The sequence below is a fragment of the Arvicola amphibius genome, chromosome 2 (assembly GCF_903992535.2).
Source record: "Arvicola amphibius chromosome 2, mArvAmp1.2, whole genome shotgun sequence".
Classification (NCBI taxonomy): Eukaryota; Metazoa; Chordata; class Mammalia; order Rodentia; family Cricetidae; genus Arvicola; species Arvicola amphibius.
In genome coordinates, this window is record NC_052048.2 from 16,922,573 (window position 1) to 17,065,678 (window position 143,106).

At 37.6% G+C, this 143,106-nt stretch overlaps 6 protein-coding genes and 1 pseudogene across 6 annotated transcripts; 6 read left to right on the forward strand and 1 right to left on the reverse strand.

Moving 5' to 3' along the window:
• Positions 1–33,986: 33,986 nt before the first annotated feature.
• On the forward strand, positions 33,987–34,943 carry Tas2r42 (taste 2 receptor member 42). Its single transcript, XM_038318298.1, has one exon. The coding sequence runs from the start codon at positions 34,002–34,004 to the stop codon at positions 34,941–34,943; it is 942 nt and encodes a 313-aa protein (XP_038174226.1). The 5' UTR covers positions 33,987–34,001.
• Positions 34,944–46,061: 11,118 nt separating this feature from the next.
• On the reverse strand, positions 46,062–47,492 carry Smim10l1 (small integral membrane protein 10 like 1). Its single transcript, XM_038318764.1, has one exon. It carries the CDS (start codon positions 47,321–47,323, stop codon positions 47,120–47,122), a length of 204 nt encoding a protein of 67 aa, XP_038174692.1. The 5' UTR covers positions 47,324–47,492; the 3' UTR covers positions 46,062–47,119.
• A 6,870-nt stretch (positions 47,493–54,362) lies between these two features.
• LOC119806522 (taste receptor type 2 member 140-like) lies at positions 54,363–55,301 on the forward strand. Its single transcript, XM_038318299.1, has one exon. It carries the CDS (start codon positions 54,363–54,365, stop codon positions 55,299–55,301), a length of 939 nt encoding a protein of 312 aa, XP_038174227.1.
• A 14,955-nt stretch (positions 55,302–70,256) lies between these two features.
• Positions 70,257–71,183, forward strand: LOC119806523 (taste receptor type 2 member 140-like). Its single transcript, XM_038318300.1, has one exon. It carries the CDS (start codon positions 70,257–70,259, stop codon positions 71,181–71,183), a length of 927 nt encoding a protein of 308 aa, XP_038174228.1.
• A 12,827-nt stretch (positions 71,184–84,010) lies between these two features.
• LOC119806526 (taste receptor type 2 member 140-like) lies at positions 84,011–84,949 on the forward strand. Its single transcript, XM_038318303.1, has one exon. The coding sequence runs from the start codon at positions 84,011–84,013 to the stop codon at positions 84,947–84,949; it is 939 nt and encodes a 312-aa protein (XP_038174231.1).
• A 24,363-nt stretch (positions 84,950–109,312) lies between these two features.
• LOC119806527 (taste receptor type 2 member 140-like) lies at positions 109,313–110,251 on the forward strand. The gene has a single exon (XM_038318304.1). It carries the CDS (start codon positions 109,313–109,315, stop codon positions 110,249–110,251), a length of 939 nt encoding a protein of 312 aa, XP_038174232.1.
• Positions 110,252–130,684: 20,433 nt separating this feature from the next.
• LOC119806530 lies at positions 130,685–136,195 on the forward strand (annotated as a pseudogene).
• Positions 136,196–143,106: the final 6,911 nt, after the last annotated feature.

A 143,106-nucleotide genomic window follows, 5' to 3' on the forward strand; every position in this document is an offset into this window, starting at 1 on the left:
GCGAATGAAACACAGCAAGAACCAGCAGCAGAAGAGCCTCAAGAACAACCTCCTCCTGAAAACCCTCCTGAAAACCCACAAGAACCACCCCAAGAAGAAGATTCCCCGCAAGACTCTTCTCCCTCTCTGAATGATCATAAACCTCATTTTTGGGGTCCGTTTGGTCCTTATGGTCCTTTTGGTCCTTTCTTAGGCAAAAAATGGAATCCTCCTTCTTTTGACTTTGGAAGACTAGGGCGATTCTTTAACAGAAGACGGGCGGCAGCAAATTAATTATTCTGTAGTTAGTTGACTGTTTTAAGTCATTATAGGTAAGTTGCTTTTGAGCGTAATCATCTGAATAATCCACGTCAATGACAAGTATGAGTCAAATTATTAAGCACAAAGCCTTTTCCTTTAGTATTTCTCAAATCATAATGTGAAAATTAGTTAACTGGAGTGACATCATCTATGGCCTCATATGTAATCTTTGAATTCAGATATTATAGGATGGTATATGTGTGTTGGGATAGGAAGATCACAGTGATGTATTCAAATGTACTTCTGCATTTGAGGAACATAGTTTCACAGTTCCTATTTTCTCAATGATTACCTATTGAGTTGTGTTGGTCTGTAGATATACAGCAACAACTTCTCTTTGGTTCTTTGTTTTCTGTGTTGAACCTCAGGAATTTCTCATCTGTAGCCTGTACACTCTGTCCCACTCACACCAGGGATGCTCAGATCTATCGTCTCTAAGTAATAACATAGAGATACCTCTGAGCTTGTTCAGACTTTTAAAACATTTTTCTAAATTTGTTTATGCCCAAATTCCTCATAATTTTTTTCCTAGGATGGCACATGTCTGAATATTAAGATTATAAATTATCTGGAATTTCCATTATTGTCCTTGAAAGCCACTAGTTTTAATTCTTTTGCAACTCTCCAGGAAATATTACTTAGCGTATGTGTGGTTTTATACAAAGTAACAGTAAATTTTACATGAATGACATTCTATGTAGGACTGAAGGTTATTTATTTAAAAGCCACATATCTTGGAAAACTGCATTGCTTCAAAAAGCATGTTACATGGATCACCCTACAGCATGTTTCAATGGTGTTCTTGTATACGTCTTGCTGTGTACTCAGGATTTTTGGGGTGTTAACATTCTATTCCACTGCATTGCATGGTCTGCCTTGACCTCCTTATTTGACATTCTGTTAATAGATATTTAGGATGGTTTCAGTTTTTCACCCAGTCAGAGTGCATTTCCGCGAATCCCTTTGGAAATATGTCCTGGAACATTTCAAATCAGAACCCAAGGAAGAGCAAGCTAGGCAACATTGTTCACTTTTATATCGTAATAAGCAACTCAGTTCTACTGTCTGCTCTATGGCTGACAGGTGCAAACCTGAGAAAATGAGGAAGGGGGAGAAGGAGTTGAGGGAGAAGAGGTTGTCATCTTTCACCTCTCTTGCTTCAGTAGTTACAGTAGCATTTGAATCCCAGGGTGCCCCAATTTTCACTAACTTTTCTCCTTTCTTATGTGTTTCAGAGACTGCCTGAGAAAACTATGTTCTTCAGAAAAACAGGCCAGTGAACCGTTGTTGACTGTCTACCTGACCCCAATAAAATTTTCAGCATGCAATTTCTGAGTGTTGCCTGTACTTCTTAATGATGGGTCGGGAGGAAACAGCTAGAATTTGAGTGCTGCGGTACAGCATAAGAACATCCAGAAAAGCACACCAGGGACACTGGAAAAGCTACGCCTCTCTTTTGTCCACAACCTGATAGCAAATGAAAACATTGCATATCCCTCCATTCCCCGTCCCCTTTTTTTTTAGTATGGACTGTGCAGTACAAATTCCTTCCTTAATAAATGATGTGAAGGTCTCACTGGTACCCTTTCTAAAACAAAAGCAACTGGGAAAATGTAAATGTGAGGCAGTTGTGAAACCCCAGGCATTCTTTCCCTTCCCCAGTTCACCAGCCTGGTTTCTATGCTGTCAGCTCCAGCTTGCATTTTCTGTTCTATTTCCTTGTGTCTGAAATAAGTGTTCAACAATTTCTCAGTCTTACTAAAAAGTCAGTATTCAATTATACAACCATTTCATAAACGATAAATGTGTTCTTTTATACTTAGTTCTATTGATCTGAATCTGAATAAGTGATAAATAAGAGACATCTTTTAATTAGTAAGACTCCCTTCATCTCTTTTTTCCTTGCAATTAATGTACTTAAAAGAAAGCAGAAATCCTGAGGGATTTCCTACAGTTTAGCTTCTTCTTTTGTCTTCCTGTGTTATAAGTTGATGCTAGTTTTGTACTGATGATATATTTTTATCCAGACAGGGTTTCTCTTTTCATCCTTGGTTCTCCTAGAACATTCTCTGTAGAAAAGTCTGGCCTCAAACTCAGAGATCCACCTGCTGCTGCCTCCTGCATGCTGGGATAAGGTGTTTGCCAGCACTGGCCAGCTATGATGACAGGATTCTTACTAGTTGCATTTGAGATAGTGTCTCTGGAAGCCCAGGCTGGTCTTAAGCTCACTATGCACCTGAAGAAGACTTTGGACTCCTGATCCTCTGGCTTCTAGCTCTGCAGTGCTGGACTGACACATTTGCTCACTATGCTGTTCTGGGGAATGGGTGTAGTGCTCCATGTGTACTAGGCAAGCCCAGAGTTACATCCCCAGGCCATGATGTTCTTTTTTTTTTTTTTTTTTTTTTTTTTTTTTTTTTTTTTTTTATTTTTTTTTTTCTCATGGTTTATTTTTTTTTATATTTAAAAATTTCCATCTCCTTCCCTCCTCCTCCCCCCTCCCTCCCCTCCTTCTCCCCTTTCTCTCCCCTCCTTCTCCCCCTTCCCTCCCCTCCCCTCCACCCATACCTCCCCTCCCTCCCTCTCAAGGCCAAGGAGCCATCAGGGTTCCCCACTCTATGCTAAGACCAAGGTCCTCCCAACTCCCCCCAGGTCCAGGAAGGTGATCGACCAAGCTGAGAAGGCTCCCACAGAGCCCGTCCATGAAGAAGAATCAGAGCCCAGAGCCATTGTCCTTTGCTTCTCAGTCAGCCCCCGCTGTTGGCCACACTCAGAGAGACGGGTTTGGTCGCATGATCCATCAGTCCCATTCCAACTGGAGTTGGTGATCTCCCATTAGTTCTGTCCCACCGTCTCCATGAGTGAACGCACCCCTCTCGTTCCTGACTTTCTCCCTCATGTTCTCGCTCCTTCTGCTCCTCATCAGGACCTTGGGAGCTCAGTCCAGTGCTCCAATGTGGGGCTCAGTCACCTTCCCCATCTGTCGCCAGCTGGAGGTTCCCTCACGGTCCTGACTTTCTTTCTCATGTTCTCTCTCTTTCTGCTCCTCATCAGGACCTTGGGAGCTCAGTCCGGTGCTCCAAGGTGGGGCTCTGTCATTTTCTTCATCTATCGTCAGGTGGAGGTTCTATGGTGATATGCAAGAAATTCATCAGTATGGCTATAGGAACTGGCCTTTTCAGGCTCCCTCTCCTCAGCTGCCCAAGGAACTAACTGGGGGCGTCTCCCTGGAAACCTGGGAACCCCTCTAGGGTCAAGTCTCTTGACAACCCTCAGGTAGCTCCTTAAATTCAGATATATGCTTCACTGCTCTCATATCCACCCTTCCTATATCCCAAGCACCCCATTCCTCCGAGCTCCCCCCGCTCTCCCCTTCACACTTTTCTCTCCCCATCTTCCCTTGGCCCAGTCTTGCCCAACCCTCAAGTTCCCAATTTTGCCTGGCGATCGTGTCTACTTCCAATATCCAGGAGGATTACTATATCTTTTTTGGGAGTTCACCTTCTTATTATCTTCTCAAGGATCCCAAACTTATAGGCTCGATGTCCTATAATCATGGCTAGAAACCGAATATGAGTGAGTACATCCCATGTTCATCTTTATGGGTCTGGGTTACCTCACTCAGAATAGTGTTTTCTATTTCCATCCATTTGCCTGCAAAATTCAAGATGTCATTGTTTTTTACCGCTGAGTAGTATTCTAGCATGTATATATTCCACAGTTTCTTCATCCATTCTTCCACTGAAGGGCATCTAGGCTGTCTCCAGGATCTGGCTATTACAAATAATGCTGCTATGAACATAGATGAGCATATGCTTTTGTTGTATGATTGGGCATCTCTTGGGTAGATTCCCAATAGTGGAATTGCTGGGTCCTGGGGTAGGTTGATCCCGAATTTCCTGAGAAACCGCCACACTGCTTTCCAAAGTGGTTGCACAAGTTTGCATTCCCACCAGCAATGGATGAGTGTGCCCCTTACCCCACAACCTCTCCAGCAAAGGTTATTATTGGTGTTTTGGATTTTAGCCAATCTGACAGGTGTAAGATGATATCTCAAAGTTGTTTTGATTTGCATTTCCCTGATAGCTAGGGAGGTTGAGCATGACCTTAAGTGTCTTTTGGCCATTCGAACTTCTTCTGTTGAGAATTCTCTGTTCAGTTCATCGCCCCATTTTTTAATTGGATTGATTGGCCATTTCTACATGAGATGAACACATTACTGGTCAAGGTAAGAGCGCTGTCTTTCAGTGATGGTTAGGAGGACGATCTCTGCTGTTCTTCTCCCCTCAGATAATGCCACACATGGTCCTTGATGACAACATCCACATTTTTACTGTGTTCTGTATTCTAGGATACAATTCTGCCAAGAATCACAGTATTTTGATTTGAAAATGCAGTTGTTTTATAATTTTCTCCTTTGTGGGAGTTGATTCTGTATTCTTACTAATTTTGTGAATTCCTAATATCTGGAAAACATGATGGGCAACTTCTGGCCTCTTGAAAACACAGCTCTTTTGGGAAAGTTGGCCCCAAATGTAACTTTGTGCAGGCAGAAGATCTCTTCAGCATCCAGTAGCAGGTTAAACCCTGGTAGGAAGTCAATTTTGCCATGAACTGAAAAGAACCTATGCAATTAATTAGGGGGTGAGGATTTAACTTGGCAATTTGATTCTGGCTAGACACATAATATCCACATCTGAGTGCCAATGTGATATATTGCAATACCGCAGCATTAGGAATTGTCTGCCACCAGTTCCTAAGCTCCAGCATCCCATTAAGGCAAAATTTGGAGACTTCAGAACAAAAGGACATTTTACACAAGTACACAAATGAACAGAAAGACCAGTGCAATCAGCTCCCTTATCCAGTTTCAGACCTGATGAGGACTTAAGCATCCCTCTCTTTGTGCTTTTTGTTTGTTGGTTTGAATCAGAATCTTACTCTTATTGACCTGAAATGCCATATATGTTGACCAAGCTGTGATCTTACTGATAATTAGGATTGCAGGCAGGCAGCACTAAGCCTGGAATGCCTTTTCCTTCTCATTCTCTATCTCCCTCCCCCTTTTTTCTTTCCCCCTGTCTCTGTGATCCTTTGTAACTTCAGCTAAAAGAAATCTATGTATTTTTTTTACTTTATAAATAATACCAATCAAAATTCCCACTCCCTCCCCTCCTCCCACTTCCCTCCCTTGGCCCCTCCCCCCTCCCTCACCAGTCTTAAGAGAGGACAAGGCACCTTACCCTGTGGGAAGTCCAAGACCCTCCCTCCTACATCCAGGCATAGGATGGTATGCATCCGAAGAGAATAGGATCCCCAAAAACCAGTACATGCAGTAGAGACAAATCCCAGTGCCATTATCAGTGGCCCCACTGTCTGCCCCAATTGTTAGCCACATTCAGAGGGCCCATTTGATCCCATGCTTGTTCATTCCCAGTGTAGCTGGAGTTGGTGAGCTCCCATTATCTCAGGAACACTGTCTCAGTGGGTGAACCCCTTGTGGTCCTGACTTCCTTGCTCATATTCTCCCTCCTTCAGCTCTTCAACTGGACCTTGAGAGCTCAGTCTAGTGCTCTGATGTCTATTTCTGTCTCCATCTGTTGCTGGACGAAGTTTCTATGGTGATATTCAAGACAGTTATTAGTCTGACTAAAGGACAAGGCCAGTTCAGGCACTCTCTCCTCCACTGCCCAGTAGAAAACACTATCTTGAGTGATATAACCAAGACCCCAAAATATGAATATGGTATGTACTCACTCATTAGTGGATTCTAGCTATAAACAAAGGATATTGAGCCTATAGTTCATGATCCCAGAGAAGCTAAATAATAAGGTGAACCCAAAGAAAAACATATATTGATTCTTCTGGAAATTGGAAGCAAACAAGATTGTGAGGCAGAAGTTGGGAGCTTGGAGTGGGTAAGGGTAGAGGGAAGGGGAAAGGGGGAGAGAGAGGTGAAAAGGGGTAGGTTGGGAAGAGCTTGGGGGAGTGGGATGGTTGATCTGGAGGAAGGATGGATATTGGAGCACGGAAGGAGATATCTTAATTGAGGGATCCATTTTGGATTTGGCAAGAGGCTTGACTCTGGAGGGGTTCCCAGAACTCCACGGGGATGACCCCAGCCAGAAGTCTACTTCTTAACAGAACCATTCTCAGACCTGAATGGTTTTCATCCAACAAATCAGTGTTCCTGTTGTAAAATATGTCAAACTGTTTATTGTAGCTTTCCAGTTCTTAATTTGTCTACTTCCCACTTTGGTATTGGTTGTAGTTATTTCTTTTCCATATGAAGGTAAACATTTTGCATGGTCTTATGCATCTTTCCCTTTCGTTATAATTTTAACACCCAAATCATATTTGACAGGATTCTGTATCTAAATGTTCTTTAATATTTGTGCATTTAAAGTTCAAATGAGAAGAATCACTCCCTGGTTAAAAGAGTAAATTCTTTTAAATTTCAGTTCTACTGGAGACTAGTTTAAACAGTATTGGGTGGGGGAGAGCCACCCACCCCAAGTGGTCTCACCAACTCAGCTGCCATTCAGGTCCAGATCCCTTGCTTCAAGTCAACCACTGCATCTGCTCCATCTGCAGTCTGATGTATCTCATAGAGGAGGCGGTGCTGCAGAGCCAGAGCCAGAAGCATGTCATTGCCATGGAAGATAAAAACCTGAAGCATTGCAGTGAACAAATATGTCACTGACTGCCATGATGCTCTATGGGACAAAGGAGCCTCTCTCAGGAGTCTGAGAGACCCCTGGAGGCGCTACAGAGCTCATCTGGAACTCTAAAAAATAAAATAAACAAAACAACCCCGGGTTCCATGGAAAGACGTTTTGAAAAGTGGACTCACAAAATTGAAAAGATGGCTGAACACAGTTGAGCAAGGAGGGAAATGGTGAAGCTGTAGATGTGGCAGAAGAGCTTCCGGTAGCAATATGTGAGCACAGCCGCAGTGGACAAAGGACATGGCATTAGTGAATAGAGCTGGTTCTTCGTCTGCATGAGCTGCTGCTACTGCTCGACATGCAGGAAGGAGATCATGGTGCATGGACACTGCTCACAGGCTGAAAGAACAACAGTCATGCATGGTGTTCTTGGGGTGGCTGGCATCAAGAACAGGGATGAATGTAACTGTCTGGAGCTCACTTGGATCCTGTCCTCTGGCGCCTTGCCTAGCCACAGGACTGCCTGGCTTAGGACAACGGCAGGATATACAGGAAGAGTTTTTGTGATGTTCTTGTATTTCTGGTGCTTCAGAAATCAATGACTCATACTCATGGTATGAGTACATATAGAGCGATGCAGCAGAAGAACATACTGAGTGACATGCTGTAGTTTCAAATGCCCTTTAGAGCAATGAGTTTGTTCTGGAGGGATGGGGAAGATGAATGGAGGCACAGAACAGTGTGTGCGCAGTGCAGAGAGGCTGAACCATATCAATGCACAAGGCCTGGTCAATCACAGGAGACAATATTAATGTGTATGGCCTGTGCTGCCACCTGAAGCTATATTGATTGTAGTCCTAGCTGCTGTGGGGGAGAGGGTGCCCGTTTGGTGAGTGGTCCTGCTGCAGTCAGGGGCTGGGCTAATGTCCGTGGCCTGTGTTGCTACTGAACGCCATGTGGATGTTCACAGTCTGTGCTGCTGCTTGAAACCATGTTGTTTGTGGTCCACGTAACTCCAGAGGCAATGTTCATGTCTGTGGCCTGTGTTGCTGCCAAAGGTTATTATGGTGTCCCTGACCTGTTCCTCTGCAGAGGGCCATATTGAAGATGTCTGTGGTCTGTACTGTCACCAGAAACCATGCTTATTCTGTGGCAAGTGCTGAATCTAGAGTTTGTGTTGATGTCTTTGGGCCTTGATGCTGCTGGGACCTGAAGGCCATGTTGATCTACATGGTCCATGCTGTGACTGGGACCCATATCTGGTATTTCTGCTGCCAGGAACTGTGTTGATATCTGTTTCCTGTGTCACAACTGAGGATCATGTGGATTTTCATGGTCTGTGCCACTGCCTGGAAACCTGTTGATGCCCATGGGCTGTGCTGTCACCTGAGGCCATGTTGATGTCACAGGCTCTTGTTGACACCAGTTACTATCTGTAAGTCCATGATCTGTGTTTCCACTGACTGTAAATACAAGGAAGCTTCTGTAATGTTATCGATGATTTCAGACTCGTGCTGAGAAACATACATAGGAGGGCATCTGTGACAACCTCCAAACCCTAAATAACAACTTCAGCAGGAAGCCATCAAAGAAAACTCTTAAACATTGTGATCAGGATACTAAAGTGTAGCATAAAATTTCTACTTCCTCCCCTCCTCCCACTACCCTCCTGCTCCCCCACACCCCCCCCCCCAGTCCTAAGAGAGGACAGGGTACCCTGCACTGTGAAAAGTTCAAGGACCTCCCCCTCCTCCATCCAGTCTTAGGAAGGTATGCATCCAAATAGAATAGGATCCCAAAAAACCAGTATATGTAGTAGAGACAAATCTCAGTGCCATTATCATTGGCTTCTTAGTCTGCCCCAATTGTCAGCCACATTCAGAGGGTCCCGTTTGATCTCATACTTGTTCAGTCCCAGTCCAGCTGGATTTGGTGAGCTTCCATTAGCTCAGGAACACTGTCTCAGTAGGTGAACCAACCTATCATGGTCTTGACTTCCTTGCTCATATTCTCCCTCCTGTTCTTCAACTGTACCTTGGGAGCTCAGTCCAGTGCTCCAATTTGGGTCTCTGTCTCTATCTCCACCTGTTGCTGGACAAAGGTTCTATAGTGATATTCAAGAGAGTCATCAGTCTGACTAAGGGACAAGGCCTGTTGAAATGAGCGGCGGCCAAAATAATTACATGGAAAATATTCTTTTAAAACACTGCCTGGCCCATAGTTTCAGCCTCTTATTGGCTAATTCTCACATCTTCCTTTAACCCATATTTAGTAATCTGTGTAGCACCACGAGGTGTGGCTTACCAGGAGAGATATTAACCTGCATCCATCTCAGAGAGGAGAAGCATGGCTACTGCATATGGCGACTGCCTGAAGCATCTCCCCCACTGCCTTCTACCCACCATTCTGTTCTGTCTACTCCACCTACCTAATTTTCTGTTCTCTTAAAGGGCCAAGGCAGTTTCTTTATTAATTAACCAATGAAAGTAACATAGACAGATAACTCTCCTTCATCAAAGGCCAGTTCAGGTACCCTCTCCTCCACTGCCCAGAGTCCTAGCTGAGGTCATCCTGGTGGACTCCTGGGAACCCCTCCAGAGCCAAGCCTCTTGCCAACTCCAAAATGGTTCCCTAAATTAAGATATCTCCTTCCTTGCTCCCATTTCTATCCTTTCTCCATCTCAACCATCCCACTCCCCAACCCTCCTCTTCTCCCTTCTCTCTCCCCCTCTCCCCTTCCCCATATCCTACCCCACCCTCATACTCCAAAATTTTGCCTAGTGATCTTGTCTGCTTCCAATTTCCAGGAGGATCTATATATGTTTTTCTTTGGGTTTACCTAATTACTTAACTTCCCTTGGATCATGAACTATAGGCTCAATGCCCTTGTTTATGACTAGAATCCACTAGTGAGTACATGCCATATTCATATTTTGGGGTCTTTGTTACCTCACTCAGGATAGTGTTTTCTATTTCCATCCATTTGCATGCAAAATTCAAGATGTCATTGTTTTTTTACTGCTGAGTAGATGTGCCACACTTTCTTTAGCCATTCTTCCATTGAGGTGTGTCTAAGTTGTTTCCAGGTTCTGGCTATTACAAATAATGCTGCTATAAACATAGTTGAAGAAATGCTTTTGTAGTTTGATTGGGCATCTCTTGGGTATAATTTCAAGAGTGGTACTGCTGGATCCTGAGGTAGGTTGACTCTCATTTTTTTGAGAAACCACCACACTGATTTCCAAAGCGGTTGCACAAGTTTGCATTCCCACCAACAATGGATGAGTGTTCCCCTTACTCCACATCCTTTCCAGCATGGGCTATCATTTTTTTTTAGCCATTCTGACAGGTGTAAGATGGTATCTCAAAATTGTTTTGATTTGCATTTCCCTGATCGCTAAGGAAGTTAAACATGTCCTTAAGTATTGTTTGGCCATTTGAAATTCTTCTGTTGAGAATTCTCTGTTCAGATCAGTACCCCATGTTTTAAATAGGTTATTTAGAATTTTAATGTCTAGTTTCTTGAGTTCTTTATATATTTTGGAGATCAGGCCTTTGTCTGATGCGAGGTTGATGAAGATCTTCTCCCATTCAGTAGGTTGCCTTTTGGTCTTAATGACAGAGTCCTTTGCTTTACAGAAGCTTCTCAGTTAAAGGAGGTCCTATTTATTCATTGTTGTTCTTATTGTCTGTGCTACTGGGGTTATATGTAGGCCCTCTATGAAAGATAGTTATGTTCTGGCTACAGTTCATATCTGATCAGTTTCTTTTCTGAGTTACTCACATATTTTTTCCCCCAGCTTTCAAAGTCACTTTTAACTCTCATTACTATGGTGGAGTCTCTTCACAAATCCATTTGGTATAGCCTTTTAAATAAAACCTAGGTAAAACTCTTTTATTAAATTTCTATTTTCAGTCCTTTTCCAGAAGAAATATCTTTATCTCCAGGAGGGTTGGTATTATTCTTGATTTCAGTTACAGGTTTTATCAGTTCCCCTCACAATAGGCAGAGTGGTCCTCACAAATCAGATTAGACCGTGTATTAACCTTCTTTAAAATCCTCAGAGACCATTCAATGGGGCCTGAAATAAGTTTTTAACTATAAATAGCTTTGTGGTGAGTTTCCGAAGAGTATGAAACTTTTAATTATAAACACCTTCATGGAGAACCACCTGTCCCCCTGTTTATGAAGAGTATGGAGCCCTTCAAATGAGTCAAAATGAAGAATCCACTAGATATTTCAAATCATTTCTCCCCAGTGTGTTTGGAAAATTGAAGTGAGGTTTAGCAGCATGAGCAGAGAGAGGGCAGCTCAGCCTGTGCTGACAGTGAGTGAACTGTGCCAGGCTCAGCTGCTTTTGGTAGCATTACTCTGCAAATTAATTGAGTAATAATTTTGGAAATGTAATGAGGAATAAACAATATACCTGAGAAGTAAAGTAAAACTTTAGCATTTGGAGCACATTGGCAGGAGATAAAAGTCCAGGGTTTCCATGGCAAAATGACTTTGAGGTCAGCCAGGGACAAGTGAGACCTTCTCTTAAACAAGCCAACACACCAAACACCACCACCACCACAAAAGACCCAAAAAACAAGCAAGCTGTCAAGCAAAGAACAACAACAACAACAATAAGAAGACATAAATTAGTAAAATTGAAAATGAAAAGGGACATTGTATCAGATTCCAGTGAAATCCAGAGAATTCCTGAATGATAACCTAGCATGGACAGGTGAAATATGCATGGAATTCCACCCCATATTTTTAGAGCTATTGGCAATGCTTAACTTCTAGAAATAGATGGGTCAGTTTTCTCTAAAAGTATTGAACTTGGTAATTTACCATGCTCTGTTGGAAGGCTATACATTCAAGAATATTTGAGTAGCACAAATATGCATTAATGGGACACACACACACACACACACACACAGACACACACTTGTACCCATGCACACACATACAAATCATGTATTCATAAGAAAATACATTTTGGGGAAGATTGGTATTAGAAAGAATTGAGGAAGATAGTGTCAGAGATGCATACAGGAAAAGTACAGTGAAACGTATGTATGAATATATCACAACACAAGCCATTTCTTTATATGTTAAAAATGCTAAGTAAAAACATAAGAAAAATATAAAAATTATGTTATTTTCAGGAAAATGAATATAACTGGGCATCACCATCTTAAGCTAAATAACTTAGTCCTACACAGTGTACATACAGGTGAACTCAATATGGTTCAAGAAAGAGGACGTGGAATTATGAAAAAAATATGTTGACTACAGAGCTAAGAAATTAGAGAGGAAGAAAAAGGATGGATTAGAACAAAACACATTTTATATATATGCATAGTCTTCTCAAACAATAAAATAATTCCATAAATAAGTAATTGCATTAAATATAAAATCAATATAAAATCAAGGCAAAAATGCTTTTGGTATCTAACATCAAGTTGACACTGGCCCATTCATTCCTCCCATCTCCCTCCCTTAGACCTTTGCTCGTCAGCTCCTATGTAGTCTGATTTCCCTGTGTCCACTGAGTTCAGAGGTGATATTTTTCTTTCATGATACATTACCCTCCACTCATTGCTGTCACTGAGGAAGGTCAGACAAGTGTTCTGAGGTAGTAACATTTGGCAGAAGCTACCCCTCTGTTTTTGGACACATCACGTTAAGGTCAAGATTGGATTCCACCAGGACTTCTGCTTTCACAGCGTGAGACACCAGCCTGCTTCTTCTCTCTTCTGTTTCTTTCTACTTTTCTCACTTGAAGACATTCTAAACCAACCACTAAAGACCCCTCATGTCATTCTCACTTTCTATTTAATATCTGGAGATACCAGCCAGTTCCCTGGTTTCAATAAAAGAGGCTGCCAGGACTAAACAATTTGACTGTCTCCCTTAAATCCTGTAAGCCTAGGGAGAACTATGAAGTCATAACTGGAGTAGTTTTGTCAAGTTCTAGCATCTCCCCATGCAGGGCAGACACCCATTAGGACACTGGGGAAATTGTATTATTCATGGATTGTCTTCAAGGGCTGCATCATCATTGTCTAGCACAGTTTTTTTAGGCTTCCTCTTATGATCTCTGCACCCCTTGACCTCTATGGGCAGAGTCTCAGACTTGATGATCTACAGTAGTTAAGGGAGACTTCTTAGAGATTTTTACCATATGACCCTAGATGCCTTATATCTATCCAAAGTCCCTCACATATGACCACATTTAGTGTGGGCGGTCCTTCTGTCTATGTGTTGCTTTTTATTGGTTAATGAATAAAGAAACTGGCTTGGCCTATAGCAAGGTGAATTTAGGAGAGGAAATTAAACTGAATGCTGGGAAAAAGGAGGCAGAGTCAAAGAGAAGGTATGGAGCTGCCATGAAGAAAGACATGCTGAAACTTGCTGGTAGGCCATGGCCATGTGGTGAAACACAGATTAATGGATGTGGATTAAATTAAGATGTAAGCATTAGCCAATTAGAAGCTAGAGCTAATGGGCCAGGCAGTGTTGTAATTAACTCAGTTTCTTTGTGGTTATTTCTGTTCTGGGTGGCTGACACAAACAAGCAGACTCTTACAACAAATTGGTGCTCCAATGTGGTCAACTAAATCCAAACAAAAATGTTAGAGGGCTTGGAAAGTAATTTTAGGCACTAAAACCCAAAATTTATCTGCATTTAAATTTTTTTTGATGGTATCTGCTTGCTGGCAGCATGCTGCTGCTCTTTTTAGAGAGGTTTTTGATGGAGGATAGTTATCTGTCTATGTTTCTTTCATTGGTTAATTAATAAAGAAAACTGCCTTGGCCCTTTAAGAACAGAAAATTAGGTAGGTGGAGTAGACAGAACAGAATTGTGGGAACAAGGAAGTAGAGTTGGAGAGACGCTTCAGGCAGTCACGATAGGGAGACTCCATGCTGCTCCTCTCCGAGATGGACACAGGTTAAGATCTCTCCTGGTAAGCCACACCTCGTGGTGCTACCCAGATTACTAAATATGGGTTAAAGGAAGATGTGAGAATTAACCAATAAGAGGCTACAGATAATGGGCCAGGCAGTGTTTAAGAGAATACAGTTTCCGTGTAATTATTTTGGGTAAAGCTAGCCGGGTGGCGGGACACAGCCCGCCGCTTCACACTACAGATTGGCACTCCAACGTGGTGCTAAATCCATTTAAAAACCTTGCCCGCTTGGGATTGGAAAGAAAGTACTCTGAGACCATGCCAATGGCTCACTGCTCCCTGCCTGCACCTGGGCAGATGGCGGAATCAGGCTTAGGCGAGTGGGACAGCATTTGCGGATTCCTGCCGCCATAGAGAGAGAGATGTTTTCAGACTGCGCGGTGCTCTGCGCGTCAGATTTGGCTGTAACTTGGATGAAAAGAGTTTTTGTGCTGCACGCTCAGTCTCAGAGTTAAAGTGCTGAGTGCGGCTCCTACCTGGCGGCCCCAGAGCTAGTAGAAAATGGTACATCCTCCATTTTGAAATTGGAGAGAGGTGGAGCCAACATCCAGAGCAGCCCGCAGCTCTGCAGCTCAGAGCTGCAACCGATTCAGAGTCACAAGCGGCTCAGCTATGTTGGACTGGGCGTGGCAAGCCTGCAGTACCTGTTTTTGACCTAGGAATGTCACAGCTTAGATTCTTAAGTGTGTAGCGATTTAAAAGCACAAAACAAAAGTGCTCCTGGATAGTAAAAAATTACAGATTCACAATAGAAAAGATTCAGACATAGAAGGCCTTTAAATGGCTCACGTAGGCTTAAAAGAGAGAAAAAGAAAATATAGAGAATAAAGTTAATGCCTTAAAAAAAGGTTAAAGTCTTTAAAGAGACAGAGTACAGATAGTTATAGATTAAAAGAAGTAAAGTGATAGAGTAAAAATAAGCCACGTAAAAATGGAAAATTCACAGAGAGTCTGGATTATGTATTTTGTTGTGTTTTCTTTGATTTTTTTGACTGTAAAGGAGCTAAGTACAGAGAGACATTTCATTATATGGGCTGCCAGGCTAGACCAGAATGGACATCTTAACGGTATGACTTCAGGATTTGGATCTAAGAACATGATGCTTTGGAAAAGAGTTTCTTCTTTTGTTTTCACAGAGGACGAGACTCTGTGGATTGCTTCTATCCCAATATGGTATGATAGACCACGCCCTCCTGAAAGGTTGCTGTGAACATCTTCAAAAAATTACTTCACTCAACTGCCAACTGAGAGGAACCTAGCACACAGGTTACACCATAAAAGACCTAAATAACAGCGCCCCCATTCAGCAGGAAGCAGTTTGGAGAGAAAAAACTGCGCCCATTTTCCCAAATATTGTTTATAAATGTTCTTTTACATTTAAAGGGGGATATGATATAGATATGAATAATTTGCATTGGTATGGATTTTAAGGTCAATTTGTTATATGTATATGTATTTCTGATTTTGATTAAGCTATTGTGATTGTAGTTCATTTTAAAGAATGTAATGTATAATTAGGAAATATAGGTTGTTAATGGATAATCATCGATTAATAGTCAAGCTTGTAGTCATGTTAGTCATTTTCTAGATGTGCATAGATATATTTCAGATAGGCATTCTTCATATCTTTCAAAGACTGCAGAATATGGCATTTAATGTTTTAATAACTTAGGGTTTTTCATGACAATGAGACACGTCTGCTCCTGGCAGCACCAGTCTACTTCGAGAGGAAGATGGGCATCGAAGAGGCTACTTATGGAGTTTGTTAGCCATTTGGGCAAGAAACTGCTCTTGGCTGGACTGTTGCATAAACTGGACACAAGGAACCCACAGAAAGAGGACTGCTGAACTTGCCTAAAGGTGAGATGGTCTTTCGGGGTTCCTGATTCATGAAAAAGTCTGCGAGACGTTCTGCAGGACACAGTAGAAAGTGACTGAACTGTCTTTGGAATTTCCTGCTTCATGAAAAAGTCTGATGGACACTATGGGCCTGTAGGCTGAAGATGGATGCCCCAACCGTACAGAGGAACTTTGGGTGACTGTCCAGGCAGCGAGTTGTCTCTGTCATTTCTAGAGTTTTATAAGTTACTTATTTCTTGTTTACTTAGGTAGCATTGTATCCTTCTGGAGTCTTTGATGGAGTTGAAGAATAAATAGATAGTTATAGCTTTCCTTAGTTACGATAAAAGATAAAATAGATTTAAATATTGTAACTGTAATACTTGCTTGATAACTGTTTTGTTATATGTAATTTTGCTATGTTAAAGTTGAAGCCTTTCTTTTTTGTTTAAACAGAAAAAGGGGAAATGATGGAGGATAGTTATCTGTCTATGTTTCTTTCATTGGTTAATTAATAAAGAAAACTGCCTTGGCCCTTTAAGAACAGAAAATTAGGTAGGTGGAGTAGACAGAACAGAATTGTGGGAACAAGGAAGTAGAGCTGGAGAGACGCTTCAGGCAGTCACGATAGGGAGACTCCATGCTGCTCCTCTCCGAGATGGACACAGGTTAAGATCTCTCCTGGTAAGCCACACCTCGTGGTGCTACCCAGATTACTAAATATGGGTTAAAGGAAGATGTGAGAATTAACCAATAAGAGGCTACAGATAATGGGCCAGGCAGTGTTTAAGAGAATACAGTTTCCGTGTAATTATTTCGGGTGTAAAGTTAGCCGGCCGCCGGGTGGCGGGAACAGCCCGCCGCTTCACATTACAGATGAGAGACCACGCCCCAATGGGCTGGTATCTCAGTGGCTATTGGCTAAAGGAGCAGAAGGAGCTCCCGCAACAGGTTTTACTGATTCAGTTATTTTGAAAGGTGGCTTCCTAGGTGGTGCTGCCAATGGGAACTCTGAGTCTTTCTAGAGGTCAGGCTATGAAGCATTTATATTAGGTTTCTGCACAGACTGCTACAACTTGCTTAATGGCAACATAGACACACTGTGTGCCTGAAAATGGGGCTGTGAACATGGATTGTACTATACAGAACTTCACCCCACCATGTTGGACTGGGCAGAGCCAAACGACAAAGCAGCCTTAGTCACTGCTTAGCATTTTAAGAAGTGTTCCTGGAAAGAAAAGAATTACAGATGCACAATAAGATAGATTCAGACATAAGAGACCTCTAAATGGTACACAGTGTTTAAAAATGTAGGAAGACTTGGGGGAGAGAAGAAAAGAATAAAGAGACAGTAAATGTAATATAAAAGAGTACAGACAGTAATAAAGGAGTAAAGATAATAAAATAAATATTAAACTTGTAGAAAAAGTAATAGAGTAAGAAAAATAAGCCATGTAAAGATGAAATGTACACAGAGAATCTGGATTATGTATATTATTATGTTTTCTTTGAATTTTTTGACTGTGAATGAGCTAAGTAACCAACATATATACTTTTAAGGTATTTTGTCTTTAAAATATGGGTCTAAGGATTTTGCTTTGGAAAAGAGGTTCTTCTTTTGCTTCCCCAGAGGATGAGAACCTGTGTAATTATTCCAGACTAAAGTGGTTTGGTTTGATGGACCAAGATCCCCAGAAAGGTTATTGTAAACATCCCCGCAAAATACTTCACCCAATGAAAAGCAGGAATCAGTGTGGAGAAAAACTATTCCCATATTCTCAAATATTGTCTATAAATGTTTGTTTACATTTAAAGTGGGATATGCTATAGAGATTTACATGGGTTTGGATTTTGGTTTATTGATACAAATTTAAAGTCAGTTTTGTTATTCTGTGTATCTATCTATATCTATATCTATATCTATGCTCTTGATTAAGGTATTATGATTGTGCAACTCATTTAAAAAAGTAATGTATAATTAAGAAATATAGGTAAATACAGAGACATCTATAATAGTCAAGCTTGTAGCCATGTTAGTTAGATTTCCTAGATGTCCAGAGATTTATTTCAGATGGTTAGGGATTCTTTAAATCTTTCAAAGACTACAGAATATTGCAGTTAATGTGTTTTAAGAATTCATGACTTTTCATGACAGCGAGACACATCTGCTTTTGGCAGCACCAATTACTTCAAGTGGAATATGGATACCAAAGGGACTCTTTATGGCATTGGTTAGCTATTTGGGCAAGAAACTGCTCTTGCCTGGACTGCTTAATGGGATGCTATGTGAACTGGACATACAGGACCCATAGAGAAATGACTGCTGAACTTGCCTAAAAGTGAGACCATCCTTTGGCGTTCCTACTTCATGAAAGAATAGAGTCTGCTAGACATTCTTCAGGACACAGAATAAAGTAACGGAGAAACTGCCAATATAGGTGGAACTATCTTTGAAATTCCCTGCTTCATGGAAAAGTCTGCTGGATACTATGGACCTGTAGGCTGAAGATGAATGCCCCACAAAAATATACAGGAAAATGCAATCTAGACCAATTAATACCTGCATGAGTTAAAGGTAATATGAGTCCTTGCCAATAGAAAAAATTCTTCTATAGTTCCTAATGTTCACTGCTCATCTCTATAACAAACACAAGGGTTTCAGCTTAAAATTTCACATCTCAGTCTGTATAGTGTTACTTACATTTATAGGTTTTCAGAGCCAATCATTTGGTATTGGATATTCAATTGGTACCATTATACAGAGTGAGCAGGTTATATTAAAAAATATATATTTATGTATATATATATGAATGATTTGACAAATTGAAAAATTATTGACAATATATTTATGTGTGTACATATATGTATATATGCACATATATGTGTACATGTATATGTAAGTATATGTATAAGGACAATTAATAAAAATATGCCATGAAATTTAAGGAGAGCAAGGAGGGGTAATCAGAAGGGTTTAGAGCAGTGGTTTCCAACCTGTGGGTCATAACCCTTTTTTTTGAGGTTAAATGTCCCTTTCACAGGAGTTGAATATTAGGTATTTTGCATATCAGATATTTCCATTATGATTCACTATAGTAACAAAATTTCATTAATGAAGCAGCAAGGAAAATAATTTTATGATTGGATGTCACCACAACATGAGAAATTAACTGTACTAAAGGGTCACAGAATAATGAAAGTTGAGATCTACTAGTTTAGAGGAAGGAAATAATATAATTATATTATGATATCAAAAGTAAAAAATAAATAAAAATTTATTAAGTTTCACACCGTTGTCTCTTAGATACCACCTCATAGTTATTATTTAAGCTAATGAATTTCTAATAATATCAGAGGAAAAAGCAAGAGGATTGAGTTACCACTCTACAACAGTGTCTTAAAACTAGATGCTTTAACATTCTGCACTTGGTGGTTGCTAAGCATGGATGGAGTGTTCTTCACTTTCCTTTAACCTTGACCTTTATCCTTGACAAGAAGTTCATATAACTCATCTATGCATGATTTGTTTCTTTGTTAATCCAAGCATAGAGTTCCTGGAAGAAGTTCTACTCATTTCCTTTATTGATAGATGCTGGTAATGTGACAGGGCTTAACAGAGGACAATAAAGTCAATATTAAAAAGTATACACATACAGCATACTGAGTTTAACTAGAGGAACAAAAGTTGCATTATACCTACCTCGTCATCTGACTTGAAATCACATGGGATGATTAGGCTGTCTCTAGGTGGGTCCCTACCATGACACCAGCTCATGCATGGACATTTCTGGACAAACCTTACACTCTTAATCCTCTGAGAAAAGAGAATCTGAGAAACAGCTCTTGACAATCACATTAATCCTAATTCAAAACCACTACCCCCGTGCTTCTGTGAATGAGTGCCAATTTTAAATGTATGCCTAACATATTGATTCAGGCTCTTTTTTTTTACATTTTTTGAGAATTTTGTATGTTATACATTTGTATCATTTCTATCCCATACTTCCCTTCCAACTCATCCTATGCTCTCCTTTAATTTCACTTAAATGAGTATATCTATCTTTCTAATTTCTATTCAGTGATTATTTTTAAAATCTAATACAGATATTTGAATTAAAAATTAGTTAATTCCTATTTCATGCAACAAATTAATTCTAAATAGTAAAAAATAGAATAATTAAATATTCACTTCAACAAAGCTACAAAACAATAGGAAAAACAGATTATTTCAAATTCTGGCTTTAGTATCAACTAAATAATTACAACTTTCAGCTTTGTGTTTTCACTGTGATAAATACATTCTCTGTTTTAAAACAACATGTTTAATTTAAATTCATTCAGTGTTCATGATTTTATAACAAATCTTACAGACTCCAATTGTCTGTGTAAAGTTACCAAGTTATATATTAATACGCACCTCAAATATATTACACATCTATTCAATAATTTAAGCATTTATGATTTATATTTTCATTGCTACCTAAGATGTATCAGGAATGTGTGTATTACTGCAGATACAGTGGTAAAGATGACATACACACATTGCATAACTTATAACAAATATCTATGCTTGGAGCTATTAATACCTTTCATGAAATTATTAATGCCAACTTTATGATTTTCACAAATATGAGGGTCTAAGGTATCTGCAATTTCTAGCATTTATCAGTTGAATAAAGTGATACCATTTAATCAGCTGAATTTAATAATTATTCTATATCCAATGAGAATATATTCTTACCTAGGGATTATTAAGGTTTTAAGAAGTAAATGTCATCATATATATAACTTTATTAATCAAAATTGAAGTTTATGAAATAACTTGAACACATTTTCTAACAAGAAATAAGCAAAGGGCAATTTACATATAAAGATCTTTTTCGCTAATCTAACAAATTTGACCTTAAAAGATGAGGATGTTATGGGGCTGAAGAAATGACTCAGTGCATAAAAGGACTGAGTTAAGATCTGAAGAATCCACATAAATATAGGCATGCAAATCTGCTGCCTGTAATCCCAGCATTCTAGGGTCAGACAGAAGATTTCTGGGGCAAACTGGCTAGCTAGACTAATCAAAGTGATGAGCTTTGGGTTCAGCAAGAGATTTTCCCTTAATAAATAAAAATAGTTATTGAGGAAGATATCCAGTGTCAACTGTTGGCTTCCATGTAAATACACATACCAATGCAAACATGTATACATGCAAACACCTATACCACATATATTTAAAAAAGAGAAAAGGGGCTATAAAGATGATTCAGCAGTTAAAAGCATTGACTTTTCTTCCAGAAGACCCAGGTGCCATTCCTAGTACCCATATTGCTGTGGGACATTGGTCTTGTACCGTGTGAAGATTTGTCACTTGTATTTGTTTAACAAAATGTTGATTGGCAAGTATCCAGGCTGGAAGTAGAAGCAGGGCAACGAGAACAGGAGACTTCTGAGAACAAGAAAGCATCAGTCTGCAGTCATCACCCAGATGTAGAGGAAGCAAGATGAGAACGCCTCACTGATAAAAGGTACCAGACATGTGACTAACACAGACAAGAATTATGGGTTAATATAAGATGTAAGAATTAGTTAACAAGAAAGCCTGCGCTAATAGGCCAACCTGGTTTATAATTAATGTAGGCCTCTGTGTTTCTTTGGGAGTGAATGGTTATGTGACCAGGGGGGACAGAACCTCTGTCAACAAATAGTGCCCATGTAAGTTATAAGAGTTAATAAAAAGCCTGAGCTACTAGGCCACCAGTTTATAATTAATGTAGACCTCTGAGTGTTTCTTTGGGACTGAATGGCTGTGGGACCAGGTGGGACAGAAACCTCTGTCAAAAAATGGTGCCAACATGGACAACTATATCCATATAAACCTGAGAGAGCTTGGGAAGGAATTATAGACACAAAAGAACAGAGTTAAGCATGGCTTCTTGGTAGCAGCATTTTCTCAGGTGGGACCTGTTTGTTAGAGGCAAGTGCATCTCATTTAAGAGAGGCTTCCTGACTCAGCTTTAGCTATAAAATCCTTGTAGCTCTTTGAAGAGGCCTCACCACCAAACACTTAAATGATGTCTATGAATAGCCAACAGTATGCTTCTTTGTGGTAACAAGACCTTGAAACTCCATAGAATTCTGGCAATAAACTTGACTCCCATCAGTACCTCTGCCATGAAGCTAGGCTCTCGGAAAGCTAAGGAATGGGTGGATCTAGTCATCAAAGTCACTAATCCTAGTCCTATCACTTAACAAAATAGAGACTTGTGATCAGAAAAAGAAAGATAATACACTAAAGAGAGATTCAGACAGACAATAAAACCTCTAAAATGTTTACAGTGTGTTTAAAAGTATATGTAGACTTGGGGGAGAAAAGAAAAAGGACAAAGTACTTAAAAAAAGGGAGAAAGTAGTTGGATGTGGTGGCACACACCCTTAATCCCAGAACTTGGGAGGAAGAGGCAGGCAGATCTCTGTGAATTCAAGGACAGCCTGCTCTACAGAGTGAGTTCTAGGACAGCCAAAAATACCACAGAAACCCTGTCTCAAAAAACCACACATTAAAAAATAAAAATAAAAGAAGTTGAGTTTAAAATAAAGCCATGTAAATATGGAAAATACACAAAGAATTTGTATTCTGTATGTTATTGTGTTGCCTTTAAATTGTTTGCCAGCTGAGGAAAGAATAACAGCTGCTAAAAGACATTTGCTGATAAATGTTGCTGGATTAATCCAACATACATATTTTTAAAATGCCTTGACTTCAGAATTTAAGTCAAAAAATATGTTACTTTGGAGAAGATGTTTTACTTTTGTTTCCACAGGAAATGAGAGGATATGGATTCATTCTGGGTCAAGAAAAATCAGGGTTGATCAAGGAAGACCCTCTGGAAAAAATCTCTGATAGGAGTAGATGGCCCAGATGGTCCAATATTTTAGTGAACTTCTGTTGGAGTTTCCTCTGAGTTCTACATTCAGAACAACCTCAAGACTGTTGGCTGAGATGATCAAACTTCACAGACTATTCCAGTCAGGAATTGACCACAATCCTAAATTTTCTTTGGGTCCTCATCAGCTTATCAGCTCCTCCAATCAGCAGGAAGTAGCCTAGAAAACTATACCTACAAACCCCAAAATGGATTAGGGATGTTTGTCTTTGTTTAGAGTATTGTTTACAAGTTGTTATGGATAATTATCAGGGAAAAAGCTAAACAAAGGAGATTAGATTCAGAGTTCTTGTTCTGAAAGGGGGGGAGTGCTGTAGGACAATTGTCTTCTACTCTATAAAGTTTTGTCACTTGTACTGGTTTAATAAAATGATGATTGGCCAATAGCCATGCAGAAAGCATAAGTGGAGTGACCAGGGAGGAAGAAGAGGCAGGGAAATGAGAACAGGAGAATTTTGGGAAGAGGAAAGAGTCAGTCTGCAGTCATCACAGAGGAAGCCAGACACAGAGGAAGCAATATGAGAACGCCTCACTGATAAACATTATCAAGCCACATGGCTAACAAAGACAAGAATAATGGGCTAATTTAAGATGTAAGAATTAGTTAATAAGAAGCCTGAGCTAATAGGTCAATCAGTTTATAATTAATGTAGAACTCTGTGTGTTTCTTTGGGGCTGAATGGCTATGGGATCAGGCAGGACAGAAACCTCAGCTAACAATAAGAAGCCTGAGCTACTAGCCCAACCAGTTTATAATTAATGTAGGCCTCTGTGTGTTTCTTTGGGGCTGAACAGCTGTGAAACTGGGCAGGAGAGAAACCACATGGTCTATAACTCTAGTGTCAGGGGATCTGACACCCTTTTCTATCTTCCAAAGCACTGTACACGTGATGCACAGACACACACACAGGTAAAGCATCCATATACATAAAGTAAAAATAAATCAAATTTCAAAAAAATATGAATATGGTATTAGAATGCCACCACTTATTGAAGCAAAAAAGGAAGAGGAATAACAATGTTCATTAAAATGATAAAACAGAAATGGCTTAGAGGTTAAGAGGACTTGCTGTTATTTCAGAGAACCTGAGTACTGTTTTCAGTACCCAATACAAGTAACTTACAACTAGGCAGTTTTGACCTCCAGCAGATTCATTACCCTCTTCTGGCATCCCATACACATGGCATGCACTCAGAAATACATGCAGAAAGAAAAGTCCTTTTTTGATGTTATATATATTTATTTAAATATGTATATCACATGAACTAACAGTGAAAAGAAATCAGCAATAACTTATGCTATTAGAACAACATTGGTATAGTTGTCATTTTAGTCTACACATCAATGTCTAAAATACTGTTTCAATGCCTTTTAATAAAAAATGAAGAGTTAGCTACTTCAGCAATCAATGTAGACAAAAATCCTCATTCCTTACTAAGAAAATAAGCAAATAAACACTGAAGGAAGTTGGCATTTTTCTTTTCTGATAAAGAAAAATTTATATGGAAAAGCAGGATAATTCTATCTACCTAGGGTTATTCATTCTAAAAAAATAGTGAATATTTACAAACTTGAAGAAAATAACCACAATAATTTTAGTTTTCTATGAAATATGCAAGAAAGAAAAGTATGAAAAATAATGCTAGCACTAAGGCACATTCTTTTCCTTTTCTTCTTTTTCATTTCTCTAAGTTATGGGACAGAAGAGCATGAAACTTCGAAAATATGGGTATTGGAATTATTATAAAAAATGAAAATACAGAATCTGAAAGGGGATAATTATTAGTATAGAAAAAATTGTTAAATAATTAGTGTGGAAAAAATACTACAGGAGTAGATATTATACACCCATTTTTACAATAAACTAAGTTATGCTGCCTTCAATAAATGTTAAAATCTCAGATGAAAACCAAATATATTTCTCACTTGTGACACTTTGGATTGTTTTTGAGAAATCAAAATTTCCTCTTTAGCAGTCCTTACTATATATCTATAAGAGTAGCTGTAGATAGGCTGATTGTTTGGCAAACAATAGCCAAGCAGCTATTTTTAGAAATAAAGTTTTAGTACGTCACAATCATGCCCCTCTGTTTAAGTATTGTTCATGGTTATTGTGGACTGCAGCAGCATGGTCAAATAGCTACAACAATGTTTTGTCTGCAAAGCCTGATGTATTTCCTGTCTAGTCCTTCGTTTCCTTTAGCTAGTTGGGAAGGCATTGCGGGAGCACAGAAGGAACTTGGCAAGTTAGATTATGTCATGGTTCTTTAAATCTTTTGCCAGATTAAATTTTATCACAGTCTCTTGTAGAAAAAAATCAAAATTTCTATTTATCATGACTTATTTCCAGCGTAACACTCTCTGTGTCATAACTTTCTATTTTAAACTGAGCCTGGAAAGAGTGAACCATATTTTTAACCTGAAAATCATAGTGTTTATTCTACTATTTTTGTGGTATTACATGTTGATGAAATGATGACTAATCTGGTTTTAAACTTAACTGGATCAAGAACCAACTATAAGACAAAACTCTTAGCACAGCTCCGAAGGATTCTTACCTGAACCACACCTTACCTGAATTCTTACCTGAATTGAAATTGGACCTTCAAGGTGATGGCATCTTCTGTTGTTGTTCCAGATATAAGAAGGTTACACAGGGAAAACATTTGATATCTGTTTGCATATCACTGACAGATTCATTAACCTGCTGCTCCTATTGTCCCTGCTGCTGTCATCCTCTAATGACATGAGAACCTAGCTTCTCTGGCTTTGCACTGAAGATTGAGTAGTGGTTCACCAGGATTCCTTCAGGCCTTCAGAGATATACTGGGACTGCAGAGGCATGCAGCTTGAGTGGCTGAGCAGCTACTGTATCAGTCTCTCCAGTGTGAACATCTTTCACTGTTGGACTATACAGACAAGATTGTGTTTGGTAGTCAGTGAAGAAAAATCTAAAAATACATAAGGTTATAAGAGAGGGAGAGCTAGCCCTGCTCCCTCCCCAATCTGCTGCAGCAAAAATCTCATGAGAGTGGCCCCTACAGCACACAATATGCCTTGGCAACACAGTAGAGAGCTGGACCTGAAAGTGTAGTTGTGGGAGACATGAAAACAGGAGAACCGACAATGCCTCTTGCTTATTGCTTGCTGCAAAGGGTGAACTTGCCAAGGCAATGCAAGAGCTCACCCTAGTGGTGAGGACAAGGGAGAGCAGACAGGGTGACCAACCCTGCAACTACCCAGGCCCAGAACCAAGTTTATGAACTGGTCCACCCCAGTAACCACCCTATCCATGATCTGCTAGATCACATGAGGGGACTGGTCCTACAGACCCAAAGCTGTAGTATCTCCACAACACATGAAAACAGCAGCATGACCAAGAGGAGTACCAGTGAGGGCCCAGCATTGATAGTGTAGCAGAAACCAGAGGCCTTGAACCAGATCAATGACACTTCACAATTAACACATGCAAGTAAAGATATATGGACAGAGGTGTTTATTGCGTGACTCACTATGTCACACTACAGCTTCCATGATGAGATTTGTTTCCCTTTTTTTCTCTTAAATTTTATTGGTGGGGGGCTGTAAAGGTAGAGGGCAGATACACAGGGATGGGAAATAAATGGGACTGAGATGCATGATGTGAAAGATACAAACAGAAAATAAAAAGAAAGTTTAAAAAATAGAAAATTAAAATTTTATATTAGAAACTAGAAATCTGGAATATAAATTTTCTTAGGCTTTTTTCTAACAACTTCAATAAAAATGAATTTATGATAGTGTTGTATACTTACATTTTCCAAGAGACATATTTTGAAAACAACTTCTAGAAAAATAAAGTATGACTCATTGAAATTAAAACACACATTTAAAAAGATTTTTAAAACGTAAAATATCACTCCTTTTCTATTATTTTTGTTGACATATATCATCTTCACATAACACAGTACATATGGTAGCTTGATGATAATGTACTGTCATACACTGTGTAATGGTCAGAAACAATGAATAGAATTTACAGAGGCTTGGATGCAGTTTTCATCTTGGTACTAAGACTGACAGAGAGCTCTGCACGACTTCTGAATAAAGTCCATGCTAATTAAAGCACCACTGTCATCCTACCACAGTATACCAAGCTGAAAATTATTCTTGCTGTCTATATTTAATACTTGCTACCCAGCATTTCCCTATCCTTTCTTGTCTTTACCCTTCCTAACCTCTTGCCCTTTATTTCATTGTCTTCTTCTGTCATATCAATAATTTTCATCATTTGCAAATGATCAAAGACCATGTCGTGTTCATTCGTCTTTCTGTCCCTTATTTATTTCATTTGCCATAATGTCTTCCAGTTCCATCCACATTGTTACAAATATACGTAGCTCCAGGCTGGATTTTATAAAAATTAATTTCAGCCCTTTATGATCTTCAATTGCACATCAATAAATTTTCTTCCTCCTTGAACCATTTGTGGACATCTCAGTTGCTTCTACATCTTAGTTGTTATCAATAATGCTACAAAAAACAAGAAAGTGTGAATATCACCATGATATTCTGATTTCATTCTGTTCTTTACTAATCTAATAACAGGAAATAGTTAAACAAGCTATTTTATTTTTGTTTCTTTTAAATGTCAATAATTAGAGTATTAGTATGCAATCATTAGAATTGTATATGCTCCCTGTCTCACCAAATCATTGTCATTTATAGTGTAGCCATGTTATTGGAGTTTGCATATTCAGTTTCTGGGTACTTATATGGTGTGGGAGGTCCTTCTGTCTATGTGTTGGTTTTATTGGTTAATGAATAAAGAAATTGCCTTGGCCTGTTGATAGGGCAGAACTTAATTAGGTGGGGAAAACTGGACTGAATGCTGGGAGAAGGAAGGCAGAGAGAGAGAGAGAGAGAGAGAGAGAGAGAGAGAGAGAGAGAGAGAGAGAGAGAGAGAGACAGACAGACCATGGAACTGCCGTAGACAGATGACAGATGCTGTGAATTTTACCCAGTAAGCCACAGCCACGTGGCAATATACAGATTAAAAGAAATGAGATAAATTAATATGTAAGAGTTAGCCAATAAGAAGCTGAAACTAAGGGACCAAGCAGTGTTTTAATTAATATAATTTCTGTGTGGTTAATTTGGTTCTGGGCAGCTGGGATGAACAAGTGGCCTTCTCCTACACTTATAAATACTGTGATTTAGTTAACTAATTTTTAGATGTTTGGGCATCTTCTTTGAGAGGTATCAATTATAAGATGCTCATTGGCCACCACTACAACACTTGCAGGGTTTTGTGCTGTTTGCTCCTACTGTAATATATTAGGTTTATGTAATGAACTTAAAACAAAATAGCAATAACTAACTTAACAATATGAAAGTTTAATTTTCAGGGACAATTGTGTGTATTACTACTTACAAATTAAAATGTTTAGTCAATTCAATATGTACAAAAATTCTTACAATTTACAAATACTTCATTCATACTCAGACTAAGTTTATCTACCCAGTGAAGGTGCATCTTGCCTGGTACCCATCACTTCCATTTTCCAGTCAAACAATATCACTATAGAGTTAGGCAAGTGAGAGTCTATATTCTATCTTGCTGGAGAACTTACCTCTCCCCAGACATAGAGATTCATCTGTGAAAGATGTAGCAATCATAGAGGACTGGCCAACTTTGAACATGTTTTCATGTTCAGAATATCGCCATGATTATGCTATGGAGAAAAACACCATCCTAGTTTAACTTCACTGGTCACATCATCTGAAGCAAACAAAATTACTGAGGATCCCTTCCTGTAAGAATCTCTGCATGCCTTCTGAGAGGGCTGGAATAGACCCTCCCAGACAGAGCTGGGAACCACTTGTATAAACAAGGCAAAAGTGATTAGGATTTTTGTAAAATCACAATTTCCTTCCTACTACACATCATACAGATCTATCCTCCTATTACCACCATTCTGCACTAAAATGAACATTATGGAACTTTCAACAAAGTTTTGAATGATAAGAGGCAGCTACTCAATTAACTGATTTTTGTTTCCCAAAGAAAGGCTCAACAGATGCTAGGTGTAAAAGTAGGGAGCACAGAAATAGAACATGCCTAGACTAGGGACTCAAAGAAGACATCTTGGAAGCATACTACATTGTTATTGCCTTTAAAAACTAAAAACGGATACTGAAGAGATGGCTCATTAGTCAAGAGCACTTGCAGTTCTTGTAGAGGAATTAGATTTGGTTCCCGACTTCCACAGGGTAGCTCACCACTGTCTGTAACTCAAGTTTGAGGGGATCTGATATCTTCTTCTAGTCTCTACAGTGCCAGGTACACATGTAGTACACATGCATACTACAAATTTTCATACACATAAATTAAAAATATTCTTTTAAAAAATAGAAGTAAGACTCAAACAATGGCAATTCAGGGAAGTGTTATGCTTAATATAAAATGTCAAATAGAGATATTTTCTTGAAATAAATGAGAAAAGATGAAAGCCATGGACAGAAAATAGAAGAAAGACCTACTCAGAATAGTATATATATCAATATACATGTATATGTCATTTTCTCAAGATATATGGGTAATAATAAGGACCAGACTCTTATAAAGAAAAATCTCATGTTCTGAGGACTAATCTGATAGAACAACACTAACTGAGACTATAATTTAAGGGCATATCTCATGTCCAACTATTGACAGCCATTGACAGCCAACTCAATGGTCTATTTGTAGACTTTTAATTCCATGTTGCTTTGTTTGAGAAATTTTTTTTATTCTAGCCTTTTGCATAATTATTATAGTTTCCATTTTAAAATTATTTTTGTGTGGCCACTTCTCTCTTTCTTTATTCTTTTCTCTTAATCTGTTTTGTTTGAGCTTTTACTTGTTTATTTTCTAAAAAAAAATAGAAAGAAAAGGCTGGACTTGGGTGGTTGGGGAAGGTCTTTGAGGAACTGGATGTAAGGAAACACAATCAGAATATACTGTATGAAATTATATTCAATAAAAAGTGAGTGTAAAGAAGAACATGATGGTAATGTAATGGAAAATTAAAAAAAACTGTATCAAACTAGCTCAGTCAAACATCGACTTCAATGATCAACAATATATTCTAAAGAAATAATGGGCAAAATTTCTGTAAAATTCACAAGGCTTGAATAAAAAGTATGCAAGAGGAAGCTGCTTGTTGGTTCCTGACTACTTAGACCTGAAATAATCACATCGAAACTGTATTAATTAAATAACTGCTTGGCCTATTAGCTCTAGCTTCTTATTGGCTAACTCTCACATATTAATTTAACCCATTGCTAGTAATCTGTGTATTGCCACATGGGAGTGACTCACTGGCAAAGTTCCTGTATTTGTCTCCGGCAGGGTGACATGGCTTCTCTCTGACCCTGCCTTTCTTCCTCCCAGCATTCAGTTTAGTTTTCCCTGCCTACCTTAGTTCTACCCTGCTATAGGTCCAAAGCAGTTTCTTTATTCATTAATGGTAATCACAGCATACAGAGGGAAATCCTACATTACTTCCCCTTTCTGTTTAAATAAAAAAGGAAGTTTTAACTTTAACATAGCAAAATTACATATAACAAAACAGGTATCAGGTAAGATTTATAGTTACAATATTTATCTTTTATCGTTGTCTGAGGTTTCTGTCCTGCCCGGTTCCTGCAATCATTAAGTCCCAAAGAAATCACACAGAGGTCTATATTAGTTATAAACTGATAGGCCCATTAGCTTAGGCTTTTTATTAACTCTTATAACTTATATTAGCCCATTATTCTTGTATATGTTAGCAACGTGGCTCAGTACCTTATTTGGCGAGGCAGTCACATCTTGCTTCTTCTATGGCTGGGTCAGGACTGCCAACCTAGCATTCTCTTCCCCAAATTCTCCTGTTCTCATTGACCTGCCTCTACTTCTTGTCTGGTTGCCCACCTATAATTCCTGCTTGGCTACTGGCCAATCAGCACTTATTTAAAATATAATTGACAGAATACAGACTGTTGTCCCACACCATTTCCCCCTCTTTTTATTTTTAAAACAAGAACTCTGAATCTAATATCCTTTGTTTAGCTTGTAACCAACATTCTAAACAAAGTAAAATATCCATAGTCCATTTTTTGGAAATGTGGGCATAGTTTTCCAGGATACTTCCTGTTGGTTTGAGGGCCACTGATAATCTTATGGGGACCTAAAGAAAATTTATAATTATCATCAAGTCATGACTGGAGTATCTTGTGAGGCTTGATCATCTCAGGCAGCAGTCTTGAATCTTTTCTGGATGTAGAACTCATACATCTGGGCCTTCTGTTCCTCCCAGAGATTTCTGAGGTGGTCTTCCTTGATCAAACCTGATTTTTCTTAACAGTTCTTTGAGATGTAACTCATGGGCCATGAAAATAGTATATGTGCTAATGTTAAGACAATTAATTGTGATTTCCCACAAGAAGTCCCTAAGTACATTTGTGTAGTGCGGAGCAGCGGGATGCATTCCTGCCCAGCTCCCGGCCGCCTGGCTAGCTTATGCCCCGAAATAACAACACACAAACTGTATTCATTTAAACACTGCCTGCCCTATTAGTTCCAGCCTCTTATTGTCTAATTCTCACATCTTGATTAACCCATTTCTAATAATCTGTGTAGCACCACAAAGTGGTGTCTTACTGGGAAAGATTCAGCATGTCTGACCTGGTGGCTGGCTTCATGGCAACTGTCTCAGAGAGGAGGCAGGGCAATTGCCCGAGGCATCTGCCTTACTCCCAGCATCCTGTTCTGTCTACTCCACCCACCTATGTTCTAACCTATCAGGCCAAGCAGTTTCTTTCTTTCTTTCTTTCTTTCTTTCTTTCTTTCTTTCTTTCTTTCTTTCTTTCTTTTTTTTTTTTTGGTTTTTCGAGACAGGGTTTCTCTGTGGCTTTGGAGCCTGTCCTGGAACTAGCTCTTGTAGACCAGGCTGGTCTCGAACTCACAGAGATCCGCCTGCCTCTGCCTCCCGAGTGCTGGGATTAAAGGCGTGCGCCACCACCGCCCGGCGCAGTTTCTTTATTAATTAACCAATGAAACAGCAGATAGATAGAAACACTCCTACATCACATTTGAGTATGTCTTATTCTTTTTCTGAGTGCTTTTGCAATTTTAATAAACCACCAACTGTATTTCATACTAGTTCTGAAATTCTTTTCTCCATCAGTCACTGATCCTGGGACTGCCTAAGTGGAGAGCCCAGAAGGCAAAAGGAACTCCTGAAATATCAGGAAGTGACAGTGTGTGTGGGGCAGAGCATCTATCTTCTCACCCCTGACAATACCAATACCATGAGATATTGACTACTTTCATCATCATAGTGACTGCCCTTGGTAACTTTCAAACCCTAGCCTCTTGGTTTCATGCGATGACTTGCTAGTGTTTTCATCTCTTGGTGTTCCTTGGGCTCCTTGGAGATCACTTTTAGTGGTACCAAGTACTAGTGATCCCTTAGTTCCCTCGTAAAAATTCCTTTTTTGGAAGGCAGTCACAGATACCCAAGAGCCTATTCTGATTCCATACAGATGGTTACGGAGATGTGAATTCATATACCAGACCTTACCACCCTCTACCTTTTCTTCTTACTACTTTCATTTTTTTTATACTAAAGATGCTCACTCTTTCATGATTCCCTGTAATAAGAAAATGTCATGGATTCAGGTACATAAGAAATCTTTGCACCATGGTGGTGCAGGAGAATTGTCTATATTCTTTCAATTATGTTTTTAATAAATGCTGATTGGCCAGTAGCCAGGCAGGAAGTATAGGTAGGATAAACAGACAGGAAGTAGAGGTAGGTCAATGAGAACAGGAGAATTCTGGGAAAGGGGAAGTCCATTCCTCCCCCGTCCTGTCCAGACACTGAAGAAGGAAGATGTGACCAGCCCCACTGAAAAGGGTACCAAACTATGTGGCTAACATGTACTAGAATAATGGACTCATATAAGCTATAAGAGCTAATATGAAGCCTGAGCTAATGGGCCAATCAGTTTATAACCTATGTAGACTCTCTGTGTGATTTTCTTTGGGACTAAATGGCTGTAGGACTTTGTGGGAAAACAGAGTCAGGGCAGGACAGGAACCCCAACAAGCAGGCCCTCATGTTACACCATGGCTATTTCTGTCACTAATCCCCTACCACCATGTGTCACTAAGTTTCCTTGATTCCTTCTCTCAGAGGCTATCATCACTATAAGTCCTTCTGTCTCTAGGTGTGAATCTGGCTCAAGCTATCATTATCCTTTCAAAAGTAGAACTACCATTTAAAAAAAAATTTTCATTTAAACTTACTCTAATATACCTCCCCACCCTGTGTGTTATTCATCTTTACTTTTAAAGTTCTCACCCAAACAATTTTCTAGCTGTCATTTAAGGCTAAACCTACACTGACATACCTCAGGCCAACACAAACACATCACACAAAGTGGTAAAGAGCAAAACCTGGGAGCCTGTTTAACTGTGAACACCACTCAGAGATACCTGAGAAATATCTTGTTAGTTCTTCAAAAATTCTAAGTATCTCCAAAATCCAAATGTCATGTCTTTACTCCTCTAGAAGGATGCTTTCAGATTATAGTTACTTTTCTCTGTGTTTATATACTACATTTTAAGTTCTTTCTTTCTGTTTTTATTCTATGTTTCTTAATGTTTTGCTTTTTAAAATTGCTTTTGTAAAGCCAAAAACATATCAAAGAGCAAATATAATACATGTTTATGAAATCCATAACTAAATTATTTAAAACTCTTTTTAGTTCTTTGAATAATAACAAAGATATCTAGCTTCAAAGAGTGTAGTATTCCAGGTGAGAAGGAAAGCATTATACAAATCAATGGAATAAAAATCTGATTCAAATTTATATTTTAATATATTTGACTTGAACATTTCAAACATTATTCCGGGGGAAATTTAAGGCTACACCAGTGATTATGTGGGCATAGAAACTGTTTGGATCAGGATTTAATGATTCTTTTAAAAAACTTTTGAATAGAATTAAAACTGTATTCATAAACAGATATTTACAGATTAAGTTTGGGATTAAAGTTAAATAAGACAAAATATCCATGATTTAGAATTTTCTCAAGTATGTGTGAAACTCTATCCAAAGGAAGGAGATTCTGATCAGAGCTGAGATTACAACAAACGGAAAGAAGATAAATATGGGAAAACAGGATGTTCTGTAGAAGTTTGACTAAGAGCTGATCAGCAAGGCAAAGAGGTATAAGTTTGGATCCTTTTTCCTGTAAGACTGCTTACCTTGTTGGATCAAATGTTTATGACATTGATGACAGCAGGATTCATCACTGGAATGCTGGGGAATGTGTTCATTGGACTGGTAAACTGCTCTGACTGGGTAAAGAACCACAAAGTCACTTTCATCAACTTCATCCTGATCTGTTTGGCAGTTTCCAGAATGAGCTCCCTGCTTGTGGTATTTGTTGATGCAATTATATTGGAACTAGCTCCTCATGTCTATGATTCTTCCAGTCTAACAAAATGCTTTCATATATTATGGATCATGACTGACCAACTGTCTATATGGTTTGCCACCTGCCTCAGCATCTTCTATTTCCTCAAAATTGCCCATTTCTCCCATCCCCTTTTCCTCTGGTTGAAGTGGAGAATGAGAAGCATGATTGTTGTTTTTCTTGCATTTTCTTTGTTCTTGCTGATTTTTTATTTTCTACTGCTTGGAGCACTTCCTATTTTCAGGGAGATTTACATGATAGCTAAAAGCAATCAGACTTTATTTTCAGATACATGTGAAACCATTGCTGTCAAAAACCTAATTGTTTTTCATCTGACATACTTGGTACCATTTTTTGTGTCCCTAGTATCATTGCTGCTTTTATTTTTGTCCTTGGTGAAGCACTCCAGAAATTGCCACCTCATTTCCACCAGCTCTGAAGATTCTAGAACCAAGGTCCACAAGAAGGCAATGAAAATGCTGCTGTCTTTTCTCATTCTCTTTATAATTCACATTTTTTTCGTGCAGCTGACACATTGGTTATTTATGTATTGTCCAAAGAACATCTCAGTTAATTTTGTTATGTTAACATTAATTATCTTTCCTTTAAGTCACTCATATATTCTGATTCTGGGAAATAGCAAGCTTCGGCAGATAGCAGTGAGGGCCCTTCAACATCTTAAAAGCCAGCTGCAAAAGATGATCCTCTCCCTTCATAGATTCTCCAGAGTCTTTACTAAGTGACTAAGTTAGTAAGGAGCCTTGAAAGGTCACTGTTCTTTTGCTGTGTTCTAAATACTGCTGAAAATACACAAACAGTTCTTTCAGCACACTACCTTTTCTGACAGTTTCCACATAGTCAGGCTATAAAACACAAACCTATCCTTTTTGTTTACAGCTTTGGTAATCAAAACTAGTAGTCTCAAACATTTAAAAAATTTTAATTATTTAAAGAAATCAAATAGTTAATTTTACAGGCAAAAGAAATGTAATAGCAATTAACAAGGAAGGTTTGTTGATGTAGGATTCCCCTCTGTATGTTGTGATGACCATCAATGAATAAAGAAACTGCTTTGGACCTATAGCAGGGCAGAACTTAGGTAGGGAAAACTAAACTGAATGCTGGAAGGAAGAAGACAGAGTCAGGGAGAAACCATGTAGCCCTGCCAGAGACGGACGCTGGAACATTAGTTGGTAAGCCACAACCTTGTGGTGATACATAAATAGAAATGGGTTAAAATAATATGTTAAGAGTTAGCCAATAAGCAGCTAGAGATAATTGGCCAAGAAGTGATTTAATTAATACAATTTCTGTGTGGTTATTTCAGGAGTCTGGGCAGCCAGGAAATGAACAAGCAGCCTCCTTACAACAAATTTTCTCCAATGTGGTCAACTATATCCACATAAAACCTGAAAAAACTTGGAAAGGAACTCTAGAAACTAAAAAACAAAGTTTAGCGGCATCCTGCCCTCCCCCGCCCCCAATGGGCTTTGCTTGCTGGAAACATTCTGCGGCTCCTTTAAGAGATGTCTTCCTTATTCAGCAGGGTTTCAAACAGCAGCAGATTGTGGCTCTTTCTGGAGGCTGAACACCTAAATGGCAATGGCGGCATTTGTAGGCCTGGCTGCTTGTGTGCCCACTCGGGGTCAGGAGCAAAGTAGCTGAGACCGTGCCTACAGCTCAGTGCTCCCTTCCTGGGCAGACAGTGGAATCCGTTCTACTAGGCATGTATAGGGAGGTGAGCATGGCAGATTTCTGACACCAGATACTGAAATATTCCCAGACGGTGCATTGTGATGCATGGCAGATTTAGCTATTGCTCAGATAAAAAGGATTTATGTGCTGCATATTCCTTCTCACAGTTAAAACTGGTGAGCACAAATCCTATCTGGCAGTCCCATAGCTGGTGGCAATGGTACTTCCACCATTTTACAAAGCAGAAAGAGGTGGAGCCAGCACCCAGGGCCTTTGTGACCAAGCTGCTTAGCATTTTAAAAGCTCTCTAGGACAGAAAAGGATCACAGATACACAATAAATAGAAATTCAGATGAAAAAGACCTCTAAATGGGTCACAGTTTTGAATAAATCTATGTAGGCTTGGGATAGAAAAAGAAAAAAAGGAGTATAGAGAGTCATAAAAAGAAGTAAATGGTTTAGAAAACCCAAAGTCTTTAAAAAGATAGGCAGTCACAGAATACAGGAGTAAAGATAATAAAATAAATATTAAATATAGGGTAAAAAAACAATAAGCCACAAAGATGGAAAATACACAGAGTCTGGATTATGTATATTATTGTATTTTCTTTGATTTTTTTGCCTGTGAAGGAGCTAAGTAACCAACATATATACTTTAAGGGTATTTTGTCTTCAAAATATGGATCTAAGGATATGGTGCTTTGGTAAAGAGGTTCTTCTTTTGTTTCCACAGAGGATGAGAACCTGTGGAATCCTTCCAGACTAATGTGGTTTGATGGACTAAGACCCCAGAAAGGTTATTGTGAACACCTCCAAAAATTACTTCACCCAACAAAAAGCAGGAAGCAGTTTGGAGAGAATTATGCCCAAATTCCCTCCCTAAATGATTGTTTATAAATGTTTGTTTACATTTAAAAGGGGATATGCTATAGAGATTTTCATTGGTTAAGATCTTGGTTTATTGATACAAATTTAAAGTCAATTTTGTTATACTGTGTCTATATATATTTCTGCTCTTAATTAAGGTATTGTGCTTGTGCAGCTCATGTAAAAATGTAATGTATTATTAAGAAATACAGGTTAATAGATAATCATCTATAATAGTCAAGCTTCTAGTCATGTTAGTTAGGTTTTCTAGATACATAGAGATATATTTCAGTTAGACAGATATTCTTCAAATCTTTCAGAGACCTTCAGAATATGGCATTTAAAATTTTAATAACTTAAGACTTTTCATGGCAGTGAGATACATCTGCTTCTGGCAGCACCAATTACTTAAAGAGGAAGATGGGCATCGAAGAAGCTCCTTATGGAGTTTGTTAACCATTTGTGCAAGAAACTGCTCTTGCCTGGACTGCTTGATGAACTGGACATGCAGGACCCACAGAGAAATGACTGGTGAACTTGCCTAAAGGTGAGATGATCCTTTGGGTTCCTGTTTCATGAAAGATTCTGCCAGACATTGTGCAGGACACAGAAGAAAGCAACTGATGTACTTGCAGAACATATATTTAAATTTCCTGCTTCATCGAAAAGTCTTTGGACACTATGTGCCTGTGGGCTGAAGATTAGATGCCCCAACAACACAGAACTTTGGATGACTGTCTGAGCAATGAGATGTCTCTGTCATTTCTAGAGTTTTGGAAGTTGCTTACAATGCACTTCCTATTAACTTATGTAATATCATATCCTTCTGGAGTCTTTGATGGAGTTGAAGAATATATGTAGTTATAGTTTTTCTTAGTTATCATGAAAGGTAAAGTAGATATAAATATTGTAACTGATAATGAAAACGTATTTGTGCATACATTTCATTGCAATCTGATTACCAGAGTTCTGAGCACAAGACACAGTTATTAGATGAAGGAAGGAGATGAGGAAATGATAGTAAATGGCAAATTTAATGGGGAGTGTGGATGTGTAGATGTATTTATAATGCTGCAATTTAAGTATAGATATGATAGCTGTAAATTCCAAATAAAACAGTGGGGGAAATTGGCTATACCATTTTCATTGTGGTGGTGGGAATTATAACATTATACAGCTACTAGATATTACATACAATATACTAGGGGTTGCATTTGTTTAGTCTATATAGTCATAATGTAAAACAGGAAGCTACAATGATGATATATACTTGCTGGTTTGGCTCAGAGGAGTTATAAGTAAGTTATTGTTAGAAATATTCACATTTTCTACCCAACTATATCTGAGCTGTGTGGTTCTTCTAAATATAGATGGTAAGAATGATGTTAACAATGTCTTTCATGATAACAGAGCACATATTTATTAGTGATCTCTATTTGATAAAGCAAAACATGTAATTTCAGTCATTATATTTTAGTTATCTTGCCGTGGAAAATATAATGGGCAAATTCAGACTCAGATATTGACCTTGTTTTTATTTTAAAGAATTTATTTTATATTTATTTTATTTAGTGTTTAGTGTTACTGAAATTCGGCAATTAAGAGAAGCTAATGAAGTAAACTTGTGAGCAACTTTTGATTCTAATGAAATGGTTTTTTTTGGGGGGGGGGGGAATGAGGTAATGCATAGCTAGGAGTAACCCATACTTAAGAAACAAACTTTAGAAGCTGGGCTGTGGTGGCACATGCCTTTAATAACAACACTCAGGGAGGCAGAGACAGACAGATCTCTCTGAGTTCGAAGCCATCCTTGTCTACAGAGTGAGTTCCAGGACAGCCAGAGCTACACGGAGAAATCCTGTCTCAAAAAAAAAAAAAAAAAAAAAGAAACAAACTTTAGGAGAGAGAAGTATAAAGACTGGGGTTTTATTCTTGACAGTAGAAAAATGGCAAAGTATCAGTAAATGAATCCCAGGTCATAAGCTAGGTTATTGTTATGAATGGTTTGTAATCCACATTTGAATGGCAAGTGACTCAAGTCCTTTGCCTCCACCATCTCCACCTGCCACTTTCCTGCCAGCCTTAGCAGCATGAGATCCTCTGCCAACACATTGTCTCAAGTGGTCACATGCCACTTTTTAGGTGACTTCTCCTAGCAAAACCTCACCAGATCTTTTAATAGTTGTTCACATTATGCAAAGCCCTCCCAAATTTCTCATTTTAGATATTCACAAGAAAAATAATATGAAATTTTGTTAAATGCATTTGAGAAACAAACAGGTAATCATTTTTGACTCCCAGTACACCAAATCTCATTTAGAGCTTTTCTAATTGTTTTGTGTGTGTTTGCTATAACAAAATTAAGATGTCCAGTCATTCTCATTCTAACCCTATACTATACTTCCTGCCACTGAGGAGCCTGCCCTTCTATGTTAGGCTAGCGCTACCTTACGTTTGCTGTGAGGAAGAGCCAGTGAAGGGTATTTTCCTCTACTTTGATTTTGTTTCCCCTTTTCTGTGATAAAATATTCTGACAGAACAACTTAAAGGAGACAGACTTTATCTTAGATCACAGTTCAAGGCACGGCCCATTATGGTAGAAAAAAAATCAGTGTCAGGAGTTTGAACCTGGGGATCACATCAGACCTACAACTGGGAAACAAAGACAAATTCATTTTTGTTCAGCTTCTTTCTTCCATGCACACAGTCCAGGATCTCCAATCCAGGGAATGATCCCACCCACAATTAGGGTACCTATTCCAACATCAATTAATATCATCAAGATAAGCCCCACAGCCATACACAAAGGCCCATCTCCTAGGTGAGAGTAATCTGTCAAACTGGCAATTAACACTAACCATCACATCCTTTGAGAATTGTGAAGAACAACTGTAGTCCTCGGTTTTGAAAATGAAAGGAGTATGCTATTCAAAGTGAAACAGGAATCTACAGAGCAGAAGTGGAGTATCATCTGTAGTTGACAGTGATTAAGTTGGGAAAATACACATCACATGTGGGACATGAATGTGACACTTATAACTTTGTTCCTGGCATAGTTCTTTGTGTTAGGATTTAAGATCTCTTATAACTTAAAAGTGCCAAAAGGCTTTAGTTTGGTGTCTCTCAAAGGAAACGTTACTAAGGTCAGCATATTAGAACAATAACAAGAATTGGGCATATTTCTTTACTCATGAACATCTTATTGATGGAACATCAGAGTGTCATAGGGTTGGGAACATTTGCCACTGGGCTCTGTTGGCCACTGAGATCATTGGGAGTCTTAAAGATGTGTGCTGAAGTGGTGAGAGAGAGACGGAAAAAGGCAAACATGAAGTTCCTTGGATCATTTCATTGGAGTATCTCTCTCTCTCTCTCTCTCTCTCTCTCTCTCTCTCTCACACACACACACACACATGATTTAAAAGGCTGTGCAATTCAAATGGAATAACGAGATGTGTTAGTGAGGAGAGGTGATAAGATCATTCACAGATGAAGTTGTTTTGATTTTTTAAACTTCCCATCATGTTTTGTATTAATTAGGTCAGAGTGGATTTCCATAAGTACTTTCTCACTATTCCTTGGATTGGTGCCAGCATGATGAACTAAATCCATGTAAAACCTAAGAGGGCTTGAAAAGGAATTCTAGAAAAAATAATATAGAGTTTAACACAGCTTCTTGCTGTTTGCTGGCGGCTTGCCACAGCTCCTTTAAGAGAGGTTTTTCTAATTCTGCCATAGCAGAAAAAAAAAGCCATGTGGTTTTAAAACGTGGCTTTCTGGGCCATGCTGCCAGCATGAACTCTGGCTATGTAGCATTTGAATGGCATTTGTGGGCTTGGATGTTTGTGTGTCCACTTGGGGTCTGGAGGAAAGTAACTGAGACCATGCCCATGGCTCAGCGCTCTCCGCCAGGGTAGGCAGCAGGATCAGGTCTACTGGGTGTGCACAAGCAGGAGAGCATGTCAGATTCCTGCCACCATACACAGAGATATTTCCAGGCCAAGCAGTGTGCTGCATGACAGATTTAGCTATTACTCCAATAAAAAGGGTTCATTTGCTGCACACTCAATCTCAGAATTAATGTGTTGAGTGCAGCTCCTACCAGACCTGGCAGTAATGTTACGTTCACCATTTTAAAAGTGGAGAGAGGCAGAGCCAGCATCCAGAACAGCTGCAACCGAGCTGCTTACCATTTTAAAAGGTCTTCAAGACAGTAAATAATTACAGATAACCAGTAAGGACAGATTCAGACATAAAAGAACTCCAAATGGTTCACAGTGTTGCATAAATGTATGTAGGCTTGGGAGCGAGAAGAAAAAGAGTACAGAGAGTTGGAAAAGAAGTAAATCATTTTTTTAAAGAAAGTCTTTAAAGAGACAAAGTACAGACAGTCATAGATTAAAAGGAGTAAAGAAAAATAAGCTATGTAAAGATGAACTATACACAGAGTCTGAATTATGCATATTATGGTGTTTTCTTTGAATTTTTTGACTGTGAAGGAGCTAAGTACAGAGAGACATTTCATTGTTTGGGCTGTTAAGCTAAACCAACATGTATATTATAAAGATATCATGACTTCCAAATTTGGGTCTAAGGATATGCTTGTTGCCTTGGAAAAGAGGTTCTTCTCTTGTTTCCACAGAAGATAAAATCCTGTGGATTGCTTCCAGACCAATACGGTTTCATGGACTAAGACCTCCTGAAAGGTTGCCTTAAACACCCCTCAAAAATTACTTTGCCCAGTAAACAGCAGGAAGAAGTTTGGACAGACTGCGCCCATATTCACAAATATTATTTGTAAATGTTTCTTCACATTTAAAGAGGGATATGATATAGATATGAATAATTTGCATTGGTATGGATCTTGGTTTATTGATATAAATATAACATTTTGTTTTATGTATATTTCTGTTCTTGATTAAGGTATTGTTATGGTGTAGCTCATTTAAAAACGTAATATATAATTAAGAAATACAGGTATATAATCATTTATAATAGTCAAGCTTGTAGCCATGTTAGTTAGATTATCTAGATGTATAGAGAAATATTAGTTATTCTTCAAATCTTTCAGAGACCTTCAGAATATGGCATTTAAAATGTTTTAATAACTTAGGATTTTTCATGATAATGAGACACATCTGCTCCTGGCAGCACCAAGCTACTTCAAGAAGATAGGCATCAAAGAAGCTCCTTATGGAGTTGGTTAGCCATTTGGGCAAGAAACTGCTTTTGCGTGGGCTACTTGATGACCCGGACATGCAGGACCCACAGAGAAATGACTGCTGAACTTGCCTGAAGGTGAGATGATCTTTCAGGGTTCCTGCTTCATGAAAGATTCTGTGAGACATTCTTCAGGATACAAAAAAAAGTGACTGGCAAACTGCCAATATAGGCAGAACTGTCTTTGAAATTTCCTGCTTTGTGGAAAAGTCTGCTGGACACTATGGGCCTGTAGGCTGAAGATGGATGCCCCAATGGTACAAAAGAACTTAGGGTGACTGTCCAGGTAGTGGGATGTCTCTGCCATTTCTAGAGTTTTGGAAGTTGCTTGCAATGTACTGCCTGTTTACTTAAGTAATATTATATCCTTCTGGAGTCTTTGATCGAGTTGAAGAATTTATAGTTATAGTTTTCTTTAGTTATGATAAAAGATAAAGTATATATATTGTAACTGTAATTTTTGCTTGATACCTGTTTCATTATATGTAATTTTTCTATGTTAAAGTCAAAACCTTCTTTTTTATTTAAACAGAAAAGGGGAGGTGATGTGGAAGTCCCTCTGTGTGCTGTGATTACCATTAACGAAAAAAGAAACTGTCTTGGCCTGTTAATAGGGCAGAACTTAGGTAGGCAGGAAAAACGACTGAATGCTGGGAGAAGGAAGGCAGAGACGAGAAGCCATGGAGCTGCCATCACCAGAGACAGACATGCTGAGACTTTGCTGACAGACCATGACCTCATGGTGATACACAGATTAATGGAGATGGGTTAAATTAGTATGTAATATTAGCCAATAAGAAGCTAGAGCTAATTGGCCAAGCAGTGATTTAATTACTACAGTTTCTGTGTGATTATTTCAGGGCTAAGCTAGCCAGGCAGCCAGGACAAAAGTGGGCCTTCCTTCTACACCTTGGTGAGAAATACTATTTGCTTTTTTTAGCCTAATACATCATGGAATCAATGATCATCTGTTTTCTGATTTTCAAATTTTATCTTAATATGTATGTATGAGTATTTTTCTGCACATGTGTATGAGCAACATGTGTATTCCTGGTGCCTGTGGAGACTAGAAGAGGGCATCAGATACCCTGGAACAGATAGTTGTGAATCACTATGTGCTACTGAGATCAGAACCTGAGTCTTCTGTGAGAGGAGCAAATACTCTTAACAGCTAAGTCATCTCTCCACCCAAATTTTCTGATTTTAACTATAGCTATCATTAGATATTTAGACTAATTATTTTGATTGCAACTATAGTATAAAGATTAATTCAGCCAAATTACCTGTATATTTTATGATACACATTATATATACAGTAACAATTTCTCCATCATATATAGCTCAACCATTTGATATTTCAAAGAAAGTATAAAAGTTCAACATAGGGTTATAAATAATATCTATAGTTATATAGTTTTTAAAAATGCAAATATTCACTTGAATTTTTATTTGCTTATAGTATATGATAGGCATGATTATATAATTCTCAATGTGTTCTTCATAAAGAGCTTCCTCTTTAATGTAACTATGAACATAAATGTTTTTCAGTGAGTATCACTGGACTTGTTTTCTTATTTGTTTTTTTAAACTTAACTCTCATGTTTTGGTCATTTTTCAAATCATGTTTACCTGTGATTCTTTTTCTGGTGGTCTATTACCTTCAGAGTATTTCTAAAGCATCAGTAACTTCTAGGTCTCTTGGTTTCCATACCATAAAATCTAGAATTATCTAGCCCTTTCCAAATCTTGGGACTAGAAGGAATTCCTTTGTATGTGGGTCTGACAGGTGCTTGGCTTCTCATTATGTGGCTCAGGATAGCCCAATATTCACTGTATAATTTCAGCTGGGCTCAAACTCAAAATTCTTCTGACTTAACCCCTTGAGTACTAGAATTACAGACATGTAACACCATGGCTAATATTTTTTCCAAATCTCTCAAATTAATTATATCATGTAGTCAAGATAGAGCCTGACTATATTAGAATCATAAAATAATACAATCTATTTTTACAATGAATTAGCTTTTATGATACAAGGTATAAATTAATGAAAAGAATATCACTGTTGTTCTTCACCTCAACTGGACAGATGTCTTTAAAAAGCCATTATAGAAGAGAAGGACAGAAAGCAAAAGGGAGGACGAGGAAGAGTGCTATGAATTTCAAACTTTTAAATATGATATGGCTATTACACACATGAGCTGCGATAATCGCATTAGACCAGCACAAGATTAAGTCAATCCAAAGACTCCACCATGGAATAAGGAGGGGATCCTGTGGCCCAGTTCCCAGCTGAGAAGCTATAGGTAGACAGCTATTGTCACGTTTCTTTAGGTATATGGATGACCCAACACCCATGTATATATGGGTAACATGAATTAGACTCTAGATTTAAGGAAAAAAAGGATAAAAGGAGGATATTAAATAGGGAGATGTGCAGGAGGCAGCTAGTGGTTAAACCCTTAGTATAATTCTTCAGGCCTTGTTAAAGATGGTGACTTTCAACATCCTAGAACTTTCCAAGTAGGCTAGGGTGACTGGTCAGAGAGCCCCAGGGATCCTTAGCACTGTGGCTGCAAGCATACTACCAGGCCTGGCTTACTTATGAATGCTCTGGGGATCAAACTTAGGTCTTCAAGCTTTTACAGAATATACTGTACTAACTGAATGTTTCCAGATCTTTCTCTCCATGGTCACTGTTTCTGTCCTATTACAGTTGGATTTTTTTGATATTTTAAAACATCAGGAATATTTCTTTATCAATTAAACACTGATGATTTTTCCCTTCAAAGCACTCATTTAGACTAAAAGTTTAGCAAAGGAACCTTAGGCAAACAGCCTTGGGACTCATCTGGCAAGATTAAAAGCTTGTTGGCACATGTCATGGGGATCAAGAATTGTTAGCTACTCTGGGCTATACAGCAAATTCCCAAACAACCCTGTTAAAACAAAACAAAACGAAACAAAAAAAAAAAAAAAAAGAAAAAAAAGAAAAAAGAAGGAAGAAAAAACACAAACAAAATACTACAACAAAAGAAAAATGAAACCTTTGGGTTCTTAGGCTTTTCTAGAATTAAACTAATGAGGAGACACTGGATTTTCTTCTGAAATATTATTCTTAATCACTGGACCCTTTAGCTTTTGTTTCTGCAGTACAGATTTTTTTCAACACGTGGCCCAGATTGTTTTTGAACACATGATGCTCCAACTCAACCTGAGTACTGGGATAACAGCTGTGTACTACTATGTCTGGCTCTCACTAGATCCTTTTAGTTATCTTTGAGCATCATGAGATTTTCCTAGAAGAGCCTAGAAACTAGCAATTTGCTCACAAAGACAGCAGAGGGTTTTTAAAACAGCATGCACTATCTTAACATGTGCTCCTAGGGACGAAATAAGCATGATAATTTCACTTCCATGTCAAGCCTGTAGCAACATATATTCATCTTACATGAGTTTAGAATGAATACAATTACATTTATATGCAAGGAAATTCACAAGTAGAAATGAAAATTATTTCCAAGCCAAAGTAGATAGAATGTTTCTATATTAATATATATTAATATCAAGCAGGAACAGTGTTCTGTATGATTTAGAATTTCAATCCCATGATCTTTGTGCATTATTTAAACTGTAGCAGACATAATTACCTGGGGAACTATTTTAAATGAAATATTTTAAATTAGATTTTAATGAAAGAAAATCATATACATGATTAAATATGAATCACATAATAGTGTTAGATTAGTAACAAAAAAGAACAAACCGTTGCTTTTCCTCTACTTATTTCCATTTCTTTTCTTCAAAAATAACTATTTTAACTCTTAGATGTTTCTGCATTGATTTTTCTAATCATAATTTATGCTTCCTTTTATATATCTTTTTTTGTAGTGTTGGGGATCAAACTTAAAGCTCTGGGCATGCTAGGCAACACTCTACAACTGAACCAAATCTCCAGTCCTCTGTAATAGCTCTTGATGGACTTCCCATCAATACATACACACCCTTTCTCTCTTCAAGCTTCCCAATGTTACATTATCATTTCTTGTCAACCAAGTGCTTATATTACAGGTACAGTATAACTTTTGACTATTTTATTTCTCATGGGGTTTAGAATGAATTCAGTTTTAATTTCAAAATAAAATGTAAGTACTAACTCACCCCAGCCTTGGAAAAAAATCTCTAGCACACATTCACACACACCAGGTATTTGCTCTTTTTTGGACATTCAGCACACTCCATCCTTGGGCATTTCCTGTTTATTTCATCTGGTTACCCCCTCCATTTAGCAGTTAGAAACTTCCTGGCTGTCCATAATGCATAAAACGTCCTAATCATTCACAGCAGATCATATATATTACCCTCCCACTCCACAAGGACAGCACCATTCCATTTACATTCTTGTCCTTCCACGTGTCAACTGTATTTTCTCAAGGTTTGTAACTTCTGTATTTTACTCTGGAACCGAAATTAAGTATTCCCTTTAAAGAAGAAAGCCGTGTTTGGTCCATTTGCATTACTATCAGTTTGCATTACTAGCAGAGAACAGTTCCTTTCTTTGCCTCCTTTCTTTGGCTCTAATGTCTCTTTGACAGGGACATCTTCTCACACTCCCACCATCTGTTCAAAATCCCGCTGTCACATTTGGCAATGGGGACAAGCTTTCCTGTAGTCTGGCTCTGACCCAGTTTCAATGTATCCTCTTGTGGGAGAAAGAGACACATACTTTTCAGGTCACATTCATGGTATATCAGGCCTCTGATTTAATGACAGTCCAATATTCTCAGAATGTAAGTTGGATGTAAATCTGTGTTCTTGAAAACCTTTTTTTTTTTTCCTTTCTCAAAATGCAATCTGTGCCCTCTGTCATATCCCAAGATTCGCCAGGGATTTACTGAAGCGTATTCCTTAGATACGTCCTTGGGCCTTAGTTTCTCTGCTTCTGGAACGTCTTTGCTCTTAACAGACCAGGGGAGCTTTCCCACCTCCAAACCCCGGGCAGGGGAGGCAGGGTGCAGGTCGCGCGCTCTCTCGAGTCTGCTCGTTCTTCACGCGCGTCCCGGCGGCGCCGCGAGCGGGGCGGCCTGGGCGGAGGCCATCTTGCGGGTCCCCGGAGGCCGGCCAGGCAGGCGCGGCTCTAAATGTGTACCTGCAGGCGGATGTTGAGGATCACCGAGCCGGCGATGTAGAAGTACGGGAAGTTCATGCGCAGCTGCCAGGCCAGCTCGAAGAAGGCGAGCAGGGTCCGGGAGAGCCCCTTGCAGAAGACACCGTACGGGGTGGCGGCCGCGGGGCCCAGGGCCGTGAGCGCCAGGGCGGACGGGACGTCGGCGGGGGCCATGGTGCTGTCCCACCCGGCCGAGGGTCTCCGCAGCTCCGCGCGGTGCCGAGCAGGGTCGGGCCGCGGCCCGGACGACTTGGCCACCCGTTCCCCGCTACCCTGGCAGCGGCCTCCGGACCCTCCGCGCCCTCCGGCCGCTCTCTCCCTAGCGGCGCTGGGCTGCGTGAGCTCCGCCCCTTCCTGTCAGCTTCCCGAGGAAGGTCCGCTGCAGGCAGTTATGTAACTTGTAGGGGCAGCTGCGCAGAGATAGCTGTCGCTTTAAAGGAAAGAGCTCAGTGAGCTGATGCAATTCAGCCAACAGTACACATGTTTTTTTTTTTTTTTTTTGTAAGGATCAAAGGTAGATTAAAATGAATTCGTCTGCTCCGTGATCCTGTAGCATTCACTCTGATACTAAAGACAAGATGTTCCCCGTACACAAGCTGATACAGGCAGTCTGCATTTATAGCATGCTGTAACTGTGAAAAGTCACCATATTAGGTTATGAATTTATCTGTGTATTAGGACGATATAGATTGCTAGTTATAAGCAAAAATATATTCGTCCTTTCACTGTGTGTGTATATCTATATATGGTGTGTCTCCACTTAATGTAAACCCATAAAAAGTTCAGATTAGGTATAAAATCCAGCTTTTTGCATGGAAATGTACTAGTGAAAAACCTAAAGTAGGCTCTAATGATGAGAACACTATTATCTATTTTCATATCTTTGGTACCTTTATAGAAATATGTGTCTTCATTAGTCACAATGTTTTATGTGGTGCACTTTCATTGCGTTTTTGAGTAATCCCTTCGTTTAGCTACATGCATGTATGTTGGTTGCTGATCATGACTTTCACAATACAGTGTAGTTTTAAAATTCAGTGTTAAAATGCTCCATATCTAACCCTGAACTGCATGTATATGTTATATATTCAAAGCCTTCCTGTGCTCTAAATAGTGTCAGGTCGAAAGGACACTCTAATCCCCCAAACTTCAAAGGGAAGTTCAAATATCCAAAAACGAACTCAACCTGGACTGTAGGAGGCTTTTTGGTGGTTAGATAAAAGCCAGCATTCCTCCAGGAACTTGTGAAGTGGGTTCCTATCTGCCAAAGGGGGTCATTTCCCTTACCTCTTGCCAATAGGACATTTAGCTCTCTTGTTAACACAATCTTCTGGGCCCCATCAGCATATCAAGGTCCTTAGCCTGATCCCTCAATCCCTACTCACAGTACTTATACATTTCAAAACCCACATGCCCATCTCCTAGTCCTTCCTTCTCTCCATTGCTATTCTCACTATGCCTTATAACCAATATTCTTAGATGGTTAAGAAGAAGAAAGGAAGAAAGAAGAAAGGAAAGAAAGGAAAGGAAGAAAGAAAGAAAGAAACACAATAATCCTTCCAAATGTTTTCGACAAATTCAATATTACTCTAATACAAAACCGAGATAAAGCTACATCAAATAAAGAAAATTGCAGACCAATAAACATGATGAACAAAGATCACAAAGATGCTATAATCTTTATGACAAGGTTTGATATAGAAAAAAGATCATCTGCCACAACCAAGTTGGGTTTATCCTGGAGATGCAGAGATAGATCAACATACATAAGTCAATAGTGTAATAAATTATATCAGTGGACATAAAGACAACCATAAAATCCTCCCAATAGATGTAGTAAAGATCTTTGAAAAATCCAACATGACTTTATGATAAAAATCCTGGGGAGAACAGGCCTGGAGAGAAATGCAAAGAAAGGAAGCACATGTGGATATGGTGAGTCTATCATTAGACTAGTTATTCTAATTTTGATCCATTTATATAAGCAAATTTACTGTGTTTGTACAGTGTTGAAATCGCAGGAAAAATTTAAACCTTGATCCCGTGAATTGCAGATTATTTTAAAAAATTATTTTAAAACTGATTGGACCCAAACCAGTAGCTTCACCAAAGCTTTAAATATGAGGAATATTTTTGACAAACAATGATAAAAAACTGAATAGTATGAAGGGCATGAAAGGTGCTTTCACTTTTAATTATCTACAAGAGAAACACATTTGAGAAGATAGAACAATAATTCTCCTATGAGGCATGTGTGTGTGTGCCTCTGTATAAGTACACAAGTGCACAGTTTTAAACAAAGTTACACATAGTTACAAGCTCTTGAAGGAGTATTAGTTTCCTCGGTTCCCAAGAAAACACTCTGAATAAAATGCTTGTTGAATATATTTTATTAACAGAAAACCAAAGTTGTATAACAAAAATAATGGAGAAATTAAAAGTGTTTACAAATGTTGAAACAGACTATGTCCTTATTTGCATGCTAGCAAACAAGAATACAGTTTCAATCCAAAATCAACCATGAAGTCCATTATCTATAGGAGGGTCAAAGAGTATGTGAACAACAGTTAATTTGAGCAGTTATGGGAATGTACTATTTGCAGAAAGATAGGATTGAGTTCACTAATACACTGTAGTGCTGTTTGCTTGACATTGGTCATGGAATTGTAAAGAATAACTAACTATACCCACAATTCAAGGGCACATATAAAAAAAGTAGATATATTGAAGGGGAGGCAGGGAAGATGATTTATCTGGTAAGAAAATCTTTACAACCATTGGGATCTAAGTTGAAATCCACAGAACTCATAAGAAACAGTGGTGTAGGAGGGTCTTCTGTCTATGTGTTACTTTCATTGGTTAAATCAAGATGCTGCCTTGGCCTTTTTATAGGCCAGTCCTTAGGTGGGTGGAGTAGATAAAACAGAATTCTGGGAGGAAGAATGCAGTGTGGCAGATGCTATAGCTCTCCTCTCCAAGATGGATGCTGGTTAGACTCATGCTGGTAAGCCAGAGTCAAGCGCAATACAGAGTATTGGAGATGGGTTAAACAAATATGTAAGAGTTAGACAATAAGAGGCTAAAAATAATGGGACAGGCAGTGTTTAAATGAATATAATTTGTCTGTTGTTATTTTGAGGTATAAGCTAGCCAGGCGGCTGGGAGCTGGGCAGCAGGAAGCAGCCTGCCGCTTCTCCTTCTACAACAAAACAGGGCATGATGGTGTGTGTCTGTAACACCAGCGCTGTGGGGGATGGGAAGTGGAGACTGGAGAATCCCTGAGGCTTGCTGGCCACCAGCTCTGCTCCAGGCTCAGTGAGATATCCTAGCTCAAGGAAATGGGACAGAGTTATATAGGTGAAGACACCTGACATCCTCTACAGTCTTTGCTTTGTGGAGCATGTACACTATCACATATGAGTGTATATACTGCACATACATCTTTGTGTACATGTTTTGATTGTGACTTTTATGGTTGTGAACATAGAAGAGACTGCTCTGGTGAGTGAGTATGAAAGCAATTTGACTAGAAAGACCAACATGAAGGACACAACTGCTTCTCATATGTGACTGTCCTCAGTCTAGACACTTCACACTCACTTCACACTCACATAGGACTGTCCTCACTGTGGACACTTCACACTCACATAGGACTGTCCTCACTGTGGACACTTCACACTCACTTCACACTCACATAGGACTGTCCTCACTGTGGACACTTCACACTCACATGGGACTGTCCTCACTGTGGACACTTCACACTCACATGGGACTGTCCTCACTGTGGACACTTCACACTCACATGGGACTGTCCTCACTGTGGACACTTCACACTCACATGGGACTGTCCTCACTGTGGACACTTCACATTCACATTTGACTGTCCTCACTGTGGATACTTAAAACTCTGCACTATGTCCCTGCTCTGTGCTTTGGGATTAATCTACTTCTTGTGCAAGCAGCCTAGGAAGATGTGGCTCCACACAAAGGATGACAGTATCCAAGCATCACAGTCCACATGAACAGCCTGCAGTAGTGACCTCCTGTCTCTTTAAATTAAGGTGCTAAGAGCCGGGCAGTTGGCTCTTAATCCCAGCACTCGGGAGGCAGAGGCAGGTGGATCTCTGTGAGTTCAAGGACAACCTGGTCTACCAGAGCTAGTTCCAGGACAGGCTCCAAAGCTACAGAGAAACCGTGTCTTGAAAAACAAAAAACAAACAAAAAGTTGAGATGCTATGAAATATTATCATTATTGTGTAAAAGTAAAGGCAGACCATTTCAGTCACAGAATTAATCATGTTCATCATCAATCTCCTCAAATACAGAAAAAGCATCCTGGGAGGGGAAATCATGCCAGTTCTGTTTATTCTTAGCACCTAAAAATGAAAACAAAATAGTGTCAAAATATTTTATAGAATTAATAAATGGATGAAGGAGTGATTGAATTATGTGAGGGCTGTCAACATGATAGCAAATAAGCACGTTATGAAATCTCTGTGTAGCATAAATTTTTGTTTCTGTTTTCATTTGCTTCACTCTGAGGTTGAAAACTTATATAAACAGAAGCATTTCTCAGAACAAAGTCTAGCTATTATACAATTTTCAGTGAAATGTTAGTAGATTATTAAAACACCAGAGGTATTAACTGCAGCATGCAGAAACACCAAAGTAAATGGCATTTGTAAAAATATAGTAGTTTTTGAAAACCATATAAAAGATTTTAATGAAATCTCCTATACTTTTCAACTGTGGGTAATGTTACTATCATTACATTTCCTAATACTTATTTTGTTTGCAAAATGCCACTTAACATTATAAAATCTAATTAGTACAAAGAATTTTTTCCTTATTTTTTTATTTTTATGAGTGTTGATTAAACCCAGGCTCTCATACATGACTGAAACATAATCTTCCACTGAGCTACAATGAAGCCCTACCAGCATCCTTTCTCAACTGTTACTTTTGTATGTTTTTTCCTAACATTTCTAAAAGCTTTTTAAGTGTGCATATTGTATGATTATAGAAGTGAAGCAACAAAATCTATACTTCAATGAATATTTTCCCTGCCACCATCCAATTCCTGAATGGCTATTTTCAAAATTAGACCTAATGCTCATAATGTTCCATTATAGTACAAAATGCAAGGATATACTTGTTGACACAAAATATTCACCAAGAAAATAGAAAACAAGATATATGAGGTCTCAAACAGATTCATGATCAAAATATTCATGGACTATGCTACTCTTAACATTGAATTTATAAACACATGAATTACACCTTTGCTAAGTCACCTGCGCTGGGGATAGAGACTATGCTTGTTCTGTAGCTCTGTGTTTGTTGCTTTGTCTCTTGAATATGGGTTAATCGTTTTGCGAAGGAGTGCCTTACATGAAATCAGTAGGAGTTTGGGATCTTTTCCTACGACTGTGTCAGAGACTTTCACGGCAATCTTGTCGCTATTAATACAGTTGCAGTTTTGAATCTGAACAAAGCAACTTGGCCTACAGAGTCCAGCAGCTACAGCTATTCCAGTAGAACCTCAAATGTTTTCTGTCTAGAGTGGAAGGTGGAGAAGAGGGGCTCAGGGAAGCTCCTGGGCTGGAGTTACTGCCTCCCATGGATACAAGCTTTGTCACTTTCCCTAAAGGTCTAGAAGCTCTTGTACTAGCATTTTCTCCGCACTGCCCCACCCTCAATGTGTTTTGCATTTCTCTTTGTCTTCTGGCTTTTTTGTTATGGGGAAAGAACCATCCCATGAGGACCTTTCTGTGTTCAGGTATGTTAGTGCTTCTGTTCTAGAAATTTTGTCACTTTCTTTGTTCACTATTGCTCCAATTTTCACTTATAATCCATCTTTCACATACAGTAACCTTTGCTTTTCCTTCAATCTAAACATTTTTGTTAGTGTTATGTTTATATAGGGTCTTACCAACCAGCCCAGTTTCCTTCAGTGCTGAGTCACATGTACTAATGTGCACCAGTAGACCAAGTTCACTAAAATTTTTGACATGTTTTTCTGATGTCTTATTTTGATGCTTCTCTTTTATGTTATTGATTCTTTGACTATTCATTAAGTCTTGAAGAATATTATGACCCATAGTTCCATTCCCTACTTGACTGGGGTATGTATTGTTCTTTATATGCCTCTATGCCTACAGTGACTTTACAGGAGCAAATGTCAGTACCAACTGGAGAGAAATGAATAGTGCCTAGTGCTCATACTGGTGAAGGAATCAGATGCATTAATGAAGGTAGGAGATGTGGATAATGAAAAGGATTCTTGTACAAATGAATTCATGTAAACTTATTGTCTGCTTTGTAACAGAATAGGAATTATCCATATCTATATACATGTTTGAATAAGATAGTCCCAACTCTTTAGAATATTTACATTACTATTGCATCAATTAAAAATGAAAGCAATTTTATACCATCTCCTAACAACTATCATATTATTAATTGTAACTGAAATGCACAATGAATTTTAAGAAAATGATAAACCTGAACATTTAAGTCAGAAATGTAAGGCGTTATGATGTAAAACTGCATATTTATGAACTATCATATATTAGTTTATGCATTATGTTATACATGCATATATGACCTTATAAAAAGTAAAATTATTAATCTTCTCATTCCCAGGTATTTGAATAACAACTAAATAACTAACTAATGTAAGATTATTAGGTAATTTTTTGCTTGTAGAAAGAACTGTGGAAAATATGTATAGGTACTTAACTGGGTTCATTTTGAAATATTTAATGGAATTCTTATGTTACATAGAAGTTAAGATACTTTGCCTTTTATGTGTGTCAGAATTTTATATTTTTTCCTTGTCAGAAATTAAGTGGTTGGTTACAATTTAATATGCAAATTGTCAAAGCAATGCAAATTAACTTAATTGTTTTAATGGCAACACATGAGAATTCTGCTTTTTTTTTAGCATTAACTATGGAGGACTCCAATCCATTGTATGTAATGTACAAAGCATCTGGATGCAGCTCACCTGGGTTTTCTTGCCAAGTATAAGATTTTTGTGAAGAAAATGATAAGCCATTTTAGTACATCTTGATGTTTAATTGATATTGTACATAAGAGTTCACTAAATTAGTATGTTATGAATTGTCAAGAGTCAACTAGACATACATCAGAAGTCTGTATTTACAAATATTAACACCATAATGGAATTTGGAACATCATCTTGCAAACAATGAATGGTGTCCTACATTACATATTATTAACTACTCTAAATGTGGAATTTCTAATGGGAACTTTAGGCAATGCATTCACAGTGCTAGTGAACATTATAGACTGGGTAAAGAGGAGAAAGATATCTCTCATAGATCAGATCTTGATTACTCTAGCAATTTCTAGGATTGCTTTTCTCTTTTCACTTAGTTCAAATTTATTTCTATATGAACGGTATCAAGCCATAATAATGACTTCAAGAATTTTGAGATACATGAGTACTTTTTGGACAGTAACCAATCATTTCAGCATCTGGCTTGCTACATGTCTCAGCATCTTCTATTTTCTCAAGATAGCCAATTTTTCAAACTCTATTTTTCTTCATCTAAAGTGGAGAGTAAAAAAAATGGTTTCAGGGACATTGTTGGCATCTCTGCTATTCTTGTTTTTAAACATTTTAGTTGCAAACACATATATTGATGTCTTCATTTACAAAATTGAAGCAAATACATCCTTTAGTGCCATATCAAGTAATTATTCTCAAATTCTGAGGCACATTTTACTCCTGAACACTATGTTCACACTCATCCCCTTCATCGTGACCCTGACCTTGTTTGTCCTGCTCATCTTCTCCCTGTGGCGACATCTGAAGAGCATGAGGTACAATGCCAAAGGCTCCATAGATGTTAGCACTGCGGCCCACATAAAGGCCCTGCAAATGGTGGTCACATTCCTGTTACTGTATGCCTTTTATTTTCTCTCACTTCTTTTGCAGTATTGTAACATTATGTATAAGCAGAAAAGCTCAGTTTCTCTCTTTTTCTGGGTTATTGGAGTTGCTTTCCCTTCTGGCCATTCATATGTCTTGATTCTGGGAAACACTAAACTTAGACAGGCATTTATTTCCATGGTGTGGTGGCGGAGGTGCAGGCTCAGTGTTGTGGATCCCTCAGTTTTCTAAAATGTACATAATCTTTTGTATTTTAGAGAAACATTAGGTCTTAATAAATTATTTTTATATAAATTTCAACCTTCTGTACTTCATTTGTAGCATTGTGAATTTGGCAAAATTATGTGTAGATTAGGTACTGATCTAACCATTAAAGCCTTAGCAGAAAATATGGAAATATTTATGTTGTTTTACAAGGATATATATGAACACAGACTTAATAAATATATGAACACATAATATTAGCAAAATTAATTTTCCTATCTAGAATTAGACACTTTGACATTTTCAAATGATTTATGTTAAATGTAATATATATAGGTATATGTATTCATGTGGCATGTGTCCAATGTTGTTAAATCTGTTATAAGAATTCTGGGACTCTTTAGAAGGAACCCCTTCATATTACTAGGTTTGTTTTATCAAATTTTCCTCTTCTAAAATTTTTCATTTGTTTTTGTACTTATTGGAAAAAATGTTGAGCTTATTTTCTGTATATCTTTCAAAGACAATTTGATGGGGATGCACATGTTATAAAATATGGATGTCTGTAATACTACTTGGAGGAGGATATTATAGTACTTATAGATGGCTCATTGACATTTGAAAATTTCTGCCTATTTTTGAATATTGTATGAATAAATTCTCTTATTGAAAAGAGGTTAAAGTACTCAATTTGGAAACTGGAAAATTGTTCAGTGAGTAGTTGTTTGTTATTCTGTTGCTTAGGAAACATTAAGAAAAGGAAGTATGTATGTATTCAATGCTGAGAGAAATACTTTGCTTTGTAAAGTATCTGCAGTTGAATAAATTTTTAGAGATGGAACCTATGAATGTGAAATGCTAACAGTCAAAGATAAAGTTCAATAAAAGAAAAACTAGATGTGAGTCAAAGTATAGCTTTCTTGATGAAAATAATTAAGTAAATATCAATAAAAGATAAAATGTAAATTGCATAATGGTAACATTTCAAACACAGTTTAATCCACAAGGCAATAAAAAAATGGAAGTACACAGAACAATTTTCACTAAAAAGCAAATCTCAGAGAAATCTTACACTTTTGTATCAAGATGGAAGCCTGTTTAGTTTCCTTCTACTATGCTGCCAAGGTGTAGGCCCATATCTCTATATGGTGTGGCAGCTAGGCTCTAAAGTTATAGGCCCCATTTGAGCTGATCACATAGCTCTGCAGATAAGCTGTCTCTTCCTAACAAAGGGTCAGGATGTTGTTGCTCCTTCCTTTGTAATTTGGAGGATGCCTTATAAAGATGCTGATTCAAGCCTATGTGACAGCTAGCATACACAGCAGACAGGTAGATGGGGACGTGACAAGATGATATTCACCTGGTTACCTAGGAGATGGGTCTAATGTATCTTCCCGTTCAGTTTATGTGTTGGTATAAAAACTGTTTGGATAATAAACACAGAGAGATCATCAGGAGAGAGAACCCTGAGAGGCCCTTTTGTGATGACCATGTAAGCTGTGTCTGGTTATTCCTTGCGGCTCCTTACCAGTCCAGTTAAGGAAAATAGTTATCTATATTAGGGCCCATGGGCTCTAACACCAAGGTACTGGTAAACCACAGAACACAGCATTCAGTAGGCTTTTAAAGCACTATTCCAAATAACTTATACACAACACTTTCAGCAAGATTCCTGTCTGTTAGTAGTTTTCACTTCATCAACACACTAGATTTACTGCCTTACCTAGACAGTAGAATTCTAGCTCAGTGATCACAACAATGATTTCTTAAATGGTGTCTTGTTCTCAGCATTGGATTGGTGTGTGTGTGTGTGTGTGTGTGTGTGTGTCGCTTTTCACTGAATATAATGAAGGCATAAGACATTAATTATCATCAGATAATTGTAGAGAAGAGAAATTTCCATGGGAGATCCTGTAGACAACACGACACCTTAGAAAGAAAAATCTCTTCTATATGAATCCAGTTTATCTGCTGAAACAAATTTCTGATGCTGAAGAACCATTCATGATATCACCTGAGGACTGAAGCTCACCCATTCTTCCTTCTCCTCCTCCTCTTTCTCCTCCTCCTCCTCCTCCTCCTCCTCCTCCTCCTCCTCCTCCTCCTCCTCCTCCTCCTCTTCCTCCTTCTAAAAAAGCTTTGTAGCTTTAAAACTTTAAAGCTTTGCTGAATGACATCCATACTCCATGAACTCAAATTTCAAAGATGCTAGACAAAGGAAAATGCTTGCAAAACAGTGAAAGAGAGTATGCCTTCATTTGCATGCTGTTAAGTGAGAATTCAGCTTTACCTCCAGGACCAGCAGTTGATGCCTGGGACTGGGGTAAGGGTGTACAGTGCATGGTTCGAGTTATTTTTGGATAACAGTTTTTTTTTCTATGAAACTTGCATTGAACTAAGGGTTTATCTTAGTTAATGTTGCATTCCTCCTTAACATGGTCCACAGAAAGTAGAACTCAGTAGAAAATCATTCAGACTGAAAGGTTTGTTTGTTTGTGTGTGTGTAAAAAATTTTGCAAAAGAAACAGGTAATGAATTTGAAAGAGAGCAAGGAGAAGTAAATGGGAGAGTTAAGATGGAGGAAAAAGGATTTAGAAATGATGCAAATACACTAAACTCTCAAAGATAAATGACAAAATGAAAAAAAAAGGAAATAATATTTTATTGTTAACCCAGAAACGGTATTTGTAGAGCTTTTTGTGTGGAGATTATTATACATAAACCAGTTACACAGGCTTAGTTACTACTGAGCATGCTTTTCATCCAGTTATTTAGAGAATTTTGTTTTGGAAAAATCTGCCAGTGTCTTCATAGCATTGAAAATGGCTTGAGCATGACCTTAAGTGTCTTTTGGCCATTCGAACTTCTTTTGTTGAGAATTCTCTGTTCAGTTCAGCGCCCCATTTTTTAATTGGGTTAATTGGCATTTTACCGTCTAGTCTCTTGAGTTCCTTATATATTTTAGAGATCAGACCTTTGTCAGTTGCAGGGTTGGTGAAGATCTTTTCCCAGTCAGTAGGCTGCCTTTGTGTCTTAGTGACAATGTCCTTTGCTTTACAGAAGCTGCTCAACTTCAGGAGGTCCCATTTATTCAATGTTGCCCTTAAAGTCTGTGCAGCTGGGGTTATGCGTAGGAAACGGTTCCCTGTGCCCATTTGTTGTAGAGTACTTCCCACTTTCTCCTCTATCAAGCTCAATGTGTTCAAATTAATATTGAGGTCTTCAATCATGCTCAACCTCCCTAGCTATCAGGGAAATGCAAATCAAAACAACTTTGAGATATCATCTTACACCTGTCAGATTGGCTAAAATCCAAAACACCAATAATAACCTTTGCTGGAGAGGTTGTGGGGTAAGGGGTACACTCATCCATTGCTGGTAGGAATGCACACTTGTGCAACCATTTTGGAAAGCAGTGTGGCGGTTTCTCAGGAAATTCGGGATCAACCTACCCCAGGACCCAGCAATTCCACTATTGGGAATCTACCCAAGAGATGCCCAATCATACAACAAAAGCATATGCTCATCTATGTTCATAGCAGCATTATTTGTAATAGCCAGATCCTGGAAACAACCTAGATGCCCTTCAGTGGAAGAATGGATGAAGAAACTGTGGAATATATACATGCTAGAATACTACTCAGCGGTAAAAAACAATGACATCTTGAATTTTGCAGGCAAATGGATGGAAATAGAAAACACTATTCTGAGTGAGGTAACCCAGACCCAAAAAGATGAACATGGGATGTACTCACTCATAATCGGTTTCTAGCCATAATTAAAGGACATCGAGCCTATAAATTTGGGATCCTTGAGAAGATAATAAGAAGGTGAACTCCCAAAAAAGGATATAGTAATCCTCCTGGATATTGGAAGTAGACACGATCGCCAGGCAAAATTGGGAACTTGAGGGTTGGGCAAGACTGGGCCAAGGGAAGATGGGGAGAGAAAAGTGTGAAGGGGAGAATGGGGGGAGCTCGGAGGAATCGGGTGCTTGGGATATAGGAAGGGTGGATATGGGAGCAGGGAAGCATATATCTTAATTTAAAGAGCTACCTGAGGGTTGTCAAGAACTTGACCCTAGAGGGGTTCCCAGGTTTCCAGGGAGACGCCCCCAGTTAGTTCCTTGGGCAGCTGAGGAGAGGGAGCCTGAAAAGGCCAGTTCCTATAGCCATACTGATGAATTTCTTGCATATCACCATAGAACCTCCACCTGACGATAGATGAAGAAAATGACAGAGCCCCACATTGGAGCACCGGACTGAGCTCCCAAGGTCCTGATGAGGAGCAGAAGGAGAGAGAACATGAGAAAGAAAGTCAGGACCGTGAGGGAACCTCCAGCTGGCGACAGATGGGGAAGGTGACTGAGCCCCACATTGGAGCTCTGGACTGAACTCCCAAGGTCCTGATGAGGAGCAGAAGGAGCGAGAACATGAGGGAGAAAGTCAGGAACGAGAGGGGTGCGTTCACTCATGGAGGCGGTGGGACAGAACTAATGGGAGATCACCAACTCCAGATGGAATGGGACTGATGGATCATGCGACCAAACCCATCTCTCTGAATGTGGCCAACAGCGGGGGCTGACTGAGAAGCAAAGGACAATGGCTCTGGGCTCTGATTCTTCTGCATGGACGGGCTCTGTGGGAGCCTTCTCAGCTTGGTCGATCACCTTCCTGGACCAGGGGGGAGTTGGGAGGACCCTTGTCTTAGCATAGAGTGGGGAACCCTGATGGCTCCTTGGCCTTGAGAGGGAGGGAGGGGAGGTATGGGTGGAGGGGAGGGTAGGGAAGGGGGAGAAGGAGGGGAGGGAAGGGGGAGAAGGAGGGGAGGGAAGGGGGAGGAGGAGGGAAGGAGATGGAAATTTTTAAATATTAAAAAAAAAATAATAAACCATGAGGAAAAAAAAAGAATAAAAAAAAAAAGAAAATGGCTTGAGTATTACTGGGAGAAAAGACGTCTTACTCCTTGAACTGTCTCCACAATTGTTTCCTTAGGCAAAGATAACATAGTGCATTCAACTGTAGTTCACCTGGGTTCAAATAACGAGCACGTGAAGAAGAGTGTCCTTAAAACCCATTGTGGAAGAGATCCTTGTATCTGGTTTGCCAGTAGCCTCAGCTTGTTTAGTTTGCTCAAGGAGGCTAAGATCTCTAGTCCTACATTTCCTTACTTAAAAAGGAGAGATAAGAATTTTCTCTGGTGATATATAGGGTTTTTGTTTTCTTTTCTTTGATTCTTTAATTTACGAATATTTTTATTATTTTCTTGAAAATTTCATGCAATGTATTGTGAACATATTATCTCAGTCCTCCAACAGCTCCTACAACTGTCATCTCCACTTTCTTTACCTTCACACCCAAACATCAAGTTCTCTTCATTTCTCTTCATCCACATAGAGTCCTCTTTTTTTTGGTACAATAGTCTTGAGTAGGCCTGCTCCAGTGTGTGGTTGACCCACTGACTCTACTGACTCTTTTCCCACAGCTATCAAAGCCTGTAGTTTCTCAGTTAGAGGCAGGCTTTTGTGTCTTCCTTCCTCTCTCTACGTTGGGGTTTTGTCTAGCTGGAGCTTGTTCAGGCTTTACATGTTGTGACAATTGCTGTGAGTTCACTTGCCCAACTGCCCTGTTTTATCAAAAAAAAAGAAAGCCAACCATTTTTCTTGCTGTTACCCACTCTTTCCATCTCTCACAGTCTGTCTAGTCATCTTCCTTGAAAATCCCTGAGGCTTGAGGGGGGTGTGTGTTATGAGTGCTTAATTTAGAGCTGAGAAGGCCCCAGACTTTTCTTCTGTATATATGGGCAGGTTAGGGTTTCTATATTCATTGTTATTTACCACAAGGAGAAGCTTCTCTGATGGGGGCTGAAATATGCTATGATCTATAGATATAGCAACAAGTCATCAGGAGTCTGTAAATTCATTTGGTAGTTCTTTCAAAGTTTAATACAATGTCCTTGAGTAGAGCATAAGGCATTAGGAGTCCTTAAGTTTATTTGGTAGTTCTTTGAAAATTTTATACAATGTATTTTGATCATATTCAGCTCCCTCAACTTCTTCTCACCACCCCTTATATCCTCCATTCTCCCAAATGTATATTCTTCCTCCTTTCTGAGGCAATGCTTTATCATGTTGCTCCTAAAGATGAAATATGTGGGAACTGTTCCTGATGCCTCTGTCATCTTGTCTGGGCAAGTCTGGCCATCCTAGGAACTGCTTGCTCTTCATGTGGAACCTCAAGTGTTTCTCGTGCAGAGCAGAAGATGCAGAGGAGGAGCTCAGGGGTGCCCATTAGGGTGGTATGTATTACTCTCTCCTGGTGGACACAAGTTCTAGTAGTAGCATCCTCACACTGCCCCACCCATGGACCCTGGAGTGTATTGCATTTCTCTTTGTCTCCTGATGGAGGAGGGTCATCTATCTATGTGTTACTTTCATTGGTTAATAAAGAAACTGCCTTGGCCCTTTACTAGGACAGAAAATTAGGTAGGCAGAGTAGACAGAACAGAATGCTGGGAGAAAGAAAGCAGAGTCAGGCAGATGACTCAGGCAGATGCCATAGCTCTCCTCTCTGAGATGGATGCAGGCTAGAATCTTCCTGGTAAGCTACCACCTCGTGGTGCTACACACATTACCAAATATGGGTTAATCAAGATGTGAGAGTTAGCCAGTAAGAGGCTAGAGATAATGGGCCAAGCAGTGTTTAAATGAATACAATTTGTGTGTTGTTATTTCGGGTGTAAAGCTAGCTGTGCAGGAGCCAGGCAGGACGAAAAGCAGGCCTGCTGGCCTAATCACTACAGTCTCCTTTCTCTTTTCTTTTGTTTTATAGAAGGAGCCATGTCAGAGGGATGTTTCTGTGTCTGCAATAATGGTATGCTCATTCTTCTATTCTTAGCAACGTCCCTAAAACTTTTTACATGCTTATGCAATTATCTTCTTATCTTCCCAGAATTATAGCTGTTCTGTAATTGTTGGGCATTTGGTCCAGGGGACTGAGGTTTTGCCCCATTCTCCACCCTGGAATACCTCATGCCTTGTCTGTAATCTATAAAGGATTTGTTTTAAACAGTGTTTATTTATCTCTCAGTCTTGCCTTGTATTAGTTATCTTCCTACATGTTGATGTACTTATTACCTATATATATTGTATATAGTTATTGTACTATATGCATAGTTTTTCTTATATTAGTTACAGTCTACTTTATTGAAATTTGGAGGAAAAGGGGTAATATAATAATATTTTATTTGTATTTTAATAAATAAAGCTTTCCTGGAGAGGGCAAAGCAGCCATACTAGTCAGCCATAAAGGCCAGGTAGTGGTAACACACACTTTTAATTCCATCAGCCACACTAGTTTGTCGTAGAGGCCAGGATGTGGTGGTGAATGCCTTTCATCCCAACATTACAGAGGAATAAAAGGCAGGATGAGATAGGAACTTGCTCTCCTTTCAGTCTGAAGATTTCGTAGAGGTAAGAGTTCTCTAGAGGTTGACTGCTTCACTTCTCCGATTTTCAGTAAGCTTATTTATTAACACCATAAAATATCATTATATTGATTTATTTCCTGCTTTTCTTGGTCATTCACCATCATTGAAGCTTGTAATGTTGGCAATGGAGCAGATGCTGGTCTAATTTGAATAAAAATGGTTCTACTTGAAGGTCTTAGGTTGTAAGAGTGATAAATGTACTAACAAATGCAAATACAGAGATTAAGAAAGTTCCGTGGTGTGTGTATAAATTCACTGAAATTCTTTGTTTGATAGAATGGTAGGACAATCTCCAAATTTGCTCATATACAGAGATAAAGGTATCACAACTTTTGAAAATATTTATATTTTTATGCTATCAATTATACTTGGAAACTATTTGATACAGCATCTTGACAACTATAGCAAAATAAGCATGGGTTACATGCACAAAACACTAATGTTAAAATAGATTTATTAAAATGGTGAGTGAATGGAATTTGAGTCTTTCTGTTCTTGTGGGTAGCAGTGTGTGTGGATGTGTGACCCTGCAAAATTCAAGATGATCATTTTCTCTTAGTACAGAATATCAGAAGGACAATGATATCTATGAGACTTTTAGGCAACTCTGTTACCTTGCTATAAAAACTTTGGGAAACATGCATAGTTTCCCGGGTAATCATTACTTTGATATATTTAATGTTTTTCTTCTATATGTCAGTGTGGATTTGGTTGCTGGCTATAAGTTACAATTTCTTAATGTTACTTGTCCATAAATCAAATATATAGATTAAAATATGTATAAAGGACAACTAGTAAAAACCAATGCATATAAGTATTTCTTTAGTTTGATAACAGCAAATAAAATTATGTGTTTCTTCTATATCTACACAAAAGACTATAGGGTGTCCTTTGTACGGCTCATAATATCTGAATAAACTCTAACCTAGCTGCCTTTGGGGTTCTTAAATTTTGTGCGAAAATTGTGGACAAAATCAGTAGTAAATCAATGTTTGAGTGGCATTGTGTACAACGGCTTATGGCAGTGAATGCTATGGGAATTCAAGAATTTCACAGCATTTTAGAGGACTGATTAACACATCTTCCTCAGTGTACCATGAACTAAAGCATTCTTCTAGTGACAGTGAGTTATATTCTACATGTCACATTAACATTTATTTTAAGTGTGGAATTCATAATAGGAAATTTAGGAAATGCATTCATAGCACTGGTGAACATCATGGATTTGGTCAAGAGAAGAAAGATCTCTTCAGTGGATCAGATCCTCATTGCTCTGGTCATCTCCAGGATCACTGTGCTCTGGTCTCTTCTCATAGTTCATTTGATATCTGAGCTGTACCCATCCTTACTGATAACTGGAAAAGTGGAGAGAAGAATCAATAGTTTCTGGATGGTGACCAGTCATTTCAGCTTCTGACTTGCTATAAACATCAGCATCATTTATTTTCTCTAATTGACCATTTTTTTCAAACTCTACATTTCTTCACCTAAAGTGGAGAGCTAAAAAAGTTGTTTTGTTGACATTGCTGGAACCTCTGCTTCTCTTGTCTTTGAATATTTTAGTCATAAACAGACATGCTCATGTCTGGATTGGTGGACATGAACCAAATATATTCTATCTTGTTATTTCAATCTACTCTGGTCAACTCTAGGATTATTTTATTCACCAACTCTGTGTTCACATTTATCCCCTTCACCATAACCTCGATTACTTTCCTCCTGCTCATATTCTTCCCGTGGAGGGATATTAAGGGCATGCAGCTCATATCCAAAGGCTCGAGAGATCTCAGTAGTGTAACTCACATAAAGACCTTGAAAACAGTGGTTAATTTGTTACTGTATACCACTTTCTTTCTGTTGCTTTTCCTACTATTTTGTAACAGTAACTTTAAGGAGGCAAGTCCAATAATTCTGTTTTTTCCTATCTCTGGGATTTGCTTTTCTCTCCACCCATTCATGTGCCCCAATTTTAGAGAATAGGATCTTGAGACCTTCCTTTCTATGCTGTGTAGGTTTGTACAGTTCACTGAGAAACTATCTGCTTCATAAGATGTATTGTTTTGTAGGGAATACTCAATTCATAAGTGTTACATTTCCAAGATGATCATGAATGGAGAGACATGGAAGGAGATCTGTCATTTTTCAGGCAAAGCATTTATTAGAGTAGATGAGCAGTGTGTTTGTTAACATGACAGGGTGCTGGTGTGGGTATACCCTTTGTATGCTGTGAAAATACTATTGGTTAATAAAGCATCTATTTGGGCCCATTGCAGTGCAGAATAGGGCAAGCGGGAATTCTAAACAGAGAGAAGAGGAGAGAGTAGGCAGAGTCAAGGAGAAGCTACATAGCCATTATTGGAAACAGATGCCTGATGCCAGACAGAACCTTTCCAGTAGGGCACAACAAAATGACACTACATCAATAAATAGAAATAGGTTAATTTAAGTTATAAGAGCTATCCAATGAGAAGAATGAGATAATAGGCCAAGCTCTTTTGTAATCAATATAGTTTCTGGGTGATTATTTGGATCAGACAGGCTGGGAAAGAAAGAGTAGCCTTTTCCAACAGGCTGTACAGAAAAGTCAAAAGTACCAGCCTCCCAGGGAAAGCAGGTTTTCTATTTTAAGGTTCTATTTTCTATCTGTAGAAAGGAGGGAAAATGGAGAATGTGTTTGACCAGGATGGATTGGTTCTGCTATTAACTAATACTATCTAAATGGGCTTAGACGTATTGTACTTTCATTTATCTTTGCCTGAAACAGGTTTTTAAAAGAACATAATAAAATCACAAGAAAAGTTTAAACCTTGATTCTGTGAATTGCAGATTATCTTAAAATATTAATTATTTTAAAACTTAATGGACTCAACCCAGTAACTTCACCAAAGCTCTAAACATGAGGAATATGCTTGACAAACATTGATAAAAGGCCAAAAAGTCTGAACATCATGAAAGATGTTTTGAAATTTATTTATATACAAGAGAAACACAATTGAGAAGATAAAACAATAATTCTCCTATGAGGTGTGTGTGTGTGTGTGTGTGTGCGTGCGTGTGTGTGTCTCTCTGTAATTACACAAGCACACAGTTGTAAACACAGTTATGCATAGTTAAGAGCTTTTGCAGGAGTATTACTTTCCTGGGTTCCCAAGAAAACACTGTGAATATTATGATAATTGAATTTAACATGTAATTAACAGAAAACTATATTGTTTAACACAAATAATGGAGAAATTAAACAAAAGTGTTTACAAATGTTGAAACAGAATATGTCCTCATTTTCATGCTAGCAACAAGAATGCAGTTTCAATTCAAAGTCAACAATGAATTCCATTGGTCTACAGGAGGGAAACAGAGTATATGACCAAGAGTTAATTTGAGTGGCTATGGGAATTTATTGTTTTCAAAAAGAGATAATTGAGTTCACCTACTAACACACTGTGGTGCTGTTTGCTTGACATTGTTCATGGAATTATAAGGAATAACTGAGTACATCCACAATTCAAGGGCACATATAAAGTAGGTAGATATATTGAAGGGGAGACAGGGAAGATGATTTATCTGGTAAGAGAATCTTCACAACCATGAGGATATCAGTTCAAATCCACAAAACTCATAAGAAACAGGGCATGATGGTGTGTGTCTGTAACACCAGTGCTGTGGGGGATGGGAAGTGGAGACTGGAGGATCCCTGAGGCTTGCTGGCCAGGCTCAGTGAGATATCCTAGCTCAAATAAATGGGACAGAGTAATAAATGAAGACACCTGATATTCTCTATGGTGTTTGCTTTGTGGAACATGTTTACTATCACACACGAGCACGCAAATATCACATACATATACTCCTACAAATGTGTTGCTTGTTTTTTACTTATTGATTTTTTATTTTCATGGGTGTGAATATAGGAAAAACAGCTCTGGTGAGAAAGTATGAAAACAACATGAGTGGAAAGACAAAGATGAAGGACACAACAGCTTTTCAGATGGGACTGTTCTCATGTAGACACTTCACACTCACATGGGACCGTCCTCACTGTGGACCCTGTGCCCTCTGTACTGCATCCCTGATTTGTGCTCTGGGGTTAATCTTCTTCCTGTGCAAAAGAAGCCCAGGAAGATGTTGCTCTACACAATGGATGATAAGATCCCAGCATCACAGTCCACATGAAGGGCCCGCAAACGGTGAGCTCCTATATCTTTAAAATTGAGGTATTATATAATCTTATCATCGTTATGTAAAAGTAAAGGCAGATCACGTCAGTCACAGAATTAATCATGTTTATCATCAGTCTCTTCAAATACAGAAAAAGTATCCTGGAAGGGGAAATCGTGCCAGCTCTGTTTATTTTTAGCACCTAAAAATGAAAACAATATGGTTGTCAAAATATTTTACATAATCAATAAATGAACAAATTATGTGAAGGCTTTCAAGATGATAGCAAACAAACACATTATGAAATCTGTGTGTAGCATGAAGTGTTTGGTTCTGTTTTCATTAGGTTTAAATTGAGTATGCAACTTAAACAAACAGAAATATTACTCAGAGCAAAAAGACTGGCTGTTGAACAATTTTTAGTGCTTTATTTTATGTGCATTGTGTTTTTCATGTGTGTCTGTGTGAGGGAATCAGGTCCCTTAGAACTGTAGTTACAGGCAGGTGCGAGCTGCCATGTGGGTGCTGGGAATTGAACCCAGGTCCTCTGGAGGAGCAGGTAGTAATCTTAAGGATTGAGCCATCTCTCCAACCCCTTGAACAATTTTTAGTGAAATGCTAGTATATTATTAAAATGTCAGAATTACTAACTGAAGCAATTTGCTATGCCAAAGTAGATGGCATTTGTGACAATATGGTAGTTTTTGAAAACCATGTAAAAGTTTTTAATAAAATATCATATATTTCAACTGTGGATAATGTTACTATCATTACATTTCTTAATACTTATTTTATATGCAAAATAACATTTGGCATTATAAAATATAGCTAAGTAGAATATTCCTTTCTTTTTTTTTAATTTTTAAAGTTGTTGATTAAACTCAGGGTCTCATACATGACTGAAACCTATTCTTCCATTGAACTACACTGAAGGCTTACTAGCATTTTTTCTCAACTGTTACTTTTTTTTCCTACTAACATTTCTAAGAGCTTTTTAAGTGTGCATATTGTATGCTCATAGAAGTAAAGCAACAAAATCTAGACTACAATAAATATTTTCCCTGCCACTGTGCAGTCACTGGATGACCACTTACAAAATTAGAGTTAATGCTCACAATGTCCTATTATAGTTCAATATAATCCAAGTTCCTACCCCCTCCATCCAGGTCCAGGAAGGTGAGCATCCAAACAGGCCAGGCCTCTCCCCAAAGCCAGTATGCGTAGTAGGATCCAAATCTAGTGTCATTGTCCTTGGCCTCTCAGCAGCCCTCATTGTCTGCCATGTTCAGGGAGTCCGGTTTTATCCCATGCTTTTTCAGTCCCAATCCAATATAGAGGAATATCATGGATGATACAAGATATTTACCAGGAAAATATCAAGACTCAAGACATTTGAGATTTCACACAGATTTATGATTAAAATATTCATAAAGTGTGCCAACCAAAGAGTGACTGAATTTATAAACACATGAATTACACTGTTGCTGAATGCCCTGCCCTGGGGATGGGAACCTATACTTGTTCTGTAGCTCTGTTTTTGCTGCTTTGTCTCTTGAATATGGGTTTCTCCTTTTGTGAAGCAGTGCCTTGCATCAATTCAGTAAAAGTTTGGGCTCTATTCCTTCAATTGTGTCAGAGACTTTCATGGCAATATTGCCTCTATTAATACAGTTACAGTTTTGAATCTGAACAAAGCAACTTGGGCTACAGAGTCCAGCAGCTATAGCTATTCCAGTAGAACCTCAAATGTTTCCTGTCCAGAGTGGAAGGTGGAGAAGAGGAGCTCAGGGAAGCTCCTGGGCTGGAGTTACTGCCTCTCATGAATACAAGTTTTGTCACTTTTCCTAAAGGCCTTGAAGCTCTTGTACCAGCATTTTCTCCACACCGCCCCACCCTCAATGTGTTTTGCATTTCTCTTCGTCTTCTGTCTTTTTGTTATGGCAAAGAACATCCCATGAGGACCTTTCTGTGTTCAGGTATGTTAATGTTTCACTTCTAGACATTTTGTCCTTTCTTTGTTCACTATTGCTCCAATTTTCAGTTATAATCCATCTTTCACATGCAATAATCTATGGCTTTTCCTTCAATCTTAGCATTTTTGTTCATGTTATATTGATACAGGGTCTCACGAACTAGCCCAGTTTCCTTCAGTGCTGAGCCATTTATAACTTTGCACCACTAGGCCAAGTTTACTATAGTTTTTGATACATGTTTTCCTGCTTTCTTATTTTAATAATTCTCTTTTGTGTTATTGCTTCTTTGACTATCCATTAGGTCTTGAAGAATGTTATGATCCATTGTTCCATTCCATTTCTTTCCTGGGCTGTATATTGACCTTTATACGCCTTGATGACTACAGTGACATTTGCCAGTGCAAATGGAAAGGAAATAAATAGTGCCTTTTATTTTAAATAGGAAATAAATAATAGATGCATTAACAAAGGTAGGAGACATGGATAATGAAAAATATTCTTGTTGTGCAAATGAATTCATGTAAACTTATTGTCTTCTTTTATCAAATAGGAATTATTCCATATTTCTTTACATGTTTGAAGAAGATAGTCCCAAGTCTTTAGAATATTTACATTACTATTGCATGAATTAAAAATGAAAGCAATTTTATACCATCTTCTAACAACTATTACATTACTAATTGTAAGTGAAATGAACAATACATTTTAAGTAGATGATAAACCTGAATTATTTCAATAGAAATAAAAGGGATTATGATGTAAAATACATATTTATGAACTAGCATATATTAGTATATATATGTTAAAATTGTTAATCTCAGCCCCAGATATTTGAAGAGTAACTAAATAGGTAAGATTATTAGGTAATTGTTTTGCTTATAGTAAAATCTTTTGAAAAAATATATATGTGCCTACCTGGCTTCATTTTGAAATATTTAATGGAAATCTTATGTTATATAGAAGTTAAGATACTTTACCTTTTGTGTGAGTTAGAATTTTTCCTTATCAGATATTAAATGGTTACAATTTAATATGAAAACAGTCAAAGCAATGCAAATAAATTTATTTGTTTTAATGACAGTGCATGAGAATTCTTCTTTCTTCAGCATCAACTATGGAGAACTCCGGTACAGTGTGTGTAAAGTATGAAGCATCTGAATGAAGCTCGGCTGGGTTTTCTTGCAAAGTGTAAGATTTTTGTGAAGAAAACTATAAACCACTTCATTAGAAAATCTTGATGTTTACTTGATATTGTACATACAAGTTCATTAAATTTGTTTTGATTTCTCAAGAATCAGCTAGACATACATCAGAAGACTGTATTCACAAATATCACTATAGTGTAGTTAGGAAAATTGTCTTGAAAACAATGAATGGTATCCTGTATTACATAGTATTACCTACTTTAAATGTGGAATTCCTAATGGGAACTTTAGGCAATGCATTCACAGTGCTAGTGAACATTATAGACTGGGTAAAGAGGAGAAAGATATCTTTCATAGATCAGATCTTGACTACTCTGGCAGTTTCCAGAATTGCTTATCTCTTTTCACTAACTGCACATTTATTTGTATATAAATGGTATCCAGCCATAATAATAACTAGAAGAATTGTGAGACAAACTTGTATTTTCTGGACAGTAACCAATCACTTCAGTGTCTGGCTTGCTACATGTCTCAGCATCTTCTATTTTCTCAAGATAGCAAGTTTTCCAAACTCTATTTTCCTTCATCTAAAATGGAGAGTAAAAAAAATGGTTTTAGGGACACTGTTGGCATCTCTGCTCCTCTTGTTTTTAAATATTTTAGTCATAGACGCACACATTGACAGAATTGAAGCAAATATAATTTTCAGAGCTATCTCAAGCAATTATTCTCAAGTGGCTAGGCTTGTTTTACTTACGAACACTGCGTTCACACTCATCCCCTTCACCGCGACCCTGACCGTGTTTGTCTTGCTCATCTTTTCCCTGTGCCAACATCTGAAGAACATGCATTACAATGCCCAAGGGTCCAGAGATGTCAGCACTGCGGCCCACATAAAGGCCTTGCAAATGGTGGTCACATTCCTGTTACTGTACAGCATTTTTTTTCTGTCACTTCTTTTGCAGTTTTGTAATGTCAAATATAATCAGAAAACTTCAGTTTCTCTGCTTTTCTGGACTGTTGGAGTTGCTTTCCCTTCTGGCCACTCATATGTCTTGATCCTGGGAAACACTAAGCTTAGACAGGCATTTGTTTCCATGGTGTGGTGGCTGAGTCAGAGGCTCAGTGCTGTGGAGCCCTCAGTTTTCTAAAATGTGCATCATCTTTTGTATTTTAGAGGAACATTAGTTCTTAATAATTATTTTTGTATAAATTTCAACCTTCTGTACTTCACTCGCAACACTGAATTTGGCAAAATTTTGTATAATTTAGGTACTTCTCTAACTATTACTGCCTTGGCAGAAATATGGAAAAAAATATATGTATATTGTTTTATAAGGATAATTATAAATATGGAGTAAATAAATATATAAACACATAACATTAGCAAAATATAATTTTTCTATATATAATCACTTTGAATTTTAAAATGTTTTATGTTAATATGTAAAATACATATTTGTATATATTCATGTGGCATGTGTTCAATGATGTTAAATCTGTTGTAAGACTTCTGTGAATCTTTAGAAGGAATCCCTTCATATTACTAGTTTTGTTTTATCATTTTCCTTTTCTAACGTTATTATTTTTATTTACCCTTTTATTGGCAAAATGTTGAGTTTATTTTTTGTATATCTTTCAGAGACAATTTGATGTGGATGCACATGTTATAAAATGTGAACATGTGTAATAAGTAGCTACTTGGAGGAGGATGTTATAGTACTAATACATGGCTCTTTGGTATTTGAAATTTTCCATATTTGAATATTGTATGAAAAATTTTTTTCAAAAGAGGTTAAAGGGCTGAATTGGGAAACAAGAAAATTGTTCAGTGAGTAGTTGTTTGTTATTATGTTGCTTAGGAAACAATAAGAAAAGAAAGTACGTATATATTCAGTGCTGAGAGAAATGTTCTGCTTTGTAAAGTATCTGCAGTTGAATGAATTTTAGAGATGGAACCTATGAATATGAAATGCTAACAGTCAAAGTTGAAGTTCAATAAAAGAAAATCTAGATAAGAGTCAAAGTATGGATTTCTTGGTAAAAATAAATATCAAAGAAAGATAAAATGTAAATTGCATAATGGTAACATTTCAAACATAATACAATCCACAGGGAGATAAAAATGGATGTACACAGAACAATTTTCACTAAAAAACAAATCTCAGAGAAATCTCATATTTTCAGTTTGAAGATGGAAGCCTGTCCACTTTCCTTCTGCTATGCTGTCAAGGCACTGGGACACCGCAGAACACAGCATTCAGTAGACTTTTTTAGCATCACTACAAATAACTTACAGAGAATATTTTTAGCAAGATTCCTGTCTGTTAGGAGCTTTCACTTAACCAGCACACTAGATTTACTGCCATATCTTGAATTCTAGCTCAGTGATCACAGCAATAATTTTTTTGAATGGTGTCTTGTTCTCAGCCTTGGATTGGTGTGTGTGTGTGTGTGTGTGTGTGTGTGTGTGTGTGTACTTTTTGACTGAATATAATAAAGCTATAAAACATTAATTACCAGCAGATAATTGTAGAGAAGAATTTCCCAAGGAGATCCTATATACAATGAGACACCTTAGAAAGAAACAAAATTCTTTTTCTTGAATGCAATTTATCTGCTGAAACAAAATCCTGATGTTGAAGAACCATTCACGATATCACCTGAGGACTAAAGCTCACATGTCCCTGTATTCATTCATTTTTTTAAACAAAACAAAACAAAACTTTGTAATGTTAAAACTTACAAAATTTGCTGAATGACATCCATACTCCATGAACTCAAATTTCAAAGATGCTAGACAAAGGAAAATGCTTGCAAAACAGTGAAAGAGAGTATGCCTACATTTGCATGCTAGTAAATGAGAATTCAGCTTTACCTCCAGGACCAGCAGTTGAAGTCTGGGGCTGGTGGTGAAATCATACAATCCATGGTTCAAGTTGTTGTGGGTTAGTAGTTTTTTTTCTATGAAACTAACATTGAACTAAGGGTTTGTCTCGTTAATGCTTCATTCCCCCATAACATGGTCCACAGAATGAAAAGCCAGTAGAATATCATTTAGACTAAAATATTTATTTGTGTGTGTGTGTGTGTGTGTGTGTGTGTATGTGTATAACAAAAATTATAAAAAAACCAGGTCATGAATTTAAAAGAGAGCAAGGAGAAGTATATGAGAGAGTTCAGAGGGAGCAAAAAGGATTTAGAAATGGTGCACATACACCAAACTCTCAAAGGTAAATGAGAAAATGAACCAAAAGGAAATAGGATTCCTTGTCCACACAGAAACAGTATTGCTAGAATTTGGGTCAGGAGATTATTAATCATAACCAGTAACATAGGCTTAGTTAATACTGAGCTTGTTTTTCATCCAGTTAGTGTGAGAATATTTGGATTTGGAAAATCTGCCAATGTCTTTATGGCATTGAAAATGGCTTGGGTATTACTGGGAGTAAAAGATCTCCCTAGTGATAGAATTCTTACTCCTTGAACTGCCTCCACAATTGTTTCCTGTGGTAAACTTAACAGTGTGTTCAATTGTGGTTCATCTGTGTTCAAATAACGAACACAGGAGGAAGGGTGTCCTTAAAGCCCCTGGTGGAAGAGATCCTTGTACCATCTGGTGTGCCAATAGTCTCAGCTTGTTTTGTTCGTTCACGGTGGCTAAGATCAAATCCTATATTTCCTTACTTCAGAAAGAGAGATAAGAATTCACTCTTTTAATATATACAGTTTTTGTTTTATCTTTTCTTTGATTCTTTTATTTTAAGAATATTTTAATTAATTCTTTGAAAATTTCACGCAATGTATTATGAACATGTTATCTCAGTACTCCAACCATTCCCATAACTGTTGCCTACTCTCCTCCACCTTCACAACCAAATTTTGAGTTCTCTTCATTGCTCTTCATCCACACATAGAGTCCTCTTTTTTTTGGTACAATATTTTTAAATGGGCCTGCCCCAGTGTGTGGTAGAACCGCTGACTGCACTGATTCTTCTCTCACAGCTATCGAAGCCTGTAGTTTCTTAGTTAGAGGCAGGGTTTTGTGTCTTCCTTCCTCTCTCTACGTTGGGGTTTTGTCTAGCTTGAGCTTGTTCTGGTTTAATGCATGTTGTTACAATTACTGCAAGTTCACTTGTCCAACTGTCCTGTTTTATCAAAAAAAGAAAGCCAACCATTTTCTTACTGCTACCTATTTTTTCCATCTCTCACAGTCTTCCTAGTCATCTTCCTTGAAAATCCATGAGGCTTGAGAAAAGGGGTGTATTATGAGTGCTCAGTTAAGAGCTGAGAAGCCCCCAGACTTTTATTCTGTATTTATATGCAGGTTAGGGTTTCTATATTCATTGTTATTTACCACAAGGAAAAGCTTCTCTGATGGGGGCTGAAATATGCTATGATCTATAGATATAGCAACAAGTCATCAGGAGTCTGTAAATTCATTTGGTAGTTCTTTGAAAGTTTAATACAATGTCCTTGAGTAGAGCAACAAGGCATTAGCAGTCATTAAATTTATTTGGTAGTTCTTTGAAAATTTAATACTATGTATTTTGATCATATTCAGCTCTCTCCACTTCTTCTCACCACCCCTTATATCCTCCATTCTCCCAAATGTATATTCTTCCTCCTTTCTGAGGAAATGCTTTATCATGTTGCCCCTAAAGATGAAATATGTGGGAACTGTTCCTGATGCCTCTGTCATCTTGTCTGGGCAAGTCTGGCCATCCTAGGAACTGCTTGCTCTTCATGTGAAACCTCAAATGTTTCTCGTGCAGAGCAGAAGATGCAGAGGAGGAGCTCAGAGGTGCTCATTAGGGTGGTATGTATTACTCTCTCCTGGTGGACACAAGTTCTTATACTCTTAAAAACCTTGCATTTCTAGCAGTAGCATCCTCTCCACACTGCCCCATCTCCGGGTCCTGGAGAATATTCCACTTATTTTTGTCTCCTTTCTCTTTTTTTGTTTTATAGAAGGAGCTATGTTAGGAGGACCTTTCTGTATTTGTAATGATTCTCATTCTTCTATTCTTAGCAACTTCCCCTAAAACTTTTTACATGCTTATTCAATTATCTTATTATCTTCCCAGTATAGCTGTTTTGTAATTGTAGGGCATTTGCTCCAGGGGACTGAGGTTTTGCTCCATTCTCCACCCTGGAATACCTCATTCTTTGCCTATAATCTATAAAGGATTTGTTTTAAACAGTGTCTTAAATTTATCTCTCAGTCTTGCCTTGTATTAGTTATCCTCCTACATGTATCTCTTCACAGCTAAGCTAAGTTTACCAGTGTGCACCACCATATCAATTTTACTGTAGCCTTTGACACCTGTTTTTCTGTCTTACTTGTTCCTTTTATTGTCTTTGAGTCATAAATTCTTTTACCACTGTTAGCTCTTGAAGAATTTTAATGCCTTGTTTTGATAGGATAAAAGTGTAGATTATTGAATCTACTATGAAAAGAAAAAAGGGAGGATAGAGATATGACATGATAAACTATTAGATTATTGAATCTGCTTTTTAAAAGCAACTAGTAGTTTTAAATATTCTGCATTGTATTGGACTTTTGTATATTGTATACAAATATATACAAATTTTGTAAATATAAAAATGTTAATCTTGTCAAAACATATTATAATTATGTTACTAATCTTTTTCAAGATATTGTATCTATACAGCTTATATAACAATGCAATGCAAATTTCTATCCCTTGAAAGTTATTATTATCAACTATTTAAAATAATAAGAAAATGCAGGTTAGCAATTAGTTTCCTGTTAAGACTGAACATGTAGAATCATATTAGGTACAGTTTCAAGGACAAAGAGTTACATTTTAAATAGATATGTTGTCTTCATACACTTCAGTGAATAAGTTCTTTATGATGTTTCATTAAAACGGGCTCCTTTTTTTGACAATGAGACTACTGTGCTTCTGGAAGCACCAATTACTCCAGAGAAGATAGGGACACTAAAGAATATGGAGTTTCTTTTCTTTGTGACCAAAATAAGTCACTGGCCAAGAAAATGCCCTTGCCTTGACTGCTGACAGGATGCTGTCCTAATTGGATAAGCAGAACACAAAAGATAATGCATGCCAAACCTTGTCAAGACAAGGTGGAAGAGTTCTTCAAAAATCCTACATCATATAAAAGGCTGTTGAATATTATAGGCCTTTATGTTGAAGATGGATGCCCTAAAGTTGCAGAGAAACTTTGGTTAACTCTCCATGCATTCAGTTGTTTCGGTCATTTCTCACATTTTTTTTGGAATTCTCTTGCTTGTACTTCTTGCTTACTCTGTTAATATTATTTCTCTTAGGTCTATGAGGTAGTTGAAGGCTAGACAGTTATAGTTTTCCTTGTTTATGACACTCAGAACAGAAAATCATCAAAGAAGTATAAAATGTATAAGGTAGAGAGATATCAAAAGATAGTTGTGGATCATTTTGATAGAAATTAAATTAGGTACAAGAATTTGAACTCACCAAGATAGGATAGATATGGAGTATTTTCTCTGAATTAGTAAAGTGTAAATGAATTAGACATTGTTGATGTATTTATTACCTGTATATTGTATATAGTTATTATACTTAATGCATAGTTTTATTATATTAGTTATAGTCTACTTTTCTGAAATTTAGACAAAAGGGGTAATATAATAATATTTTATTTGTGTTTTAATAAATAAAGCTTTCCTGAAGACTGCAAAGCAGCCACATTAGTCAGCCATACAGGCCAGGTAGTGGTGACACACACTTATAATCCCACCAGCCACTCTAGTTTTTTCATAGAGGCCAGGATGTGGTAGTGCATGCCTTTCATCCCAATAAAAGGCAGGATGAGATAGGAACTTGCTCTCCTTTCAGTCTGCAGATTTCATAGAGGTAAGAGTTCTCTAGAGGTTGACTGCTTCACTTCTCTGATCTTCAGTAAGCTTATTTATTAACACCATAAAATATCATTATATTGCTTCATTTCCTGCTTTTCTTGGTCATTCATCATCCTTGAATCTTGTGATGGTGCCAATGGAGCAGATGCTGGTCTAAATTGAAGAAATATGGTTCTATTTGAAGGTCTTAGGTTCTAAGAGTGGTAAATGTACAAATAAAGGCAAAACTAGAGACTAGGAAAGATCCTTGGTGTGTGTATAAATTCATTGAAATTTTGTTTGATAGCATGATAGAACAATCTCTACATTTGTTCATATACAGAGATAAAAGAATCACTTTTAAAATATTTATATTCTTATGATATCAATTATACTTGGAAACTATTTGATACAGCATCTTGACAGCAATAGCAGAATAAGCATAGGTTATATGCACAAAACCACTAATGTTAAAACAGATTTATTAAAATGGTGAGTGAACAGCATTTGAGTCTTTCTGTACTTGTAGGTAGCAGTGTGTTTGTGTATGCGTGACCCTGCAAAATGCAAGATGATCATTTTTCTTGGTACAGAATATCAGAAGGACAATGATATCTATGAGACTTTTAGGCAACTCTCTTACCTTGCTATAAAAGTTTGGGAAACATGCATAGTTCCCTGGGAAAGCATTACTTTGAAATATTTAATGTTTTTCTTCTATATGTCAGTGTGGATTTGGTTGCTGGCTATGAGTTACAATTCCTCAATGTTACTTGTCCATAAATCAAATATCTAGATTAAAATATACATAAAGGACAACTAGTAAAAACCAATGCATGTAAGTATATCTTTATTTTGATAACAGTATATAAAAATTATGTAGTTCTTCTATATCTACACAAAAGACTCTAGGGTTCCCTTTGTAAGGCTCATAATATCTGAATAACCACTAACCTAGCTGCCTTGGGTGTTCTTAAATTTTGTGCAGAAAATTGTGGACCAAATCAGTAGTAAATCAATGTTTGATTGGCACTCTCTATAGTACCGTATGGCAGTGAACGCTATGGAAGTTCAAGAATTTCACAGCATTTTAGAGGACTGATTAACACATCTTCCTCAGTGTACCATGAACTAAAGCATCCTTCTAGTGACAGTGAGTTATATTTTACATGTCACATTAACATTTATTTTAAGTGTGTAATTTGTAATAGGAAATTTAGGAAATGCATTCATAGCACTGGTGAACATCATGGATTTGGTCAAGAGAAGAAAGATCTCTTCAGTGAATCATATCCTCACTGTTCTGGTTAACTCCAGGATCACTGTGCTCTGGTCTCTTCTCACAGTCCTTTTTATATCTGAGTTGTATCCATCCTTACTAATACCTGAAAAAGTAGAGAGAAGAATCAATAGTTTCTGGATGGTGACCAGTCATTTCAGCTTCTGACTTGCTATAAACATCAGAATCATTTATTTTCTCAAATTGACCATTTTTTTTCAAACTCTACATTTCTCTACCTAAAGTGGAGAGCTAAAAAAGTTGTTTTGATGACATTGCTGGAACCTCTGCTTCTCTTGTCTTTGAATATTTTAGTCATAAACAGACATGCTCATGTCTGGATTGGTGGACATGAACCAAATATATTCTATCTTGTTATTTCAATTCACTCTGGTCAACCCGGGGATTATTTTATTCACCAACACTATGTTCACACTCATCCCCTTCAGCATGACCTTGATTACTTTCTTCCTGCTCATATTCTTCCCATGGAGGGATATTAAGGGCATGCAGCTCATATCCAAAGGCTCCAGAGAGCTCAGCAGCACAACTCACAAAGAGACCCTGAAAATAGTTGTCAGATTGTTACTGTATACCACTTTCTTTCTGTAACTTTCCCTACTATTTTGTAATGGTAATTTTAAGAAGGCAAGTCCAATAATTTTGTTTTTTACTATCTCTGGGATTTGCTTTTCTCTCTGCCCATTCATGTGCCCTGGTTCTAGAGAACAGGATCTTGAGACAGGCCTTCTTTTCTATGCTGTGTAGGTTTGTACAGTTCACTGAAAAACTATCTACTTTTTAAATGTATTCTTTTCTATGGAGTACTCAATTTATATGTGTTACATTTCCAAGATCATGAATGGAGAGACATGGAAGGAGATCTCTCATTTTTCAGGCAAAGCATTTATTTGAGTCAGACGAGTAGTTTGTTTGTTAACATGACAGGGTGCTGGTGTGGGTATACCCTTTGTATGCTGTGAATACTATTGGTTAATAAAGAATCTGTTTGGACCTATTGCAGTGCAGAATAGGGCAGGGTGGAATTCCAAACAGAGAGAGAAGGAGAGAGTAGGCAGAGTCAAAGAAAAGCTATGTAGCTACTTTAGGAGACAGATGTCTGATGCCAGACAGAACTTTACCAGAAGGCCCACAACATGGAGATACATCAATGAATAGAAATAGGTTAATTCAAGTTATAAGAGCTATCCAATGAGAAGAATGAGCTAATAGGCCAAGCTCTTTTGTAATCAATATAGTTTCTGGGTGATTATTTGGATCAGACAGGTTGGGAAACAGAGTAGCCTTTTCCAATAGGCTGTACAGAAATGGATGAAGGTACCAGTCTCCCAGGGAAAGCAGGTTTTCTATTTTAAGATTCCATATTCTACCATAGAAAGGAGGGGGAATGGAGAATGTGTTTGACCAGGATGGATTGGTTCTGCTATCAACTGATACTATCTAAATGGGCTTAGAGTTATTGTACTTCTATTTATTTTTGCCTGAAACCGTTTTTTTTTAAAAGAACATAATGAAATCACAAGAAAAGTTTAAACCTTGATTCTGTGAATTGCAGATTAACTAGAAAAATTCATTATTTTAAAATTTAATGGACTCAAATCAATAACTTCACCGAAGCTCTAAACATGAGAAATATGTTTGACAAACATTGATAAAAGGCCAAAATGTCTGAACATCATGAAAGCGGTTTGAATTTTACTTATATACAAGAGAAACACATTTGAGACAATAGAACCATAATTCTCCTATGAGGCTTGTGTGTGCTTATATGTAATTACACAAGCACACAGTTTTCAACACAGTTATTCATAGTTACTAGCTTTTGAAGGAGTACTGGTTTCCTGGGTTCCCAAGAAAACACTGAATATTAGGCTTTTAGAGTCTAACATGTTATTAAAAGAAAACGAATTTGTTTTACACAAATAATGGAGAAATTAAATAAAAGTGTTTACAAATGCTGAAACAGAATATGTCCTTATTTGCATGCTAGCAAACAAGAATACAGTTTCAATTCAAAGTCAACTATGAATTCCACTGCTCTACAGGAGGGACACAGAGTATATGTTATTTGCTTGACATTGTTCATGGAATTGTAAAGAATAACTGACTACATCCAGAATTCAAGGGCACATATAAAGTAGATATATTGAAGGGGAGGCAGGGAAGACGATTTATCTGGTAAGAGAATCTTCACAACCCTTGGGATCTCAGTTGAAATCCACAGAATTCATAAAACAGCAGGACATGATTGTGTGTGTCTGTCACACCAGCGCTGTGAGGGATGGGAAGTGGAGACTGGAGGATCCCTGAGGCTTGCTGGCCACCAGTTCTGATCCAGGCTCAGTGAGATATCCTAGCTCAAGGAAATGGAACAGAATGATAGAGGAAGAAACCTGGTATCCTATATTGTCTTTGCTTTGTGGGTGAGCATGCTACCACACGCGAGCATGCAAATATCTTATACATACACTCTCACACATGTATTGCTTGTTTTTTATTTATTTTTTATTTTCATGGGTGTGAATATAGGAAAGACAGCTCTGGTGAGAAAGTATGAAAGCAACATGAATGGAAAGACAAAGATGAAGGACACAACAGCTTTTTACATGGGACTGTTCTCATGTAGACACTTCACACTCACATGGGACTGTCCTCACTGTGGACGCTGTGCCTTCTGCACTGCATCCCTGCTTTGTGCTCTGGGGTTAATCTTCTTCCTGTGCAAAAGAAGCCCAGGAAGATGTTGCTCTACACAATGGATGATAAGATCCCAGCATCACAGTCCACATGAAGGGCCCACAAACGGTGAGCTCCTATCTCTTTAAAATTGAGGTGTTATGAAATCTTACCATCATTATGTAAAAGTAAAGGCAGATCACTTCAGTCACAGAATTAATCATGTTCATCATCATCTCCTCAAATACATAAAGTGCATCCCTGAGGGGCAATCATGCCAGCTCTCTTTATTCTTAGCACCTAAAATTGAAAACAATATGGTTGTCAAAATATTTTATAGAATTAAAAAATGGATGAAGGTATGAGTGAGTTATTTGAAGGCTGTCAAGATTACAGCAAATAAGCACATTGTGAAATCTCTATGTAGCATGAATTGTTTTATTTCTGTTTTCATTTGGTTCACTTTGAGGTTGAAAACTTATACAAAAAAAAACATTTCTCAGAATAAAGCCTAGCTATTATACAAGTTTTCAGTGAAATGATAGTAGATTATTAAAATGCCAGAAGTATTAACTGAAGCATGCAGGAACACCAATGTAGATGGTATTTGTGAAAATATGGTAGTTTTCTGAAAACCATATAAAAGATTTTAATAAAATCTTATACACTTTTCAACTGTTGATAATGTTACTATCATTACATTTCCTAATACTTATTTTGTTTTCAAAATGCCACTTAACATTATAAAATCTAGTTAGTAAGAATAATAATTTCCTTATTTTTTATTTTTATGGTGGTTGATTAAACCCAGGCTCTCATACATGACTGAAAAGTAATCTTTGACTGAACTACAATGAAGGCCTACTAACATCCTTTCTCAATTGTTACTTTTGTATGTTTTTTTCCTCCTAACATTTCTCAAAGCTTTTTAAGTGTGCATATTGTATGATTATAGAAGTGAAGCAACAAAATCTAGACAAAAGTGGATATTTTCCCGGGCACCATCCAATTCCTGATGAACATTTTCAAAATTAATGTTCCATTATAGTTCAAAATGCAAGGATATCCTTGTTGACACAAAATATTCACCTAGAAAATAGAAAATAAGATATCTAAGGTCTCACACAGATTCATGATCAAAATATTCATGGAATGTGCCACTTTTAATATTGAATTTATAAACACATGGCTACACCATTGCAGAGTGCCCTGCGCTGGGGATGGGAACCTATACTTGTTCTGTAGCTCTGTTTATGCTGCTTTGTCTCTTGAATATAGGTTACTCCTTTCTTGAAAGAGGGCCTTGCATCAATTCAGTAGGAGTTTGGCCTCTTTTCCTTCAACTGTGTCAGAGACTTCCATGGCATTATTGCCGCTATTAATACAGTTGCAGTTTTGAATCTGAACAAAGCAACTTGGCCTACAGAGTCCAGCAGCTACAGCTATTCCAGTAGACCCTCAAATGTTTCCTGTCCAGAGTGGAAGGTGGAGAAGAGGGGCTCAGGGAAGCTCCTGGGCTGGAGTTACTGCCTCCCATGGATACAAGCTTTGTCACTTTCCCTGAAGGTCTTCAAGCTCTTGTACTAGCATTTGCTCCACACCGCCCCACCCTCACTGTGTTTTGCATTTCTCTTCCTCTTCTGTCTTTTTGTTATGGGGAAAGAGCCATCCCATGAGGACCTTTCTGTGTTCAGGTATGTTAATATTTCTCTTCTAGGAATTCTGTCACTTTCTTTGTTCACTATTGCTCCAATTTCCAGTTATAATCCATTTTTCACATACAGTAACCTTTGCTTTTCCTTCAATCTAAACATTTTTGTTAGTGTTATGTTTATACAGGGTCTTACCAACCAGCCCAGTTTCCTTCAGTGCTGAGCCACATGTACTAGTGTGCACCAGTAGACCAAGTTCACTAAAATTTTTGACATATGTTTTTCTGCTGTCTTATTTTGATGCTTCTCTTTTGTGTTATTGATTCTTTGACTATCCATTAAGTCTTGAAGAATATTATGACCCATAGTTCCATTCCCTACTTGACTGGGGTATGTATTGTTCTTTATATGCCTCTATGCCTACAGTGACTTTACAGGAGCAAATGTCAGTACCAACTGGAGAGAAATGAATAGTGCCTAGTGCTCATACTGGTGAAGGAATCAGATGCATTAATGAAGGTAGGAGACGTGGATAATGAAAAGGATTCTTGTTGTACAAATGAATTCATGTAAACTTATTATCTGCTTTGTAACAGAATAGGAATTATCCATCTCTATATACATGTTTGAATAAGATAGTCCCAACTCTTTAGAATATTTACATTACTATTGCATCAATTAAAAATGAAAGCAATTTTATACCATCTCCTAACAACTATCATATTATTAATTGTAACTGAAATGCACAATGAATTTTAAGAAAATGATAAACCTGAGTTATTTAAGTCAGAAATGTAAGGCGTTATGATGTAAAACTGCATATTTATGAACTATAATATATTAATTTATGCATTATGTTATACATGCATATATGACCTTATAAAAAGTAAAATTGTTAATCTTCTCAGTCCCAGGTATTTGAATAACAACTAAATAACTAACTATGTAAGATTATTAGGTAATTTTTTGCTTATAGAAAGAACTGTGGAAAATATGTAAAGGTACTTAACTGGGTTCATTTTGAAATATTGAATGGAATTCTTATGTTACATAGAAGTTAAGATACTTTGCCTTTTATGTGTGTCAGAATTTCATATTTTTTCCTTGTCAGAAATTAAGTGGTTGGTTACAATTTAATATGCAAATTGTCAAAGCAATGCAAATTAACTTAATTGTTTTAATGGCAACACATGAGAATTCTGCTTTTTTTTTTTAGCATCAACCATGGAGGACTCCAATCCATTGTGTGTAATGTACGAAGCATCTGGATGCAGCTCACCTGGGTTTTCTTGCCAAGTATAAGATTTTTGTGAAGAAAACGATAAGCCACTTCTTAGTACATCTTGATGTTTAATTGATAATGTACATACGAGTTCAGTAAATTAGTATGTTATGAATTGTCAAGAATAAACTAGACATACATTAGAAGTCTGTATTTACAAATATTAACATTATAGTGGAATTTGGAACATTGTCTTGGAAACAATGTATAGTGTCCTACATTACATATTGTTAACTACTTTAAGTTTGGAATTTCTAATGGGAACTTTAGGCAATGCATTCACAGTGCTAGTGAACATTATAGACTGGGTAAAGAGGAGAAAGATATCTCTCATAGATCAGATCTTGACTACTCTAGCAATTTCCAGAATTGCTTTTTTTTCTTCACTTACTGCAAATTTATTTCTATATGAACGGTATCGAGCCATAATAATGACTTCAACGATTGTGAGACTCTCGAGTACTTTTTGGACAGTAACCAATCATTTCAGCATCTGGCTTGCTACATGCCTTAGCATATTCTATTTTCTCAAGATAGCCATTTTTTCAAATTCTATTTTTCTTCATCTAAAGTGGAGAGTAAAAAAAATGGTTTCAGGGACACTGTTGGCATCTCTGCTATTCTTGTTTTTAAACATTTTAGTTGCAAACACACATATTGATGTCTTCATTTACAGAATTGAAGCAAATACATCCTTCAGTGCCATATCAAGTAATTATTCTCAAATTCTGAGGCACATTTTACTCCTGAACACTATGTTCACACTCATTCCCTTCACTGTGACCCTAAGCGTGTTTGTCCTGCTCATCTTCTCCCTGTGGCGACATCTGAAGAGCATGCAGTACAATGCCAAAGGCTCCAGAGATGTCAGCACTGCAGCCCACATAAAGGCTCTGCAAATAGTGGTCAGCTTCCTGTTACTGTATGCCTTTTATTTTCTCTCACTTCTTTTGCAATATTGTAACATTAAGTATAAGCAGAAAAACTTAGTTTCTCTCCTTTCCTGGGTTATTGGAGTTGCTTTCCCGTCTGGCCACTCCTGTGTCTTGATTCTGGGAAACACTAAGCTTAGACAGACATTTATTTCCATGGTGTGGTGGTTGAGGTACAGGCTCAGTGTTGTGGATCCCTCAGTTTTCTAAAATGTAGATCATCTTTTGTATTTTAGAGGAACATTAGTTCTTAATAAATTATTTTTGTATAAATTTCAACCTTCTGTATTTCATTTGCAGCATTGTGAATTTGGCAAAATTTTGTGTAGATTAGGTACTGCTCTAACATTAAAGCCTTAACAGAAAATATGGAAATATTTATGCTGTTTTACAAGGATAGATATGAACATGGACTTAATAAATATATGAACACATAATATTAGCAAAATTGATTTTCCTATCTAGAATTAGACACTTTGACATTTTCAAATGATTTATGTTAAATGTAAAATATATGGGCATATGTATTCATGTAGCATGTGCCCAATGTTGTTAAATCTGTTGTAAGACTTCTGGGACTTTTTAGAAGGAACCCCTTCATACTACTAGGTTTGTTTTATCAAATTTTTGTCTTCTAAAATTATTTACTTATTTTCATACTTATTGGAAAAATGTTGAGTTTATTTTCTGTATGTCTTTCAGAGATAATTTGATGGGGATGCACATGTTATAAAATATGGATATGTGTAATAGTTAGCTACTTGGAGGAGGATATTATAGTACTTATAGGTGGCTCATTGACATTTGATAATTTCAGCCTATTTTGAATATTGTATGAATAAATTCTCTTATTGAAAAGAGATTAAAGTACTTAATTTGGAAATTGGAAAATTGTGCAGCGAGTAGTTGTTTGTTATTCTGTTGCTTAGGAAACATTAAGAAAAGGAAGTATGTATATATTCAATGCTGAGAGAAATGCTCTGCTTTGTAAAATATCTGCAATAGAATACATTTTTAGAGATGGAACCTTTGAATGTGAAAGGCTAACAGTCAAAGATGAAGTTCAATAAAAGAAAAACTAGATAAGAGTCAAAGTATAGCTTTCTTGATGAAAATAATTAAATAGAGTAAATATCAATAAAAGATAAAATGTAAATTGCATAATGGTAACATTTCAAACACAGTATAATCCACAGGGCAATAAAATGGAAGTACACAGAAGAATTTTCACTAAAAAGCAAATCTCACATTTTCAGTACCAAGAGGGAAGCCTGTTCAGTTTCCTTCTACTATGCTGCCATGGCACTTGTAAACCACAGAACACAGCATTCAGTAGTCGTTTAAAGCACTATTTCAAATAACTTTTACACAACACAACACTTCTGTTAGAAGCTTTCACTTCATCAACACAACTAGACTTACTGCCTTACCTAGATAGTGGAATTCTAGCTCAGTGATCACAGCAATGATTTCTTGAATCGTGTCTTGTTCTCAGCCTTGGATTGGTGTGTGTGTGTGTGTGTGTGTGTGTGTGTGTGTGTGTGTTGCTTTTTCACTAAATATAATGAAGGCATAAGACATTAATTACCATCAGATAATTGTAGAGAAAAGGAATTTCCTAAGGAGATCCTATAGACAACACGACACCTTAGAAAGAAAAAGCTCTTCTACATGAATCCAGTTTATCTGCTGAAACAAATTTCTGATGCTGAAGAACCATTCATGATATCACCTGAGGACTGAAGCTCACCCATTCTTCCTCCTCCTCCTCCACCTCTTTCTCCTCCTCTTCCTCCTCCTCCTCCCCCTCCTCCTCGTCCTCCTCCTTCTAAAAAAAGCTTTGTAGCTTTAAAACTTTAAAGCTTTGTTGCATGACATTCATACTTCATGAACCTATATTTCAAAGAGTCTAGACAAAGGAAAATGCTTGCAAAACAGTGAAAGAGAGTATGCCTTCATTTGCATGCTGTTAAGTGAGAATTCTACTTTACCTCCAGGACCAGCAGTTGATGCCTGGGACTGGGGTAAGGGCGTATAGTGCTTGGACGAGTTATTTTTGGATAACAGGTTATTTTTTTCTATGACGCTAGTATTGAACTAAAGTTTTGTCTTAGTTAATGCTTCATTCCTCCTTAACATGGTCCATAGAAAGTAAAATTCAGCAGAAAATCATTCAGACTGAAAGGTTTGTTTGTTTGTGTGTGTCTAACAAAAATTATGAAAAAACAGGTAGTGAATTTGAAAGAGAGCAAGGAGAAGTAAATGGGTGATTTCAGATTGAGGAAAAGATGTAGATATGATGCAAATACACTAAACTCTCAAAGGTAAATGACAAAATGAACAAAAAAGGAAATAATATTTTACTGTCCATCCAGAAACGGTATTTGTAGAGCTTTTTGTGTGGAGATTATTATACATAAACCAGTTACACAGGCTTAGTTACTACTGAGCATGCTTTTCATCCAGTTATTTAGAGAATTTTGTTTTGGAAAATCTACTAATTTCTTCATAGCATTGAAAATGGCTTGGGTATTACCAGGAGAAATGGGTTCAAATAATGAGCACGTGAAGAAGGGTGTCCTTAAAACCCATTGTTGAAGTAATCCTTGTATCATCTGGTGTGCCAATAGCCTCAGCTTCTTTTGTTTGTTCAAGGTGGCTAAGATCTCTCTCTAATCCTACATTTCCTTACCTAAAAAGGAGAGATAAGAATTTCCTCTGGTGATATATAGTGTTTTTGTTTTATTTTCTTTGATTCTTTTATTTTAAGGATATTTTTATTATTTTCTTGAAAATTTCATGCAATGTATTGTGAACATATTATCTCACTCCTCCAACTGCTTCCATAACTGTCATCTTCACTCTTCTCTATCTTCACACCCAAACTTTGAGTTCTCTGCATTTCTCTTCATCCACATGGAGTCCAGTTTTTTTTTTTTTTTTTTTGCACAGTAGTCTTCAGATGGGGCTTTCCCCAGTGTGTGGTTGACCCACTGACTCTACTGACTCTTTCCCCACAGTTATCTAAGCCAGTAGTTTCTCAGTTAGATGTAGGGTTGTGTGTCTTCCTTCCTCTCTCTATGTTGGGGTTTTACCTAGCTGGAGCTTGTTCAGGTTTTATGCATGCTGTTACAGTTGCAGTGAATTTACTTGTCCAAATGCCCTGTTTAACAAAAAAGGAAGTCAACCATTTTTCTTGCTGTTACCCACTCTTTCCATCTCTCACAGTCTTCCTAGTCCTCTTTCTTGAAAATTCCTGAGGCTTGAGGGGAGTGTCAGTTTAGAGCTGAGAAGGCCCCAGTCTTTTGTTCTGTTTATTTGGACAGGTTAGGTTTTCTATAATCATTGTTATTTACCATAAGGAGAAGCTTCTCTGATGGGGGCTGAAATATGCTATGATCTATAGATATAGCAACAAGTCATCAGGAGTCTGTAAATTCATTTGGTAGTTCTTTGAAAGTTTAATACAATGTCCTTGAGTAGAGCATAAGGCATTAGGAGTCCTTAAGTTTATTTGGTAGTTCTTTGAAAATTTTATACAATGTATTTTGATCATATTCAGCTCTCTCCACTTCTCACCACCCCTTATATCCTCCATTCTCCCAAATGTATATTCTTTCTCCTTTCTGAGGAAATGCTTTATCATGTTGCTTTAAAGATGAAATATGTGGGAACTGTTCCTGATGCCTCTGTCATCTTGTCTGGGCAAGTCTGGCCAAGTCTGGCCATCCTAGGAACTGCTTGCTCTTCTTGTGAAACCTCAAGTGTTTCTCATGTAGAGCAGAAGATGCAGAGGAGGAGCTCATGGGTGCCCATTAGGGTGGTATGTTTACTTTCTCCTGGTGGACACAAATTCTGATACTTTTAAAAACCTTGCATTTCTAGCAGTAGCATCCTCTCCACACTGCCCCAGCTCCGGGTCTTGGAGTGTATTCCATATCTTTTTGTCTCCTTTCTCTTTTTTGTTTTATAGAAGGAGCCATATCAGGAGGACATTTCTGTCCCTGTAATTATGGTATGATCATTCAATATTCTTAGCAACTTCCCCTAAAACTTTTTTATGCAATTTTCTTTTTATCTTCCCACTGTAGTAGTTCTGTATTGTTAGGCATTTTCTTAGGGGACTGAGGTTTTGCTCCATTCTCCACCCTGGCATACCTCATTCTTTGCCTATAATCTATAAAGGATTTGTTTTAAACAGTGTCTTATTTATCTCTCAGTCTTGCCTTGTATTAGTTATCCTCCTACATGTATCTCTTCACAGCTAAGCTAAGTTTACCAGTGTGCACCACCATATCAATTTTACTGTAGCCTTTGACACCTATTTTTCTGTCTTATTTGTTTCTTTTATTGTCTTTGAGTCATAAATTCTTTTATTACTGTTAGCTCTTGAAGAATTTTAATGCCATGTTTTGATAGGATAAAAGTGTAGATTATTGAATCCATTATGAAAAGAAAAAAGGGAGGATAGAGATATGATATGATAAACTATTAGATTATTGAATCTGCTTTTTAAAAGCAACTACTAGTTTTAAATATTCTGCATTGTATTGGACTTTTGTATATTGTATACAAATTTTGTAAAGATAAAAACTGTTAATTTTAAAAGCATATTTTACATATGTTTCTAATCTTTTTCAAGATATTGTATCTATACAGTTTATATAACAATGCAATGCAAATTTCTATCCCTTGCAAGTTATTATTATCAACTATTTAAAATAATAAGAAAATGCAGGTTGGCAATTAAGACTGAACATGTAGAATCATATTAGATACAGTTTGGAGGACAAGGAGTTACATTTTAAATAGATGGGTTGTTTTCATACACTTCAGTGAATAAGTTCTTTATGATGTTTCATTAAAACGGGCTCCTTTTTTTAACAATGAGACTACTGTGCTTCTGGAAGCACCAATTACTCCAGAGAAGATAGGGACACTAAAGAATATGGAGTTTCTTTTCTTTGTGACCAAAATAAGTCACTGGCCAAGAAAATGCCCTTGCCTTGACCGCTGACAGGATGCTGTCCTAATTGGATAAGCAGAACACAAAAGATAATGCATGCCAAACCTTGTCAAGACAAGGTGGAAGAGTTCTTCAAAAATCCTACATCATATAAAAGGCTGTTGAATATTATAGGCCTTTATGCTGAGGATGGATGCCCTAAAGTTGCAGAGGAACTTTGGTTGACTCTCCATGAGTTCAGTTGTTTCTGTCATTTCTCACATTTTTTTTTTTTTTGGAATTCTCTTGCTTGTACTTCTTGCTTACTCTGTTAATATTATTTCTTTCTCTTAGGTCTATGAGGTAGTTGAAGGCTAGACAGTTATAGTTTTCCTTGTTTATCAGAATCAGATCAGAAATTCATTAAAGATATTCAAAGATAGTTGTGGATCATTTTGATAGAAAGTAATTAGGTACAAGACTTTAGACTCACCAAGATAGGATAGATATGGAGTATTATCTCTGAATTAGTGAAATGTAAATGGACTTGACATGGTTGATGTACTTATTACCTGTATATATTATATAGTTATTGTACTTAATGCATAGTTTTTCTTATATTAGTTGCAGCCTACATTTTTGAAATTTAGACAAAAAGGGATAATGTAATGATATTTTATTTGTATTTTAATAATAAAGCTTTCCTGAAGACTCCAAAGCAGTCACACTTGTCAACCATACAGGCCAGGTAGTGGTGACACACACTTATAATCCCACCAGCCACTCTAGTTTGTCATAGAGGCCAGGATGTGGTAGTGCATGCCTTTCATCCCAATAAAAGGCAGGATGAGATAGGAACTTGCTCTCCTTTCAGTCTGCAGATTTCATAGAGGTAAGGGAATCTCTAGAGGTTGACTGCTTCACTTCTCTGATCTTCAGTAAGCTTATTTATTAACACCATAAAATATCATTATATTGCTTCATTTCCTGCTTTTCTTGATCATTCACCATCCTTGAATCTTGTGATGTTGACAATGGAGCAGATGCTGGTCTAAATTGGAGAGAAATGGTTCTATTTGAAGGTCTTAGGTTCTAAGGGTTGTAAATGTACTAACAAAGGCAAATACAGAAATTTGGAAAGATGTATGGTATGTGCAAAAATTCATTGAAATTCTTTGTTTGATAGAATGGTAGGACAATCTAAATTTGCTCATATGCAGAGATAAAAGATTCACAACTTTTGAAAATATTTATATTCTTATGATATCAATTATACTTGGAAACTATTTGATACAGCATCTTGACACTATAGCAGAATAAGCATAGGTTATATGCACAAAACCACTAATGTTAAAACAGATTTATTAAAATATTGAGTGAATGGCATTTGAGTCTTTTTGTACTTGTAGGTAGCAGTGTGTTTGTGTATGTGTGACCCTGCAAAATGCAAGATGATCATTTTTCTTAGTACAGAATATCAGAAGGACAATGACATTTATGAGACTTTTAGGCAACTCTCTTACCTTGCTATAAAAGTTTGGGAAACATGCATAGTTCCCTGGGAAAGCATTACTTTGATATAGTTAATGTTGTTTTTCTTCTATATGTCAGTGTGGATTTGGTTGCTGGCGATGAGTTAAAATTCCTCAATGTTACTTGTCCATAAACCAAATATCTAGAATAAAATATATATAAAGGAAAACTAGTAAAATCCAATGCATGTAAGTATATCTTTATTTTTGATAACAACATATAAAAATTATGTGTTTCTTCCATATTTACCCCAAAGACTATAGGGTTCCCTTTGTAAGGCTCATAATATCTGAATAAACTCTAACCAAGCTGCTTTGGGGGTTCTTAAATTTTGTGGAGCAAATTGTGGACCAAATCAGTAGTAGATCAATGTTTGATTGGCACAGTGTATAGTGGCTTATGGCAGTGAATGCTATGGGAGTTCAAGAATTTCACAGCATTTTAGAGGACTGATTAACACATCTTCCTCAGTGTACCATGAACTAAAGCATCCTTCTAGTGACAGTGAGTTATATTCTACATGTCACATTAACATTTATTTTAAGTGTGGAATTTGTAATAGGAAATTTAGGAAATGCATTCATAGCACTGGTGAACATCATGGATTTGGTCAAGAAAAGAAAGATCTCTTCAGTGAATCAGATCCTCACTGCTCTGGATAACTCCAGGATCACTGTGCTCTGGTCTCTTCTCATAGTCCATTTGATATCTGAGCTGTACCCATCCTTACTGATAACTGGAAAAGTGGAGAGAAGAATCAATAGTGTCTGGATTTTGACCAGTCATTTCAGCTTCTGACTTGCTATAAACATCAGAATCATTTATTTTCTCAAAATGGCCATTGTTTTCAAACTCTACACTTCTTCAATTAAGTAGAGAGTTAAAAAAAATTTTTTTTCTCATTTTTTTATTAAAGATTTCCATCTCCTCCCCTCTTCCTCCCCCTTCCCTCCCCTCCCTTCCACCCATACCTCCACTCCATCCCTCTCCAAGACAAAGAGCCATCAGGGTTCCCTTCACTATGTTAAGTCCAAGGTCCTCCCAGCTCCCCCTAAGTCCAGGAAGGTGAGCAACCAAACTGACAAGGCTCACAGTGAGCCCGTCCATGCTGTAGAGTTCATGTTCATTGCCGTTGTCCTTGGTTTCTCAGTCCTCCTCCACCATCAGCCACATTCAGAGAGTCCGGTTTGGTCTCCTGTTCCATCAGTCCCATTCCAACTGGACTTGGTGGTCTCCCGTTAGCTCTGTCCCACCGTCTCAATGGGTAAACGCACTCCTCACAGTCCTGACTTCCTTGCTCATGATCTTCCTCCTTTTGCTCCTCATCAGGACCTTGGGAGCTCATTCCGGTGCTCCTATGTGGGGCTCTGTCATTTTCTCCATCCAATGTCAGGTGAAGGTTCTATGGTGATATGCAAGATATTCATGAGTATGGCAATAGGATCTGGACATTTCTGGCACCCTCTCCTCAGCTGCCCAAGGACCCAGCTGGGGGCGTCTTCCTGGACACCTGGGAACCCCTCTAGAATCAAGTCTCTGCCAACCCTAGAATGGCTCCCTTAAGTAAGATATATAATTCCTTGTTCCCATATCCACCCTTCCTATATCCCAACCATCCTATTCCCCCAAGCTCTTCCCATCCTCCACTTCACACTTTTCTCTCCCCATCCCCCCTCCCCCCATCCCACCCACCCCATGTTCCCATTTTTTGTCCGACAATCTTGTCTACTTCCAGTATCCAGGAGGATAACTATATGTTTTTCTTTGGGTTCACCTTCTTATATAGCTTCTCTAGGATTTTTTACGAATTATAGGCTCGATGTCCTTTATTTATGGCTAGAAACCAATTATTTCTGATAACAGTTTCCAATTCTTCGCAACTAACAGGACTATTTAGAGCATTTACCTGGTCCTGCTTTAACTTTGGTATATGGTACTTATCTAAAAAAGTGTCCATTTCTTTTACATTTTCCAATTTTGTGGCATACAGGCTTTTGTAGTAAGATCTAATGATTCTCTGAATTTCCTCTGTGTCTGTGGTTATGTCCCCTTTTTCATTTCTGATCTTATTAATTTGTGTGTTCTCTCTCTGCCGTTTGATTAGTTTGGCTAGGGGTTTGTCAATCTTGTTGATTTTATCCAAGAACCAGCTTTTTGTTTCATTGATTCTTTGGATTGTTTTCTGTGTTTCTATTTTGTTGATTTCTGCCCTCAGTTTGATAATTTCCAGTCTTCTACTCCTCCTAGGTGAGTCTGCTTCTTTCTTTTCTAAAGCTTTCAGGTGTGCTGTTAAGTCTCCAATGTGTGCTTTCTCCGTTTTTTTTAAGTGGGCACTTAGTGCTATGAATTTTCCTCTTAGCACTGCTTTCATAGTGTCCCATAAGTTTGAGTATGTTGTGTCTTTATTTTCATTAAATTCAAGAAAGACTTTAATTTCTTTCTTTATTTCTTCCTTGACCCAGCTGAGGTTCAGTAGTTGACTGTTCACAGTTTCCATGAGTTTGTAGGCTTTCTGGGGGGTAGCATTGTTGTTGAATTCTAATTTTAATTCATGGTGATCCGATAAGATGCAGGTGGTTACTAATATGTTTTTGTAACTGTGGAAGTTTGCTTTGTTACCGAGTATGTGGTCAATTTTCGAAAAGGTTCCATGAGCCGCAGAGAAGAAGGTATATTCTTTCCTGTTTGGGTGGAATGTTCTATAGATGTCTGTTAAGTCCATTTGGTTCATTACCTCTATTAAGTCTCTTAATTCTCTGTTAGGTTTCTGTCAGATTGACCTGTCCATTGGTGAGAGAGGAGTGTTGAAGTCTCCCACTATCAGTGTGTTTGGTTTGATGGCTGCCTTGAGTTCTAGTAATGTTTCTTTTATATAAGTGGGTGCTTTTGTATTAGGGGCATAGATATTCAGGATTGAGACTTCATTCTGATAGATTTTTCCTGTAATGAGTATAAAGTGTCCCTTTCCATCTCTTCTGATTGATTTTAGTTTGAAGTCAACTTTGTTAGAAATTAGTATGGCCACACCGGCTTGTTTCTTAGGTCCATTTGCTTGATAAACCTTTTCCCAACCCTTTACTCTGAGTAGATGTCTGTCTTTGTGGTTGAGGTGTGTTTCTTGTAAACAGCAGAATGTTGGATCCTGTTTTCGTATCCAATCTCTTAGCCTGTGCCTTTTTATAGGTGAATTGAATCCATTGATATTAAGTGATATTAATGACCAGTGGATGTTAACTCTGGTTGTCATTTTTTATTTGGTAGTAGAGATTGTGTGTTTCCTTTCTTTGAGATGTGCTGGTGAAGGGTCGCTAGATGTCTGAGTTATTTTGGGCAATGCTGGACTCCTTTGTTTGTGGATTTCCTTCTATTACTTTCTGTAAGGCTGGATTTGTGGCTATGTATTGTTTAAATTTGTTTTTATCCTGGAATATTTTGATTTCTCCATTTATAGTGAATGAAAGCTTGGCTGGGTATAGTAATCTGGGCTTGCATCCATGGTCTCTTAGTTTCTGCAAAACATCTATCCAGGACCTTCTGGCTTTCATGGTTTCCATAGAGAAGTCAGGTGTTAGTTTGATAGGTTTACCTTTATATGTTACTTGACGTTTTTCCTTTGCAGCTCTTAATATTCTTTCTTTATTCTGTATGTTTTGTGTTTTGATTATAATATGGCGAGAGGATTTTTTTCGATCCAGTCTATTTGGTGTTCTGTAAGCTTCTTGAACCTTAATAGAAATATCTTTCTTTAGGTTTGGGAAGTTTTCTTCTATAATTTTATTCAATATATTTTCTGGACCATTGAGCTGTATTTCTTCTCCTTCTTCTACGCCTATTATTCTTAGGTTTGGTCTTTTTATTGTGTCCCAGATTTCCTGAATGTTTTGTGATGAGAATTTGTTGGATTTGCTGTTTTCTTTGATCAGTGCGTTTATTTTCTCTAAGGTATCTTCAGAATCTGAGATTCTTTCTTCTATCTCTTGTATTCTGTTGGTTATGCTTGTTTCTGTAGTCTCTGTTAGTTTACATAGATTTTCCATATCCAGTTGGCCCTCGGGTTGTGTCTTCTTCCTTGCCTCCATTTCAGTTTTCAAGTCTTGCACTGTTTCCATTATCTGTTTGATTGTTTTTTCTTGGTTTCCTAGGATATCATTTACGGATTTACTCAATTCTTCAAACTTTTTGTTATTCTTCTCGTCTATTTCCTTAAGGGAGTTTTTCACCTCCTGTTTAAGGGACTCTATTACTTTCATGAAGTCAATTTTTTCTACTTCTTCTTGATTAGTGTGTTCAAGTCCTCCTGTTATAAGTTCACTGGGTTCTGGTGCTTTCATGTTGTTTTTCAAATTGTTGGAGGAATTCTTGCATTGGCGCCTGCCCATTTCTTCCACTGAATAGTCCCCTTTGGGACTTCTTTTAGAAATTCAATTCACCCCAATGAATTCAATTCACTCACCCCAATGAACGATGGATCCTCTGGCAGACTGTCAGGTCTCCTTGCAGGCCAAGCAGCTCTCTGACAAAGGGCCTACCTTGCTGCAGGCAGGCTAATGAAGGAGGGGACCTCCCACCGGCCTGGGTGCATTCAATTCCAGGTCCCCAGCACCCAAACAGGCTGAGCTGTGGGGTTTTGTGGCCCCAAAGACGGGAGGATGAGGCGGAGGGGGTGTTCTGGGTGCAAGCTGGGAAGGGACAGGAAGAGAGAGGCAGTATCTGGGGAGAATAACCCCTGCAGGAAGAGCAGGAAGTGTGTGGGTTAGGGGGGGGAGTTGTGGAATGTCAGTGGTCCCTCTCCGGGCTGATGCCCGCGGTTCAGGCACTCACTCCTCACTCACCTCAATGAATGATGGATCCTCTGGCCGACTGTCAGGTCTCCTTGCAGGCCAAGCAGCTCGCTGCCAAAGGGCCTACCTTGCTGCAAGCAGGCTAATGAAGGAAGGAGGGGACCTCCCACCGGCCTGGGTGCACTCAATTCCAGAAAAAATTTGTTTTGATGACATTGCTGGAACCTCTGCTTCTCTTGTCTTTGAATATTTTACTCATAAACAGACATGCTCATGTGATGGGGGAAGGTCATATGTTTATCTGTTGTTTCATTGGTTAATTAATAAAGAAAACTGCTTGGCCTGATAGGTCAGAAAATAGGTGAGTGGAGTAGACAGAACAGAATGCTGGGAAGAAGGGAAGTGAGTCAGTCACCATGATTCTCCGACCAGAGACAAACACTGGCTAGAATCTTTTCCAGTAAGCCACCACCTCTTGGTGCTACATAGACTACTAAATATGGGTTAAAGCAAGATGTTAGAGTTAGCCAATAAGGGGCTGAAACTAATGGGCCAAGCAGTGTTTAAAAGAATACAATTTGTGTGTTGTTATTTCAGGGCATAACCTAGCCAGGTAGCCAAGAGCTGGGTGGCAGGAATGCAGCCCACTGTTCCTTCTACACTCATGTCTGTTACTGGACATGAACCAAATATATTCTATCTTGTTATTTCAATCCACTCTGGCCAATCTTAGGATTACTTTATTTACCAACACTATGTTCACACTCATCCCCTTCACCATGACTTTGACTTTCCTGCTCATATTCTTCCCATGGAGGGACATTAAGGGCATGCAGTTCGTATCCAAAGGCTACAGAGACCTCAGCAGCACAACTCACAAGGAGACCCTGAAAATTGTGGTCAGCTTGTTACTGTATACCACTTTCTTTCTGTTGCTTTCCCTACTATTTTGCAATGATAATTTTAAGAAGGCAAGTCCAATGATTTTGTTTGTACTAAGTCTGAGATTTGCTTTTCTCTCTGCCCATTCATGTGCCCTGATTCTAGAGAACAGGATCTTGAGACAGGCCTTCCTTTTTTTGCTGTGTATGTAGATGGAGCGGTGGGGCTGCGTCCTGCTACTGGCTAGCTTTTCACCCGAAATAATTACATGGAAGCTGTATTCTTTTAAACACTGCCTGGCCCATTAGTTTCAGCCTCTTATTGGTTAATTCTCACATCTTCCTTTAACCCACATTTAGTAATCTGTGTAGCACCACGAGGTAGTAGCTTACCAGAAGAGATCTTAACCTACGTCCATCTCGGAGAGAAGAGGCATGGCGACTGCTTATGGTGACTGCCTAGAACATCTGCCTCACTCTTTCCTAGAATTTTGTTCTGTTTACTCCGCCTACCTAATTTTCTGTTCTCTTAAATGGCCAAGGCAGTTTCTTTATTAATCAATAAAAGTAACATATAGACACTCCTCCATCATTTCCCCCTTTTCTGTTTAAAGAAAAAAGAAAGGCTATAACTTTAACATAGTAAAATTACATGGGTGCCAATCTGTAGAAGGATCGGCGGGCTGTGTCCCGCCACCCAGCTAGCTTTACCCAAAATAATTACACAGAAACTGTATTCTTTTAAACACTGCCTGACCCATTAGTTTCAGCCTCTTATTGGCTAATTAACCCATATTTAGTAATCCGTGTAGCACCATGAGGTGGTCGCTTACCAGAAGAGATCTTAACCTGAGTCCATCTCGGAGAGGAGAGGCATGGTGACTGCATATGGCACCTGCCTGAAGCGTCCCTATTCTCACTTCCCTATTCTCAGCATTCTGTTTTGTCTACTCCACCCACCTATGTTTTAACCTATCAGGCCAAGCAGTTTCTTTATTAGTTAACCAATGAAATCATCAGATAGATAGAAGACACACCTACATCATTTCCCCTTTTTTGTTTAAACAAAAAGGAAGGCTTCAACTTTAACATAGCAAAATTATATATAACAGTTATCAAGCAAGAATTACAATTACAATATTTAGATCTATTTTATCTTTTATCATAACTAAGGAAAGCTTTAACTATTTATTCTTCAACTCCTTCAAAGACTCCAGAAAGATATAATACTACCTAAGTAAACAAGAAATATGCAACTTTCAAACTCTAGAAATGACAGAGACAACTCGCTGCCTGGACAGTCACCCAAAGTTCCTCTGTACTGTCTGAGCATCCATCTTTGGCCTTCAGGCCCATAGTATCCAGCAGACATTTCCATGAAGCAGGAAATTCCAAAGACAGTTCAGTCACTTTCTGCTGTGTCCTGCAGAATGTCTTGCAGACTCTTTCACGAGTCAGGAACCCTGATAGACCATCTCACCTTTAGGCAAGTTCAGTAGTCCTCTTTCTGCAGGTTCTTTGTGTCCAGTTTATGCAACAGTCCAGCCAAGAGCAGTTTCTTGCCCAAATTGCTATCAAACTCCATAAGGAGCCTCTTCGATGCCCATATTCCTCCTGAAGTAGCTTGGTGCTGCCAGGAGCAGACGTCTTATTGTCATGAAAAGCCCTAAGTTATTAAAACATTAAATTCCATATTCTGTAGTCTTTGAAAGATATGAAGAATGCCTATCAAACTAAAATATATCTCTATATAACTAGAAAATCTAACATGACAAATTATTTATATCTATATCATATCCCCCTTTATATGTAAAAGAACTTTTATAAACAATATTTGGGAATATGGGCGCAGTTATTTCCCTCCAAACTGCTTCCTGCTGAATGAGGGCGCTGTTATTTAGGTCTTTCATGGTATATAACCTGTGTGCTAGGTACATCTTAGTCGGCAGTTGAGCGAAGTAATTTTTTGAGGGTGTTCACAGCAACCTTTCAGGAGGGCATGGTCTATCATATCATATTGGGATAGAAGCTCCTTTACAGTCAAAAATTTCAAAGAAAACATAATAAAATACACAATCCAGACTCTGTGAATTTTCCATTTTTATGTGGCTTATTTTTAATTTATCACTTTACTTTATTCTGTCTCTTTAAAGACTTTACCCTCTTTTAAGGCATTAACTTTATTGCCTATATTCTTTTTCTTCTCTCTCCCAAGCCTACGTACACTCATCCAACATTGTAACCCATTTAAAAGTCTTTTATGGTTGAATCTGTCCTATTGTGAATCTGTAATTTTTTATTATCCAGGAACACTTCTTAAAATACTAAACGCTTCTTAAAAACTTTAGCTTACGCCACATAGGAGTTATAAGGTACTGCCTGTTTCCTGCCCAGTCTAAACCTTAACTGGGCTGTTATTATGGTAATTACAATAGTTCCTGCCTGTGATCAGCACAGTTCACAATGGCTGAACTAGCTGCTCTGCCTCAGAGCCATTTGGTGCCCCTGAGCCGTGTGTAGTTCCAGGCACACAGCAAGTCCACATTGCCATCAAGCAAGCTGTAGCAGTTTAACTCTGAGAATGAGCTTTTAATCTGAGTTACATCCAAATCTGCCATGCTGAGCACTGCACAGCCTAGAAACATCTCTGTGTATGGCAGCAGAAATCCGTCATGTTCTCCCGCCTGACCAAGTCTGATTCCGCTGTCTGCCCAGGCAGGAAGAGCTGCGCCAAGGGAATGGTCTCAGCTACTTTCCTCCCTATCCTGAGCAGGAACACAAACATCCAGTCCTATAAAAGCCAATGAAATGCTTTAAAGCAAGAGTTTGCACTGGCGGCAGAGCCTCAGGATGCCGCGTTTTAAAGCAACTCAGCTTTTTCTCTGCCGCTATTGCTGAAACAGGAAATCTCTCTACGATACATCCTAGCAAACAGCAAAAAGCTCTCTCTTCCTCCTTTTCAAGCTCTCTCAGGTTTTTAAGTGGATTTAGTCACCAGATTGGAGCGCCAATCTGTAGATGGAGCGGCGGGGCTGCGTCCTGCCGCCGGGTAGCTTTTCACCAGAAATAATTACATGGAAACTGTATTCTTTTAAACACTGCCTGGCCCATTAGTTTCAGCCTCTTATTGGTTAATTCTCACATCTTCCTTTAACCCATATTTAGTAATCTGTGTAGAACCACGAGGTAGTAGCTTACCAAGAGAGATCTTAACCTACGTCCATCTCAGAGAGGAGAGGCATGGGGATTGCTTATGGCGACTGCCTCACTCTTTCCCAGAATTCTGTTCTGTTTACTCCGCCTACCTAATTTTCTGTTCTCTTAAAGGGCCAAAGCAGTTTCTTTATTAACCAATAAAAGTAACATATTTTAGACACTCCTCCATCATGTGTAGATTTGTACAGTTCACTGAGAAACTATCTGCTTTATAAGATGTATTCTTTTCTATGGAGTACTCAATTCATATGTGTTACATTTCCAAGATCATGAATGGAGAGACATGGAAGGAGATCTGTCATTTTTCAGGCAAAGCATTTATTAGAGTCAGAGGAGCAGTTTGTTTGTTAACATGACAGGGTGCTGGTGTGGGTATACCCTTTGTATGCTGTGAATACTATTGGTTAATAAAGAATCTGTTTGGACCTATTGCAGTGCAGAATAGGGCAGGGTGGGAATTCCAAACAGAGAGAGAAGGAGAGAGTAGGCAGAGTCAAAGAGAAGCTATGTAGCTACTTTAGGAGACAGATATCTGATGCCAGACAGAACCTTTCCAGTAGGGCACAACAACATGGAGATACATCCATGAATAGAAATAGGTTAATTTATAAAAGCTATCCAATGAGAAGAATGAGATAATAAGCCAAGCTGTGTTGTAACCAATATAGTTTCTGGGTGATTATTTGCATCAGACAGGATAGGAAAGAAAGAGTAGCCTTTGTCAACAGGCTGTACAGCAAAGTCAAAAGTACCAGCCTCCCAGGGAAAGCAGGTTTTCTATTTTAAAGTTCTATTTTCTACCGTAGAAAGGAAGGGGAATGGAGAAAGTGTTTGGCCAGGATGGATTGTTTCTGCTATTAACTGATACTATCTAAATGGGCTTAGAGGTATTGTACTTCTATTTATATTTATATTTGCCTGAAAATGTTTTTTTAAAGATCATAATAAAATCACAAGAAAAATTTAAACTTTGATTTGTGAATTGCAGATTATTTTGAAAAATTAATTATTTTAAAACTTATTGGACTCAAGCCAGTAACTTCACCAAAGCTCTAAACATGAGAAATATGTTTGACAAACATTGGTAAAAGGCCAAAAAGTCTGAACATCATGAATGGTGGTTTGAATTTTACTTATATACAAGAGAAACATTTGAGTCGATAGAACCATAATTCTCCTATAAGGCATGTGTGTGCTTCTATGTTCTTACACAAGCATACAGTTTTCAACATAGTTATGCATAGTTACTAGCTTTTTAGGGAGTACTGGTTTCCTGGGTTCCCAAGAAAACACTGTGAATATTAGGCTTATTATGTCTAACATGTTATTAAAAGAAAACAAATTTGTTTAACATAAATAATGGAGAAATTAAATAAAAGTGTTTACAGATGTTGAAACAGAATATGTGCTTATTTGCATGGTTGCAACAAGAATACAGTTTTAATTCAATTTATTTTGCCAGTAATAGGTTTTTAAAAGAACATAATGAAATCACAAGAAAAGTTTAAACCTTGATTTTGTGAATTGCAGATTATCTTAAAAAATTAATTATTTTAAAACTTAATGGACTCAACCCAGTAACTTCACCAAAGCTCTAAACATGAGGAATATGTTTGACAAACATTGATAAAAGGCCAAAAAGTCTGAACATCATGAAAGGTGTTTTGAATTTTATTTTATAAAAGATAAACACAATTGAGAAGACAAAACAATAATTCTCCTATGAAGCATGTGTGTGTACCTCTCTCTAATTACACAAGCACACAGTTTTAAACATAGTTATGCATAGTTACTAGCTTTTGCAGGAATATTACTTTCCTGGGTTCCCAAGAAAACACTGTGAATATTATGATAATTGAATTTAATAACAAAAAACTAAATTGTTTAACACAAATAATAAAAAATTAAACAAAAGTGTTTACAGATGTTGAAAGAAAATATGTCCTTATTTGCATACTAGCAAACAAGAATAGTTTCAATTCAAAGTCAACTATGAATTCCATTGGTCTACAGGAGGGACACAGAGTATATGAACAAGAGTTAATTTGAGTGATTATGGGAGTTTACTGTTTTCAAAAAGAGATGATTGAATTTACCTACTAACACACTGTGGTGCTGTTTGCTTGACATTGGTCATGGAATTGTAATGAATAACTGACTACATCCACAATTCAAGGGCACATATAAAGTAGATATATTGAAGGGGAGACAGGGAAGATGACCTATCTGGCAAGAGAATATTTACAATCCTTGTAATCTCAGTTCAAATCCACAGAACTCATAAGGAACAGTGGTGTAGGAGGGTCTTCTGTCTATGTGTTACTTTCATTGGTTAAATCAAGATGCTGCCTTGGCCTTTTTATAGGCCAGTCCTTAGGTGGGTGGAGTAGATAAAACAGAATTCTGGGAGGAAGAATGCAGTGTGGCAGATGCTATAGCTCTCCTCTCCAAGATGGATGCTGGTTAGACTCATGCTGGTAAGCCAGAGTCAAGCGCAATACAGAGTATTGGAGATGGGTTAAACAAATATGTAAGAGTTAGACAATAAGAGGCTAAAAATAATGGGACAGGCAGTGTTTAAATGAATATAATTTGTCTGTTGTTATTTTGAGGTATAAGCTAGCCAGGCGGCTGGGAGCTGGGCAGCAGGAAGCAGCCTGCCGCTTCTCCTTCTACAACAAAACAGGGCATGATGGTGTGTGTCTGTTACACCAGTGCTGTTGGGGATGGGAAGTGGAGACTGGAGGATCCCTGAGGCTTGCTGGCCACCAGCTCTGCTCCAGGCTCAGTGAGATATCCTAGCTTAAGGAAATGGGGCAGAATGATACTAAGGTCCTTGTTTTGTGGGGTGTATATACTATCCCACACAAGAACACAAATATCTTATACATACACTCTCACACATGTGTTGCTTGTTTTTATTTATTTATTTATGTATTTATTTATTTATATTTGTGTGAATATAGGAAAGACAGTTATGGTGAGAAAGTATGAAAGCAACCTGAGTGGAAAGACAAAGATGAAGGACACAACAGCTTTTCAGATGGGACTGTTCTCATGTAGACACTTCACACTCACATGGGACTGTCCTCACTGTGGATACCTTGCCCTCTGCAGTATATCCCTGCTTTGTGCTCTGGGGTTAATTTTTTTTCCTTTGCAAAAGAAGCCCAGGAAGATGTTGCTCTACACAATGGATGATAAGATCCAAGCATCACAGTCCACATGAAGGGCCTGCAAATGGTGAGCTCCTATATCTTTAAAATTGAGATTTTATGAAATCTTATCATCATTATGTAAATGTAAAGGCAGATCACGTCAGTGACAGAATTAATCATGTTCAACATCAATCTCCTCAAGTATATAAAAAGCATCCTGGGAGGGGAACTCATGCCATCTCTGTTTATTCTTAGCACCTAAAAATGAAAAATAATATGGTTGTCAAAAATCAATAAATGAGTGAATTATGTGAAGACTTTCAAGATGATAGCAAATAAACACATTATGAAATCTGTGTGTAGCATGAATATTTGGTTTTGTTTTCATTTGTTTAATTTGAGGTTGCCAACTTAAACAAACAGAAGCATTACTCAGAGCAAAAGACTGGCTTTGAACAATTGTTAAGTGAAATGTTAGTATATTATTAAAATGTCAGAAGTACTAAGTAAAGAAATCTGCTATGCCAAAGTAGATGGCATTTGTGACAAAGTGGTATGTAAATGGAGTGGCGGGGCTGTGTCCCGCCACCCGGCTAGCTTTACACCCGAAATAGTTACACGGAAACTGTATTCTTTTAAACACTGCCTAGACAATTAATTTCAGCCTCTTATTGGCTAATTAACCCATATTTAGTTATCCGTGTAGCACCACGACGTGGTCGCTTACCAGGAGAGATCTTAGCCTGCGTCCATCTCGGAGATGAGAGGCATGGCAACTGCCTGAAGCATCTGCCTACTGTCTTCTTCCCACAATTCTGTTCTGTCTACTCCGTCTACCTAATTTTCTGTCCTATTAAAGGGCCAAGGCAGTTTCTTTATTAACCAATGAAAGTAACACATAGACATTCCTCCATCATTTCCCCTTTTACTGTTTAAACAAAAAAGAAAGGCTTTAACTTTAACATAGTAAAATTACATATAACAGAACAGTTATCAAGTAAGAATTACAGTTTATCATAAATAAGGAAAGCTATAACTATCTATTTATTCTTCAACACCATCAAAGACTCCAGAAGGATATAATACTACCTAAGTAAACAAGAAATATGCAACTTTCATACTCTAGAAATGACAGAGACAACTTGCTGCCTGGACAGTCACCCAAAGTTTCTCTGTACCGTTGGCATATCCATCTTTGGCCTACAGGCCCATAGTATCCAGCAGACTTTTCCATGAAGCAGGAAATTTCGAAGACAGTTCAGTCACTTTCTGCTGTGTCCTGCAGAACGTCTCGCAGACTCTTTCACGAATCAGGAACCCCAAAAGACCATCTCACCTTTAGGCAAGTTCAGCAGTCCTCTCTCTGAGGGTTCTTTGTGCCCAGTTCATGCAACAGTCTAGGCAAGAGCAGTTTCTTGCCCAAATGGCTATCAAACTCCATAAGGAGCCTCTTCAATGCCCATCTTCCTCTTGAAGTAGATTGGTGCTGCCAGGAGCAGACGTGTCTCATTGTCATGAAAAGCCCTAAGTTATTAAAAATCTTAAATGCCCTGTTCTGTAGTCTTTGAAAGATATGAAGAATGCCTATTTAACTAAATTATATCTCTATATTTCTAAAAAATCTAGCTAACATGACTACAAGCTTATTATTGATGATTATTCATTAACAACCTATATACATTATATTTTTAAATGAACTACACAATCACAATACCTTAATAAAGAGCAGAAATACATATACATATAACAAAATGGACCTTAAAATCCATACCAGTGCAAATTATTTATGTCTATATCATATCCCCCTTTTAATGTAGAAGAACTTTTATAAACAATATTTGGGAACATGGGCACAGTTTTTTCTCTCCAAACTGCTTCCTGCTGAATGGGGGCACTTTTATTTATGTCTTTTGTGGTATATAACCTGTGTGCTAGATTCATCTCAGTTGACAGTTGAATGAAATAATTTTTTGAGGGTGTTCACAGCAACCTTTCAGGAGGGTGTGGTCTATCATACCATATTGGGATAGACGCAATCCTTAGGGTCTTATCCTCTGTGAAAATAAAAGCATCATGTTCTTAGATCCAAATTCTGAAGTCATACCATTATGATATCCATTCAGGTAGCTTTGTAGTCCATATAATGAAATGTCTCTCTGTACTTAGCTCCTTTACAGTCAAAAAATTTAAAGAAAACATAATAATACACAGAATCCGGGCTCTCTGAGAATTTTCCATTTTTACGTGGCTTATTTTTACTCTATCACTTTAATTTATTCTGTGTCTTTAAAGACTTTATCCCTTTTTGAAGGCATTAACTTTATTGTCTATATTCTTTTTTTCTCTCTCTCAAGCCTACGTACACTCATCCAACACTGTGACCCATTTAAAGGTCTTTTATGTCTGGATCTGTCCTATTATGAATCTGTAATTCTTTACTATCCAGGAGCACATCTTAAAATGGTAAGCACTTCTTAAAAACTTAAGTTAAGCCTTGTAGAGGTAATACAGTAACACCTGTTTCCTGCCCAGTCTAAACCTTAACTGTGTTGTTATTATGATAATTACAATAGATCCTGCCTGAGATCAGCACAGTTCAGCATGGCGGAGCAGAGCCAGAGCCACTCCTGACCGAGCTGCTCCTTTCTCAGTTATTTGGTGTCCCTGAGCTTCACAGAGTTCCAGGCACACAGCAGTACACTTTGGAGCCACACTCAGCAGTTTAATTCTGAGACTGAGCGTGCAGCACAGAAACTCTTTTCATCCAAGTTACAGCCAAATCTGATGTGCAGAGCACCATGCAGCCTGGAAACATCTCTCTGTATGGTGGTAAAAATCCACCATGATCTCCCACCTGACTAAGTCTAATTCTGCCGTCTGCCCAGGCAGGAAGAGCTGAGCCAAGGGCACCGTCTCAGCTACTTTCCTCCTGATCCCAAGTGGGAACACAAACATCCAGCCCTATAAAAGCCATTGAAATGCTTTAAAGCCAGAGTTTGCACTGGCGGCACAGCCCCAGGAAGCTGCGTTTTAAAATGACTCAGCTTTTTCTCTGCCCCTATTGCTGAAACAGGAAATCTCTCTAAGGCACATCCTAGCAAATTGCAAAAAGCTGTGTTAAACTCTCTCTTTCCTTTATTTAAAGCCCTCTCAAGTTTTTAAGTGGATTTAGTCACCACGTTGGAGCGCCAATCTGTAGATGGAGCAGCGAGGCTGTATCCCGCCACCCAGCTAGCTTTACACCCAAAATAATTATACAGAAACTGTATTCTTTTAAACACTGCTTGGCCCATTAGTTTCAGCCTCTTATTGGCTAATTAACCCATATTTAGTAAGACGTGTAGCACCACGACGTGGTCGCTTACCAGAAGAGATCTTAGCCTGCATCCATCTCGGAGATGAGAGGCATGGCAACTGCTTATGGTGACTGTCTGAAGCGTCTGCCTCACTGCCTTCTACCCAGCATTCTGTTCTGTTTACTCTGCCTACCAAATTTTCTGTCCTATTAAAGGGCCAGGGCAGTTTCTTTATTAACCAATGAAATTAACATATAGACACTCCTCCATCAGCGGTAGTTTTTGAAAATCATGTAAAAGATTTTATAAAATATTATATACTTTTCAACTGTGGATAATGTTACTATCATTACATTTCTTAATACTTATTTTATATGCAAAATATCATTTGACATTATAAAATATAGTTAAGAAGAAGATTGCTTTCCTTATTTTTTTAAATTTTTAACGTTGTTGATTAAACTCATACAAGACTGAAATGTATTTTTTCATTGAACTACAATGAAGGCCTACTAGCATTCTTTCTTTACTGTTACTTTTGTATGTTTTTTTCCTCTTAACATTTCTAAATGCTTTCTAAGTGTGCATATTACATGCTCATAGAAGTGAAGCAACAAAATCTAGACTACAATGAATATTTTCCTTGCTTCTGTGCAGTCCCTGGATGACCAGTTACAAAATTAGACCTAATGTTCACAATGTTCTGTTATAGTTCAAAATGGTGAAAATTAGTGATGACAGAAGATATTCATCAGGAAAAATATCAAGACACAAGACATCTGAGGTCTCACACAGATTTATGATTGAAATATTCTTGAACATTGCCAATCAAAGAGTGACTGAATTTACAAACACATGAATTACACCTTTGTCGAATGCCCTGCGCTAGGGATGGGAATCTATGCTTGTTCTTTAGCTCTGTTTTTTCTGCTTTGTCTCTTGAATATGGGTTTCTCCTTTTGTGAAGGAGTGCCTTGCATCAATTCAGTAGGAGTTTGGCCTCTTTTCCTTCAACTGTGTCAGAGACTTTCACAGCAATCTTGCTATTAATACAGTTGCAGTTTTGAATCTGAACAAAGCAACGTGGCCTACAGAGACCAGCAGCTACAGCTATTCCAGTAGAACCTCAAATGTTTCCTGTCCAGAGTGGAAGGTGGAGAAGAGAGGCTCAAGGAAGCTCCTGGGCTGGCTTTACTGCTGCTCACAGATACAAGCTTCATCACTTTCCCTGAAGGCCTTGAAGCCCTTGTACCAGCATTTGCTCCACACAGCCCCACCCCCTATATATTTTGCATTTCTCTTTGTCTTCTTCTGCCTTTTCAATATGGGAAAGAGCCATTGCATGAGGACCTTTCTGTGTTCAGGTATGTTAATGTTTCACTTCTAGAAATTTTGTCCTTTCTTTGTTCACTATTGCTCAAATTATCAATTATAATTCATCTTTCACATGCAATAATCTATGGCTTTTCCTTCTATCTCAACATTTTTGTTAGTGTTATGTTGATACAAGGTCTTACCTACTAGCCCAGTTTCCTTCAGCTGAGCCAAGTATACCAGTGTGCACCACTAGGCCAAGTTTACTATAGTTTTTGATACATGTTTTTTTCCTGCTTTCTTATTTTAATAATTCTCTTTTGTGTTGTTGCTCCTTTTACTATCCATTAGGTCTTGAAGAATGTTATGAACCATTGCTCCATTCCCTTTCTTTCCTGGGCTGTATATTGTTTTTTATATGCCTCGATGCCTACAGTGACATTACAGGAGCAAATGTCAGTGCAAACTGAATGAAAATGAATAGTGCCTAGTGTGCATACTGGTGAAGGAATCAGATGCATTCACAGAGGTAGGAGATGTGGATAATGAAAAAGATTCTTGTTGTGCAAATGAATTCATGTAAACTTATTGTCTTCTTTTATCAAATAGGAATTATTCCATATTTCTTTACATGTTTGAAGAACATAGTCCCAAGTCTTTAGAATATTTACATTACTATTGCATCAATTAAAAATGAAAGCAATTTTATACCATCTTCTTACAACTATCACATTACTAATTGTAAGTGAAATTCACAATAAATTTAAATAAACGATAAACCTGAATTATTTCAATCAGGCATGAAAGGGATTATGTTGTAAAATGCATATTTATGAACTACCATATATTAGTATATGTATGTTTATGCATGCATACATAACCTTATAAAAAGTAAAATTGTTTATCTCAGCCCCAGATATTTGAAGAGTAACTAAATAGGTAAGATTACCATGTAATTGCTTGTGGAAAAATTCTTTTGAAAATATATATAGGTGCCTACTTGTCTTCATTTTGACACATAAGATTAATGGTAATCTTATGTTACATAGAAGTTACTTTACCTTTTATGTGAGTTATAATTTTATGATTGTTTTACAATATATTATGCAAACAGTCAAAGCAATGTAAATAAATTTATTTGTTTTAATGACAGTGCATGAGAATTCTGCTTTCTTTAACAACAAATATGGAAGACTCTGGTACATTGTATGTAAGGTATGAAGCATCTGGATGAAGCTCAGCTGGGTTTTCTTGCAAAGTGTAAGATTTTTGTGAAGAAAACTATAAACCACTTCATTAGAAAATCTTGATGTTTGCTTGATATTGTACATATAAGTTCATTAAATTTGTGTGTTATGAATTCATAAGAATCAGCTAGACATACATCATAAGACTGTATTCACAAATATTTACCACTATCGTGTAATTTGGAACATCATCTTGGAAACAATGAATGATGTCCTGAATTGCATATTATTAGTTACTTTTAGTGTGGAATTTCTAATGGGAACTTTATGCAATGCATTCACAGTGCTAGTGAACATTATGGACTGGGTAAAGAGGAGAAAGATATCTCTCATAGATCAGATCTTGACTACTCTAGCAATTTCCAGAATTGCTTTTCTCTTTTCACTAACTGTACAAGCATTTGTATATAAATGGTATCCAGCCATAATAATAACTAGAAGAATTGTGAGACAAACTTGTATTTTCTTTACGGTAACCAATCACTTCAGTGTCTGGCTTGCTACATGTCTCAGCATCTTGTATTTTCTCAAGATAGCAAGTTTTTCGAACTCTATTTTTCTTCATCTAAAATGGAGAGTAAAAAAAATGGTTTTAGGGACACTGTTGGCATCTCTGCTCCTCTTGTTTTTAAATGTTTTAGTCATAGACATAAATATGGATGTCATCATTTACAGAATTGAAGCAAATATATTTTTTAGAGCTATCTCAAGCAATTATTCTCAAGTTGCTAGGCTCATTGTACTCACAAACACTATGTTCACACTCATCCCCTTCACTGTGACCCTGACTGTGTTTCTCCTGCTCATCTTTTCCCTGTGGCGACATCTGAAGAACATGCACTACAATGCCCAAGGGTCCAGAGATGTCAGCACTGCAGTCCACATAAAGGCCTTGCAAATGGTGGTCACATTCCTGTTATTGTACAGCATTTTTTTTCTGTCACTTCTTTTGCAGTTTTATGGCATTAAATATAAGCAGAAAAATTCAGTTTCTCTCCTTCTCTGGGTTATTGGAGTTGCTTTCCCTTCCGGCCACTCCTGTGTCTTGATTCTGGGAAACACTAAACTTAGACATACATTTATTTCCATGGTGTGGTGGCTGAGGTGCAGGCTCAGTGCTGTGGAGCCCTCAGTTTCCTAAAATATGCATCATCTTTTGTATTTTAGAGGAACATTAGTTCTTAATAAATTATTTTTGTATAAGTTTGAACCTTCTGTACTTCAGTTGTAATACTGTGAATTTTGCAAAATTTTGTATAGTTTAGGTATTTCTCTAACTATTACTGTCTTGGCAGAAAATATGAATATATATATAGTTTTATGGGATAAATATAAAATAAATATGGGCTAAATAAATATATGAAGATATAACATTAGCAAAATATAATTTTCTATATATAATTAATCACTGTTACATTTTAAAATGATTCATTTTAATATGTAAAATATTTGTGTGGACATGTGTCTAATGATGTTAAATCTATTGTATGAGTTCTGTGAATCTTTAGAAGGAACCCCTTCATATTACTAGGTTTGTTTTTTTATCACTTTCCTCTTCTAGCATTGTTATTTATTTACCTACTTATTGGAAAAATGTTAGCTTATTTTCTGTGTGTCTTTCAGAGACAATTTGATGGGCATGCACATGTTCTTAAATGTGAACATGTGTAATAAGTAGCTACGTGGAGGAAGGTGTTATAATACTTATACATGGCTCACTGACATTTGAAAATTTCAACCAATTTTTGAATATTGTATGAATAAATTTCATTTTGAAAACAAGTGTAAAGGACTGAATTGGGAAACTGGAAAATTGTGCAGTGAGTAGTTGTTTGTTATTATGTTGCTTAGGAAACATTAAGAAATAAAAGTATGTATATATTCAGTGCTGAGAGAAATGTCTGCTTTGTAAAGTATCTGCAGTAGAATGAATTTTTGAGATGGAACCTATGAATATGAAATGCTAACAGTCAAAGTTGAAGTTCAATAAAAGAAAATCTAGATAAGAGTCAAAGTATGGATTCTTGGTGAAAATAAATAAAGTACATATTAAAGAAAGATAAATGTAAATTGCATAATGGTAACATTTCAAACACAAAACAATCCACAGGGAGATAAAAATGGCTGTACACAGAACAATTTTCACTAAAAAATAAATTTCAGAGAAACCTCACATTTTAAGTATGAAAATGGCAGCCTGTCCACTTTCCTTTTGCCATGCTGTCAAGGCACTGGTAAACCACAGAACATAGCACTCAGTAGATGTTTTTAGCACCACTACAAATAACTTACAGAGAATACTTCTAGCAAGATTCCTGTGTGTTAGTAGCTTATGCTTCATCAGCACACTAAATATACTGCCTTACCTAGACAGTGAAATTATAGCTCAGTGATCACAGCAATGAGGTTTTTTGAATGGTGTCTTATTCTCAGCCTTGGATTGGGGTGTGTGTGTGTGTGTGTGTGTGCACACTATGTGTTTGTGTGTGCACTTTTTGACTGAATATAATGAAGCTATAAGACATTAATTACCAGCAGATAATTGTAGAGAAGAGGAATTTCCCAAGGAGATCCTACAGACAATGAGACACCTTAGAAAGAAACAAAACTCTTTTTCATGAATGCAATTTATCTGCTGAAACAAAATCCTGATATTGAATGATCATTCACGATATCCCCTGAGGACTAAAGCTCACCCATCCTTCTATTCAACACTTATTCTTTTTTTAAAAAAAAGAAAGCAAAACTTTGTAATGTTAAAACTTATAAAACTTTGCTTAATGACATTCATATTTCATGAGCTCAAATTTCAAAGATGCTAGGCAAACGAAAATGCTTGCAAAACAGTGAAGAGAGTATGCCTTCATTTGCATGCTAGTAAATGAGAATTCAGCTTTACCTCCAGGACCAGCAGTCGAAGTCTGGGGCTGGTGGTGATGTCATAAAATGTAGAGAAGTGGAAATGGTTCAAGTTGTTGTGGGCTAGTAGTTTTTTTCTATGAATCTAGCATTGAACTAAGGGTTTGTCTTAGTTAATGTTTCATTCCTCCTTAGTCAGTAGAATATCATTTAGACTGAAAAATTTGTGTGTGTATATGTGTTTACCAAAAATATGAAAAAAAAAAAACAGGTCATGAATTTGAAAGCGAGCAAGGAGAAGTATATGGGAGATTTCCAAGGGAGCAAAAAGAATTTAGAAATTGTGCACATACACTAAACTCTCAATGGTAAGTGAAAAAATGAACAAAAAGGAAGTAGAACTCCTTGTCCACACAGAAACAGTATTGCTAGAATTTTGGTCAGGAGATTATTAATCATAACCAGTAACACAGGATTAGTTAATAGTGAGTTTGTTTTTCATCCAGTTAGTGTGAGAATATTTGGATTTGGAAAATATGCCAATGTCTTTATGGCATTGAAAATGGCTTGGGTATTACTGGGAGAAAAAGATGTCCCTAGTGATAGAATTCTTACTCCTTGAATGGTTTCCAGAATTGTTTCTTTTGGTATAGTTAACAGACTGCATTCAATTGTAGTTCATCTGTATTCAAATAATGAGCAAGTGAAGAAAAGTGTCCTTAAAGCCCCTGGTGGAAGTGATCCTTGTACTGTCTGGTTTGCCAATAGCCTCAGCATGTTTTTCTTGTTCTTGGTGGCTAAGATCTCTAATCCTACATTTCCTTACCTCAGAAGGAGAGATAAGAATTTGCTCTGGTTATATATAGGGGTTTTGTTTTCTCTTTTCTTTGATTCTTTTATTTTAAGAATATTTTTATTTGGTGTAAGATGCGTTGCTTCCATTGGTTGAATAAAGAGGCTGCCTTGGCCTTTTGATAGGGCAGAAAAGACAGACCTGGATGCTGGGAGGAAGAGCAGAGTCAGGCAGACACCATACTTCTCCTACCCAAACTCATGGTGGTAAGTCACAGTCAAGTGGCGATACACATTAATAGAAATGGGTTAATCAAGATTTGAGAGTTAGCCAGTAAGAGGTTAGAGCTAATGGGCCAGGCAGTGTTTAAATGAATACAATTTGTGTGCTGTTATTTTGGGTGTAAAGCTAGCTATGCATGAGCCAGGCAGAATGAAAAGCAGGCCTGCTTGCCTCATCACTACATTTATTAATTCTTTGGAAACTTCATGCACTGTGTTTTGAACATACTATCTCAGTTCTCCAACAGCTCCCACTTTCTCTACCTTCACACCCAAATTTTGAATTCTAATCATTGCTCTTCATCCACATGGAGTCCAAGTTTTGTTGCTGTAATATTCTTGAGATGGGGCCTGCCCTAGTGTGTGGTAGACCTGCTGACTCCACTGATTCTTCTCTCACAGCTATCAAAGCCTGTAGCTTCAAAGTTAGAGGGAGGGTTTTGTGTCTCCCTTCCTCTCTCTATGTTGGGGTTTTGTCTAGCTTGAGCATATTCAGGTTTTTTGCATGTACAATTGCTATGAGTTCACATGTGCAACTGCTGTGTTTTATCAAAAAACCAGTTTTTTTTTGCCGTTACCTAATTTTTATGTCCCTCATAGTTTTTCTTTGTCCTCTAACATGAAAATTCTTTAGGTTTGTAGGGAGGGTTGTATTATGAATTCTTAGTTTAGAGTTGAGAAGGCCCCAGTCTTTTGTTCTGTACATATGGGCAGGTGAGGGTTCCTATATTCATTGTCATTTACCACAATGTGAAGTTTCTATGATGGGTGCTGAAATATGCTATGATCTATGGATATAGCAACAATTCATTAGGAGTTTTTAAATTTATTTGGTAGTTCTTTGAAAATTTAATAATGTGTGAAATAATCCCACACCAGTTTGGATTCAAAGGGTTATTTAGTTGAGGGGAAAAAACTTACAGAACACCATCCTACACCACAGCCAGGAAAGGAGTCTAGTTTCTGGAGCAAGAGATTGAGCAGAGGGCTGCTGTTGCTTTTTAAAGAGAAAGAGACCACGCTCTAGTGGGCTGGTATCTCAGCGGCTATTGGCTGAAGGAGCAGAAGGAGTTCCTGCAGCACCTCCCCCTTTTGTTTAAGTAAGAGAGTTCTAAACCTACTATGAAATTATATACAATAAGAACAAATATCCTATTCTAACTAGCTTAAATCTTGTATAATAAATAACTTGGCCAAATCATGAGAGGAAAGTAATTACATTTCTATAGTCTTCAATCTCATTGAAAATCTAAGAAGGGAAATAATGTTACCTGAGTAATTAGCAAGTGCAATCAAACAACTTCCAAAATATTCAACAAATCACAGAGACAATTTGCTATCGGGGCAATCACCCAAAGTCACGTTTGCAGCATCGAAGCAACAAACTTTGGCTAAGGCCTAGAATAACTAACAGATTATTTTTAACAGGCAAGAAAATTTTCAAAACTGTCTTACCCTATCTTGGCAAGATTTGACAGTTCTGCTTATCCATTTTCGCATACTATGTATTTTGTCAGTAGTGGAGGCAGTTCCTTGCCCACAGGCCTGTTTTGGCAAGAAGACAAGCTCCGAGTGGAGTGTCTCTGGTGCTCAACAATCTCTTGGTAATAGATCAGTGTTGCCAGGAGCGATTGTGTCTCACTACCACAGAACTCTAAGTTAGATTAAATGGCATTTTCTATAGCTCTTTGTAGAGGTTGAAGAATATAATCTCTATGTATCTAAAGAACCTGATTAGTCTAACTATAAATATGACAAATATAGATGATTATTGATTTACAATTCTTAATACCTATCTAACTTAAAGACTCAGACAATAAACAACTGTGCAACAAATGAGGACAATGACCTCCAAATGCAAACAATTTACAAGTATACATTGCAATATGCTAAATATATATCAATACATAAACAATATATAAGTATCTTAATCAGAGGTAGAAATGTACACTGCAATATGGTATATATATATATATATATCAATATAATATATCAATACATAAAAAATGTTTTAAACAAAGGTAGAAGCATGTATGCATACAATATTCGATATAATTTAATTTTTTATCCATATACAAAAATCTATGCCAATGTAATTATTTATAAACAATAACTCTCAAACACCAATCTATTATCCCATCATCCAATTTTTTTTTCAAAAAGATCCCTGAGCTTATAAAATTCCTCCCCCAACCCTCAACCCTATACTAATTATAATCAACCCCTAAATGATATCTCTAAACTCAAGGACAAACTTTACTTGGAGAGGGGATGTTGTCCTCTAGAATTACGTCTAGCTGTCATGGGGCGACGTTCTTTCTGTGGGGTCCTGTGAAAGTAAAATGATAAATTTCAAGATCAATGTCTTTTAAAATTGCAAATAGTCTCTGAGTATTTTGTGGAGGTCTGGCCAGAATGTTGTATAAGTTGTGCACCATTTCAGCTAACCAAGTTGGAACTGTCTTGTGCAGCTGGTACCCAAAACAGTATCATGATGTCATATCAACCAGGTGTTGTTGCTACAGGGACCCAGCTTCTTCCTGGAAACTTCAAAGATTACTGCAGGAAAATTCATTGTTCGTTGTGGAAAACTTAAACATTAATTATATGAACATACAGACATACATATATTCAGTGAAAGTTATGACAGATATGTTCAATGAAAATTATGATAGATATGAAGAAAACCAAAGATGTTTTCTAAATTCCTTTTTTTCCTTCTGTCCCATATCATGGCTCTTGACATGAGACAGAAACTCTGGGTTTTTCTCTTAACAACAGACTTGGAATTAGAGAGAGACTGAGCAAGAGTTCAACTCCAAAACCATCTCTATATACTTATGAATATAAATAAACAAAAATATTTGTAAACATTATTACTTACAAAACCTATTCAATTTTCTTGGTGATCCATATTGGGTAGTAATTTTTTCCATCTGTCAGTATTCAAATATCCAGGGTCCCTTGAATTTTTTTTGAAGATGAGCGTTTTCCTGCAAAGACAAGAACAGAACATTCCCATCATCCTATATGTTCTTCTTACCACCTGCATGATTATTATCATTGTGGATGAGTTGTCATGTCTCCTTTCCAAGAGGTTTCTTCTCTTCAAACTGAATCTTTATTAATTTTGATGGTATCCTCAAATTTTCTTCTCCTGTGGAAACAAGAACAAAACCCCTTACCCAAAGCAGCACATCTCCTGGCTTCCATTGTGAGGTCAGCACATCCTTGAAATAAACTGGCTGATTTAGTTCAGCAGACTTTTCCATTATCCAATGTCTTTCTGCTGCTGTTGTTCCTTTCTCATTAGCATTAAGAAAATTCAAGGTTAACATGGCATTATGTAATCTATTTCTGGGTGCATTTTCCACCCCTGTTTATTTAACATATCCATTATAGTTCAATTTGATCTTTCTATGACTGTTTGACATGTAGGATTGTATGATATACCTGTAACATATTTAATATTATAATAAGCAAAAACCATTTCATTTTCCTAGAGACATAAGCTGGACCATTACCTGTTTTTATTTGTGTAGGTATACCCATGATGGCCATAACTTCTAATAGATGTGTGATTACTAAATCAGCTTTTTCTGAACTTAAAGTAGTGCCCATTGAAAACCTGAATAAGTGTCAATGATATGATGCACATATTTTAATTTTCCAAATTTTGCAAAGTAGAACACATCCATCTTCCAGATTTCATTCCTTTGAGTATCTTTCGGGTTAGTCCCTGCAGGTAGTGGTGTTTGGTTATATAAAGAGCAAGTAGGGCATCTTTTTATAATCTCCTTAGCTTGTTGCCATGTAATGGAAAACTCGTTTTTTAAAACCTTTGCTATTGATGTGACATTTTTAATGAAATTCTGAGGCCTGAAACATGTTTCCAATAATTGATCAATTTCTGCATTACCTTGTGCTAGAGGACCTGGCAGACCCATATGGGACCAGATGTGTGTTATGTACATTGGACAAAGCCTATTCCTGATTATGTCTTATACCTGGATAAACAATGAATTTAAATCTGTGTCATCTGATATAAATTTAGTGGTTTCAATATGCAAGATAACTCTTTCTGCATACTGTGAATCTGTAACTATATTAAGAGGTTCTTTAAAATCCCTTAGCACCATAAGAATGGCATATAATTCCACCTTATGGACAGAAGTATAAGGGCTTTTTTCCACCTTACTCAATTTGTATGGTTTGTAACTTGCCTTCCCTGATTTATTAGCATCAGTATAAAATGTACAGGATTCAGTTATTGGAGCATCATGTACAATTTGAGGAAGAATCCAAGAAGTTCTCTTTATAAGGTTAAGTCTACCACTTTTGGGATAGTTGCTATTAATTTCTCCCCAAAACTTAGCACACACCCTTTGCCATGGTTCATTATCTTTCCATAACTTTTTTTATTTCATCAGTAATGAAAGGTACTATAATTTTTGCTGGGTCTTTGTCTGTTAGTTGACGAAGTCCCAGTTTACCTTTTATAATTAATTCAGAGACCCTTTCTATATAAGTTTTTAATTTTTTACTTGGTTTGTGTGGTAGAAAGATCTATTCTAAAATAATATCTTCCCTCTGCAATAAAATTCCGGAAGAAATTCTGGAAGGCAATGTGAGTAGAATAGAACTAAAATTTGGATTCACCCTATTCACATTTGCCTTCTGTAATTTTTCCTCAGCCATCATCAGTTTCTTTTCTACTTCAGATGTTAATTCTCTGGGACTATTCAAATCTTTGTCACCATCTAAAATTTTGTTTAAATGAACTATTAGATCAGGTGTTATCCCAACAGCCAGTTGTCGACTGGAAATGTCTCCTAACAATCTTTGAAAGTCATTAAGAGTCCATAACTGGTCTTTCCTAATTTGTGCCCTTTGTGTCCTAATTTTCTGTAAACCTATTCTGTAACCTAGGTAATTAACAGAATCTCCTCTTTGAATCTTTTCAGGAGCAATCTGTAATCTCCATTTAGGCAAAATTATCTTTATTTTCTCAAACATTCTTTCCAAAGTATCTATGTTTGAATTGGATAGCAAAATGTCATCCATGTAATGGTAAAGTATAGACTTAGGGAATTGCTTACATATTATTTTCAATGGCTGACATACAAAGTATTGGCACAGGTTGGTGACATTGAGCATTCCCTGTGGTAGGATAGTCCACTGGTATCTCCTAGTAGGCTGAGAATTATTATAAGTAGGCACTGTGAAGGAAAATTTTTTCTCTAACCTTTTCTTGTAAAGGTATAATGAAGAAGCAATCCTTAAAGTCAATTACTATAAGAGGCCATCCTTTGGGTAACAGAGAAGGCAGAGGAATTCCAGACTGTAGAGGGCCCATAGGTTGAATTACCTTGTTGACAGCCCTTAGATCTGTCACCATTCTCTATTTACCAGATTTCTTTTTTACAACAAACACATGAGAATTCCAAAGGCTAGTTGACTCTTCAATATGTTGAGCATCTAATTGCTCCTGTACCAATTGTTCTAAAGCCTGCAATTTATCGTCAACTAGAGGCCATTGCTTAACCCATATTGGCTTCTCAGTTAGCCATTTTAAAGGTAGGGCTATTGGTACCTCTAAAGGTTTGTTAGTGCTTTATGTTCTTGTACAGCCTGAATGGCTGGTGACCTTCGTGGATAGTACCTTATTACATCCTTCCCAGTATTATGAGTTTCTGGAACTGCAGGAATGTTAATCTGGGTATTCCATTGCTGTAGCAGGTCATGGCCCCATAAATTTACTGCAATATAAGCTACATATGGCCTTAGCTTTCCTCTTTGACCTTCTGGCCCAATACAGTCAACTCATCTTGTGCTTTGTTTAACTCGAGATATGGCTCCAATTCCTAGTAATTGAACATCTGCCTCATGAAGAGGCCAATTTGGATGCCAAGATTCTGGAATGCTGATACTCACATCTGCTCCTGTGTCTATCAAGCCAACAATCACAATTCCATTTTTAAGTACTCTCAGCTTTGGTCTCTGATCATTTATAGAGGTTTGCCAAAATATATGTTTCTTATTTTCTATTTGAATTTCTGACTTCACCTCCAAATTTGAGACATCATTTAGAACCTTGTCATATTGCACAGAAGCTTTTAGAGTTTTAAATTTTCCTGGTGTGAAATGTCCTCCATGGTTGCTGGGACTGACTTGGCTACTTTTGGCTTGGGGGACCTGCGAGAGGCCCCTCAGGGAGTTCCCTGATGGTAACAGGTTGCCTTGTCTGTCTGTTGTTGATCTGAGCTCATTGGTCCAATGTTGTCCTTTACCATACCTCCTATACACACCTGAAGGCCAAGGTTTCCTATTCCTGCCATTCCCAGATGAAGTGTTATTCCTAAAAATTCATTGCCTGCCATACCTTTTTAGGTGTCCTAATTTATCACAGTTAAAACGTTTGGCAGGTTGATGTCCCCTCATCGCTTTGGAAATCACTTCTCTTACCCAAGATTCATTATCATAATTAAAGGTCTGAAAATTCTTGGTAGGCTGAATCCATTCATCCATAGGTGCTGATATAGACCTTAAAGGCCCAATTATCTTTTTGTAGTCTAAGTTTGCATTTTCAAAAGCCAGCGATCCAAGAATTAGTCATCTAGCTTCTGAGTCGGTTACTCCTGTGTTCAGAGCCTTAATTAATCTTTACAAGAAGTCAGTCTAGGGTTCTCCCTGTCCCTGCCTAATCCCGGTATATGACTCTGTCTTTCTTCCAAGTTCTGATATCCTATCCCAGGCATTCAAGGCTGCTTTGTGGCATAGGGACAATACTTCTTCATCATAAATAGCTTTGGCCTGTGGATCAGCATATGCTCCTATGTCAAGAATTTGATCCTGCGAAACACCTTTTGCTCTTCCTTGCTGTTCCATATGTTTGGATTCTTGTCTGAAATAAACTCCAAACATCGAGGAAGATCCATCTTCTAACACCAATGATGCTAACTGGGAGAAATCATGGGGTATATCCCTGACAGTAGAAGCCCAAATTCTTATCAATTCCTTAACAAATGAGGAGTGCAATCCATAATTAATGACTGCTTGCTTAATTTCCTTTAGGTCATTCTTCTCTACTGGTGTCCATCTAGCTTCTTTGGCTCACTTTGAGCCTTTAGATGTTGATACTTTGTCAGAATAAATTACAGGGTATGTTGCTAAAACCCTGGGTAAACCAGTTCTGACAGCTGGTGGTGGCATTGTATCCTGCCCTTGCATCTTCTAACCCAGTTCATCAGCTCCAATAATTTCTTCAATCATTTCAAATCTCTTAATCATTGCCTCATGTAAGGCCTGAATCTCCTGACTTGCAAAGGTTTCTAGTGATTTCCCTATGGTATTAATTTTCTGATCCCCATTCTGCACCTGTGATTCCAAGGTCTTAATGTTGCCTTTCAAAGATAACATCTTCTTGACCTCTCCCCTGATATCATATAAGTTGCCATCTTGGAGGTATATTCTGTCTGTTACCTTATCAAAACTCTGTGATAACTTCTGAAAGTCAAATTCAACAGCCTTTACCATTTCAGGTAAGTTCCTAGTACCCTTAGATAAAGAGTCAATTTTGCCTATCGTATTAACCCTATCAAATAATGCCATATACTTCCATAATGATATAATATGAAGAAGGAAACTGAAACCTAGTAACCAGTAAATTGAGGTACCTCCATAAGCATATAGGCCTCTTTTGATTTCTTCCAAAGTGGCAGCAAAAGCCATAGCCAGAGTCCCATTAAAAATGAAACCTGCCATTTTACCTGTTAACCAGCAGATGGTGCGCTGTTTCTGAGTCATGACCGGAATTAATGGAATGGTGTCAGGATAGATCTTGTGGTACTCAAGAAGTTAGATGTACAAAAATCCAGCAGCTGATAAACAGCATGGCTCACCCTGGGCACCCGCCCTGCTCTGACCTGATACAGGGGGTCATGACACAGCCACTGTAAGAACAGCTGACTGCCCTCCAAGCATTCCTATGCTGTTCTGATGGGACAAAGGTCACAGTGCAAATGCAAATGCTGTGGCGGGTATTTCAAACAGCGCTCCGGCTGGATGTGGTAACGGCTTGTGCTCTGACTTGCGCTGCCCAAGCACTGAGCTTAAAACCCACTCAGAGTGTCTGGGCCCATGGATCCCAGGAGGAGTGGAGTTTCCACATCTGAGGGAGGGCTCATGCCAAGCTGAGCTGGTGGCAGGCAGCTGAGCCAAAGGCAGGTAACCGAGCCAGGGATGGGGTGTGTGTGGGATGGTTCTAAAACCAAACGTTTGGTGCCAGATAATGCACAAAACAATCCCACACCAGTTTGGATTCATTTATTTGAGGGGAAAAAACTTAGAGAACACCGTCCTACATGACAGCCAGGAAAAGAGTCTAGTCACTGGAGCAAGAGAGCAAGTGGAGGGCTGCTGCTGCTTTCTATTTATTCATTTATTTCATTCATTCATTTATTATTTATTTATTTATTAAAAATTTCCACCTCCTCTCTTCCCATTTCCCTCCCACTCCTCCCTACTACCCCCCTCCCCTTCCCTCTCCAGTACTAAGAACAGTCACGGTTTCCTGCCCTGTGGGAAGTCCAAGGTCCTCCCCACTCCATCCAGGTCTAGGAAGGTGAGCATCCAAACAGACTAGGCTCCCACAAGGCCAGTCCATGCAATAGAATCAAAATTCAGTGCCATTGTCTTTGGCTTCTCAGTCAGCCCTCATTGTCAGCCATATTCAGAGAGTCCAGTTTGATCACATGCTCAATCAGTTCCAGTCCAGCTGGCCTTGGTGAGCTCCCATTAGATCAGTCCCATCGTCTCAGTGGGAGGACGCACCCCTCACAGTCCTGACTTCTTTGCTCATGTTCTCCCTCATTCTACTCCTCATTTGGACTTTGGGAACTCAATCTAGTGCTCCAATGTGGGTCTCTGTCTCTATCTCCATCCATTGCCTGATGAAGGTTCTATGGTGATATGCAAGATATTCATCAGTATGGCTATAGGATAAGGCCAGTTCAAGTACCCTCTCCTCTGCTGCCCATGGAACTAGTTGGGTAAATCCCCTTGGATACCTCGAAACCCCTCTAGAGCCAAGACTCTAGCCAACCCTAAAATGGCCTTGGTAGGATAACTTTTCCCTGCTCCCATATCCACCCTTCCTCCATCACAATTATCCCATTCCCCCAAGCTCTCCCCAATCCTCCCCTCTTCCCTTCTCTCTCCCCATCCCCTCTTCCCCCAGTCCACCCCACCCTTCTGCTCCCAACTTTTGCCCGGCGATTTTGTCAACTTCCAATATCCAGGAGGATAACTGTACGTTTTTCTTTGAGTTCACCTTCTTATTTAGCTTCTCTAGGATCACAAACTATCTCAATGTCCTTTGTTTATGGCTAGAATCCACTTATGGGTGAATACATACCATATTCCTCTTTTTGGGTCTGAGTTATCTCACTAAGTAAAGTGTTTTCTATTTCCATCTATTTGCATGCAAAGTTCAAGATGTCATTGTTTTTTACCGCTGAGTAGAACTCTAAGTATATATGTGTCACACCTTCTTTATCCATTCCTTTATTGAGGGGCACCTAGGTTGTCTCCAGGTTCTGGCTATTAAAATAGTGCTGCTATGAACATAGTTGAACAAATGCTTTTGTAGTATGATTGGGCATCTCTTGGGTATATTCCCAAGAGTGGTATTGCTGGATCCTGAGGTAGGTTGACTCCCAGTTTCCTGAGAAACTGCCACACTGATTTCCAAAGTTGTTGCACAAGTTTGCATTCCCACCAACAATGTATGATAGTTCCCCTTACTCCACAACATCTCCAGCATAGGCTATCAATGGTGTTTTTGATTTTAGCCATTCTGACAGGTGTAAGATGATATCTCAAAGATGTTTGTATTTCCCTGATTGCTAAGGAGGTTGAACATGTCCTTAAGTATCTTTTGGCCATTTGAACTTCTTCTGTTGAGAATTCTCTGTTCAGTTCAGAACCCCATTTTTTTAATTGGGTTAATTAGAGTTTTAATGTCTAGTTTCTTGAATTCTTTATATATTTTGGAGATCAGATTTTTGTTTGATGCTGGGTTGGTGAAGATCCTCTCCCAATTAGCATGTTGTCTTTTTGTCTTAATGACAGTGTCCTTTGCATTACAGAAGCTTCTAAGTTTCAGGAGGTCCCATTTATTCATTGTTGCTCTTATTGTCTGTGCTACTGGGTTTATACGTAGGAATTGGTCTCCTGTGCCCATATGTTGCAGACTACTTCCCACTTTCTCTTCTATCAGGTTCAGCCTGGTCAGATTTATATTGAGGTCTTTAATCCATTTGGACTTGAGTTTTGTGCATGGTGATAGATATGGATCTATTTTCATTCTTCTACATGTTGAAATCCAGTTATGCCAGAACCATTTGTTAAAGATGCTTTCTTTCTTCCATTGTATAATTTTAGCTCCTTTGTTGAAAATCAGGTGTTCATAGGTTTGTTGGTTAATATCCGGGTCTTTGATTAGATTCCGTTGGTCAACATCTCTTTTTATGCCAAAACAAAGCTGTTTTCATTACTGTAGCTCTGTAATAGAGTTTGATGTCAGGGATGGTAATGCATCCAGAAGTAATTTTATTGTTTTGGCTATCCTGGGTTTCTTGTTTTTCCATATAAAGTTGATTATTGTTCTTTCAAGGTCTGTGAAGAATTTTGTTGGGATTTTGATGGGGATTGCATTGAATCTATAGATTGCTTTTGGTAGAATTGCCGTTTTTACTATGTTGATCCTCCCAATCCAAGAGCAAGTGAGATCCTTCCATTTTTTGGTATCCTCTTCAATTTCTTTCTTCAAAGACTTAAAGTTTTTGGCAAATAGATCTTTCACTTCCTTGGTTAGAGTTACTCCAAGATATTTTATGCTATTTGTGGCTATCATGAAAGGTGATGCTTCTCTGATTTCTCTCTTTGCTTCTTTATCCTTTGTGTATAGGAGGACAGCTGGTTTTTTGGAGTTGATATTGTATCCTGCCACATTACTAAAGGTGTTTATAATCTCTAGGAGTTCTTTGGTAGAGTTTTTGGGGTTGCTTATGTACACTATCATATCATCTGCAAATAACGAAAGTTTAACTTCTTCCATTCCAATTTGAATCCCCTTGATCTCCTTATGTTGTCTTATTACTATTGCTAGAACTTCAAACACTATATTGAAGAGGTATGGAGAGAGTGGACAGCCTTGTCTTGTTCCTGATTTTTTTAGTGGAATGGCTTTGAGTTTTTCTCAATTTAATTTGATGTTAGCTGTCGGCTTGCTGTATATAGTTTTTATTATATTTAGGTATGAACCTTGTATCTCTAATCTCTCCAAGACCTTTATCATAAAGGGGTGTTGAATTTTGTCAAATGCTTTTCCAACATCTAATGAAATGATCATATGGTTTTTTTCTTTCAGTTTATTTATAGAATAGATTACATTGATAGATTTTCATTTGTTGAACCAGCCCTGCCTCTCTGGGATGAAGTCTATTTGATCATAATGTATGATTTTTTGGATGTTTTCTTGGATTCGGTTTGCCAGTACTTTTCTGAGAATTTTTGCTTTGATGTTCATGAGTGAGAATGGCCTGTAATTCTCTTTCTTGGTTGAGTCTGTTTGTGGTTTTGGTATCAGGGTAACAGTAGCTTCATAAAAGGTGTTTGGCAATGACTCTTCTGTTTCTATTTTGTGAAATACATTAAGGAGTATAGGTATTAGCTTTTCTTGGAAGTTCTGGTAGAATTCTGCATTGAAACCATCTGGTCCTGGGCTTTTTTTGGTAGGGAGGTTTTGATAACAGTTTCTAATTTTCGTGACTTACAGGTCTATTTGAATTCTTCACCTGGTCTTGATTTAACTTTGTTATATGGTACTCATCTAAAAAATGTCTATTTCTTTTACATTTCCCAATTTTGTGGCATACAGGCTTTTGTAGTAAGATCTAATGATTCTCTGAATTTCCTCTGTGTCTGTGGTTATGTCCCCCTTTTCATTTCTGATCTTTTGATTTGCATGTTCTCTCTCTGCCGTTTGATTAGTTTGGATAGTGGTTTGTCAATCTTGTCAATTTTCTCCAAGAAGTAGCTTTTTTGTTTCATTGATTCTTTGGATTGTTTTCTGTGTTTCTATTTTGTTGATTTCTGCCCTCAGTTTGATTATTTTCAGTCTTCTACTCCTCCTAGGTGAGTCTGCTTCTTTTTTTCTAGAGCTTTCAGGTGTGCTGTTAAGTCTCTAATGTGTGCTTTTTCCGTTTTCTTTATGTGGGCACCTAGTGCTATGAACTTTCCTTTTTGCATTGCTTTCATAGTGTCCCATAGGTTTGAGTATGTTGTGTCTTTATTTTCATTAAATTCACAAAAGACTTTAATTTCTTTCTTTATTTCTTCCTTGACCCAGGGGTGGTTCATTAGTTGACTGTTCAGTTTCCATAAGTTTGTATGCTTTCTGGGTTTAGAATTGTTTTTGAATTCTTACTTTATTCCATGGTGATCCGATAGTACACAGGTGGTTACTACAATTTCTTTGTATCTATGAATGTTTGTTTTGTTACAAATTATGTGATCAATTTTTGAGAAGGTTCCATGAGATGCTGAGAAGAAGGTATATTCTTTTCTGTTTGGGTGGAATGTTCTATAGATGTCTGTTAGTACACTTGGTTCATTACATCTGTTAGTTCTCTTATTTCTCTGTTAAGTTTCTGTCTGGTTGACCTGTCCATTGGTGAGCGAGGAGTGTTGAGATCTCCTACTATTAGAGTGTGGGGTGTGATGTATGCTTTGATTTCTAGTGATGTTTCTTTTACATATGTGGGTGTTTTTATATTACAGGCATAGATATTCAGGATTGAGACTTCCTCCTGATGAATTGTTCCTGTTATGAGAGTAAAGTGTACTTAGCCATCTCTTCTGATTGATTTTAGTTTGAAGTCAATTTTGCTAGATATTAGTATAGCCATACCTGCTTTTTTCTTTGGACCATTTGGTTAGAACGCCTTTTCCCAACCCTTTACTCTGAGGTAGTGTCTGTCTTTGAGTTTGAGGTGTGTTTCTTGTAAACATCAGAATGTTGGATCCTGTTTTCATATCCACTCTCTTAAGCTGTGCCTTTTTATAGGTGAATTGAGTCCATTGATATTAAGTGATATTAATGACCAGTGTTTCCTAACTCCGGTTATTTTTCCTGGTGGTAGTGTTTGCGTGTTTCCCTTCTTTGAGTTGTGCTGGTAGAGGGTTGTTAGATGCTTGTGTTACTATGAGTGTTGTTGGCTTCCTTGGTTTGTGGTTTTCCTTCTAGTATTTTCTGTAAGGCTGGGTTTGTGGCTAAGTATTGTTTACATCTATTTTTGTCTTGGGATATCTTCTTTTCTCCATCGATGATGAATGCGAGCTTTGCTGGATATAGTAGTCTGGGATTGTATCCATGATCTCTTAGTGTCTTCAGCACATCTATTTAAGACCTTCTGGCTTTCATGGTTTTCATTGAGAAGTCAAATGTAATTCTGATAGGTTTCCCTTTATATGTTACTTGACCTTTTTCCCTTGAAGCTCTTATTATTCGCTTTTTCTTCTGCATGTTTTGTGTTTTGATTATTATATGGCGAGGGGATGCTTTTTTTTGATCCAGTCTATTTGGTGTTCTGTATACTTCTTGTACCTTCATAGGAATATCCTTCTTTAGGTTTGGAAAGTTTTCTTCTATAATTTTGTTGAATATAGTTTCTGGGTCTTTGAGCTGTAATTCTTCTCCTTCTTCTATGCCTATTATTCTTAGGTTTGGTCTTTTCACGGTGTCCCAGATTTCCTGGATGTTTTGTGTTAAGAATTTGTTGAATTTGTTATTTTCTTTAAACAATGAGTTTATTTCCTTTATAGTTTCTTTTGTGTCTGAGATTCTTCTTTCTATCTATTGTATTCTGTTGGTTATACTTGTCTCTGCAGTTCCTGATCAATTACCCAGATTTTCCATATCCAGCCTTCCCTTGGTTTGTGTTTTCATTACCTCCATTTCATTTTTCAAGTCTTTAACTGTTTCCATTGCCTGTTTGATTGCTTTATCGTGGTTTTCTTGGGTATCTGAGAGATCTATTCATTTCTTCTACCTTTTTGTTTCTCTTCTCCACTTCTTTAGAGCAGTTTTTCACATCCTGTTTAAGGTCCTCTATCATTTTCATAATGTTCCATTTAAAGTCGATTTCTTCTACTTCTTCTAGAATAGGGTGTTCAAGTCTTCTTGTTGCGTGATCCCTGGAATCTGGTGTTGTTATGTTGCTTTTCAGGTTGTTGGAGGAATTCTTGCATTGATGCCTGCCCAGCTCTTCCTTCAAATGCAGCCAGGAGAGTCTTGGTGTCTTGGTCTAACCTATTCTGTGACTGACTCTGGGTGGCTCTCCTCAGTGCAGGAGCAGGAACTGTTCCCCTTTGGGTGGATAGCCTCAGTGCAGGAGTAGGTTGTTCCTGGGCCAAGGACCTCGCAGACAGTAGGGCAGGCTTGGGGAGGGCAGGGATGTGTGGAACAAAGAAGCCCCTGCAGCAGGAGCTGAAGGGGTCCAGTGCTCCTTTCCTGGACATTCTGCCCCACCCTGGGTGGCACCCCCTCACTTTTCTGAAAGGTTGTCCTCTGTATAGCTGTTCTATAATTGTTGGGCATTTGCCTCAGGAGATGAAATTGTGCTCTATTCTCCACACTGGAGTACCTCATGCCTTGCCTGTAATTTCTAAAGGTTTTGTTTTAAACAGTGTTTGATTTATCTCTCAGTTTTGTTTTGGATTAGTTATCCTCCTACATACATCTTTTCACAGTTAGGCTAAGTTTACCAGTGTGCACCATCCCAAAAATTTTGCTATAGCCTTCGACACCTATTTTTCTATCTTTTCTATTACTTCTATTGGCTTTTAGTCATTAATTCTTTGACTACCCATAGCTCCTGAAGAATTTTAATGCCATGCTTTGATGGGCTAAAAGGGTAGATTATTGAATCTACTATGTAAAAAGGGAGGATAGAGAAAAGATAAAATAGTAGATTATTGAATCTACTTTTTAAAAGCAACTAATACTTTTAAATATTTTGCATTGGATTGAACTTTTATTTTGTATATTGATACAAATTAGACATTAATTTTTTTAAAACACGCTGTACATAAGTTTCTAATCTTGCTCAAGGTATTGCGTTTATATAGCCCATTAAAAATTGCAACAAATTTATAGCCACTTAAAGTTAGCATTCCAACTATTTACGATAATAAGGAATTGCAGGTTAACAATTAATCATCTATTATAATTGAACTTGTAGAGCCATATTAGGTACATTTTTACAGTCAAACAGATACAGTTTAACAGACAGGTTGTCTTCAAACAGTACAGAGATCTACAGAATATGACATTTAAGATGTTTTATTAATATAGTTTCTTTTTTTAATGACAATGAGACAAGTCTGCTCCTGGCATCACCAATTACTTTAGAGAAGATGATGAACATCTAAGAAACTCCAAATGGACTTTGCTTTTCTTGCAGCAATAGTAGGTACCTGAGTAAGAAAATGACCTTGCCTCGACTGCTGACAGCATGCTGTCCTAATTGAACAAGCAGGATACAAAAGAGAGTGACTCCACACCTTGTCAAGAGAAGGCGGAACAGTCCTTCAAAACTCTTGCTTCATAAAAAATATGTTGTGTAGTGTGGGGCTGCGGGCTGCGTTCCTGCCACCCTGCTCCTGGCCACCGGCTAGCTTATGCCCCAAAATAACAACACACAAACTATTCATTTAAACACTGCCTGTCTCATTATTTCCAGCCTCTTACTTACATCTTGACTAACCCATATCTAATAATCTGTGTAACACCACGAGCGGTGTCTTACCAGGAAATATTCAGCATGTCTGACTTGGCAGCTGGCTTCATCGCATCTCTCTCCCTGAGGAGAGGCACGGCAGTCTCTCTCACTTAGGAGAGGCATGGCATCTGACTGAGCCATCTACCTCACTTCCTTCTTCCTGTTCTGTCTACTCCACCCACCTAAGGGCTGGCCAAGGCAGTTTGTTTATTAGCCAATGAGAATCCTCCATCAATGTTGAATATTCTAGGTCTTTAGGTTGAAGACAGATGCTTCAAAATTGCAGCAGAAGTTTGGGTGACCATCCAGGCATCTAGCTGTTTTTGTCATTTCTCACATTTTTGGAAATCTCTCACTTACACTTCTTGCTTACTCAGTTAATATTATTTCCTTCTCAGGTCTCTGAGGTAGTTGACTATACAGTTATAGTTTTTTGTGTTTACATGACTCAGGAAAGAGATTTACTAAAGAAGTGTAAAATAAATAAGGCTGAGAGATATCAAAAGATAGTTTTGGATAGTTATGATAGAAAGTAAATTAGGTAGAAGACTTTGAACTCACCAAGATAGAATAGTTATGGGGTATTTTCTCTGAATTTGCCAAATGCAAATTGACTAGATATTGTTGATGTACTTATTACCTGTATATATTGTATCTAGTATATTGTACTTATTGTACATAGTTCTTCTAACATTAGTTATAGGCTTCTTTTTTATTTAGACAAAAAAGGGGAAATATAGTGATATTTATTTTCTGTTTCAGAAAATAAAGCTTTCCTGAAGAGTGCAAAGTTAGCCACACTAGATCCTTGGTGTCTGTAAATTCAATGAAATTCTTTGCTTGATAGCATGATAGGAAAATCTTCAAGTTTCCTCATATACAGAGATAAAAGAATAACAATTTTTGAGATTATTTATATTCTTATTATACCAATTATAATTGGAAACTATTTTACACAGCATCTTGACAGCTACAGCAATATCAGCATGAGTTATATGCATAAAACACTAATGTCAAAACAGATTTATTAAAATGTTGAGTCAATGGCATTTGAATGTTTTTCTACTTCTGGTTAGCAGTGTGTGTGTATGCATGACCTTAAAAAAATTAAGATGATTATTTTCTTAGTACAGAATATCTGAGGGACAATGATATCTATGAGACCTTAGGCAACTCTGATAATTAGCTTGTTATAGGAACTATGAAAAGCATGCATAGTTCCCTGGACAAACATTACTTTGTTATATTTAATGTGTTTTCTTCTGTATATCAGTCTGGATTTGATTAATGGCCATGAGATGCAATTTTTAAATGTTACTTGTCCAGAAATCAAATATCTAGACTAAACTAGGTATAAAGAAAAACTAATAAAAACCAGTGCAAGTAAGTATATCTTTATTTTGATGATATCACGTGAAAATTCAGTGTTTCTTCTTCCATATCTACAAAAAAGACTTCAGAGTTACCTGTGTAAGGCACATAATAGCTGGATAAACTCTAACCTAACTGACTTGGAGGTTCTAAAATTTGCACTGAAAATTATGGGTCAAATCAGTAGTGAACTGATATTTCATTGGCACTGTGTATAGGAGCTTGTGAATGTGAATGCTATGGGAATTCAAGAATTTCATAGTGTTTTAGAAGACTGATTAACACATCTTCATCAGTGTACCATGAACTAAAGCATCCTCCTAGTGACAATGAGTCATATCCTACATGTCACATTAACATTTATTTTAACCGTGGATTTCATAATATGAAATTTAGGAAATGCATTCATATCAGTGGTGAACATCATGGACTGGGTCAAGAGAAGAAAGATCTCTTTGGTGGATTAGATCCTCACTGCTCTGGCCATTTCCAGAAACATTCTGATCTGGTCATTAATTGTACATATATTGGTTTCATCCATCTACACAACTTTGATAATGCCTGGAAAAATAATTTGAATTTTCAAAATTTCCTGGACAGTGACCAATCATTTCAGCATCTGGTTTGCTACATGTCTAAACATCTTTTATTTTCTCAAGGTAGCTAATTTATCAAGCTATATTTTTCTTTATCTGCAGTAGAGAATAAAAAAGGTGGTATTAGTGACATTGCTGGTATCTTTGCTTATCTTGCTTTAAAAATTTTTATTAATAAACACACATATTGATGTCCGGACTGATGGACATGAAGCAAATGTTTCCTAGAGTGCAATCAAAAGTAACTTGGCTCAATTTTCTAGACTTGTTTTACTTGTCAACACTATGTTCACACTTACCCTACTCACTGTGTCTCTGACATTGTTTCTCTTGCTCATCTTCTCCCTGTGGAGACATCTGAAGAACATGCAGCATAACACTAAAAGCTCCAGAGATGTCAGCACCACAGCCCACATAAAGGCCTTGCACACTGGTCACCTTCCTATTACTGTATGATTTTCTTTCTGTCTCGTCTTTCACTATGCTGGAATGCTGACTTTAAGCATAGAAGTCTCATAGTGTTTTTACAGGTAATGAGAATTTCTTTCCCCACAGTGCATTCATGTGTCTTGATACTAGAGAACAGGAAGCTGAGTCAATCCTTGCTTTCTGTGCTGATATGGATGAGGTGCAGGCTCAAAAAAACAAAACAGTCTTTTCCATAAAACATACTGGGGATCAGCTTCTGTATTCTAGAAAAAAATCAGTTCATGGTTGTCACGTGTTAGGGATGACCAGGGTGGAGATTCTCTTTCAGGTGGAGGATTTGTTAGAGATGCAGATAGTGTGGAGGTTTCTATTCAGATTGGAGACCCCACAAGCAAGGACAAAAATGTGGGTAATATCTATCTCATGACAACAGGGTTAATTATTTTCCTTCTAAGCATGTCTGGAATGGAGAATTATACCATGGATGTGTGGATGTGAGATTATTTGACACCATGTTACTAAGTAAACAGGGACATTATGCTTCCCTGGATTTCTGTCTAAGTAGGTAGGGCAGAATGACAATCCTGGAAATAGGAGTTCCCTGAGAATATTAGTATGTGATGTAGCAGTTGCTACTTCTTTGTCCTGCACATCTTGTAGGGTAGACAAGAGAAGCTTGTAGACTATTCCCAGGAGATGGAGCAAACTGGCCTCTTGTGAGAGCTGTGGGGAGAGGAAGAAAGCCTGAAGGTTGCATTCCTCACATCTGATTTTCAAGAGCACCAAAGAGAATAGAGTCTATGATGGGTGGAAGGCTTTTATGTATAAATGTGCACTTTCAAAATTATTCAGGTGTCTGTAACTTTATAGATTTGGAAGATTCTTTGTAGATTAAGATTCAAACATCTTACAGCTCTACATACAATATACAAGCATGGTTTTTTTTATAAAAATACCAATACATATATTTCAACCACTTAAATATAAATATACTGCTCAATGTGCCAAGAAAAATTTGTTGATATAGTTAGGTATAAATGATACCATAGGGTGAAACTGTAATCTAATGGAATAAGTGTCCATAGACAAGGGGGGTAGACAAGAGAAGTTTGTAGACATAGAGGAAAGTGTGTTAGCTTACAGCGGAAGGTCCTGTGAGAAGGTGATTTGCACACCCCAGCAGGATGGTCTTTGCCACAATGCCACACCAATGGACACTTAACCTGTACTTCATTCACTTGTTTGTCACTTAACAAATCTACTAAGTACTAATTTTTCAATGGATGCTTAAGAAAAACAAAGAAGATAGTGCAATATTGATGTAATAAAATATAAAAATGCTTAGAAAATAAATCTTAACTTTGTGCAATTGTTAATAAAGCTGATAGTTTATAATGTAAAATAATTAATTGTTAATAAAGCTGATAGTTTATAATGTAAAATAATTAATGTTGAATTATCTACAATCAGGTGCACACAAATCTTTTTTAACTTTGAAAGATATATTTTCTTTATTTACTTTAAAAAATCATTCTATTCACTTACGTTCTCATCTTCTATGAGTCCAGAATATTTCTGGATTCTAAATATGAGTGAGATCATGTGGTATTTGTCTTTCTGGGTCTTGTTGTTGTTTCTAGATTTTATGCATAAGATTATTGATTTCTTTATCCTTTGGCAGATTGCATAGCTCCTTTTGGTACAATGAGAGCTAGTTCTCAGGGAAGAGGCTTTCAGTTCCATTATGGTTCAATGCTGTCAAGCCCTCTGTCCAAAGGGTGGGGTGTCTTCAGCATGATGCCTTGAATTTCAGGGACAGTTGTCATATTTATAATGGGAGTAGTTGTATTGTTATTGTTATTATTGAAGGTATCTTGTGGAAAAAACAGGAAGCTATATTGGGCTCATTACCAGAAAATTTGGAACTGAAAGAAAGAAGGGTATGAGAATATAAGTGAATAAATAGTTCTTAAAAGAATAAATATAAATGATAAATAAGAATTTGGGAAACTTTTCAACATCCCTAAACATTAAGAAAACTTAAATTTAAAGAGCTTTGAGATTCCATCTCCTCCAAATGACAATGGATATCATCAAGAAAACAAATAACAAATTCTGATCAGAATATATTTTCATCACTTTACATGCCTTTTATGAGGAGGATATTTACAATCTACTCTTAGCAGTTTTGAAATACAAAACGTGTTATCAATTATGGTCACCTTGCTGTGTAATAGATAACCAGAGTTTATCCCTGAAACTAACCAGATTCATGAGTCCCCTACCTACCAGAATTAACAATAAAAGCAGAGAGCCCCTCCCATATGAAAGGAAGCTGAACATCAAAGAAGACTCTCAGAGTAGAAAAACTGCAAAGAAGACACTGAGACCTGGCCAACTGCCTGGAAAAAACAGAAAGTATCCAAGTTGCCTGGATGAGGTTTAGACTAGAGACATTGAGAAAAGATTCTCCACAACCTGTTCATATGCCTGCAGGCTGTTGCAGTATGCTCCAACTTTCCCAGTTTTTAGTGAGCTGTCACCCATGCTGGGGCTGAAAGTTGGTAATGCAGCTGTCTTTGAGTCATTTCTGTTCCTGTAAGAATGCTGCATCCACACTCCTGTATGTAACCCCAATATAACTGGTCCAACAAAAAATAATTCTATATGTCTTTCACATCATGTGTCTTGATCCCATTCACATCAGCCCTCTGCCCCTACACCCCTCCCAAAACAAAAAAAAATAAAGAGAAAAAGAAAGATAATGAAATAAAAACTAAAAATAGGGAAAATAAAAATATGGTCGTGGAAAATGCAGTGGGACCCAACAAGTCACACCATATACCCTTTGGTCCATACATCTCTACCTGAAGTATTCATTGCAAAGAGTCATTGTTCTGGCTCAAAGCCCTGGTTTCTACTACATGATCAATATTGGACCCCCACTAGAACTCTTCCTGGACATCCCACTGCCTCCCTGTGTTCTAGAGATCCTGCAGCTTTGAGTCCACAGGTCGGGTTCCTTTATGTGTTCCAGCAAATCACAGCTGGTTGGATATTGGGGCAGGCCAAGTCATAACCCTGGGTCTGGGCCTGGGTACCTGTAGGGTTGGTCCCTCCCCTGTGAAATGGGGACAGCTCTACCATGTTCACAATTCCAGGGCTGGTTCACCCACCCCTCTGCTAATAGGGTTGGTTCTTTTGCGCTACTCTGATGAGGTACAGGGCTGCTCTCCCAGGTGTTGCAGCTGGCAGGTGTCAGGGGTGGCTCTCCCACTTTTATGACCACAGAGCCAGCTCTCCCACCTGTCCCAGGCATTGATGGGCTTGGGGGAGGGCTTCTTCCCCTCACTCATGCTGCCACAAGACATATGAGATATAGGGGCAGTTCTTCCATGCTCAAAATGTCAGGGCTGGCTCACCCACACCTACACCTACACTCAACAGGATTGGCTCTATTGGTACAAGATTCTTCTATATTTCTTATGAATAAAACAACAATATTGATGGTATTCACAGTATATATGCATGTTTATTGCTGAATCCATGATGCTCACAGACACTTTAATAGAGAAATGGGACTAAATGCTGCTATCTATTCTATCAATCTATTGTAAGCAGGCAAGGCAGACTACTGAAGAAAAAATAAAGTGCAATTTATCACCTCTGATAAGTTACAGAAATTGTCCAACATATCAGAAATTCATAATGTGTTAAATTAGTCAATGATAAGCAGAATATCACAAGTTTAGATCAATACAGATTTAAATTTCTTTTATTGCAATAATATTTTATAAGGTACAAACTGCATATTTAAATAATATTTTCTGACTCTTTCTTTTATAATTTTTAGATTTTCTATGTGTATGAATATTTTTCAGCATGTATGCATTCATGTCTGTTTTCCAAGGATATCAATAGAGGCTGCTGACTCCTTTGGCAGTGGAGTTAGAGATGGTTTTTAGCCAACATGTGGGTGCTGGGTATTGAACATAGGGCTTCGGAAAGGGCAACATGTATTTTTAACCACCGAGCCACATCTCTAACCCTAAAATATGCATTTTCCACAGTTTGAAATTTTGTATAGTTTTATTCCACATACTTTATATTATATAGAAGTGTCCAATAATAGATAAAAACATGAAACTCATTGAAAATTGGTGAACAAGTTTTATAAGAATAAGTAAACAAGTTTTAAATCTTCTTTTAAATTTAATTAGTATTTTGACAATTTCATGATATAGTATTTTCATAATTTTCATGATCCATCTTCCAGTCATTCCATGTCCCCCTTCCATCTTAAATTTATGACTTTTTTGAATAGCATATTTTCTTTAAACAGTTTTTCATATATATATATATATATATATATATATAATTCATATATTCTCTGCTACATCCATTTAGTATTGGTCACATATATGTGTGTTTCAGAAAAAAACATTTGAAATTGGATAATCTTGCATGAGATTCTTAGAGCTCGGCAGCCATTAGTTGCCCATGGCTCCTGACCTAAGGATGGGGCCCTGTGAGATTTCTACCACCCGCATAATGGGTCAGTTGGTGTTGTCACTGTGCAGGTTGTATTCAGCTTCGTAATATAAATGTGTGTTCTGAACCTATAACAATGAGAAAAAAGTTTATGAAAAAAGTAATATATAATTAAATACTCTCAAACATAATAAAATAGAATCAGTTGAGATTGTTAGAAGCACTTAACGTGCTCGTAATGGATGTACAGCATACATATCTAATTGCAGCATTTCTGAGGCAAGAGAGATACAGGAGAGTTGTCTGGGTGTTCATGAGCCAGACAGCTCAGACTACCAGTATAGTGAAAGAACTACAAGAGAAAACCTGCCTCAGAACAAGCTGGAAGAAGAGTACCATGTCATAAAAGTTGTTCCCTGACCCGCACCATGGCAGGCATATGCCTGCAATCTCTCTCTCTCTCTCTCTCTCTCTCTCTCTCTCTCTCTCTCTCTCTCTCTCTCTCACACACACACACACACACAGAGAGAGAGACAGAGAGAGAGAGATAGAGATAGAGAGAGAGACAGAGAGAGAGAGAGAGAGAGAGAGAGAGAGAGAGAGAGAGAGAGAGGAGAGGAGGGAGACAGAAAGAGAGAGAGAGAATTTGTTGTGAGTAAGTAACAGTGCTATAACACATAGTGATTATCTGTAGATCTCTGGAGGGAAGATGGACTTCCTACAGAAAACAAGCAGATCTTGGAAAGGGAGGTATTTGCTTTCATTTGGTCTCACAGCTGAAATGTGTTAACTGAAGAAGTTGAGCTAACAATCTTGAGGAATCACTCTTGTCATCTGAGGACCAAGGCTCATATCTCACTTCAGTCATTCTCTGCAGCCCACACATGGTTTTGACGTTTTACCAGCTAACTTGTAAGTTTGATGAATTCACATCACATGGGAGCTATACAAGGCAAAACTTTGCAAAACAATGAAATGAAATACTTCTTCCTTTGCATGAAAGCAAATGGGAATCTATAAACTGAAGATTGGGGCTCATGGTTAGGATATACAATACATTTTTGGAGATGTTTTGCACTGTTTTGAATAATGTTTTCATAACCGACACTGTACTTATCCATTGTCCTGGTTAATGTTGCATTCTTCTTTGACTCTGGCCAGGACTTCATTCCTTTACCAATCTCTTGTTCAGATGTTGGCAAAACTTTGTCAGGAGATTAAATTATAGTTGGTGATGCTGGGGTTTTGTTTGCACTTCCTCCCAATTTAAGACCAACACTGGATACACTGCTATCAAAATGGTTGAAGGATTTACTCTAAGAAAATTTGCCAGTAGCTCTATGTCATTTGAAATCTGACTGTTTTTCAGGAGAAATTTTATGGCCCCAGGTGATAGACATCTCACTGTTCTGGAGCTTTCAAATTGGTTTGCTTTGGGAAAGTCAGTGTTAGGGTATGCAACTACAGTTCATTCAAGTTCATTGAGCAGGCAAGTCAAGATGAATGTTCTTACTAACTGTCATGAAAAGTTCTTTTTTTAAAAAAAACAAGTTTTACATTTTTGAGAATTTCATATGAGCAATATTTAAATGGTTTCCTCACTGTCTTCCCTCCACATCTTCCCATGGCCCACACTACCTCTCAAATTCATGGCCTCTTATTGTTTAGTTATTATTGTTATACATATACAAGTCTTTAAATTTATAAATACATTCTGATGAGTTCATTTTGTGTTATCCTCATGTATATGTATTTAGGCTTGACCACTTGGAATTAGATAAAACTATGAAGAGGAAAGCCTGATTGTCTCTCACTCAGCAACCATTACTTGCCTTTAACTTTTTATCTATGGTTGTGGTTTGTGATATTTTCCCCCCAGTCACAATGACATATTGACTGGTGTCATTTTTAAGGCCTTATTTAGAATATCAGATTGTTGAGATTTAATGGGTGGAACTTTACCTATACAGAAGACATTAGACATTATTATGCAGCAGTTGTCCTGTTTGTACACCTTTCTGCTCTTTTTTCCACAAAGTTCTCAGAGCATTGGGTGTAAAGGTTGTATTGTAGATGTATCAAATGGCATTGGTTACCCTATGGATGCTTGTTTTCTGTACTTTGGACAGTTGTAGCTTTCTCTTATTATCTCTGTTCTGCAAAAAAGAAGCTTCTTTGATGAGGGAGGAGCTAGAATTATCTGTAGTATAAGTGTAAGAATTTAGAATGCAGTTTGGGAAGCTAGCAATGGTAGGTTCTCCTCTAGGGTCCATGGCTTTCTCACATATGGGTAGCTGCTGGTTCTATTATGAGGGACTATTGACCTCCTTTTCAGCTTCCCTTAATTCCAAATAGATGGCTTTAGGGGTATCTTTTTTTCTGGTCATTGTTTTAACTGGTGTTATAGCTGGGTAAGTCTATTGATTACTTTTCTGTCTTGAAAGCTTTCAGAGCTCCTTCTCTACTATGAGGTCTAGTTCTAAAAGAGGAGGCTTCCAAGTCAGATCCATCTTGAGTTCTTCATACTCTGTGATATCTACAGCTGCAGGAATATAATCTTACCTTCACTAGCTGAGGCAACCAAGGGCAATGGTGGCAATAACTTTTATTTTGGGGGAGGGGTTCTATTAGATTCTCCTAACCAACAATCTGCCCATTTTTGGCACCAGGGTTTTTCATGTGTGTGTGTGTGTCTATGAATATATATGAATATGTGTGTACATACTCATATTAACTTATGTAATTTTAAAAAACCATGGACCAATATGATTCCCTAAAACTTTCTGAACAGCCTTAGTGTGATTTCTTCCTACTCCCCCCCTCTCTCTCTCTTACTCTGATTGTCCTCACTCTACCTCCAGATTAAAGTCTCTCCCATTCTGTGTTGTCCCATCTACCACTTCACAGATTCCCTTGTAGAGCTTCTGCCCAAGTCACATCATCCCTTTTTACTTTCTGTGCTTTTGAGGGTACCACAAATTATATACTTATTATTTAAATATTTGGTGAGAGGAACCACATATGGAAGAGCATATGGCATCTCTCTTTCTGGGTCTGGGTTGCCTCACTTGATGAATTTGAATGGAATTTAATAACCATTTTGCTTATGCTATGGATGGTATTCTGAAAGGCTTATGCGTTTTTCCTTATACATCCATTTATTTGATTTTGAAAATTAGCTTTGTTTTTCATATTATATCTTTAAAAATCATTTGATAACAGAGCCAAGAATGAGTCAATTTTAAAAATAATAGTCTTTGTAGACTAATAATGAACAAGCTGAAAAATTAACACTATTAAAAAAGATAACATTAATTTGACAGACAAAATTCAGTCCATGTTGAAGAATGCTAAAAAAAATATCTAAAAGGATTCAAGTTGTTGAATTTAACAATTAAAATCTGTCAAAAAGTTATGATAGGTTAAGGGATAAGGTATCTCTGCAGAAAGGCAATATGCATGCCATCCAAACAATGTCCCAAGATGAGACATTGTCTTTAGTAGACAAATTTCATACCTTGGAATCATGTGCAGAATAAGGACCAGAAGTTAATGATTCTATGAGGTCTTTAGAATAGCACACAGGACTGGAAATTCAGCCTTTACAAAATGCAGTGGTAAAAAGATTTAAAACAGTTGAAGAATTTATTGGAAATGATGCTGGGAGCAAGGTACAAGGACAGGATTTAACCTTGCCAATAAGGGTCAAAGTCAGGGATGACTTATTCAGAGTTTTAACTGTTTATCCAGTAATCCCCTCTGAGAAGCCATCTGATACAAAATACCTTAAGGTAGTCAAATAATATAAATGACAACCTATAGGCATGAACTATCTAAAAAATTAAGCAAGCAATACTATCTATATGGCTTTCATTCATCATTTGTTAGGGAAATGATGAAAATGTGAACTTCAAGCAATAAGGGCCCAACACACGTTTGGCTAAAATTAAGCTCAATAGTCCTAGAAGATGGACCCCAGCTGCTATAAAAATATTATTGGTGATAAGAGACAAATTTTAAAAGAACAGGAAAAAGAAAATGCATTTGATCAAATTCTTGGCAAATGTTACTCCAGTCCTTAGGAACAGGCTCTCTATGATGAATACATCTTATCCCTGTGCAGCACAGCAGCTTTAAATGCTTGGGACATGATTCAGGAATCAGGAAAGAGAATTAATTTATATACCAGGGTTAAACAGGACCAGAGATAACCCCTTAGTGATTTTTTTTTTTACAAAGATTAACTAAGGTTGTACAAGTAGGAGTAACAGACCCAAATGCTAGACATGAATTTATTAAATCTCTGACTTTTGAAAATGCAAAGTTAAAATGTGAAAAGTACGTTGAGCCTTTAAAGATGAATCAGCACAAATACATAAGTAGATCTTGCATACAATGAGGGTTGAGACACTTGACTATAGTAGTTAGGCTTGGGTAGGAGAAGCAATTTCCAATGGTATAAAGAGATACCAAAATGCCAAATGTTTTAATTGTGGGTTAACAGGACATCTGAGAAGGGATTGTCAGCAAGTAATTTCTAAAATTAATGTCTTCTCTCAGAATGGCAAAAACAGAATGTCTCAATCTTCTAAAATATGTAGGAAGTATATCAAAGCATGACATTGGACAAATACATGTAGATCAACAAAGAACAGACATGCCAACCTGATACCATGGGGAAACTCCTTGAGTGACCTCTCACAGGCCCACATGTCAAAAGTTATCCAGTCATTTCCAGTCACTGTGGAAAATATATTTCACCAGAAAAATTAAAAAAAAAAACTAGTGCCTACTGTAAAGAACTATACTTTTCTCTATGATAGAATAGACATGAATTTAAATAAAAATCTCCTTTGAAAAATAGTAAACATATTTTGACAGACTTCTATAAATGATCAAAGACCAATGCTAAAAGTGTATAGAAATAGCATTGCCATTGAGGGATTACTAGACATGGGTGCAGATGTCACTATCATTACTCCAGAATCTCAACATCAAAATTGGCCTTTTCAAGAGGCAGCTGTTCAATTCCTAGGAATTAGAACCCCATTTCAAGTAAAACAAAGCATGAGATGGGTTAAACATATAGGACCTAAAGGTCCGAAAAGAATGTTGAGGCCAAATGTGGCTAATATTGCAAATAATTTATGGGAACATGATATTTTGCAGCAATGGAGTACCCAGATTTACATTCCTGCAATCCCGGAAACTCATGTTTAAGGAAAGGATATTATATGGTATTATAAACAAAGGTCACCCACCATTCAGGCTGTAAAGAACACAAAGCAACTAACAAATCTCCAGAGGTAGTAACAGCCCTATCTTTAAAATGGTTAACTAAGAAACCACTGTGAGTTAAAAAATGGCCTTTAACAGAAGACAAACTATAGGATCTAAAACAGCTGGTACAGGAGCAATTAGATGCTTACCATATTAAAGAATCAACCAGCCCTTAGAATTTGCCAATATTTGTTGTTAAAAATGTCTGAAAAATGGAAAATAGTGGCAAATCTAAGAGCTGAAACAAGGTAATTCAACCTATGGGCCCTCTACATTCTTGAATTTCTTTCCCCTCTCTATTACCATAAGGATGTCTTCTCATAGTCATTGATTTAAAAGGTTGTTTTTTCTGGATAAAAATATGGTAAACAAACAGGAACTACAAAAACAAGTATAACCAACAGAATACAAGAGATAGAAGAAAGAATCACAGGCACTGAAGATACTGTAGAAGAAATAGACTCATTGGTCAAAGAAAAAATTAAATCCAAAAAATTCTTGACACAAAACATCCAGGAAATCTGAGACACCATGAAAAGACCAAACGTAAGAATAATAGGGGTAGAAGAGGGAGAAAACTCCAGATCAAAGGCACAGAAAATATATTCAACAAATCATAAAAGAAAACTTTCCTAACCAAAATAAAGGATATCCCTATGAAGGTACAAGAAGCTTACAGAACACCAAATAGACTGGATAAAAAAAATTCTCACCATATAATAATCAAAACACAAAACATACAGAATAAAGAAAGAATTTTAAGAGCTGTAAAGAGAAAAAGTCAAGTAACATATAAAGGGAAACCTATCATAATTACACCTGACTTCTCAGTGGAAACCATGAAAGCCAGAAGGCTTAGGATAGATGTGCTGCAGACACTAAGAGACCACAGATGTAAGCAAAACTTTAATTTACAATCAATAGAGAAAAGAAGATATTCCATAACAAAAACAGTTAAACAATACATATCCACAAACCAGCCTTACATATAGTACTAGAAGGAAAACCCCCACTTAAGGAAGCTAACTGCACCCACAAAAACACAGGCATCTGATAACCCTTACCAGCATAACCCAAAGAAGGGAAACACACATAAGATACTAACAAAAAATATCTGGAATTAACAACCACTGGTCATTAATATTGCTTAATATCAATAGACTCGATTCACATATAAAAAAACACAGGTTAAAAGAATGGATACAAAAACAGGATCCAGCCTTCTGTGGTATGTAGGAAACATACCTCAACATCAAAGACAGATAACTACCTCAGAGTAAAGGGTTTGGAAAAGGTTTTCCAATCAATTGGGCATAAGAAACAAGCAGGTATAGCTATCCTAATATCTAACAAAATTGATTTCAAACTAAAATCAATCAGAAGAGATGGAGAATGACACGTTATACTCATAACAGGAACAATTCATCAAGATACAGTCTTAATCCTGAACATCTATGCCTCTAATACAAGAACAACCACATTTGTCAAAGAAACATCACTAAAACTTAAAACACACATTCAATACCACACACTAATAGTAGGAGACTTCCACACTCCACTCTTGCCAATGATAGGTCAACCAGACAGAAACTTAACAGAGAAATAAGAGAACTAACAGATGTAATGAATCAAATGGACTTAACAGACATCTACAGAACATTCAACCCAAACACAAAAGAATATACCTTCTCAGCATGTCTTGAAATCTTCTCTAAAATTGATCACGTACTTGGTAATAAAGCAAACATCCACAGATACAAAAAAATGGAGTAACCCCTGTGTCTTATTGGATCATTAGGGATTAAATTTAGAATTTAACAACAATACTACTCACAGAAAGCCTACAAACTCATAGAAATTGAACAGTCAACTACTGAACCACCCCTGGGTCAAGGAAGAAATAAAGAAAGAAATCAAAGTCTTTCTTTAATTCAACAACAATGAAGGCACAACATATCCAAACCTATGGGACACTATGAAAGTAGTGCTAAGAGGAAAGTTCAAAGCACTAAGTGCCTCCATAAAGAAAACAGAGAAAGCTCACATTGGTG

Bases quoted from the DNA above. Each gene is read 5' to 3' on its own strand.
- LOC119806522 (XM_038318299.1), top strand. From the start codon at position 54,363: ATGAATGGTGTCCTACATTACATATTATTAACTACTCTAAATGTGGAA.
- LOC119806526 (XM_038318303.1), top strand. From the start codon at position 84,011: ATGTATAGTGTCCTACATTACATATTGTTAACTACTTTAAGTTTGGAA.
- LOC119806523 (XM_038318300.1), top strand. From the start codon at position 70,257: ATGAATGGTATCCTGTATTACATAGTATTACCTACTTTAAATGTGGAA.
- Smim10l1 (XM_038318764.1), bottom strand. From the start codon at position 47,323: ATGGCCCCCGCCGACGTCCCGTCCGCCCTGGCGCTCACGGCCCTGGGC.
- LOC119806527 (XM_038318304.1), top strand. From the start codon at position 109,313: ATGAATGATGTCCTGAATTGCATATTATTAGTTACTTTTAGTGTGGAA.
- Tas2r42 (XM_038318298.1), top strand. From the start codon at position 34,002: ATGTTTATGACATTGATGACAGCAGGATTCATCACTGGAATGCTGGGG.